This window comes from Mobula birostris, chromosome 7 (assembly GCF_030028105.1).
Source record: "Mobula birostris isolate sMobBir1 chromosome 7, sMobBir1.hap1, whole genome shotgun sequence".
NCBI lineage: Eukaryota > Metazoa > Chordata > Chondrichthyes > Myliobatiformes > Myliobatidae > Mobula > Mobula birostris.
Window position 1 is genome coordinate 129,853,129 of NC_092376.1, and position 144,179 is coordinate 129,997,307.

Here is a 144,179-nt window from a genome sequence, read left to right on the forward strand (position 1 = left end):
TAGCTAAAAGATTATTTTCAATAAGTATAGTTATTAACTACTACATTATTTTAGGTAACTAACCTTTTCTGTGCACATTAATTTCCTTTGTGCGCTGGTTGAAAAACGTGTGTGCGCGCACACACATACACAGCTTAGAGGGAACTATGCCTACATTCTCCTTGGCTGTCACAAAACGTGTGGTCGAGCACCACGTTCCCACAACTGGCCAGTCAGTCCATGCCCACACACATAGACTGGACCCAAGAAAGCTAGCAACCAGGAAGGCTGAGTTTGCCAACATGGAAAGACTTGGCATTGTACGCTGGTCGAATAGCCCCTGGGCTTCATCCCTCTGCGTGGTCCCTAAATCCGATGATAGTTGTTGCTCATGTGGTGACTACTGTCACTTTAATGAGGCTACTGCCCCGATTGTTACCAGGTATCACACATCCGAGACTTTTTGGTTTGTTTAGATGGAAAGTCCAATTTATCCAAAGTCGATCTAGTTAGTGGCTACCATCAGGTGCCTGTGTTGACTATTAACCCTGCTAAATACCAGTTTGGGTATTTAGTAGTGCAAGAAGGTGTGACTTTCTTGGCCATCACACCTCCACAGAAGGTGCAATACCCCTCCCATTAAAGGTAGTCACTATTATGGATTTCCTATCGACCTGCACTACTAAAAAACCGCAGGCGTTTTTAGACATGGTGAGTTTCTATCACCGCTTCATTCCACAAGATGCTGACCTTATGCTCCGCCTGTATAGTGCACTTAAAGGAAGTACTCCAAATCAAGTGCTTGACTGGTCAGTTCACATGACCAGGACATTTGATGATACCAAATGAGGTCTTTCTAACATGACGCTACTGGCACACCCACTCCCCAACTCACCCATAGCCATTACTACTGACATCTCAGAATATGCTGTGAGTGCTGTGCACAACCAGTTGGGCGGAGGTATGTGACAGCCTCTCGCCTTTTTCAGCAGGCACTCCGTCCCCCGAAAGGAAGTACAGTTCATTTGACCATGAGATTCTCGGTGACTATCTGGCTGGCCACCAGTTTTGTTTTTTTCTAGAGGGTCACAGTGTTCATTGACCATAGATTCCTTGTGCACACAATCACCGAAGTATCAGACCCTTGGTCTGCATGGCAGCAACGCCATCTGGCCTACATATCTGAGTTCACAACTGTTATACAACATAGCAAGGGGAAAAGTAATGCTGTGCCTGATTGCCTCTCCAGCCAGCCATTGGGGTCGTACACATAGGGGTTGACTATGCTGGCGTGACAGCCGAGCAAGTTACTGAGCCAGAGGTCCAGGCTTACCGAACAGTAGTCATGGGCCTGTGGTTGGCTGACATTAAGTTTGGCAAAGCTGGGGTTTCTCTCCATGCGATGTCTGAACCCGTAGCCCTCACCTCATCTTGCCCAGAAACTGGAGGTGATGATTTTCAACTCCATACATGGCCTCTTGCATCCGGGCCGGAAGGCCTTACAGAAACTGGTCGCACTAAAGTTTGTGAGGCACGGCCTCAGAATGGACGTGCACGATTGGACAGCCCCCTGGGTGGAGTGCCAGTGGGCAAGAATTAACCATCATGTTTAGTTGCCACTGACACACTTGTGGTCCACTTCCTCCCTCCCATGGTTTCATGCACTTTCATACCATGGTGGACCATACCACCAGGTGGCCAGAAGTCGTCCCCCTAGCATCGGTGATGGCTGCAAACAAGGCTTGCGCATTCACCAGCACCTCAGTCGCTTGGTTTGGCAGCCCATCTGATATTTCTTTTGACCGCGGTCCCCAGTTCGTTTCAGACCATTGGGCTGTGATGGCCAAGAACCTTGACGTTAGGATACATCAACCCTGGCAGGTTCTCCGGGCCTGTGCAAGTGAGCTAGCTGGTGTGTTTGCTGACATCTTCAACTGCTCCTTGCTTCAGTCTAAGATCCCCTCGTGTTTTAAGAAGGCAACAATAATACCGGTGCCGAAGAAGAGCAAGGTAGCATGCCTGAATGACTATCAACCTGTGGCTCTGGCATCAATTGCTATGAAGTGCTTCGAGCGATTGGTTATGGCACACATCAACCACAGCCTACCAGTCAACCTCAATGCTTTGCAGTTGGCCTACCGGAGCAACAGGTCAACAGCAGATGCCATCTCTCTGGCCCTACATTCCTCCTTAGAACACCTGGAGAATAAAGACGCATATGTGAGGCTCCTTTTCATTGACTACAGCTCTGCCTTTAATACCATCATTCCAAATAAACTGATCCCTAAGCTCTGGAACCTGAGTCTTAGCACTCAGATCTGCAGCTGGATCTTCAACTTCCTCACAGACAGGACCCAGGCTGTAAAAATAGGGAACAAGCTCTCCTCTACAATCACTCTGAGCACCGGTGCCCCACAAGGCTGTGTACTCAGCCCCCTGCTGTACTCACTGTACACCCATGATTGTGTAGCCAAGTTTCCATCGAACTCAATTTATAAGTTTGCTGATGACACAACAATTGTAGGCCGTATCTCGGATAATGATGCGTTTGAGTACAGAGAGGAAATTAAGAACCTGGTGGCATGGTGCGAAGACGATAACCTATCCCTCAATATCAGCAAGACAAAGGAATTGGTTGTTGACTTCAGAAGGAGTAGCGGACCGCACGACCCCATTTACATTGGTGGTGCGCAAGTGGAACAGGTCAAAAGCTTTAAGTTCCTCGAGGTCAATATCACAAATGATCTGACTTGGTCCAACCAAGCAGAGTCCACTGCCAAGAAGGCCCACCAGCACCTTTACTTCCTGAGAAAACTAAAGAAATTTGGCCTGTCCCCTAAAACCCTCACTAATTTTTATAGATTTTTTGTAGAAAGCATTCTTCTAGGGTGCATCACAACCTGGTATGAAAGTTGCCCTGTCCAAGATTGGAAGAAGCTGCAGAAGATAGTGAACACAGCCCAGCACATCACACAAACCAATCTTCTGTCCTTGGACTCACTTTACACCACACGCTGTCGGAGCAGTGCTGCCAGGATAATCAAGGACATGGCCCACCCAGCTAACACACTTTTCATCCCTCTTCCCTCTGGGAGAATGCTCAGGAGCTTGAAGACTCGTACGGCCAGATTTGGGAACAGCTTCTTTCCAACTGTGATAAGACTGCTGAACGGATCCTGACTTGGATCTTGGCCGTACCCTCCAAATATCCGGACCTGCCTCTTGTTTTTTTTGCACTACCTTACTTTCCCTTTTCTATTTTCTATTTATGATTTATAATTAAAATTTTTAATATTTACTATTGATTTGTACTCCAGGGAGCACGAAGTGCAGAATCAAATATCGCTATGATGATTGTACGCCCTAGTATCAATTGTTTGGCGACTATAAAGTATAAAAGTATCACACCACAGCATATCACCCGCAGAAAAATGGCCTATGTGAGCGGTTTCACTGCTCTTAAGAGGCTGCTCTGAGGGCTTCCCTGACTGATGAGTGTTGGCATGATACTGGGGCTGTGAGCTGCTCCATAAGAGGACCTACGGTTGTCTGTAGTTGAGTAGGTATGTGAGCAGCCATTGCAAGTGCCATGTGATTTCATTCCTGACACCACAACTGGTTGTACTCTCAAGAGAGTTTCACCCTCCTCAGTAAATTCAATTCCTTTTCACCTATTCCTACCTGCCATCATGACGTACGGCACTTTTGGGCCCCTGTTGATCTACATTCCGCCTCGTCTGTTTTTGTCTGCTGTGATGCACATCAACATCCCCTTGGGCTCCCTTACAATGGCCCGTTCCACATTTTGGAATGGGGAGTAGATAAGCGGGGTAAACCAGAATGTATTTCGGTAGTTCACCTTAAACCAGCCCACCAAGATTTGGAGTATCCTGTTGTCACGCCCCTGGCACAACAACGTGACCATAAGTGTGTCAACACATCTCTGGATGAGCCAGAGGCAGCTGCAGTTCCTCCGCCTATGGAACACAAGACCCAAGACAGCCATTTGTCTGAGCTCCAGACAGGCCCCCAGTGCCAGATTTAGTGAATTCTTGGGGTGGAGGGGGCTGTGTAACATAATTGGAAGAAATGTGCAAAATTCACAACCACCAACATTGAGTTGGTGCTTTCACTTTAAGAGGCTGGTCTTATATGATGACATTGTTGTTACCTAAGGATTTTTAGTGTGTTTTTGTGTTTAGGTTTTGGGTAAAATGTGTCACGGGTTTCATTAAGTATAAAACACCTCACTTTGTTTTAATTGCGGAAACATACACTTGTACCACCACAGTGTAAAACTGAAACCTCTGCCTCCAGAAATGTTGCCTGACTCTTTGAGCTCCTTCAGCAGTTTATGTTCTGCTTTGTATTCCAGCATCAGTAGTTTCTTGTGTCCCTGAACATCGTGATAATACAGGCATGCAGTCATCAAAGGCACGAGTCTGTAAGACACAAAACAGTCATGCAAGGAAGCTGAAGTCAGGAGGAGGAGCTCACACACATTCTTGTCAAATCAGGACATTCGGCCCACTGAGTCTGTTCTGTCTATACTGACCCTATCCACAATAATCCTCCAGTAATCCCATTTTGTTATCTCCATATTCTCCTCAGTTCCCTTCAGATTCTCCTGTTGCGAATGTGCAGTAACTGTTTTTCCTAACATTGGTTTGAGTGAGGAAACCACATGGTCACGTGGAGAGTTTACAAACTCAGCACAAATAGCAGAGAACGTCAGGGTGGAAACTGGTTTACTGGAACTGTAAACAGCAGGTCTAGTACTGCTTTGTGATATTCACAGAGACTCGGCTTGATCAGGAAACATTAACTGAATATCCTCGAAGGCTTCAAAGGTACATTTAGTGTCACAGAAATGCATACAATATACATCCTGAAATGCTTTTTCTTCGCAACCATCCACGAAAATAGAGGAGTGCCCCCAAAGGATGAATGACCGTTAAATGTTAGAACCCCAAAGTCTCCCCCCAGCTCCCCTCCTTCCCGCGCGTAAGCAGCAGCAAGCAATGATCCCCCCCTTCCCCCACCAAAAAAAAGCATCAGCATCACCACCGAGCCCTCAAGCGTGCAGCAGAGCAACAGCAAAGACACAGATTTGCAGTACTTCAAAGACTACTTGTTCACCCGGTATTCCACATACCACAAGCTCTCTCTCTCTCCCAAATAGGGGAGAAAGAGATGTCTCCGTTTCACAGCGAGAGGGGAGACATTACAAACAACTCGCTGGTTTATGATGCTAAAAGTCCGTTGCATCGCTTTTTCCAACCTCTGTGCCCAAAGATCTCTGGTCTCTTAGGCTGAGCTGTTGGGGTGCCGAATAATGGCCAATCGTGAAACCCTGAGAGTGGGTCCCATTCCAGCAACTAACCATAGTCAGCGTGCAACTCCAGGACAGGATCTTCAAAAGAACCCTGAAAGGGAAAAATAGAGATACTAAAGATGGAAATAGAGCTATTTCCGAAGATGCAAGCAAAGACCATAAGACAAAGGAACAGAAGTCGGCCATTTGGCCCATCGAGTCAGCTCCGCCATTTTATCATGAGCTTATCCATTCTCCCATTTAGTCCCCACTCCCCCGCCTTCTCACCATAATCTTTGATGCCCTGGCTACTCAGATACCTCTCAATCTCTGCCTTAAATACACCCAATGGACTTGGCCTCCACTGCCGCCCGTGGCAACAAATTCCACAAATTCACCACCCTCTGGCTAAAAAAATTTCTTTGCATCTCTGTTCTGAATGGGCGCCCTTCAGTCCTTAATTTATGCCCTCTCGTACTAGACTTCCCCACCATGGGGAACAACTTTGCCACATCCACTCTGTCCATGCCTTTCAACATTCGAAATGTTTCTGTGAGGTCTCCCCTCATTCTTCTAAACTCCAAGGAATACAGTCCAAGAGCGGACAAACGTTCCTCATATGTTAACCCTCTCATTCCCGGAATCATTCTAGTGATTCTTCTCTGTACCCTCTCCAAAGTCAGCATATCCTTTCTTAAATAAAGAGACCAAAACTGCCCACAGTACTCCAAGTGAGGTCTCATCAGTGTTTTATAGAGCCTCAACATCACATCCCTGCTCCTATACTCTATTCCTCTAGAAATGAATGCCAACATTGCATGCGCCTTCTTCACCACTGAGTCAACCTGGAGGTTAACCTTAAGGGTATCCTGTACGAGGACTCCCAAGTCCCGTTGCATCTCAGAACTTTGAATTCTTTCCCCATTTAAATAATAGTCTGCCCGTTTATTTTTTCTGCTAAAGGAATCGCCGTTTGGCGCCATTAATCCTCCTAAGCCCCTCCTCCAATATCTGCACATTAGTGTCCAACTGTGTATAAAAAATGACCTATTTCATACAAGCAATGAGAGAATATCTCTCCCTTCTCCAAGTGAAAGATTGAATACATACATTTCCATTTCATCTCAGAATAGACTAGTGTTAATGTTTCTTTTGCTTGAGTATGCTATGGCAGTTGATCTTTCTTCAGTGATGAGCCAAGAACCTTAGTACACATAAACACCGTGGGACTATCTTCAACAGAATTTCAGCCAAAAATTTATAAAGGTGATGGCTCAGTTGCAGTCAGGCATGGGAAATACATACTGGTCTTGAAATGAATAGAAATTGATGTATCTCTGTGCCAGCAAACTATAAATTGTTTCATTTGTGTAGTGTTTTATGGTGGCCATTGGCACTCAATTTTAAAACCATTTTGCAAAAGGAGGCATTTGTTTCCCAACTTATCACGAGTAAGAGGGAACATGTGTCTTTCTGGCCTGTTAGTTGGGTAAACAGGAGAAGTACTGTTATCCAAGAATCTTATTTAAAGTGAATGTATTGCCTTTACACACGTAGAATAGCAGATTACTTATTTAAGTCACAATGCACTTCTTTCTATTAAAAACTGGTGAGATTGGTAAATACCTTGAACATAGTAGGTTCTCTGTGGAAGTTAATATTTAATTTGCAAAGTTATTCGGTTGATAGATGTCTGCTTTATTCATTCTTCACATGCTAGGTCTGCAAATGACGAGTACTCATGCAATTCCAAAAAGTGGAACTAGGCAGTCATAGAATATTCTTTATTCAGCCAAAGCAATTTATATTTTAAAATGAATTTGAACTGACTGTGAATTATTGTACTCAGTACCGTGAGACCACAAGTTCCCCAGAATGATTCAGAAAATCAATTTTGGAGTTTGAGAAAATGGAAAGTTAACTTCTAAGTATTGAATAAACTTGGGGCTGCTTCAACTCTCAGATCAAACATGAGGAAATTGTGTGGTTCCGTTCCTAACTTGGAGTCTGATGAGTCACAGATCGGAAGGAATATATCACAAACAAAATTTCATTTACACAAAGTTTGAACATGAACTTCACATAGAGATCAGGCTTATAAACAATCACTAGTGGAAGGAGCGATACCTCTTTCTCCCTTGTTAGTGAGTGAGAGAGAGAGAGCCTGTGGTATGTCAAAGTGCTGGGTTATGGACTGTAGATTTTGATGAAATTGATATGATGGTCTCTTTGGAGGCTTTGCTATTGATTGTATGGTGAATGGTGGTGGTGGGGGGGGGAGTGCTGATGCTTCCTGCTGGAACAAGTGTGGGAAGACGGGGGAGATTGATGCTTTGCTGCTGCTTGGGTGTTTTGGGGGGTGAGGGGGGAAGGGGAGCCTTTGGGGTTCTAATATCGTTTTGCCATTCATTCTTTGGGGGTCTGCTTCTGTTTCATGGATGTCGGTGAAGAGTAAGAATTTCAGGTTGTATGCTCTATACATTCTCTGATATTAAATGGAACCAATGAAACATCAAACTATGGTTTAATGCTACATTTTGTTTTAGTTTTGGTATTAAATGATATTCACCAAGACTTACTTTCCACCTTTAGATTTACATTAGAGCATGGAATCAGCAATTTTTCAAGTGCTTCCAAGGCATGTCTGAGTGCCAGCAGCTTGAAATGGCCTATGCGGTTCCTCCTATTCACAAGATCAGTTCACAGAGAGCTTTTTCTCTGAGCCCAACTTGCCAATTAAACCAGCAGTGTTTATCTAAGGTCTGATGATGAGTAGACAGGAGTCTACCCTCTGAATATTTGTACTCACAGAAGAAGTAACTAGTTAGACATGATGTAGAAACCACGAACGGTGCCATGTCACATTGTGAAAAAATATATTGACATCATATGTACTGTAAAACTGAAAACAGGACAATAATCTGGGCCCAAAATTTGTTAATATGGCTATAACTTGCAGAAATAGTAAGAAAGGGGTTAAAGATGCTTGGTGTTCTTTGTGAGCAGTGAATGATCTTATTGCCATCACAAGACAGAAAGGGACCTTTAATGTTTACTACCTTTGCAGTCACATGAAGTGAGTGACTTAACAGAAGAACTGTTCACATTTTTCTACAGAATAAATTCACATTAGTAAAAGAAACTACCTTCATAGGACACAGCTAAAATTTTCCATTTCTCCTCTAAAATGGCTTGTATTTTCTACAATACTTTTCATCAGTTCTGCATGGAGCTGCTAGCATTTAGCTTCGTAAATATCTTCAAGTTTTGGATTTCTACTCGAATGCAGAAATTTCTGTTTTGTTGTCAAAACTCTGCGTGGCAAAACACTGGGAAGATATGGCATTCAATAATCTGGATGAAAGTTGTCACTCTCTCTAACTAAGGCCTGCCGTTGATTGGGATCGACCATAGATGTTGTGGCTTAGCTGTTTGCGAAGTGGATACGTGAGCCAGGGCAGTACGATGTGGAGAGCAAGCTCTTGCCCATGTAGCAGGCTCCCCTCTACATGCAGCTGATGAATCCAAAGGAACGGCAGAGACTGATACTGTTTGGCACCGGCGGTGTAGCAGGAGTTTTCACCGTTGAACTCAACATAAGACTGCCCTTGGGGACTTCAGCTCTGGATTTTTTCTTGGAGTTTATTCCTGAAGCCTTCCCCATGAGGTCTGAGATCAGAGTTTCCCTTCTCCTAGATGAGCTGCTAACCACAGCTGATGAGCCCCATCTGCCCAATCTCTCTGCAATGTATCAAAACTGTATAACAAAATTAGTGTAGTTGAACCTGGCTCATGAATCTACTCTTACACCTGGGAGTCGATTCATTTGATCTATGACGAAGAAAGGTGAAGAGATGGTAAGTTACCTTTTTACAATTTGTGTTAATACTTTAAATTGTTCTTTTATGTTCTGCCGTATTTTAATTTTCTCGTACATCAGGAGCATCCAGAAGCATTGAAAAAGCTTGCAGCTGTGACTGCAAGTCTGTCAAAGGAGATTCTGGGCAGAGTGTGATGTAAGTCATTCACATGATTTGATTATGCCATCAAAAGCCAAAGTACCACATGGGGTCTCTTCACTTGGCTCCAAGATATGGTTGGTGAGAATGGGCAATGATCTTGGCCATCCTTTTGGATTTATAGTCCGAGACTTTTAGTCATAGGGCTGAACAGCAGGGAAACAGGTCCTTCAACATAACTAGTCCACATTGGCCAAGATGCTCCTTCAGGTTAGTCCTGTTTGCCAACATTTGGCCCATAACCCTCTACACCTATGCAATCCATGTACCCATCCAACTGTTTTTTAAAAGTTGTTATTGTACCTATTTCAGCTATTCCTTCTGACAGCTCATTCCATATATTAGTACCCTTTGTGGAAAAAATGCTGCCTCTAAGTTCCTCTTAAATCTTTCTTCTCTCACCTTAAATCGATCCCTCTAGTTCTTGACACCAGAGTTCTGGGAAAAGACTGAGTGCGTTCACCCTCATGATTTTATGCACCTCTCAGTTTCTGAAGTGCAAAGAATTAAATTCTTGGCCTGTCCAACTTTACCTATAACTCAGTCCCCCAGGTCTTGGCAGCATTGTTGTAAATCCTTTTTGCATTCTTCCCAGTTTAATAACATCTTTCCTATATAGGCAACCAAAACTGAAGACAGTACTCCAAGAGCAGCCTCCCATACTTATACCATGGGCAATACAAATATACAGTATTGTGCAAAAGTCTTAGGCACATACATATAACTAGTGTGCCTAAGGTTTTTGCATAGTACTATAGTAATTTCATGTATTGCATCATACCTGTGGTGTTGCCAAAAAACAAATTTAATGACTTAAGTGAGTGATGATAAATCTAATTCTGATATGGGTCTCTATTGTGGACAGAGAGTGGAAAGGTGGCAGGGAAAGGGGAATTATGGTTGGGAAAAAGGGAAGAGAGAGGGTGAGGGAGTGGGAAGCAGAAGAGAGATGCTCTGTAATGATTGATAAACCAATTGCTTAGATTCAAATAACCTTGCGTGGTGTTCAGGGCTGGGTGTGTCTGCACGCACACCACTCCCTGCCCCTGACAATTTTTCACTGCTACCTGTTCTGCATTCCCCCCGTGGGGCTCCACCCTTGCCTTTCCCAACATTCTTTGCTCCTGCCAGATTTGCAATCTTGCCCTCTGCTCTACATTGATAAATACAGTACTGTGCAAAAGTTGTAGGCAGCCTAGATATATACGTATACGTGCCTAAGACCTTTGCACAGTTTATATTTATACCTCCCATAGTATAAATATATATAACATGACCTTCTAAATTTTATATTGTTTCCATCGAGAAGGAGGTACAGAAGCCTGAAGGCACACACTCAGTGATTCAGGAACAGCTTCTTCCCCTCTGCCATCTGATTACTAAATGAACATTTAATCCATGAATGCTACCTCACTACTTTTTTATTTCTGTTATTTTACACTACCTAACTATTTTAACAACCATTTAATAGATATATATATATATACTTAATGTAACTTTTTTTTCTATATTTATTTATCAAATATTTCATTGAACTGCTGATGTAAAGTTTAAAAAATTTCACGACATATGTTGGTGATACTAAATCTGATTCTGAATCTGATTTATATGCAATGTCCTGATTTATGAATACAAGCATGTCAAAAGCCTTCTTCATCAACCTGTCTACCAGTGTCTCCATTTTCAGAGAACCATGTATTTGTACTCCAGGACCCCTCTGTTCCACAACACTCCCAGAACCCTGCCATTCACTGTGAAATCCTACCTGGATTTCACTTTCCAAACTGCAATACCTCACATCCAAATTTGCCAGACTTGGCCATTTTACTGAAATGATTAACTTCCCCCTGTAATTTTGCATAAGCTTCTTCATTGCCCAATTATCATCTGTTTTAGTGTCATCTGCAAACTTACCAACCATACATTGTACGTACGTTCTCATTAAAGCAGTCAGTCCCTGATTGTGAAATGTGGCATGTTTCAGCATCTTTCACCTGGAATGAAGAGTCCAAGTTCAAGCCAGCCTTTACTTCAGTTGGCAGAGCAGTCAATTTGCAAGTATGAACCCAGCGGCAAGAGCAGTTATGCTTTCTAAGCTAAAGCTCTTTTCCAGAAAGAGGCCTCCTCTTTCAGAACCAGAATCAAAATCAGGTAGTGTTCATGGGTTCAATCTCTATTTAGAAATCAGGTGGCAGAGGGAAAGAAGCTGTTCCTGAATCGCTGAGTGTGTGTCTTCAGGCTTCTGTACCTCCTTTCTGATGGTAACAATGAGAAGAGGGCATGTCCTAGGCAATGGGGTCCTTAATAATAGACGTCGCCCTTTTGAGGAACCACTCCATGAAGATGCCTTGGACGCTACGGAAGCTAGTGCCCATGATGGAGCTGACTAATTTTACAGTTCTCTGCTGGTTACCTCTATCCTGTGTAGTAGTCCCCTCATTCCAGATGGTGACTGCTCTCCACAGTACATCTGCAGAAATTTGCATGTGTTTTTGGTGGCTTTAAAAAACCTCCTCAAACTCCTAATGAAATGTAGTTACTGTCTTGTCTTCTTTATGGCTGCATCAATATGTTGGGTCCAGGTTAGGTCTTCAGAGAGATTGGCATCCAGGAACTTGAAATTGCTCAACTCTCTCCACTTCTGATCACTCTATGAGGACAGTTGTGTGTTCCCTCACCTTACCCATTCTGAAGTCCACAATCAGTCCTTTGGTCATACTGACACTGAGTGCAACGCCACTCAACTAGTTGGTACATCTCGCTCCTGTACGCCCTCTCGTCTCCAGCTGAGATTCTGCCAACAATGGTTGTATCATCAGCAAATCTATAGACGCCATTTGAGCTGTGCCTAGCTACTCAGTCATGGGTGTAGAGAGAGCAGAGCAGTGGGGTCAGCACACATCCCTGAGGGACACCAGTGTTGATTGTCAGTGAGGTGGAGATGTTATCTCCATTCTGCTCTGATTATGGTCTTCCAGTTAGGAAGTCGAGGATCCAGTTGCAGGGGGAGGTACAGAGGCTCAGGTTCTCGAGCTTTTCAATCAGAAATGTAGGAATGATGGTGTTGAACACTGAGCTGTAGTCAGTAAGCAGCATCCTGACATAGGTGCTTGTCCAGGTGATCCAAGGCCATGTGCAGAGCCAATGAGATCCCATTTGCCCAAAACCTGTTGAAGTGATAGGCAATTTGCAATGAGTCCAGTTCCTTGCTGAGGTAGGAGTTGATTCTAGTCATAACCAACCTTTCAAAGCACTTTATCACTATAGATGTGAGTGCTGTTGGACAATAGTCATTAAGGCAGCTCACCTGCTCTTCTTGGGAACTGATATCATTGTTGCCCTTTTAAAGCAGGTGGTAACTTCCAATTGTAGCAATGAGAGACTGGAAATGTCTTTCAACATCCCTGCCAGTTGGTTGTCAGGTTTTTAGATCCTTCATTGAGGGCCTGTTGCCTTGTGAGGGTTCACCCTCGGCCTCTGAGGCAGAGATCACAGGGTAACTGAGTGCTGCAGGGATCCTCATAGCTGTAGTTTTATTCTCCCTTTCAAACTGAGCATAAAAGACGTTGAGCTCATCTGGATGTGAAGCTTCACAACAATTCATGGTGTTGGGTTTCACTTTGTAGGAATTACTGGCCTGCAAACTCTGCCAGAGTTGACATGCATCTGATGTCGCCTCCAACCTCACTCAGAATTGTTTCTTAGGTCTTGACATAGCCATTCGCAAGTCATACCCGATTTTCTTGGACGGACTTGGGTCGCCAGATTTAAATGCCACAGATCTAACACTCAGCTGGCTACGAAAACCTCTTTGTTCATGAACGGCTTTTGATTTGGGTATGTATGGTAAGATCTCGTTGGCAGACACTCATCGACACAGATTTTAATGAAGTCAGTGACAGCTTTTTGGCAGATCCCTTAACAGCATTGATGTACAGGGGGATCTTGGTGTGCAAGTCCATTGCTTCCTGAAAGTGGCAATAAAAGAGGATAGGGTGGCAAAGAAAGCATATACTGTAGCATGCTTTCACTCATCAGTCAGGCCAATGAGTTAAAAAATCATGTTGCCGCCTATAAAATTGGGTTAGGCCACTTTTTGGAGTATGGCCTGCTGTTCTGGTAGCTATGTTACAGGAAGGATGCAGAGTAAGTTCATTGGGTTTTTTTTTTGGATTGGAGTGTGGTAGCTATAAGGAGAGATTGAACAAACTTGGGTTGTTTATTCTAGAGTGATGAAGGACAAGGGGTGACCTGATAGAAGAATATAAATTTATGAGAATTCAGGGTCAGAGACAGAGTCAGAGTCTTTTTTTAGCCATGGTGGAGAGGTCAAATGCTCGGTGGCAGAGGAATACATTGCCAGGAGAGATGGTGGAACTTTGCTCTTTGTGAGGAGTTTGTATGTTCTCCCTGTGACTGTATGGGTTTCCTCTGAGTGCTCCAGTTTCCTCCCACATTCTGGAGATGTACAGATAGGGTTAGTGAGTTGTAGGCATGCTATAATAGTACCAGAAGCATTGCAACACTTGGGGGCTGCACAGTACAATCCTCTGATTTGAGTTGCCACAAATGACCCATTTTACTGTACATTTTAATGTACTTGTGATAGATAAAGCTTTCTTTAATCTGGAAGCAGTACAATAGTGATGTTTAAGAGCTACTTCAACAGACACAAGAACAGGCAGGGAGTAGAGGTATATAGACCACATGGAGACAGATAAGACTAGTTTAATTTGGTATCGTGATCAGTGCGGGCATAGTGAGTTGAAAGGCCTGTTCCTTGGATGTACATTTCTATGTTCTGTGTTTCTTTGGGCTCTGTCCAGTTGCTACCACTTGTGCTAGAGGTTTCATGGGAAACAACTAAAGCATCCAAGTTTTCCAGTAAAGGAAATGATTTCATTTTCCAAATACTGGAAACTGTCCAGAAACACTGCCACACCAAAAATCATTGTGGCTGAGCCCAAGCAGCTCTTTTCCAATTGACTCCAAACAAAGCTGCAAGTATTTGATGACCTTTTTATATGGCAGGTGCAGAGCTTGTCAGTACTGTTTGAATGTGATTTCTTGTGCATTGTCCAGATTGTATGCTAATTGTCTATATGCACAGACAACTTTTGTGACATAATCAGAGAAACAGGCAGTTTATATTTACTTATTATCTGTACACAATACAACATCATCTCTGATCACACTGCAAGCTTTGGCTGTGTGTGTGATACACCCACAGAAAGTTGTTCACCTGCACTTGATTTCAGTTTACAATTCTAAACTGTGGAACTAAAAAGAGATATTGCTCAAGTGGCTATCTCATGAAAGTTTCTTAATATGGGCCAAACTCATTTCATTGCTTTTCAATACTCACAGTAACTAATTTTAAGATCAAGGCTTCCTATTCTCACCTTTTTCAGACTTAACGCAGACAAGTCCATGTGCCCAGAAAGAGAGATGCATAAACAAATGTTTGACCTTTTATATCCCTGAAGATTAAAATAAAGGTTAGAAATTAGATTGTATGATGCTGTTTACCTCAGCACTATAACACCGAAGCATTTTTGCAAAGGAGTAAAACGGCTGGTTGTAGCCTGACTCCAGTTGTACATCTGACAATTTCTTCATTAATGCCCACTAAATTATATCAATCCCCGTACAATTTGGGGTAAAGTGCACCAAGTTATCTTGAAAGCAGCCATCATTCAGAAACAACTGATACCTAGCATTCTGGCCTCTGCTTATCCAGGCTGCTGTCCCCACGTGCTTCAAATCAGCCACCATCATCCCTGTACACCTTCAGAACTAAATAACTGACATCCAGTGGTTCTGTTGCAAATCACAATGAAGTGCTTTCGATGGCTGGTAATGCCGCATATAAAAAAACTCCACTCCTGCCATATTGGACACTCACCAATATATTTAGAGACAGAACTGCTGGACAACAGATGGTATTTACCTGGCCCTGACACATCTAGAAAACAAGGACACTTATGTCAGAATGCTGTTCCTGGATTTCAGTTCAGCATTCAACACTATTGTCCCACGGACCTTTGTGAACAAACTCCCACTCTTTGGTCTAAATACGCCACTGTGCAACAGGGTGTTGGACTTCCTAACCAACAGACCTCAGATAGACAGGATGCACAACCACACTTCGGTCCCTATCATCTTCAACACGGGTGCCTTCCCCAGGGCTGTGTGCTGAGTCCATTGTTGTACGTTCTGCTCACACATGACTGCATGGCTAAGCACCTGAGCAATCACATTGTCAAGTGCACCGATGACACAATAGTGGTGGGGCTCATCATCGACAACGATGAGGTGGCTTACAGAAAGGAGGCAGAAGAGCTCGAGTCCTGGTGCCAGGTCCTCAATGTTAACAACATGGTTATCGACTTCAGAAGAACTCGCACCACTTACACCCCCCTTCACATTGGCGGCACAGCAGCGGAAACTGCGAGCAGATTCAAGCACCTGGGAGTGCACATCGCACACAACCTCCCATGATCCCAGAATACATTCTACACAATCAGGAAAGCTCACCAATGCCTCAACTTTGTGTGGAGAGCTGGACTATGCACATTGATATACACATCATTCTACAGATACGCAGCAGAGAGTATCCTAACATGCTGTGTTATTGCATAGTATGGAAACTGCACTGCAGCGGACCAAAGGCTCTACAATGGGTAGCCAATGCATCATGGGCATGAGGCTACCCTCCATGAAGGGTGTAAGTGTGTGTGTGAGTGTATAATCCACGCCAGGACCACCACGCTCAAAACCAGCTACTTTCCCCAAGCAGTTAGGCTAATCAGCACTTCCACCCACCTACCCACCTCTCCACACCCCCTACCATTACTACTTTATCATTTCCTGTCAATCACCTTATGTACAGACACTCCTGTGCCTAGTGTCACTTTATAGAAATGTAACCAATCTATGTACGTAGGGTATCTTATACATAATTATTTATTGTGTTCTTTAAATTATTGTGCTCCTTATCTAATTGTGAATGATTTTGTGCTGCATTGCATCCACAGTAATAATTATTTCACTTGCCTTTACACTTTTGTACTGGAAATGACATCAAATAATCTTGAATTTTGAAGTCACTAAGATAAGTCTCATACAATTTGTTGACTGTTTGGAGGCCCTACCATGATAAAGGGCACTCTTGCCAGCTGATCCCCCACCCCACCCCTCCAGCCTTTCAATAATTCCATTTGCCAGCACCCAACCCTGTGTAGCAGCTCCTCCCTGTTTCTCTGAATACATCAGGTTCTGATACTGTGCACCACTGAACTCTTTATCAATGTTTCAATTCAGATCTTGACTTACCCCACCACACCACCCCCCTCCCCCCCAGCCCACTGATCCCTCTAATTTCTATCCCCAGCTTAGCCTTGTTGAATATAAATATTCAAGCCCTGGAATTTCAGCCACAGGATAAGTAAGGCAGGAGGATGAGTACGCCACCAGGCTTCTCAAGCCTTCCCCTCCATCGAGTATGATCATGGCTAATTTACCCCAGGTCTCAACTTCTCCTCTGAGCCACATCCCCATCTTTCAAAAAATTATATCTCTCTCCTCTCCATTTACAGCACTGAGTGAATGCCTTTACCAGAAGGACAGAGCAATTCCTAAAGGTGGCTTACAACCATTAGGAGGAACAGTGATGCAAGTAGTAGGAGATGATACCTTGTGACTGCAGTGACCGGGACTCAATCCTCATCTCCAGTGCTGGCTGTCACATTTGCATGTTCTCCCTGAATGTAGGTTTCATCCCATAAATGTTCAGTTTGATGCATGTTAACACAAGAACATAGGAGCAGACGTAGTACCCTCAAGCCTACCCTCTCATTCAAAATGATCGTGACTGAACTATGCTGGACTCAAGTCCTGTGCCAGTTCCTAGAACTCTCAACTTAATATCTGTAAAATGTTACAGTAGAGCAATTATCCACAATAAATTGCTCCTTGTTTGCACACAAGTGATCAAACCTGTGGCAATTGTTGGGAATGTGGGGAGACAAATTGGGATTGGTGCGTGATAAGTGTGAATTGTGTAAAGTGGGAGTCTGATGTGAACTGGGGACTGAGCAGGCCAAATAATCTCTCTGAAAATTTTCTTTTGGGTAACTAGAATGACATAGTCATAGTCATACTTTATTAATCCTGGGGGATATTGGTTTTCGTTACAGTTGCTCCATAGATAATAAATAGTAATAGAACCATAAATAGTTAAATAGTAATATGTAAATTATGCCAGTAAATTATGAAATAATTCCAGGACCAGCCGATTGGCTCAGGATGTCTGACCCCCCAAGGGAGGAGTTGTAAAGTTTGTTGGCCACAGGCAGGAATGACTTCCTATGACGCTCAGTGCTGCATCTCGGTGGAATGAGTCTCTGGCTGAATGTACTCCTGTGCCCACCCAGTACATTATGTAGTGGGTGGGAGACATTGACCAAGATGGCATGCAACTTAGACAGCATCCTCTTTTCAGACACCACCGTCAGAGAGTCCGGTTCCATCCCCACGACATCACTGGCCTTCCGAATGAGTTTGTTGATTCTGCTGGTGCCTGCTACCCTCAGCCTGCTGCCCCAGCATACAACAGCAAACATTATCGCACTGGCCACCACAGACTCGTAGAACATCCTCAGCATCGTCCGGCAGATGTTAAAGGACCTCAGTCTCCTCAGGAAATAGAGACGGCTCTGACCCTTCTTGTAGACAGCCTCAGTGTTCTTTGACCAGTCCAGTTTATTGTCAATTCGTATCCCCAGGTATTTGTAATCCTCCACCATGTCCACACTGACCCCCTGGATGGAAACAGGGGTCACCGGTCACTGACCTCGTCAGTGATACTGTACCAGGTTCTGCGAATGAATTGAGAAAAGGAAATCTAGAGTGGCCTGACTGGCCCAAGATCCACACCTCCAACAAATCCCAGTATTCTAACCCAGTAGTCTCTGACACTCATTAATTAGCCAAGGCTTTGATTAAAAACTCATCATTTTGCATCCTGCCCCAACACCCAACTACCCCAGCCATATATCTTTTGTTGGATACTACTCAAGTTCCTTGCTGAAGACCATCATCTCCAACCCTAACCACTCACCAGATGACCAACCCAAATCCTAGCCTTAATGGGGCCCACAACTGCTCAGTCCTTTCTCCTCTTGGGCCCTATCCCATATGTAGCCTTAACCTCGGACAGCACATTTTTTGTCTTGAGAAAGGCTCACTTTGATCTACCAGTCCAGATGAAGGATCTCAAACTGAAATGTCAAATGTCCATTTTCCTCCTTCGATGCCTCCAGTGGGTTCCTCCAGTGGTTGGTTTGTTGCTTCAGACTCCAGCATCTGCAGTCTCTTCTGTCTCCATGTTGATAATGCCTGGGCCTTAGGCCTGTTTAACATTTCTTATTACATTCCATCCATAATTTGTTCCCTTAATTGACATATGCCCCTTTTGTAATCTACGTAGAATGTGCAGTGCTGAAGCTGGCTAGTTACATGACTCATCACAATTTTCCATATCAGGGCTATCTTTCTATCTCTGTACTGTTTGCTTCAAATTGCACAAGAACAATCTGTTGTCACTACTGCTAGCTCAGAAGTGGGGTTTAAAATTGAAGTGGCTGGGATCCAGGAAGCATACTGATGATTAGGCATCTGTCTATATGCAACTGTCTTCAAAATTTTGTGGTATATGGATTCTTGACTCAGTCACGTCACCAAATCTAGGCCTCATCATATACTCTCATATAGATTCCACATTTAAGTCACCAACGTGTCTCAGGATTTGTAATTCTGTTGATCAGAGCTCAAAGAGATCTATTGCCACTGATGTGGACTGTCTATTCCTGTTTCTGTCTCCAAATATTCACTTCTTTCTGTCCAGATAATGGTCTTGACCTGAAACATCTACTGTCTGTTTCCCTCCATAAATGCTGCCTGACCTGTTGTGTTTCTCCAGCTTTGTGTGTGTTTGTGTAAAAGTCCATGTTTCTCATCTCAATGTTCTCTAGAACCTCCAACCATGTTCCATTGTCACATTTGCAGGCTCCAGCAATACATCAAGGTATATGGCAGTGAAGCAGCCCATAATCTTTGGTTATCTGTCTCACTCTCTACTTCAAATTCCCCCAAGTTATAACATTGAATTGTTCCTTTAACTGCTCCAGTTGAGTTTGTATTATCCAGTCCCATTCAACACCAACTACAAAAGATTACAGGGGAAAGCCAGAAGTAAAATACTGTTGAGACAGTTGAACTAAAATGCTTCTAATATAATATAATAAAACTAATATGATGGCCATCACAGCCTGGTATCAAAAAGCCGACAAAAAGTAGTGGATACTGCCCAGTCCGTCAGAGGAAAAGCCTCCCTACCATTGAGCACATCTACAAAGAGTGCTGCCACAAGAAAGCAGCACCTGTCATCAAGGACTCTCACAGTCCAGGCTATTCTCTCTTCTCACTGCTGCCGTCAGGAAGGAGGTACAGGAGTCTTAGATTCTACACTACCAGGTTCAGGAACCATTATTACCCTCCAGCCATCGGGCTCCTGAACCAGGGTGGGCATCACGGTAGGGTAGTGGCTAACACAGGTCGGGACATTCCAGAGTTCAGAGTTCAATGCCAGCACTGCTCTGTAAGGAATCTCTCATAACATCCCCTTCCAGATTGCATTTATCCTTTCCTTCCTCTCGGTGACTGAATATCAAGCAATTAATCTATTCTTGAAAGTTCATTTTTGTAAGAGATGCTAGGCAGCAATTGCAGCACAGTGATCAGAAACACTCCCTCTTAATTCCAACAACCTGGGTTCAAACCTAATCACTAGCGACAAGCTTATATGTTTTCCATGAGACTGTACAGGTTTCCTCTAAATCTGCAGTTTCCTACCACATCCCAAAACTGTGCAGGTTAGTAGGTTAACAAGCATTTATAAATTGCCCTAAGTGTGGAAGATTAACGTTGGGGTGTGATTTCTGAAAACAGATGTGGACTAAATGGTTTCAAGCGCACTTGTTCCATGACATTATAAATTATGAAAACACTAACTCTCACCATCTCTTTCTGTAGGACAGCATAGTGGTGTAACACTAGAGAAAAGACCAAGGTCAGATCAGCCAAATTTGTAAGGCTGCAAATTGTATGAGCAACAACAGAAAAACAGTAGCCTTGCAGAGTTGATAGAACAGAGCATTCCAGATCTGGGGTTTTTCTCAGCTAGGATTTTAGACTATGCTTCCATTGAACCTCAGAAAATACATTTTGGCCCAGATTGTGCATTAGTAATGGTGGTGAAACTGTCAGCGATCACTGCTGTGGTAGAATAAGATGAAAACTTTTGTGCTTTCCTGGTTTAGTGTGGAATTGCCAATGTTGTTATCAGTGATTCAGCCTTTCACTGCAAATTGTGATGCCTGTATCTTTTTCAACAGCCATCAAAGAGTTAAACTGTTATCCATACTAGATATTTACAAAGTAGTCCCACTGTAAATCTTTGTCTTCGTTGTAGGTCTAAAAGAGTGCTGATTGATGTACTACATAGATACAGTATATTTCCCTCATTAAAGGATTGGAAAATAAAAATAACATGAGTTATTTCTGTGAAATTTCTGCTTCAAAGTACATTTATTATCAAAGTATGTATACATTATACCTCCTTGAGATTTATCTCCTTGCAGGCAGCCACAAAATCATATTGTATGTGTATGTTCCATTCTTTATTTAGCATTCTGAATAGGTAAAATTTAATATTGATCCCTAGTTTATTAAATGTGTAACTTCTTTACTGAATCTAAAAACATGCCTAGCTTAATGACATCATATATGCTGAACATCTGGGGTCTATTGGTGAAAGTGAAGTTCCCACAACAGAGAGTAATTATTTACACTGTTTTATTGGTAACCAACTTTGGTATCAGTCAGTATTCTGATTCTTGCCATTGCTTCTACCCAGCATCTCAAAGTCAAAATCAAAGTAAATTTCTTATTGAAGAGCATATATGTTACCATATACTACCTTGAGATTCATTTTCTTCAGGTATTTACAGCAAAATAAATAAATACAATAGAATTTATGAAAAACTACACATAAGCAAAGACTGGCAAACAACCAGTGGACAAAAGAATATAAAAAAAATAAATAAAACTGAGAACAAGAGTTGTCATTGTTGTCATCCTTCATTCCTCCATCTATTGATTCTCAGACATCGTGCCCTGTGCCTTGAAAACAGCTCAGGTGAGGATATTTCCTCAGAGAAATGCTGCAAAATTAAAATTCTCATTTTGTCTTAAAGTTCCTCTAAAACCTCACCTCCTCTTAAAACCTGCAGTATCCCACCATGTTTATGAAGCTCAGATCTTTGTGCGTCCAGCCTTTTACAGATTCAACTTTGCATCCTTTGCATTTAGCTGCTTGTCCCTTAAGTTCCAGAACTAATCTAATACTCTTCTCTGTTTCTCCATGTTCTTATCCTTCTTTAACATCTTCCTAAAAGCTGCCTCTTTGCTTTAGTTTGATAAACTTTTCAAATACCTCCTGATATGGCTGAATGTGAAATTTTGTTTGACATGCTGTTATACAATCTCTTTATGGAGCTTGATGTTAAATGTTGATAACTCTCAGGATAGGAGGTGAAATTTACTGAATAAACGAAGTATTTTTTTAAATTCTGAAATCCCCTCGTCTGCATTAAAGGCATTGTATGAGAAAATTGGTGATATTGATCAGATACTGTCACGCTCAGCACCACTTCTGTATGCAATGACTGGCATTCAGCTGGGTTATATTGCAGGTCTGAGGTTTCTGATTGTGAATGCAAGTCCCTTGCACCTCAATCTTCTGATAAATCTTGACTGGATGGATAAAAAATGAATAGGTCAATAACTAAACCAGAAACACATTATTCTTCTGTTTTGCTCCTAGTTATACATTATTAGAGTGGAAGCCCTTCCTGTTACTGATTCACCTTCTAGCTGCAAAGACCTCTGAAGCTGAAAGACCAAACATAGATTTTCCGTGATTCCATGACCATCAAGTTTATATAGTTGAATGCCATACACTACTTAATCTGAATGAATAAGAGGAACCAATAGCTGCATCTCAGAAAAAAACCTATCAGAGGGTAGAATGTTGTGTTTTATTGCCCTTTGGATAATTTATCACAGTCTTTGAAACTGTTGCTTTTAAGACAAATTATTGCTCGCTTAGTACTTATCTTGTACATTGAATACGCAATCCATGGAGGTGTTTCGTGCCGAACTTTTCTGCAACAATGTTCAAAAGTGGCATTAATTAGATCCTTGAAGAAGGCCAAGCTTGCAGACGTTCCATAAATCAGACTAAGTGGCCACAAACCAGCTGAAGATGGTTGCCTTTATGTATGATATTCAAAGTTAAATAGTTGACGATCGTACACAAGTTACTCTGAATGAAGAAAAAGGCAGACATAGCTGCAACATAAAAATACCCCTCAGAGGGTGCAACTTGTTGCCTGCTTTTTCTCAATTAGATAATCTATCCTTTCCGTTCTCTATCTTAAGGCTAAGGTAGACCTGTAGAGTTTCTCAAAATCTGAGGTGGAGGAGTATGCCTCATGATCAACTCCTCTTGCTGCACAAATATATCAGTACTATCCCTATTCTGCTCACCAGACCTGGAATATCTCGCAGTTAAATGCCGTCCATTTTACCTACCACGGGAGATTTCCGTGATCATTTTGGTTGCAGTATACATTCCACCTTAGGCCAATGTTAATTAGGCTTTAGATGATCTGAGCAATATGATCAACATGCACGAAACAGCACACTATCACTTTGGGGGATTTTAACCAGGTCAGTCTGAAAAAAAATCACTAAACAATTACCATCAAGAGATCACTCGCAATACCAGAGGAAAAAACACACTGGACCATTATTACACCACCATCAAGAATGCCTACCGTGCTATTCCACGCCCTCACTTTGGGAAATCTAATCACCTGGCTGTACCTCTACTCCCTGAGTATAGGCAGAGACTGAAGACCTCCGCACCAGTAGCGAGGACCAAGAAGGTATGGACAAGGGAAGCACAGGAGCGCTTACTGGACTGCTTTGAATTGGTAGTCTGGACTGTATTCAGGGATTCATCTTCGAATCTGGATGAATATGTTGCAGTTGTTACTGACTTCATTCGATTAGATTATGAGGACACTCAGTCCTTGTTTATTGTCATTTAGAAATGCATGCATGCATTAAGAAATGATACAATGGTCTTCCAGAGTGATATCACAAAAAAACAAGACAAACCAAAGACTAACACTGACAAGACCACATAATTATAACATATAGTTACAGCAGTGCAAAACAATATTGTAATTTGATAAAGAGCAGACCATGAGAAGAGTGGAAAAAGTCTCAAAGTTCCGATCGATTCCCGATAGTCCCTGATAGCAGGCGGCAGATGGGAGAAACTCACTCTGCCATAAACCTCCAGGCACTGACAACTGTCGATGCATTGGAAGCACCCGACCACAGCTGACTCTGAGTCCGTCCAAAAACTTTGAGCCTCCGACCAGCCCTTCGACACTCTGGAACACACAGTAACAGTGGCAGCAAAAAAGGCATTTCAGAAGTTTCTCCAGATGTTCTTCTGTTCTCTCATGTCTGTCTCCATCAAATCAGGATTGTGCACGGCACCCTACTTGACAGATTACAGATATCATTCACCGGAGTGGCCACGCAAGCTGTGTCACGCTGCCATCTTCTCCTCCTCCTCTGCATGGATGAGTGTGTGCATACGAAAACTTGCTGTATATTCCCAAACCAAAAGCTGTGGATGAACCAGGAGGTACATCATCTGCTGAAGGCTAGATCTTTGACATTCAAGGCTGGTGACCCAGGTCTGTAGCAGAAAAATAGGTATGACTTGCAGAGGGCTACTTCAAGGGCAACGGGACAATTTTGAATGAGGTTGGAGGCAACCTCGGACAACTCTGGCAGGGTTTGCAAGACATTTACTTCCTACAAAACAAAACCCAATAACATGAATAGCAGTGATGCTTCACTACCAGATGAACTCAATGCCTTCTATACCCACTTTGAAAGAGAGAATATATCTACAGTTGTGAAGATCCTTGCTATACCCGATGACGCTGTGATCTCTGTCTCGGAGGCCAATGTTAGGCTGACCTTAAAGAGAGTGAACCCTCGCAAGGTGGAAGGCCCCGATGGAGTACCTGGTAAGGCTCTGAAAACGTGTGCCAACCAACTGGCGGGAGTATTCAAAGACATTTTCAACCTCTCACTTCTATGGACGGAGGTTCCCAATTGCTTCAAAAAGGTAACAATTATACCAGTGCCTGAGAAGAATAATGGGAGCTGCCTTAATGACTATTGCCCAGTATCACTCACATCTACAGTGATGAAATGCTTTGAGAATTTGGTCATGACTAGACTGAACTCTTGCCTCAACAAGGAGCTGGACCTGTTGCAATTTGCCTATCGTCACAATAGGTCAATGGCAGATGCAATCTCAATGGCTCTTCACACAGCCTTCGACCACCTGAACAACGCAAACACCTATGTCAGGATGCTGTTCATTGACTATAGCTCAGCATTTAATGCCATCATTCCCACAATCCTGATTGAAAAGTTGCAGAATCTGGGCCTCTGTATCTCCCTCTGCAATTGGATCCTCGTTTCCTAACCAGAAGACCACAATCTGTTTGGATTGGTGATAACGTCTCTTCCTCGCTGACGATCAACACTAGTGTACCTCAGGGGTGTGTGCTTAGCCCACTGCTCTATTCTCTATATACCCATGACTGTCTGGCTGGGCATAGCTCAAATACTATCTATAAATTTGCTGACGATACAAGCATTGTTGGTAGAATCTCAGGTGGCGACAAGAGGGCGTACAGGAGTGAGATATGCCAACTAGTGGAATGGTGCCGTAGCAACAACCTGGCACTCAATGTCAGTAAGACTAAAAAGCTGATTGTGGACTTCAGGAAGGGTAAGATGCAAAGGAACACATACCAATCCTCGTAGAGGGATCAGAAGTGGAGAGAGTGAGCAGTTTTAAGTTCCTGGGTGTCAAGATCTCTGAGGATCTAACCTGCACCCAACATATCTATAAGGAAGGCAAGACAGTAGCTATACTTCAACAGGAGTTTGAAGAGATTTGGTATGTCTACAAGAACACTCAAAAACCTCTATAGATGTACCGTGGAGAACATTCTGACAGGCTGCATCACTGTCTGGTATGAGGGGGGTGATGGAGGGGGGCTGCTACTGCACAGGATCGAAAGAAGCTGCAGAGTGTTGTAAATTTAGTCGGCTCCATCTTGGGTACTAGCCTACAAAGTACCCAGGACATCTTCAAGGAGCGGTGTCTCAGAAAGGCAGAGTCCATTACTAAGGACTCCCAGCACCCAGGGCATGCTATTTTCTCATTGTTACCATCAGGTAGGAGGTACAGAAGCCTGAAGGCAGACACTCAGTGATTCAGAAACAGCTTCTTCCCCTCTGCCATCTGATTACTAAATTGACATTGAACCCATGAACACTACCTCACTTTCCTAATATATATTTGTTTTTCCATGATTTTTAATCTATTTAATATACTTATACAGTAATTGATCTATTTATTTTTTCCTTTCTTTATTATGTATTGCATTGAACTGCTGCTACTAAGTTGATAATAAACCTGAATCTGAATCTGATTCTTGTTTCTCTTTGAGTGCCCATCCCTGTCTATTGGCGGTGGATACACAAATTGGGTCAAATTATGTACAGAGTATCAATTGACATCACTGCACATATTCATCAGTTTCTATGCATACATGCATTATACGTGCAGAAGTCTAGAAATAATATAGTGAGCTGTGTTATCTTTGCCGAACAGACAACAGTGTCCAGTGATCAGATCTTAGATTAAATTCCTCTGTTCTGTTGTGATATGCAGAAAAGCATCTAGGCCATGAGCCTTCAAAATCTTGTGATTGTGTTATAAATTAATACTGGTGGTGTGAATTTTTTTCAAGGTATATTTAGGAATTAAAATTAAGTAAGCAATCAATGCACTTCTACACCATTGCTATTACAAGAATAACATTGTCTCTTTAAGGGCCACCCTCACAAGTAATCCTCAGATATAAGCCTTTTATCCTATTTTAAGTATTCAAATCAACAAGGATGACAGGAGGATTAGTAATCCAACCCTGTTCCAAACACCTGCTATTCTTTGTTTAGTAGATGATGAAATATGTTTTAATTCAAATTAAGTACAAACAAGGTATAAAAATATATCCTAGCTGTCCTCATGTAAATTGCTAACCTTGTTCTAACTTCAATAGAGTTCCAAGCAAGGTTACCATTTGCTAGATTAGTGTATTGATGCATGATAGAATAAGTATTATGGTTTAGATATTAGATATATTTAGATAGAATTTGTTTCAATATTGTGGTATAACTTGGGGACAGCACCTTCAATTTGATTTATGCAGATGTGCACCTTTTAAATTAAAATTTAGCTTTAATACTTTCAATTAATTCTTGGCTTAATCAACATCATCCTAATCCTACTTTCACCTTCAGCATCACTGAGCAAATGCAATTGAAAGTGGCACACCTAGCATTAGTCCCGACAAGGGAGTTATTAAGCTTAGTGTTTTCGTGAATCCTTGTTCTTCCACGAAGCCTGGAATGAAGGGAGTGATCATACAATATTAGATCACTTCCAACAGTTTATTCTGTTTCTGTGTGTAGAACAGTTGAAGAAATACATATTTCAAAATGAGTATGTCCAAGGAAGATGTGGAAAAGTTCCTGGATAATAATCCAACTTTTGCCAAGGAATACTATGACTTGAAACTACGTCCTTTACATATTGCTAACTTGCTGGGAGCTCAAGAAACAACTATAGACTGTAGCACCTTCCGAGAATTAAACAACGTGGAGGAAAGTGAAGTCATTTTTGAACTCATCCGAGATATGCAGGATATTAATATGGAGAAGGTAGTGTTTAATACACTCAGGAGGATTGCCTTTCTCATTCAAGCAGATCGAATGAGTTTGTTCATGTACAGATCCAGGAATGGTATTCCTGAACTTGCCACAAGGCTGTTCAATGTTCAGAAAGATTCTGTTTTTGAAGACTGTTTTGTTCCACCAGAATGTGAAATAGTTTTTCCTCTTGACACTGGGATCATTGGTTATGTGGCTCAAACAAAGAAAACAGTCAACATCCATGATAAATCTCAGGTACTGTACATAGTATTTTAGTTTTGAGAAAACTCTAGCATAAAAATGAACATTTAAAATAGTGAGAAATCATGTATTCTGGTGTATCATCATTTAAAGATTGAGAGAAAGCCTGCAACCAAGTGAGGATTAGAGAACTCTCTCTGTTTCTTGGAGAGAAAAATAACGTGCAAATAAAGTCCCAAGGAATAATTGACAGAAAACATGTAATAAATATTAACTGAAAAATGCTGAGACTGATAAGAAGAAAGAAAAAGGAATAAATTAAATATTTAAATCAACAAGGATGACTCTTGTTGTCACTGCCTTAAATGACATGAAACTTGTGTTTTTTATAGGAGTAATACAGTGAAAAGACAGAATTACTATAAATTACTAAGATCAATAAATAGTGCAATAAAGGAGGAATAATGAGGTTCTGTTCACGGAGCATTCAGAAATCTGATGGAATATAACAGAGAGTCTGGCAGAAATTCTGACTCAGGATGCATGTGGAATTAGGAAAGTTAAAAATTGGAGTGGAAAGTGATAAGAAAGGGAGAAAACTGAGAAAGAATTATCGATTGGAAAACATAGAAAGACAATCCCAGGAAGAATAAAATACTTCTGAACAGTGGCATCAGATACTAATTAAAATGTGACTATATTTGTAATACAATGATTTCATCTTTGTTTTTGTACAATTTTGCTGTACAAATCTGAAACTAATAGGTCCAGAATATAAGTGGATACAGGAGTTTGTATTGTGGCACGACTCAAGTATAATTATTTCTTGCAGCCAAGCTTTCGCTGGGACCCGATGGCAGGTTTGTTATACAGGAGCATCTTAGTAGTTTTTTGACACAGTATGTTTATGAACATCAAATTAAAATACCAGCAAGTTTTAAAACACAGGAGTTATGGAGAGCTATGTTTGTTGTATTTTGAGTAACAATGAATAATTGTGATTTAACAACAATAATTTTATTGCTGTGATAAAAATTTGAATAAGTTCATAAGGGATTAGAATCAGAAGATGTAGTAACAGATGTTTGTGTCATTGTCACATACAAGAAGATTTAGAAGTATAAAGCATTATTACTTCCCTCATTCATACATGAAGTTCTCCATGAAACCGGTTTGTGCATTATATTTCCTTGTGGTTTAGTCATGACTTAAAAACAAACCTATTAATTAGTCATTCATTCTATTGAATTCCAATAGCTGCAACTGAGTACCAACTGCTTTTCTTGCAGATATTATATGTAACAATAATAATCATCTGCCAGTAAAATGAGGAGAAACAGTTTTTGTTTGGAATATTGCAGCATTTCCTATGGCTGTACATTTTAGTGCAGGTCCAGGTGCAAAAGGAATGTATATAATAATGCAAAATAATGTATAGTGCTTAAAAAGCAAGATAAATAAACAACTTCTAACATTTGATAAAATGAAGGGTGACACATCACTTGAAAATAATTGACTGCCCTTAATTCCTATCATTGGACATGATGCAGCTGCAGTGTTTACCTAGCCACAGTTCATATATACCTGATGCATGCATGAAACTATGTTTGGCTTAGTAATATAATTAGAAAATGTACAATGGAACACCATGTCATAATTGAGATACTTTAGAATTACTTTTGCTTGTTGTCTCCTATGGGCCTTATTGGGGAGGCATGTTTAGATTGCTGTGATTACCTCAAAGTCTTATTTTCTCTTTACCACATTTTACTTCAGAAGTTAAATACAGTTTGTAGATAAGTATTAGCTACAATTATTGCAGAAATTAATCCAATATTTGTGCCTCCAAAAACTTATATTTAAGACATATTGTAATATAATGAGATTTATCTAGAAAGTAGCTTACACCAGGAGTTCAGGTCACGCTGATAATGATTTCTATTTTCAGTATTGGGCTGTAATGTATTTTTCATGAGAAAATACCTGTACACTCTGCGGCCACTTTATTAGATACCTCCTGTATCTAACAAAGTGGCCATTGAGTGTATGTCTGTGGTCTTCTGCTGCTGCAGATCCACTTCACAGGCCAATGTATTGTGCACTCAGAGATGCCCTTCTGCACACCACTGTCATAATGCATGGTTATTTGAGTTACTGTCATCTTCCTGTCAGCTTGACCCAGTCTGGCTATTCTCCTCCGACCGCTGTCATAAACAAGATGGGCTTCACCCATTGAACTGCCACTCACTGGATGTTTCTTTTTATTTTTCACACTATTCTATGTAACTCCAGACACTGTTGTGCATGAAAATCCCAGGTGATCAGCAGTTTCGGAGATACTCGAACCTACCTGGCTGGCACCAACAACCATTCCATGGGCAACGTCTCTTAGATCACATTTCTTTCCCATTCCGATATTTGGTCTGAACAACAACCGAACCTCTTGACCATATCTGCATGCTTTTATGCATTGAATTGCCGCCGCCTGATTGGCTGATGACATATTCGCATTAACAAGCAGGTGTACGGTTGTATCTAATAAACAGAGTATAAAAGAAAGGTGCCTGTAGAATCTCGATAAATAACAGAGGTGTTGAATATTAAACTGGACAAACATTAACATTTATCTATGTAACAAGATAAGGGAACTAAATGGAATTGCTTCTGCGGAAGATTTCTTTGTTGGGAGGGCCCATTTTAGATAGTCCATAAGGTTATATTGTTTTAATGGTTGCTACGCAATGAATTTAGGTACTAATAGGCAAACACCATACAAACTAATCCTGTCATATCTTCAGTACCAAGATCAACTTCTAGATCATCCTCTTAGGCTGATGTAATTAAATTTCCTTGTTTGCACCATTAGTCATAGTCATAGCCATACTTTATTGATCCCGGGGGAAATTTTTTTCGTTACAGTTGCACCATAAATAATAAATAGTAATAGAAATAGTAATAGTAATACTACTATTAGTAAATAGTAATAGTCATAGAAATAATAAATAGTAATAGAATAGTAATAAATAGTTAAATAGTAATATGTAAATTATGCCAGTAAATTATGAAATAAGTCCAGGACCAGCCTATCGGCACAGGGTGTCCAACCCTGCAAGGGAGGAATTGTAAATTTTGATGGCCACAGGCAGGAATGACTTCCTATGACGCTCTGTGCTGCATCTCTGGCTGAATGTACTCCTGTGCCCACCCAGTACATTATGTAGTGGATGGGAGACATTGACCAAGATGGCATGCAACTTAGACAGCATCCTCTTTTCAGACACCACCGTCAGAGAGTCCAGTTCCATCCCCACGACATCACTGGCCTTCTGAATGAGTTTGTTGATTTTGCTGGTGTCTGCTACCCTCAGCCTGCTGCCCCAGCACACAACAGCAAACATGATAGCACTGGCCACCACAGACTCGTAGAACATCCTCAGCATCGTCCGGCAGATGTTAAAGGTCTTCAGTCTCCTCAGGAAATAGAGACGGCTCTGACCCTTCTTGCAGACAATCTCAGTATTCTTAGACCAGTCCAGTTTATTGTCAATTCGTATCCCCAGGTATTTGTAATCCTCCACCATGTCCACACTGATCATTGGTGTGATTTTGATATAAATATGACCTATATTTTGGCCAATATCCTTAGACTGATTTGGTATGAATTGGTCTGCTTATGCAGACTAGGTGAATTTGAAGTGTCATTTGTAAGTTGGCATTGAACGGAAGAGGTTCGGTTTGGTACAATAATATAAGTTGATGAGGTTATACATGTGCTTTGTTTCGAAGATCACTGGGTGCTTAATTTCACATCCCACCTGGGTAATTTCAGACAGTCGTGACACGTCCATGTTTTTATGCTTTATGATGCTGCTGAATGTAACTAAACCATTCCTAAATATATAACTTTCCTCCTTTTGGCTTCCTATCATTATTATTATCACATAACTTTGTTAATTGGGAGAGTAGCATCTGATTATTCCCATTATTCATTACTGGAAAGCACAGAATGCAATTCATTTGTCCAATGACTGTAATCATTATGTTCTCTGTAATGGCTCTGTTTCTTGCATCTTGTACTATTTCATACACATATTTTATTATATATCCTGTTATATGGATGATTTAAATGTTTTGGGATATTCATCATTCATATTTTCTGTTAATGTTATTATAGGAGGGGGGGGGTGTACCATTATGGACATAGGGATGTTGGTGTATACTGCTTATATTACATTTGGACTGCTTGCTGCTTCTCTTTTCAGGATAGCCATTTCAGTGACTTTGTGGACACTCTGACAGAGTTTGAAACCAGGAATGTTCTAGCAACTCCAATAATGAACGGAAAAGATGTAGTCGCTGTTGTAATGGCTATAAACAAAGTAGATAGCCCGCATTTCACCACAAAAGATGAAGAAGTAAGAATATACTAGCTTTTATTTATACACAATGTATATTTTGAATTTTAAGGCTATGAAATATATTATCTTTTCCAGTGATCATTTTAGCACTTCAGTGGTTTCCTGCTTGCTCAATAAACAAGGTAATTGAAAATTCTTCTCACATTTACCCCTATAATTACTGAAAATCAAGTTTCCATTGATCCCTCGGGCCTACCTCTCGTGCATGCACCATTTCTGTGGAACATTGTTTATATTGGACCTGTTTTCACTGATTCTGGTATTGCTTATTCATACACTCTCAGGGTTAGTTCTCTGACTGACTACTCAATGGTGTGTAAGGACTTTCTATTATGACAACTTGTGGCTGGGAGAATGGTACAACTAACTGCACCTTTGAGTTGGTCTGGCAGAATTTGGATGTTGCCATTTATGCATTAATTGTGTAGTGCCGTTGAGGGTCAGGGTCAATTGCTGAGCACAGCAGCATTCTATTGGTGTATATAATGCATTATATAGTAGCTTTATTGAGTGTTATTTGGACACTGAAAGCCCTGTAATATTATCTGCATCTGGGCCCTCAATGTAGGAATGGCAACATGTAGGTCGCTGTCAAATCTGTGCCATCCCACTAGGGTAGCAGTAGATGCTTTCTTAGAGATGGATTATCAGACTCCTCCCTGATGCTTTGGGGGTGGAGATATCATAGAGGTCAGTGCAGCTGCTACATGTTCCATTGGTCCTACAATAAGGAGAAAAATTTCAGGATGTACCCATTCATGATATACGTAGCCATCATTAGCCACCTGTGCTCAGTGTCTGGCCAATTATTTGCACAGAGGAGTGTTTTCTAAGGAACCTATAACTCCAAGGTTGTGAGCAGCCTACTAGTTTGAGTTTTCTAGGAAATCGGTACTTAATCATTTTGTGCAGATTCTCCTTGCTCCTTTATGTTCCTTGAATTATCTAAAGTAACATTATTGCTCATTCTTTTTAATTACACCCTTTCCCACCTGTAGGAGAAAGGCACAGAGTTAAAGCCTGAAAATATGCAAGCAAATAATAGAGGCCCTCAAAGCATGTAGAATGTTTCTCTTGGTCCTAACATTTATTTCTATGTAGTTTCTTCTATTTGTCACCTTTGTCTATCAAAAACTGTTGTCTTCCGCATATAAAACTTCATAGGACTGGATTTCCTTGTGGAGCTTTAGGGATTAGGTGAAAGTTAAGGGATGAATTCCAGGTAGAATCAGTTAACCAATGTAAAAACTGCATTAATTTCATCTTCTTGAAGTGTTGCAGAGTTAATGACCCCCTTTAACTACAACAGGCCAAATGGCCTATTTTCTGTGCTGTTGTGTTCTATGGTTCTAACAATGTATGAAAGTTAATCGTACAGCCATTAACTTTCAAGAATACATAATATCTTGGTGCTCATCGTGTGTAAGGCAAGAAAAAAATGTAGCCAATCAGTGCTGTGATTTTCTTTCATGATTACTGCACATCTTTCAGCAATGGCCTGTGATCTAGGAGAGAATAAACTAGCGTTCAATACAGCTCAAACACGAGGAATCTGCAGATGCTGGAATTTCAAGCAACACACATAAAAGTCACTGGTGAACGCAGCAGGCCAGGCAGCATCTATTGGAAGAGGTACAGTCGACGTTTCGGGCTGAGACCCTTTGTCAGGACTAACTGAAAGAAGAGCTAGTAAGAGCTAGTGAGCTAATAAGCTAGTAAGAGTAAGATCCATTTCCCCCTCGTACCCCATCTGTTATTTATTTATTTATATACACACATCCCTTTTCTCACTCTCCTTTATCTCCCTCCGTCCCTCTCACTATACCCCTTGCCCACTCTCTGGGCTTTTTTCCCCCCTCCCCCTTTTCTTTCTCCCTAGGCCTCCTGTCCCATGATCCTCTCATATCCCTTTTGCCAATCAACTGTCCAGCTCTTGGCTCCATCCCTCCCCCTCATGTCTTCTCCTATCATTTTGGATCTCCCCCTCCCTCTCCCACTTTCAAATCTCTTACTAGTTCTTCTTTCGGTTAGTCCTGACGAAGGGTCTCGGCCCAAAACGTAGACCGTACCTCTTCCTAGAGATGCTGCCTGGCCTGCTGCGTTCACCAGCAACTTTTATGTGTGTTGATTCAATACAGCTACTAACTCTCTTTGTATTTCTCCAATTCCTTACTCCAGAGAGCACTGAACAATTTCCCTTCTGTCTGTGGCATTTAGTGAGATAATACATGGTTATTCTGTCCCATGAGCCTAAAATGCACATTCAGTCAGATCATACATACACACACACACACACACACACACACACACACACACACCCTTCCACCTGAGAGTTCCAGTGTCAATATACTTACCTTGATGTTCTAACCTGAAAAGGAAACATGGGCCTAAGTCTCACATATACCATTTGATCAAATGCCTCATTCTTATGAGGAAGATGATTCATAATTTCCATTTTGTATCACTTTCCTCATTATGCCTTGATACTGGATCTGATTAAACTCCATTTTGAGTCTCTTCAGCAACCTTGAGTAAAAAAATTCCAAATATTCACAAGTCTCGACATGAGGCAATTTCTCTTCATCTCAGTTAAAAATGACTGATGGGAACTGTGGATGCAAAGTTATACATCCAGGCCTCTAAATTTAACCCTTTAAGCTTTTGTATCATTTTGGTGTATTTGCAAGGAACGTCATCAAAAATAAGACATTTTAAATGTTTTTCAAATTTCTACTCTCTTCTTTAGACCTTTTAGATGCCTCCAGTGAAAATTGACCCACGAAACAACTAATAGTACAAAGTACTTTACATCTTAATTCTCCTGCAAAGTGTGAACAGCATTCTGAGGTTTTTAGTTTTACAACAATATTTACAACCTAATTCCTCAACATTTAATCCAGGTCTTCAGAACAATTCCACATATTCCCACATACATCTCTTAGTGCTAAGCAGCATCAATCATGTGACTAACCTGAGCAAACATATTCAGTAAGCTCATAAGAAATAGGAGCAAAATTAGGCCATTCGGCCCATTCGGCTCTGCCATTTCATCATGGCTGATCCATTTCTTTCTTAACCCCATTTACCGGCCTTTTCCCCGTAATTTTTCACACCCTGACTAATCAAAAACATGTCAACCTCAGTCTTGAGTAAATTCAATGACCTGGCCTCCTGTGACCCAACAACCACCTGTGGCAATGAATTCCAAAGAATCACAAACCTCTGCCTAAAGAAATTCCTCTTCATCCCTGTTCTAAATGGGCATCCTTCTGTTCCAAGGCTGTGCCTTCTTGTTCTAGGAAACATACTCTCCACATCCACTCAATCTAGGCTTTTCAACATTCAATAGGTTTCAATGAGGCCACTCCTCATTCTTCTAAATTCCAGCAAGTAAAGGTCCAGAGCCATCAATTGGTCCTCATATGATAAGCCTTTCATTCCCAGAATCAGTCTTGGGAACCTATTCAAAACCTTCTCCAATATCAGCACATTCTTTCTTAAATAAGAGGCCCAAAACTACTGGCCAAGTGAGGCATTACCATGCCTTATAAAACCTCAACATTACATCCTTGCTTTTATATTCTAGTCCCCTCAGAATAAGTGCTAACACTGAATTTGCACGCAACTTTTCCTCATGACACAACTTGTGAATTAACCTTTAGGAAATTCTGCACGAGGAATCCCAAGTCCCTTTGCACCTCAGAGTTTTGAATTTTCTCCCAGTTTAGAAAATATACTATGCTTTTATTCTTTTTACCGAAGTACATGACTATGCACTTCCTGACACTGTATTCCATTTACAACTTCTTTGTCCATTCTTCTAGTCTGTCTAAGTCCTTCTGCAGCCTCACTGTTTCCTGAACACTACCTGCCCTTCCACCTATCTTTGTATTGTCCACAAACTTGGCAACAAGGCCATCAATTTTATCATCCAAATCATTCACATATAACATAAAAAGAAATGGTCACTGACCCTTGTGAAACACCACTAGTTACAAGCAGCCAAACAGAAAAGGCCCTCTTATTCCCACCCATTGCCTTCTGCCAATTAGCCAATGCTTGTATCTTTCCTGTAATGTCATAGGCTCTTATCTTGTTCAGCAGCTTCACGAGAGGCACCATGTCAAATGCCTTCTGAAAACCCAAGTACACAACATCCACCAATTCCCCTTTGTCTATCTTGCCTGTTATTTCCTCAAAGAATTCCAACAGATTTGTCAGGCATGATTTTCTCTTAAGAAAATCATGTTGACTTTGGCCTATCATGTGCCTCCAAGTAATCCTGAAACCACATCCTTAACAATTAACTCCAACATCTTCCCAACCACTGAGGTCAGGCTAACTGGTTTCTTCTGCCTCCCTCCCTTCTTGAAGAATGGAGTGACATTTACAATTTCCCAGCCCTCTGGAACCACTCCAGAATCTAGTGATTCTTGAAAGATTATTACTAATACCTCCACAGAGCCCTGGTGTGTAGTCCATCTGGTCCAGGAGAATTATCTACCTTCAGACCTTTCAGTTTCCCAAGCACCTTCTCCCTAGTAGTAGCAACTACACTCACTTCTGCCCCACCGACACTCTTCAATTTCTGACATACTGCTAGTGTCTTCCACAGTGGAGACTTATGCAAAATACTGTTCAGTTCGTCCACCATTTCCTTGTCCCCTATTTCTCCCTCTCCAGCATCATTTTCCAGAGGTCTAATATCTACTCTCACCTTTCTTTTACTCATTATATATCTGAAAAAAACTTTTGGTATCCTCTTTGATGTTGTTGTCCAGCTTACCTTCATACTTCATCTCCCCTCCCCCCATGGGTTTTCTGTTGCTTATTTAAAAGTTTCCAAATTCTTGAACTTCCCACTAATTTTTGCTCTAATATATGCCCACTCTTTTGCTTTTATGTTGGCTTTGACTTCACTAGTCAGCCATGGTTGTGTTATCTTGCTTTTAGAATGCTGCTTCTTCTTTAGGATGAGTTACATTTTCCATCTACTTAGAAAATGTGAGTCAGTAACCAATCTCTATTCAAACATGCATTGTTTTGACATAACATTTTCTGTTTTTTATATTAAAAAATAATTCTGTTTTTATTTGCAGATTTTGTTAAAGTACCTCAATTTTCTCAATTTAACACTCAAGATTTATCATCTGAATTATCTCCATAATTGTGAAACCAGGAAAGGGCAGGTAAAGTTAAACAAAGCTCTTTCGATAAAGGATTAAAGCTCTCTGTGAAAATTCAAGATCTAATGTTATATAATTATAGCTTAGCAACTTATCTATGAGAGCATACACTCAACAGCCAGAGTTCTGGGCCACTGATCCGGAAACATGAATTGAAATCCACATTCCCAACAGAGGAATTTAAATTCAAGTACAAATCCAAAATTATAAAAGAAAGTTTCTCTTAGTGATCATAACCATGAAACTATCAGACTGGTATTAAAAACTTCTTGGCTCACTAACACTCATCAAATGAGGAACATGTGTAACGTTAATCATATTAATGTTTTTTGACTCCATCTGACAATAATAAATACTGGTAATGCTAGCAATAACAACATCCTGTACAGGAATTAATTTAAAAATATTTGGTCTCTGAGCACATTATTTCCTGTCGATGCCTTTGGCAGTAATTAAGCTAACTCCAAAACAATGAGTTAACAATCAGGTTTGGTGAAGATCTCCTTTTGCTTGTAGTGAAATTTTAAGTTGCTCTCAATTCAAAAGGGGTGCAGCAAACAGCCAATCAGTACAAGAATCATGGGAAATAGAGCCAAGGAGAATAAAAGTGTCCATTAATAGTTTTCTGAATTTCCTTATCACTTGCCTACATTGGGAGCAATTTAGAGTGAAGAGTTAACCCAATTAACAGAATACTTTGAGATTTGGAAGGAAACCAGAACAACTGAGGGAAATTCATATGCTCACATGGAGAATGTGCAATTTCCATAACAAAGATCACAATCAAACACAGGTTAATGGAGCTGTGAGACAAGTGTACTACCTGTTTACCAATATGCCTCTCTTTGCTCTTCTGGAGTGAGACTTCAGGCTAATTTAACATGCACACAGACATTTGAAGGGCAGAGAAAGATGCAAAGGGGATTTGAAAAGATAAGTCACACATGTCCAAGAAATAAATGTGATGTTGCATATATGGATATACAAAAAAATATTTTATAGAGTGCCATCATAATAGGCTTTATCATCAAGACTCAAGGCCATGAAATAAAAGGTACTGTAGCAATACGGATAAAGAATTGGCCAATCAACAGGAAGCAGAGAATAGAAAAGAAAGGCTATTCTTCAGATTGAAAGGAGGTGTATAATGGGTTTCCCAGGAACTTCTAGCAATGCCATATATAATAAGAAAACAATCTCACAACAAAGTTACTGTAAAGACGAGCAAGAAGTATAATTTCATTAGAGTACTTGGCAAAGAGCGGATGTTTTATGCTACTGTCACTATATGACTTAAGAGTTGGGACAGATAACCCTGCAGTTATCAATACTTATGGATTTACATCACAGCTGCAGTGCAATGACATCTATTTGCTTTTTTTCTCCAGGTACTTTTATGGTCTGCGAGCAAAGTATTTGAAGAACTAACTGATATTGAACGACAGTTTCACAAAGCCCTTTACACTGTGCGTGGCTTTTTGAACTGTGATAGATACTCTGTTGCACTGCTAGACATGACGAAAGAAAAGGTTTTATATTTTCTCATTCAAGTTCTGTATCAACTACCTTTATTCGCATGAAGGTTAAAATGTACAATAAACTTTTTTTTTATTTGTGTGGTTTTATTTATCTATAGGAGTTTTTTGATCTCTGGCCAGTACAAATGGGTGAAGTACCAGCGTATAATGGTCCAAGAACTCCCGATGGAAGGGTATGTTTTACAATTATTTCCAAAAAAGTTCTGTCACAACTTAATATTCTCATTCTGACATGTTCTGTTTTATTTTTGCCCATAGGAAATAAACTTCTACAAAATAATTGATTACATCCTTCATGGAAAAGAAGAAATTAAAGTCATCCCGTAAGTCTCTAATCAATAGGTTTAGATAAAGATGTCCTTACCTAAATCAATGCAATTGACTTCCCAGTGACAGAAATATTATCATAAATAAGGTGCTTGAGATATCACAAGAGGCCGGATAGGTTGGAACTGTGTCCAATTGAATGAAGGAAGCTGAGGGACAATCTTTAAGAGGTTTATAAAACCATGAGGGAATTAAGTTATATAGAATGTCACAGTCTTGTCTCCATTGTAGTGGAGTCTAGAACAATAGGGCATAGATTTGAGGTGAGAGCTAGTGGGTTCCTGAGGGTCAAGTTACCCTGGAGATATCACTGAGCGAATGACTACCTTTCCCAAGTAATGCTTCAACTGTCAACAGCTTTGGAGCTGACAAAAATGATGATTATTATTCTATTATGGATTTATTGAGTATGCCCACAAGAAAGTGTTCATGGTGACATATTTGTACTTTGATAATACCATCACACAGAACAACAACCTGCCAGAGTAGATGGTAGAGGTGGGCACAAATACAGCACTTAAAATGCATTTGGACAGATACATGGGTGGGAAGGGTTTAGAGAAATATAGACCACATGAAGATAAATGGGACTAGCACAGGTGAGCACTTAGGGCAGCATCAGTGAGTTGGGCCAAAGCGCCTGTTTCCATGCTGTATAACTCTGTGTCTATGATTCTAAGGCATAGGATGGTCACCAAAATCCCAGTGTAACCAAATGATTTTATAATATCTGGGTTTCTGTCTTCATTCTCCTGCATCTCCAACAGGGGCGGGTCCTCTAACTACCACCGTGAAATGCCTACAATAGGGGTGAAGAATTATGGGATTGGTGCTACATATTTTCTTGTGGGCAGACTCAATAAATTCATAATAGAATAATAATCATCATTTTTGTCAGCTCCAAAGCTGTTGACAGCTGAAGCATTACTTGGGAAAGACAGTCATTTGCTCAGGGGTATCTCAAGGGTAGCTTTGCTCTTCAGTACATATTGTTCAATTGTGCATGGAATTTGGACTAGATCAAGAGCCATGTATGGGAAAACTGTAGTTTGATCTGGTTTGATAAATCAAAGATAGAGGGCATAACAGATAATTAGAAATGACTGCTACTCAGTAAACAGATAATGGTTCCTTGTCACAAGCTGCCTATACATTAAAGAAGTGGATTCCCTTGTGTATATAGTCTTGTGATTCAATCATGACCTCTTCAAGTGACTTAAGAGCAGAAGAGTTAGATTGTTAACTGTGTATATGAGTAGCGATTGTCTAATTTTATGATCTACATTGTTTGCTGTTACCTCAGTTTTACATATGCAAATAGCTGATAGTGTGCATTTTTATAAAGAGTATTCTAGTTTATATGGGGATTAGGTATCTTTAAGAAATTAATGCACCATGTGATATAGTTTTCAATGCACTGAAGTACTCATCACTGGTATTAGTTGGGAGCTGGCTTCCTTCAGTAAAAAAATACATTGTTGGTAGTTTCTACTGTTTAGCACTAGCAGCAGAGTCTATGGATGCAAAATGCCCTTCCAGATTATTGTATTTTGTCAAGGGAAGAGGAGATAAATTGTGCCTTATTTTTGGTTTTGGATATTTATTAGTTTTAAATCATTACACAACCAAAACAGCTTCTAATTAGTGAAAGGACATTTGCAATTACACTGCTAACTTTGGAATCTACATTTAGAATCCATCATTCCTTATCCTTTCCTTCTGAATTTCTTTGATGCATCATGGTCAATATCCAGTCTCTTATTAATATACAAATTTGGCTGGTAATGAATAAACATTTTGGTGCAAGTCTCAAGGTTTGCTGGATATTTGTGGCCAGTGGTAACATTCACTTCTTGTTTAATACTTTACTGCAGCTTTGGTGGCTTTTGTGGCAATATCTTTCTTAGTAACTGACTTGATCACACCAACAGCCACCGTCTGTCTCATATCACGGACAGCAAAGCGACCAAGAGGTGGATATTCAGAAAAGCTCTCAACACACATGGTCTTAGTTGGCATCATGTGAACAATGGCTCCATCTTCAGATGTTACAAATTTGGTGCCATCTTCCAACTTCTTGCCAGATCGACGATCAATTTTCTCCTTCAGCTCATTGAACTTGCAGGCAACGTGAGCGGTATGACAATTGAGTACTGGGGCATAGCCAGCAGATAGCTGACCAGGATGGTTCAGGATAATAACCCGTGCAGTAAAATCAGCATTTTTGTTGTCACCAGCAACATAACCCTGACGGATATCCTTAACAGAAACCAACATTGTCGCCAGTAAGAGCTTCTGGCAGGGCTTCATGGTGCATTTCCACAGATTTCACTTCAGTAATGACTGGATTGGGAGCAAACTGCACCAACGTGGATGGTTTCAGAACACCTGTCTCAACCCGACCGACTGGTACTGTGCCAATGCCACCAATCTTGTAGACATCCTGGAGAGGGAGACAAAGAGGTTTCTTTATTGGGTGTTCTGGAGGCTGAATGCTGTCAAGGGCTTCAAGTAGTGTGATACTAGAGAGGTTTTCATTTTTCCTGGTAATTGACCAACCTTTGAACCAGCCCATATTCTGACTTTGTTCTAGCATATTGTCGCCATTCCAACCAGAGATAGGAACAAATGCTATAGTTGCTGGGTTATAGCCGATCTTCTTGATGTATGTGCTGACTTCCTTCATGATTTCATTGTATCTTGCCTCGCTGTATGGGGGTTCAATGGAGTCCATCTTGTTGAGACCAATAATGAGCTACTTGACACCCAAGGTAAGGTGTAGGCAATCAGAGCGTGTTCCCTTGTCTGTCCATTCTTTGAGATACCAGCTTCAAACTCACCCACGCCTGCCGCAACTATCAGCACAGCGCAGTCAGCCTGTGAGGTTCCAGTAATCATATTCTTGATGAAGTCTCTGTGTCCTTGGGCATTAATGATGGTGATGTAGTCCTTTGCCCAACTCAGCAGCTTCCTGCTCAAATATTTCGATGGTTCTCTTATCAATTCCACCACATTTGTAGATCAGATGACCTGTGGTTGTAGATTTGCCAGAATCGACGTGTCCGATAACAACAATGTTGATGTGCGTCTTTTCCTTGCCCATTTTTTAACGTTGGAATGAGTGAGTTCAGATGCAGTCGCAAACCTCCCTTCAGTAGAATTGGAGACTAAAAGGGAATTGTGCCTTCTTGAGAGATCTTCCACTAACTCTACTTCCACTTTTGAACAACAGTTCTGACCCTGTTACTGGCTGCAGCATGTAATACTTCTCCATCAGCTAATTATTAGTGTTAAGTATTACTGTTCGCTGACATGCAATAGGAGAATTGCTGTTGGAAAACCCTTTGTGAATGTGGTTGTACCACGTCCTTTTCCCTTGTCAGTTTTTCTGACAGTTTCTCTCCTCCCCGGCCCCCTATTGTTCTCTTTAACAAATGCCTCAGTATTGGGAGCATCAATATCTAGCTGAAAGCTAGATATCCAGATATAATTCCTAAGCACCTTGCTGCGGGTTTCATAGTTCTGCAAATACAAGTTACAGTAAAAGCTTGGTTCCCTGGTACTTCACTATCCAACATGCCCTAGGATCCACATCATGGCCACCATGGGGCGAATACTGACCAATTTTGGGATAGGGCCAAGGGAGCCCCTGAGATGTCATTTATGATTAGCATTCATTTCACATGTTCAGAATCAGAATCACCAGAATGCTTTCCATCGTACATCTGTAGAAATTTGCAAGAATTTTTGGTGACATACTAAATCTCCTCCAACTCCAAACAAAGTAGAATCACTGGCTTTCATTATTCATGATTGAATTGGTTTGTTGAGCTCAGAATTAATCCTCTGAGATGTAGATACCCAGGAGCCCAAAGCCACTTATCCTTATCATCACCGACCCCTCAATGAGGATTGGTATATGTTTTCCCTTAACTTCCCCTTCCTGAGGTCCACAATCACATCCTTGCTCTTACTGATGACAGATAAAATGTGACAGATAAGAAAGCATTTATGGTAGAGTTCCACAGCAACTAGTATGTCCATCTGTGATCCTTTTAAGTAGCATAGATTGATGCTAAAGCATAGGTGCTCTAATTGTGTTTGATATCTGGCAATAATTACATCACTAAATGCATGTTTGGCAATTTAGATGTTTAAGTTTTGATATCAGTGCTGCACCATCTGGATTGTTACACAACTATAAGATCATAAAACTGCTGTGATACAGAGAGAGGCCTTTTGGCCCATCTAGTCTTTACCAGCTCCTGGTAGAACAATCATATCTGTCCGATTCACCGTTCTTTTTCTTCTGTCCTATAAGTTATGTTTTCCAATCTCCTTTTAAAGGGTTAGGGATTTTTCTCTGTACATGCAGTAACTTTCAGATCATCAATAGTTTATGGATTTTAAAAATGATCACATTCTATTCGTACCCTTTGTCTATAATTTTAAGTATATTTTCCCTGGTACTTGAACCATCCACTGTTGGGAACAGCTTCTTTATTTACCCGGTCTAAACAACCCATAATCTTGTACCTTCATGAAACTTTCTTTCAACTTCTGCTCCAAGAAAAAAAGTGTCACAGCTTCTCTTGATCTAATATCTGTGCTTACAGATCTGGTCAATGAAGATATGTGATGTACTACATCCGTGCAGCACAATTTGATCCCATCCACCCAGTCAATGGATACTGCAGGTCTGAAGTTTATCCCCATAATCTTGAAAAACCAGCAGTGTTAAAGACATACTGGAAATAAATTCTAAGAAGTTTCTTTAAAATAAACTAGTCCTGTCTTATAACACTTCAAAAGTACTTCATTTGCAATGAAGAGTTCACTAATTTCACTTAATATAAGTATGTCGTTGTTAACTATCTTTTATTTTATTGGTAGCCTTTTCCTCTGTGGTAATTTCTCCATGATTTTTAAGACTTTCTAAATCTTGAGGCCCCCTTTATCACAATCAATATACTCTTCCCACAATGGAAGAGTTAGCTATTGGCTCATTTGGAGTCTTGAAGATGCATGGGATTACAGAACTAGAATTTGTTTACATAGAACATCTGGAAAGTTTTCATAAAAGGGACTGCTTTTGGGCATTCAGCATAATGTTCTCCCCTTGCTATGAACAATGGGATAACACTATTAACTCAATTGACTTAGTCCCAATGGTAAAAATGAAAGTTTGAAACAAATCTTCAAAAACATTTGAATCCATTAAATTTATTAAGAACAATTCAAACTAAAATATATTTATAAAAAAAAGAAACCCAATTGCTTCCATTTAGTACTAATATTGTAACATCTTAATAAGAGCACCTGGAGGAAACCCACACGGTTCGTGGGGAGAGCATACAAACTTGAATTTCGAACTCCGGAATGCGCCAAGCGGTAATGGTGTTGCGCTAACCGCAGCGCCACCATGGCACCCATTTCCTATTCCAATGTGGTAATATCTTGCTTCCTGTCCATCTTCTAATTGCCAATGTGCACCTATTTGCCTACCTCTGTTCATGTAATGCTTATTCACAAGCCTCTTTATGGAATGCTTGTACCATGTCAAAGATTTATTTGAAGCAAATTAAACGATAAGGTTTACAGCACTTGACTTTGTAATCACGTTAGAAACATGATGGCAAGTTGTAACAAAAGTAAATGGATTGACACTAGGAAAGGAGATTACCGTACAATGTCAACATGTAAAAGTCATTCAATGTGATAAATTCCTATAATGTAATAGTGCCTAAACTCATTCAATTTGCAGCGAGACACAACAGGGAAGGGCTGATGTGGAGCGGATGTGTCATATAGTGAGAGGTTCTAGAACCAGAGGGCATAACCTCAGAATTGAAGAATGTCGCTTTAGAACAGAGATGAGGAGAAATTTCTTTAGCCAGAAGGAGGTGAGTCTGTGGAATTCATTGCCACGGACAGCTGTGGGGCCAAGTCATTAGGTATGTTTGAGGTGGAGGTTGATAGGTTCTTGATTAGTAGGATTGTTGAGGTCTAGGGAAAGAAGGCAGGAGAACAGGGATGAAGAGGAAAAATAAATTATCCGTGATCAAATGGCAAAGCAGACTTAATGGGCCAAATAGCCTAATTAGACCCTAAGATATAGAAGCAGGCTTGGGGTATTTGTCTCATCAGGTCTGCTCCAGCAGTTCATCATGGCTGATCCATGTCCCTTTCAGCCCTGGTCCCCTGCTCTCTCCCCATATCCCTTCATGCCCTGACTGCTCATGAATCTATCGGCCTCTGCCTTAAAAATACATAAGTACTTGGCCTCTATGGACTCACTCATCTCTGACACCATACAGTTGGTTTCTATGAGATCGCCACCCCTCATTCTTCTGAATTCCAGAGAGTACAGGCCCAGAGCCATCAAACATATGATAAGCCTTTCAATTCCAGAATCATTTTCATGAACCTCCTTTGAACCTTCTCCAATGTCACCACATTGTTTCTGAGCTAAGGGGCCCAGAACGGCTCACAATATCTAAGTGAGGCCTCACCAGTGCTTTATAAAGACTCAACATTACATCCTTGCTTTTATATACTAGTCCTCTTGAAATGAATGCTAACGTTGCATTTGCTTTCCTCACCCCTGAGTCAACCTGCAAATTAACCTTTAGGGAATCCTGCATGAGGACTCCCAAGTCCCTTTGCAGCTCAGATTTTTGAATTTTGTCTCCATTTAGAAAATAGTCTACACTTATTTTTCTTTTGCCAAAGTGCATAACCCTACACTTCCGGACACTGTATTCCATCTGCCACTTATTTGTCTATTCTTTCAATCTGCCTAAAACTTTCTGTAGGTCCGCTATTTCCTCAAAACTACCTGCCCCTCCACCTATTTTCATATCATCTGCAAACTTGGCTGCAGAGCCATCAATTCCATCATCCAAATCATTGACATATAATGTAAAAAGAAGCAGTTTCAACATCGACGCCTGTGGAACACCATTAGTTATTGGCAGCCAACCAGAAAAGGTTTCCGTTATTCCCACTCTTTGCCTCCTGCCAATCAACCAATCCTTTGGTACCTTTCCTGTAATTCCATTGACTCTTATTAAACAGCCTCGTGTAGCACTTTGTCAAAGGTCTTCTGAAAACCCTAGTGTACAACATCCACCAATTCTCCTTTCTCTATCTTGCTTGTTATTTCTTCAAAGAATTCCAGCAGATTTGACAGGCGAGATTTTCCCTTAAGGAAACCATGCTGACTACAGCCTGTTTTATCATGTGCCTCTAAGTACCCCAAAACCCTTTCCTTAACAATCAACTGCAGAATCTTCTCAACCACTGAGCTCTGACCAACTGGCCTATAATTTCCTTTCTTCTGCTTCTCCCCCTTCTTGAAGAGTGGAGTGACATTTGCAATTTTCCAGTACTCCGGAACCATGCCAGACTCTACTGATTCTTGAAAGATCGTTACTAATGCCTCCACAATCTCTTCAGCCACCTTCTTCAGAACCCTGGGGCGTAGACCATCTGAATACAGAAGCTTTGTGTCTGGTTGTTGAATCTATCCATACTATCCTTTGGCCTTGGCAGTCATGTACTTACAGATGCTGATTGTAACATTTCAGTGGTAGGATGACAGTTAGGTTTACTGTTGAAATGTTGCAATCAGTATCTGTAAGATGTGACTGTTGTGGCCAGGGGATAGTATGGATAGAGTAGACTCTCCTGTTCAGGTTGACTTATCTACCTTCGGACCTTTCAGTTTCCCAAGTATCTTCTCTCTAGTAATGGCAACTTCATTCCCAGACACTCTCAGACTTTCGGTATACTACTAGTGTCTTCCACAGTGAAGACTGATACAAAATACCTATTTAACTCATCCACCATTTCCTTGTCCTTCAATACTGCCTCTCCAGCAACGTTTTCTAGTGGCCCGCTATCTACTCTTGCTTTTCTTTTACACTTTATATATCTGAAGAAATATAAAGTGTATTTCTGCTTCTTTGTCTTGTGGTCTTATGACATAGACCCCTTGACTCACCAAATCCACACCACCCATTTTTTCCCCGAGTTCCTCCACATTTCTACCATTCACCTACACACTAGGGGCAGTTTATAATAGGCAAACATCCTACCAAACCGCCTCTCTAAGGGATGTGGCAGAAGATCAAAGCACCTGGAGCTCAAAGGGAGAATGTGCAGTCTCTGCAGAGACAAGGTCCAAAGCCTGGGTTGAATCCAGGTCTCTAGAACCATGAGGCAACAGCTGTACCTGACACACCACTGCGACCACTGCGCTGCTGGTGATTAAACATAATCGGTTGTGAAGTGCTTTATGATACCCCAAAGTTGATAGGATCTCTTCATCAATATTTATTCATGTTTGAGTCAACGAGGTTGGACTTTGCCCAATGTAGGAGGGTGGGGTACAAATTCAGCTGATGGCACGAAAAGTTCTATTATTGTGCAGCAAATATTTAGATAATATTTACTCCTAGAAGGAGATTAATGGCAGAAATTGGCATAATTTGTGCACTTTACATACAGGTTGCAATGTCAGGGATAGGGCGGATTGATATTCTTTCAAACCCCAGCAGTGTAGCTAAGCCTTGGGTTGTTCATGTAAACACTGACTCATGTAGAAAAGGTTTCCATGGGAATAAACTCATTGGGGAGGAGTTTCCATGGATGCTATCACTCGGTTTCAGGGAAATTGAATTGTTCCAGCATCAGGTATCTCCATCACCATATTGATTAATATCACTTCCTTTAAATGCTGCAAGTAGTTATTTATTATTATATTGTTTAGCGATACGGCGTAGTAGCAGGTCTTTCTGGTCCAATTAACCTGCACCGTCCAATTACACACATGTGACCAATTAAGCTACTAACCCTTATGTCTCTGGAATGAGGGAGGAAACTGGAGCAGCCAGAGGAATTGTGTGTGATCATGGGGAGAACGTACCAACTCCTTACAAGCATTGTCACTGGCACTGTAATAGCATTATGCTGACCTCTGTACTACTGTGTTGACATAATGCCAACTAATGCCACGTTACCCGCTGAGTTTAAGTTATGGTGATTGTTGTTGGACTGTAATGGAGTGTCCGACAAATTGCTGGGAGGTGCTTTTACTTGGTCAGTGAATGAGTCTTCTTGGTTTTGTTTCTCTCTGGTCGTGAATAGGCCAGGAGAGGACTCAGAGAGCTTCCTGTCCTATCAAAAAGTTTAATGTTACCAAAGTGTTTTGGGTTAACCAGATGTTGTTGAGAAGTTCCCATAGTGAGTTTGCTGTGGATGTAGTTATCAGACCTTTCTTAAATCAGCCGTGTTTGATGTTGCGATTGCTTTAAGCAGACTTTGGTGCTGCCTTTTGCAGTGTTTCAGAACTGCTGATAGTGCTCATAGCTGGTGTACTCGTTCGTAACAAAGTAAGTGAAAAGATCTCCGTCTCAGACCTGGCGGTTGTTATATATTTTCTGGGGAATGTTTAAGGAGCCAGGCTTATCACATTCTCCGGCATTACTTTACAAACAAGGCACCATCTGAACCATGAACGTCAGATTGCAAAGGTTTTATTCCCTTCTATGGAAAATTAAGGGTGATCTAATTAAGGGACATTTAAAATGATTAAAATATTTGACAGGGGATCTAAAGAATAGACTTTCTTTACGGTGGGGAGTTATAGACCAAGGGGTATAACTTTAAAATTGAGGGAGGGTGGTTCAGGGCTGCTGTCAGATGGTACTTAACACAAAATGTAGTGGAAATCTGGGGAGAAAAATCTATCTTTCCAAAAGATTCTTGAGGCTAGGTATCAAATTGAACAAAAATCATTTCTGGTGTTGATAGATCTTTCAGCTGTCAGAGACCTTAATGCTATCATGTAATTAAGTCACAGAGTAGATTCAAAGAATGAATAGCTGCCTCAGTTGTTAGGTTTGCTAACATTGACTTATTTTTTCCTGCTCTGTGTTTCTCCATTTTGTTTTTCGTTCTTTCTTAAACTGTGGAGTTACATTTGTTACTTTCCAATCTCTGGTATGTTTTAAATTGTGTGGAATTTTGGGAGATGACAACCAATGCATCTACTATCTCCACAGCCACCTCTGTCAAAACTTGGTATATTGGTTTTTAGTTTCTCAAGTCAAATCAAGAATGACTTTTTATTGTCATTCCGACCATAACTGCTGGTACAGTACACAGTTAAAAACAAGACAACGTTTTTCAGGACCATGGTGCTACATGAAACAATACAAAAACTACACTGAACTACGTAAAACAACACAAAACTACACTAGACTACAGACCTGCCCAGGACTGCATAAAGTGCACAAAACAGTGCAGGCATTACAATAAATAATAAAGAAGACAATAGGCACAGTAGAGGGTGGTAGGTTGGTGTCAGTCTAGGCTCTGGGTATTGAGAGTCACAACCTGGTATGGAAGTTGTCCTGTCCAAGACCAGAAGAAGCTGCAGAAGATCGTGAACACAGCCCAGCACATCACACAAACTAATCTTCCATTCTTGGACTCACTTTCCACCACACACTATTGGAGCAGTGCTGCTAGGATAATCAAGGACATAACCCACCCAGCCAACACACTTTTTGTCCCTCTTCCCTCCAGGAGAAGGCTCAGGAGCTTGAAGGCTCGTACGGCCAGATTTGGGAACAGCTTCTTTCCAACTGTGATAAGACTGCTGAACGGATCCTGACCCGGATCTGGGCCGTACCCTCCAAATATCTGGACCTGCCTCTCAGTTTTTTTGCACCACCTTACTTTCCATTTTCTATTTTCTATTTATGATTTATAATTTAAATTTTTAATATTTACTATCAATTTGTACTCCAGGGAGTGGGAAGCACAGAATCAAATATCGCTGTGATGATTGTATGTTCTAGTATCAATTGTTTGGTGACAATAAAGTATAAAGTAAAAGTATAAAGTAAAGTCCATGCTGATTTTGTTTTTCTTTCAGTGTTCCAGAAATTATTATTTTTTTCTCATTAAACATTAGACTTGCTTGACATTAGTGTTTTTAGACATTCCCTTGTAAGTGCATAGAAACAATTGAACTATTAGCTGAAGCTAATTTGTAGGTATCCTTTTCTTCAGGAACCCTCCTGCAGATCATTGGGCCCTGGTTAGTGGATTGCCGTCATATGTTGCTGAAACTAGTCTTGTAAGTGTAATGGTCTTTGACCATGTATAACTTTGTTTTGATGCCATACAAGCACAATTTGTTGTTGCAAAGCAAGTTATTTGCTATGAATATAAATTAGTTTGAAATTAGGAGGAAAATATCTCCATTACATGTTTTTTTTTTGCAGATATGCAATATTATGAATGCAGCTGCAGGTGAATTCTTTGAGTTTCAGGTAAGAAAGTGCAATGTATAATGTTATCTTATGTAGAAATAAATGTTTTTGCATAAATCTACATATTTTTTTTAAAATACAGTGCATTAATCATAAACACACTAAGAGCCTACTAATCAAATTACAGAAAGAGCCACTTGATAACTTGGGATGGACTATTAAGAATGTGCTGTCAATGCCAATAGTAAACAAGAAAGAGGAAATTGTGGGAGTTGCCACATTTTATAACAGAAAGGATGGAAAGCCATTTGATGACATGGATGAAACTCTGATGGAAGTAAGTTTCAAGAATGTACCATTAGAATTTCAAATAGGCAGCATTATACAGCTATTGACAATTGTGTATCTATTTCAGGCCTTGACACAGTTCCTTGGGTGGTCTGTTTTGAACACTGACACATATGACAAAATGAACAAGCTAGAAAATCGGAAAGACATTGCTCAAGACATGGTTAATTATCACGTTAAATGCTCTAAAGATGAAATACAGGACATATTGGTAAGTCAGGTCAATTGATGAAGAGTTTATTTTTGAAAATATGTAACATTTTATTTAAATGTGTAACTATATTTCCTTTGATTTATGATTTTGAAAGCATATCAGTAACAACATATCACTACTTTATTAGAAAACTAGAGAAAACTATGAGCGGGAACCAAATGAATGCGATGAAGAAGAACTTCAAGCCTTATTGGTGAGTAAATAGCAAAAAAGGATTGCTCAGTCTTTTGTGTTTTTATTTTTGATTAATATTTATATAGAAAATAAAAATAGCTGAACAAAAATGTATATTTAAGAACAGTTGCAATATGTATTCAAAAAAACACTACTTTGATCATCCAATTGCAGTCTATTTCATTTGAGGATATGTTTTTGTTATCCCTGCATGAATTCACCCTTAGCTTCCACCACAAAACTTGATATCATATTATAATTTTGGTAGGAAATCAATAGATCCACCTCAAGAACAGAGCAAATTGTTTATGCAATTTCTCCAGGTCTTCAGTGAAAGTAGATTGAGATGAACCCTTTAGATACTCGTCCTGCAGTCTATTATTATTTACCTCTTTGTTTTAAAGTTTGAAGAACTTCCAGATGCTGAAGAGGCAGAACTCTATGAATTTCACTTTTGTGACTTTGAATGGTCTCCATTGGATCTTGTGAAGTGTGGACTACAGATGTATTATGAGCTTGGTGTGGTTGATAAGTTCCATGTACCTCGGGAGGTAAGCCTACTTAATGCCCTGCACCAAATATGCACAACACTTGGCCTAGCTTGTTTGGCAGTTAAACTGCAAATTCATTTTTAAAGAGCATTTACTGAGCTGATTAAAATCCTTAGCAAAGTTTTGATACTGGTAAAAGAAGAATATGATTATTGGGATTTATAAATAGAAGTCTATAATATGAAAGAAAAGTGAAAAAAAGAAAAGAATGCATTAAGTCACTGAATACTGCAGACCACTGTATATTTTAGGCAATACAGTATATTACACATCGAACACATTATAAAAGATATGGAGGAACTGACAGAGTTAGAAGTAGTTAGTTTATTATTGTCACATATACTGTGAGATAGTGAAAAGATTTTCCTTACAGACCATTCATACAGATTACACCATTACACAAAGCATGAGGTGGTACAAGGTAAAATCAATAACACTTTCTCTGTAATTGTTGCACAGAACAAAGTGTGACAAGAGAAAGGACAGGGCAGGTAAACAATAAGATATGAGATCATAACAGGGTATGTTTTGAGTATCCAAATTGGGGTTTTTCAGATGATGAGGAAAGTGGATAGAGTTAATGAAGAAAATGTATTCACCTTGGCAGTGTACGAATACATACACTAGGGCAGCACAGTAGTGTAGTGGTTAGCACAATGCTTTACAGTATAGCTAACCTGCAGCTGGGTTCAATTCCCAACACTGCCTGTAAGGAGTTCACATGTTCTCCCCGTCGTCAAGTGGGATTCCTCTGGGTGCTCCGGTTTCCTCACACAGTCCAAAGGCATACTGGTTGGAAGGTTAATTGTTCTTTGTAAATTGTCCCGTGATTAAGCTAGGATTAAATCAAGGATTGCTGGGCGGTGTGGCTCGAAGTGTCAGAAGGACCTATTCCGCACTGTATCTCAATTTGAAAAATTGAAATAACTTAGATCGACAATATATCACAATAAATAAATACATAAAGATCTGTTAGGGGAATGAAGGGATTTTATTTTTCAACAGAAGAGTTGTAAAGACTGGAATGTTCTACTGAACAAGGTGGTGAAAAGCAATACAATTAGAAGGGATTAGACAGGTACTGAGGACGAAGAACTTTTGAGGATATGAATACTTAACGTGGCTATTAGAAATAACCATGTCTGCTCTCTCAAAATAACAGCCTAATTATCATAGCTTGAATGATTCCATTATCATAAGATCTTAAAATTCGCCAGTGCAGCTCATGTTTTTTTAGGGTGCTACCAGTGCTGATATAGTCATAACACAGTATCCAATGTCTGTAGGAGATTGTGCCAGCTGTGTTGTTACTCATGCTATTGGCAACTAACTGCTGAGTGGGGTGATTTTGTATACAAAGTAGAAAGCACATGCAAATCTCACCTAACCCAAAAATCCTTTCCAGGGTTGATATACACATAGGCAATAAATGAAGCTATTCCAAGATTATATAATTAAGGCTTAAAAGATATTTTTCAAAACATCAATACATCTGAAATTGCTTAGCAATCAATGAAATCCTTTCAACCTCCAATCAAGAAAGTCCATTGCTGAGTCTTCCGCATCTGCATTCTCAGGTTTCCATTGACTAGGAACTCAGTCAGACCTGTCATTAAAATATTGTGGCTTAAAGAGCAAGTGAGAGACCGAGCATGCAGCAATATCTCATTTCCTGACACCCCAAAGTACTTCTATCATCTGTAAGGTGGAAGTCAGATGTTGACTTACCTGGATCATTGCAGCTCCAAAAACATTCAAGAAACCTGAACCTATGCAGGACAAAACACTTGTTCCCCATTCAGCACTCAAAGCATCCAGTGCCTCCAAAACTGGTGCATGGCAGTACATGGTGGTATGTATATACCACCTAATAAATACACTGTGATAACTTGTCTTAGCTTCAGCAACGTCTTCCAAACTCAGTCTCTATCACCGTGAAGGTCAAAGGCAATACCCATGTGGGAACACCACCAGCAGCAGGCTCCTTTCCAAACTGAATTCTGTATTAAAATGAGAATATATCACTATATTTTAATCATCTGTGGAACCCCTACCTTCTTCCGTTAAGGCTGTGGTGAAGGACCTTCACCAGTAGGGCTACAGTGGTCCAAGAAAATTACTCCCAACCATCGACTCAAGGAATTATAGATGGATAATAAATATTGGTCTTACTAGCAAAGCCCAAACCCACAGATAAATGAATTAATGAAAAAAGCTGCAGTCCAGAGATTTGGAATATATCATAAGTGATAACAAGAATAATGTATATATATTTGAATTTAAATAGTGAATACTCCCAAAATTGCTACATGAGTTAAGTGTATAGGACTGACAAAGTTTCTGCCATGCTGCAGGTATTAGTTCGTTTCATGTATTCACTGAGTAAAGGATACAGAAAGATCACCTATCACAACTGGCGGCACGGCTTCAATGTTGGACACACTATGTTTGCACTTCTCACAGTAAGTATTTATTTCTAATAAAAAAACAGTTTATTTAAATTCCATCCAGCATGAATTAAGCTGTTGTGTAGAAATGTGCGGTACTCTGTATTATAGCTGTTTCAACTGAATCTGATGGAAACTCAATTCAGTAGAGGAGTATAATGTTTCAGATACTGAAGATAAATTTCTGTAAATCAGAGAAATGAGAGGTGAAGCCATTTCTTTGGTAATTTTCAACAAGTTAAGTGAATTTCCCTGCTACTTGAGAGCATGCCTTGTTGTAGTTGACAGATTTCAAACCTGGGAGCTGAGCTTTGTCTGTCAATCCTCTTTCGGCAGTTTAATGGGCAGGTCTAGTTCATATGAGTGGATTGCAGCATCCTTCCATCATGCAAAGCCTCACAGAATGGATGCTTAATTCTTTTATCCAGTAGGTATACCCTTTTGAACAAGTATCAGATAAATGTATGACCTTGGCATTGTGCACAGTCTCCGAGGGGCTTTTGACAAGCTTTGAGGCATTACGTTATGCAGAAATTTGCTTCGTCTAAATTCCACCTTTTGATAGCATTCATACATTCCCTGGATAATTCCAGTGTTGGCAGCATAATTATCTCCTGAAACAGATGGAATCTTTATTGGATTAGTTAGAAGATAAGAATGAAGAAAGATAATATGCATGTGTGGAGACATAGATAATGATCACATCACATTCAGATGCATCAGATACATTATAGATAGACTTTGCAGTAGGAACTCAGGTAAAAATGTTTTATATATACATACATATATATATATATATATATATATATATATATATATATATATATATATATATACACATATATATATATATAAAAGAGAGAGAGAGTATATGCTCATCTCTCATCTGACATCCTCCATAATCCTTCATGCATCTAAAATTTAGCTGTATTCTGATATTCATTGTCCTGTTCACATATTGCCCTCTTCCAATAACATCCACACATTAACATTCTCAAATTTATTTTCAACTCGCCCTTCTTGTTTATATTAGTTACACTGTTTGAAACCTCTAGTTCAGCGCTTTTTCTGAGGCTTTGCATTATATGTAGGGCCTTGCACAAGACTGGTTTATATCAGATTTATCTTTTCTCAAGAAGTCTGAAACCCTCAAATCCCTAAAACATATAGACTGTGAACACAGGCGGTCCCTGCATTATGGTGTGTTAGGTATTGGAAATTCTCCTTTACAGAATTCACAAATCCTACCTATAAAATCTGAGATATGGAATAAAATACATTTGTATGAATTTAATAGCGTGAAATACTTGTGAAAAAAATTTTAAAAATAAAACACCACATTTATTCCTTTTCAACTCATATTTCTTGATGCATGCACAGGTGATGCGGCTTCACACTACAGAAAGTTGCAATATGGACTGTTTCCAGGATCACAGCCTCACCCAGTAACATCTGAAGTGTCAAAACAGTATTTCTTAATATCTAAGTGGAACCCATTGTCATTAGATGCAGTAACAAATTCCTTCACCAAGTTCATACTGGATTGGTAATGAAACATGGATTCATTAAGACTTGCAGTATTGTGGTTGAGAAGCTTCCGAATGAAGCAAATATTAGACTTTGGAAAATTGAACTAACCTATGCCTTAGAACATAGAATGTAGAACAGTAAAGCACAGGGCAGGCCCTTTGGCCAACAATGCTGTGCTGAACCAATTAAATTAGTAAACAAATGGTTAACTGAACTAACTCTTCTGCCACACAATGTCCATATCCTTCCATTTTCCTCACATTCCTCCCGTATCTTAAAAGTCTCTAATGTTTCTGCCTCTACCAATCGCAAGCAGTGCATTCTAGGCACCCATCAAACTCTGTGTTAAACAAAAAACTTGCTTCTCAAATCTTCTTTGAATTTTCTCCCTCTCACCTTCAATGCATGCCCTCTGGAACTAGGCATTTCAATCCTTGGAAAAAGATATTTATCTGTCTATAATCTCTGCCTCTCATAATCTTATAAACCTCTATCAAGTCTCCCCCTACTCTTTGCCGCTCCAAAGAAAATAATCCAAGTTTGTCCAACCTCTCAGTATAGCACAAGCCCCCTAATCCAGGTAATATCCTGGTAAAACTTGTCTGCACCATTCCTATAATGGGGCAATCAGAACAGTATGCAATACTCCAGATGCAGCCTAATTAAAGTTTTAAAAAACTGCAACCTAAGTTCCTGACTTTTGAACTCACTGACTCTACTTATAAAGGCAAACATGTCGTATGCATTCTTAACTATCCTATTACCCGTGTAGCCACTTTTAGGGAATTCGGAATTTGGACCTCTGCTCCTCAACACACTTTACAGTGTACTGTCTCTTTACATTTGACCTACCAAGGTGCAAATGTTCACATTTGGCTGAGTTAAACTCCATCTGCCATTTCTCTGCCCATATCTGCAGCTGATCTATATCCTGCTGTATTGTTTTCCTGTTGACTACCCTAACCACAACACTGCCAATTTTTGTGTCATCTGCAAACTTACTAACCCATTCACCTACATTTTCATCCAGGTCATCTATATACTGTACATCTCAAACAGCAGAGGTCTCAGGGCTGATCCCTGTGGAACACCAGGAATCACATACCTTCAGCTAGTATCTTCTTCTTCATGTGCCTTGCACGTTACACGCTTGGGTGATCATAGCTTTCCACGTCGAACGATCCCATGCAGCGTCAATGATATCTCGCACACTTAGATCTGTTAGTTCTTTCACAGTGTCCATATATTTTCTTCTTTGCCTTTCTCTTCCGTGTTTCCCAGGCATATGACCTTGTAATGTGAGGCATTCTATTTCTCCCTTTCAGATGATATGGCCAAGGAATTTAAGTTTCCACTCATTTAATGTTCTCATTAAAGATCTTTTTGCAAGGGCACGTTGGAGTACTGTCTCATTAGTTACCCTATCTCTATATGATATTTTCAGCATTCTTCTAAGAAACCACATTTCCGTTGCTTCTAAGTTTCTTTGGAGTTCCGGTGTTATAGTCCATGTTTCGGAAGAATACAGCAAGATTGACCAGATGTAACATTTTAGTAGCCTGAGCCTTGTTGTCATAGAAATGTGTCTGTTGGTAAAAATGGGTTTCATATTTTAGATGTTGGTTTTGGCAAAGGCAATTCTTCTTTTTATTTCTACCTTACTTCTAGCATCTTGTGACATAAAGCTACCAAGGTAATTAAAGCTGGTCTTTTGTTCAATCTCTTGGTTACCAATGTACAATTGGCAGTTGGGAGTATCCTGCTATTTTGATATTACCATACATTTGTTTTTTTTTACAGTTTACTTTGTCTAAAAGGATTTGTTGTCATAAGGAGGTGGCTAGGAACGGACCCAAGTGCAAGACACAGACACTGAAGTACTAGGGACAGGACTAGGATACAGGGTGAGGGCAAGAAAATGGACACGAAAACCAGGAACATGGAACAGGACTGGATAAGAGAGCTAGGAGCCCGGGCTTGGACTCCGAGCCAGAGACTGGACAAGGACCCAGTACCTGGGTCTTGCCTCTGGCTCGGACCCCAGAACTAGGCAAGGACGAGGCTGGAGTCTTCAGGCTTGAGGCTAGTGGCTAGAGACTTGGCTTGGTAGGAGGCAGGAGGCTGGAGTCTTCAGGCTAGAGGCTAGAGACTTGGCTTGGCAGGAGGCAGGAGGCTGGAGTCTTCAGGCTTGAGGCTAGAGGCTAGAGACTTGAGGCAAGGCTTGGCAGGATGCTGGAGGCTGGAGACTTGAGGCCAGGCTTGGCAGGAGGCTGGAGGCTGGAGACTTGAGGCAAGGCTTGGCAGGAGGCTGGAGGCTGGGGTCTTCTCCTGGGCAGGGCACGGTACTCCTGGGCAAGGCGCGGTACCCCTGGGCAGGGCGTGGATCACCACCCGACGGAGGCAAGGGACTGGAAGGGACAGAACCAACCGCACATAACGGCAAGACGGCCTGGCTTACCCGATGGAGGCAAGGGACAGGAAGGCACAGAACCAACCGCACGTAATGGCAAGACGGCCTGGCTTACCCGACAGAGGCAAGGGTTAGGAAGGAACCGAAACTACCGTATGTAATGGCAATACGGACTGGCTTACCCGACGGAGGCAAGGGACAGGAAGGGATAGAACCAACTGTAGGTAACGGCAATACGGCCTGACTTACCCGATGGAGGCTAGGGACAGAACCAGCCGCAGGGTAATGGTGAGACAGCCTGACTTACCTGGCGGAGGCAAGGGACAGGAATGGAGCTAGGTACGGGGTGGCTCCAGGACAAGACTGAAGGTGAGACGAGGCGAGAGTTACCAGCAAGACCAGGCAAGGCTTCAGGCAGTGCAAGGCGAAACGAGACCTTCAGGCGAGGCAAGAGTTACCGGCAAGATAAGGCAAGGCTTCAGGCGAGGAAACAGAAGGCAAAGGAAGGGATACAATGAGTAAGGACAAGAACAATCCAGCAGCCACACCCTGGTCTCTGAAGGTATTTATGCAGCCAGCCCCAACGAGCATCAGCTGCCTCAATTAGTGCTCAACAAGAACAGAGCAGGGTGGACAGGAAAACCTGGAGCAAGGGTCGATGGACCGGACCGTGAACTGGAATACGGACTTCACAGACCGGACCACGACATTTGTAGGTCTTCTGCAGCACTTGCTATTAGGGTGGTATCTTCTGCATGTCTTATATTATTGATGTTAACACCTCCAATTTTTATCCCATCTAGGTCTTCTGAGAATCATTTCACTATAGATATTAAACAATTCTGGTGAGGCAACACATCCCTGTCTAACTTCTCTTTGAATTTTAGTCCAACTGCTTATATTATCATCAATTTTTACCACCATCATTTGGTTCCAATAGTATAAGTCCCTTTAAGCACTACCCTCTATATTCTATGGGCAAGCCATTTCTGGATCCAAATGACCAATTCACCATGGATCCCATGCATCTTAATCTTCTGGATCTGTCTCCCATGAGGGACCTTGCTAAATGCCTCACTAAAATCCATATATACAACATCAACAGCTCTACCTTCATCAATCATCTTTGTCACTTCCTCAAATAAAGTCAGTCAAGTTAGTCAGACAGAATTTTCCCCCACACAAAACCATGATTGCTCTCCCTAATTCAGCATGGTTTTCCAAATGTTGATAAATTCTATCTCCAAGAATTTTCTCCAGTAACTTCCCTACCACTGACATGACATCCACTGGTCTTAGTTTCCAGGATGATCCCTGGTTCCTGTCTTGAATAATGGAAAACATTATCTACTCACCAGCCCTCCAGAAGCTTGCCTATGGCTAGAGAGAAAACAAAGATACAGTATTGGTCAAGGCCCCAGCAACTTCTTTTCTCAATAATCTTCTTTTCTCACCAGGCCTTGGGGACTTATCCAACTTAATGCTCTTTAAGAGACCCAACACTACCTCCTCCTTTACCTCAAAATGCCCCAGCATATGAATACTCTCAGCACTGATCTCCTGATTCTCCACATCCTTCTCCTTGGTAAATACTGATGTAAAGTACTCAGTAAGTATACCCACATCCTTCGCATCCAAGCAAATATTCCCTCCTTTATCCTTGAATGGCCAAATTCTCCCCCTAGTTAATCACTTGCTGTTTATGTAGAGAATGCCTTGGGATTCTCTTTAATTCTACTTGCCAAGTACTTTTCATGGCCCCTAATTAGGCTTTCCTAATTCCCTTTTTAAGTTTTTTTTTATGGTTTATTTTATAATTCTCAAGGACTCAGTTACATTCTAGCTTTCTATGTTTTACATAATTTTTTCTTGAATTCTTCTTGACTGAACTCATCACCTCTGTCAACATCCAAGGTCCTCTTACCTTGCCACCGTCCTTGTCCATCGTTCTGACTGAAACATACCTGTCCTGGACTCTGCGCAGGTTGTCTTTAACCGCCCTCCATGCGTCAGATGTGGACATGTCCAAAAACAGCTGTTCCCAATTAATGCTCCCATAATTTGCCCTGCTTCAATTTAATACTCTCCCGCAATACTTATCCTTATCTATGGTCCATAGTTATCTAATACTATACTGTATAAGAAAATTACCTATGCTTATCTATAGCTGTCTTAAAACTTAAGAAGTTGTGGCCATTGTTTCCTATTATTCACCCGCTGAAAGGTCAGTGGCCTGGCCAGGCTCATTACCCATCACGAGGTCCAGCACAGCCCCTCATCTTGGACTATTTACATACTGAATTAAGAAACCCACCTGGATGCTCCTAGCAAATTCTTCCCATCTAAACTTCTTGCAATCAGAAGGTCCCAGTTCATATTAAGAAAGTTGAAGTCCCCCATGACAACAATCCTATTGTTTTTATACCTTTCCTTTATCTGCTTGCATATATTTTCCTCAATTTCCCTTAGCTATTGAGAGGGGTGTGGGTCTGTACTACGATCCCACCAGAGTGGTTACACCCTTCCTATCTTGAGGTCTGCCCATAAAGAATCATTACATATCATCTGAGTGCAGCTGTGATATTGTCTCTGATTAGTAGTGCAACAGCCCATCTCTTTTACCTCCTGCTCTATCTTTTCTAAAACATCAAAACCCTTGGACGTTAAGCACCCATTCCTGTCCCTCCCTCAACCAAGTCTCTGTAACGGCCACAATATCATTGTTCTGTGTACTGATCCATGCTCTAAGTTCATCACCTTTACTCATAATACTGCCAGCATTAAAATACACACAGTTCAAGATATCTGTTCCATTCTATCTATTATGCTGCCCTTGCTTGTTTTTACTGGCCTTGGTATCTTCCTTGCTCTCCATCCCTCCACTTTCTGACTGGTAGTTCTGTTCCCATCCCCCTAGTCTAACCCCCACCTCCCCCCAAAAGTAGCGCTAGCAAACATCCCAGTCAGGTTCCCCTGAAGTTCAGGTGGGTGCAACCTGTCCCTCTTGTATAGGTTACCCCTGCCCCAGAAGATGCTCCAATGATCCAAGAATATGAAACCTTTCCCTCTGTACCAGCTCCTCAGCTACTCATTTGTATGTACTGTCATCCTAATCTTGCCCTATGGGAGTAATCCAAAGATTACTACTTTAGAGGTCCTGCTCTTCAGCCTCTTCCCTGACTCCCTCTGCTCATGCGCAGGACCTCTTCTCCCTTTCTCCCTATGTCGTTGGTGCCAATGTGCCCCACGAACACCAGCTGCTCACCTTCCCTCTTGAGAGTATCCTGCAGCCACTCTGAGACATCCGGGACCCTAGCATTTGAGAAGCAACACATCAACTTGGCATCTCTTTTCTGCCTCCTGTCTGTCCCCTAACCATCGAGTCTCCTATCACTGTTGCTCTGCCTGACTTTACCTTTCCCTGCTGAACCTCAGAGCAGGCCTCAGTGCCACTGGCCTGGCTGCTAATGCTGTGCCCTGATAGGTCACCCCCCTCCCCCCAGCAGTAAACAAAATACTTGTTGATGAGGGGAATGCCCACAGGGGACTCCTGCACTGGCTACTTATTCCCCTTAGTTCTTCTGTGCTTAACTATCGACTACTGGAAGCCTGCACTCTGGGAATGACCACCTCCATAAAAGATTTTTAACTTCCCAGATGGTCCTCAGTATATCCAGCTCCAGCTCCAGTTCTTTGACTTCGTTAGTCAGGACCTGAAATTGAATGCACTTCCTCCAGATGTAGTCATGAGGGAGACCATTAGGTACCCTGCAATCCAACATCTCATAAGAGGAGCATTCCACGGCCTTAATTGACATGCTGCCTATACTTGATATACCTTTGGCTCCAACTTCTCAAGCCTGTGTTCTATCCTCTGCCTGTTCCTTGAGCCAAAGCCTGACCACTATAACACTGGCTCACTCAGACAATGGCCGCTCCAACAAGAGCTGCTCTGCTTAAACCTTGCTTCTTTTTACTGGCCCTTGCTAAGTTACTAACAATCCAAGCAATCTCACACTCCACAGACAATAATGTAGTCTTTTCATTACATTGCAATTACCAGAGAATTCAAATGAACATTAGAGATTCAAGGATTCATCTTCGAATCTGGATGAGTATGCTGCAGTTGTTACCGACTTCATTAAAGCCTATGTGGATGAGTGTGTGCCTTCAAAAACTTACTCAAACCAAAAAGCCATGAATGAACCAAGAGGTCTGCTGAAGGCTATATCTGTAATATTTAAGTCTGGCAACCCAGGTCTGACCCAGAAAACCAGGTATGATTTGCGGAGGGCTATTTCAAGGTCTAAGAGACAATTTCAAATGGTTGGCAGTGACATCGGATGTACGACAACTCTGGCAGGTCTGCAAGACATTATTTCCTACAAAGCAAAACCTAATAGCATGAATGGCAGTGATGCTTCACTACCGAAAGAGTTCAATGCATTCTATACCTGCTTTGGAAGGGAAAATATAACTACAGCTGTGAAGATCCCTGCTGCACCCGATGACTTTGTGATCTCTGTCTCTGAGGCCGACGTTAGGCTGACCTTAAAGAGGGTGAACCCTCGCAAGGCAGAAGGCCCCGCTGGAGTACCCAGTAAGGCTCTGAAAACTTGTGCCAACCAACTGGTGGGAGTATTCAAGGGCATTTTCAACTTCTCACTGCTACAGGCAGAAGTTCCAATTAATTCAAAAAAAGGAACAATTATACCAGAGCCTAGGAAGAATAATGTAAGCTACCTTAATGACTACCGCCCAGTAGCACTCACATCTACTGTGATGAAATGCTTTGAGAAGTTGGTCATGACTAGAATGAACTCCTGTCTCATCAAGGACCTGGACCCATTGCAATTTGCCTATTGCTGCAATAAGTCTGCAGCAGACACAATCTCAATGGCTCTTTCCACGGCCTTCGATCACCTGGACAATACAAACACCTATGTCAGCATGTATCCGTTGACTATAGCTCAACATTTACCACCATCATTCTCACAGTCCTGATCAATAAGCTACAGAACTTGGGCCTCTGTACCTCTCTCTGCAGTTGGATCCTCAACTTCCTAACCGGAAGACCACAATCTTTGCAGATAGGTGATAATATCTCTTCCTCACTGATTGGTGGTGGAATCTCAGATGGAGACGATAGGGCGTACAGGAGCAAGATATACCAACTAGCTGGAGTGGTGTTGCAGCGACAACCTGGCACTTAACATCAGTAAGATGGAGGAGCTGATTGTGGACTTCAGGAAGGGTAAGACAAAAGAACACATACCAATCCTCATAGAGGGATCAGAAGTGGAGAGGGTGAGCAGTTTCAAGTTCCTGGGAGTCAAGATCTCTGGGGACCTAACCTGGTCCCAACATATCAATGTGGTTATAAAGAAGGCAAGACAGCGACCATACTTCATTAGGAGTTTGAAGAGATTTGGTATGTCAACAAATACACTCAAAAACTTCTATAGATGTACCATGGAGAGCATTCTGACAGGCTGCATCACTGTCTAGTATGGGGGTTGGGGGGCTACTGCACAGGACCGAAAGAAGCTGCAGAGGATTATAAATTAAGTCAGCTCCATCTTGGGTACTAGTCTACAAAGTACGCAGGACATCTTCAAGGAGCGGTGTCTGAGAAAGGCACCGTCCATTATTAAGGATCTCCAGCACCCGGTGCATGCACTTTTCTCACTGTTATCATCAGGTAGGAGGTACAGAAGCCTGAAAGCACACACTCAGCAATTCAGGAACGGCTTCTCCTCTGCCATCCAATTCCTAAATGGACATTGAACCCGCGAACACTACCTAACTTTTTAATATATATTATTTCTGCTTTTTACATGGTTTTTAATCTATTCAATATGCGTATACTATAATTGATTTATTTATTTGTTTATTATTATTATTATTCTATATTATGTATTGCATTGAACTGCTGCTGCTAAGTTAACAAATTTCATGACACATGCTGGTGATAATAAATCTGATTTTGATACTGATTCAAAACAAAATTTATTAGATAAATAATTTCAAATATATGCTACTTTTTGTGAGGATTTGCATTACAATAGAGTATATTTTTCACTTTCACTTGTTTCTTAAACAAAACATTGTTCATCCTGCTGTTGTTATTTGATGTCAACTTTTATTTCACTGTTATTCGGCTGGTAAGGAGTCGAAATATATATACTGTATATATTCATTTGTTGGAACAGACTGGTCAAAATTGCTGGGAAAATAGAGTCTAATGAGTACAGTATGAGAACTGTGTAGATCAAATAATCTTTAATATGGAACAGATGCCCTAGGTGTTTCGAATCATCACAAATTGCAGAACAATTTGTTCTACCTTGCAACTAAAAAACATCTAAACATCCCCTTAACTTTCAAAGTATTACTAGATTTGCCCAGAAATTGGAATAAACTGGCAATAAAATGTTGAAGCTTTACTCAAGTGTAATCATTTTCACATCAGCCTCTTTGTCACAGTTTAGGAACAGAACTATTAAACCAGAACTTTCATTTATTTATGCATAGTTTGTTCACATTTGCTTCTTTTAAAATACATCTTGTTAAATCTTTTCTTTCTTTTCCTCTGTTATGTTTTGCTCCTGTCTTTAGCTCATCTTTAATTTTATTTCTGTCTGCACTTAGGTATACTCCTGTCTTCCCAGTATTAGGTTTTTGTCTGTTCTTCATCAAAATTTCATTGTTTATTGCTTTTTCTGAACTATAATCAGTTTGCATTTCCACATGTAACATGAGTAATTTCAGCGCGATGATAAGTGGGATTATCATCCCAGTTATCAGATCTGTACCAGATTTGGGAACAGCTTCTTTCCAACTGTAATAAGACTGCTGAATGGATCCTGACCCGGATCTGGGCGATGCCCTCCAAATATCCAGACCTGCCTCTCGGTTTCTTTTTTGCACTACCTTACTTTCCCTTTTCTATTTTCTATTTATGATTTATAATTTAAATTTTTAATATTTACTATCGATTTATACTGCAGGGAGCGTGAAGCGCAGAATCAAATATCGCTGTGATGATCGTACGTTCTAGTATTAATTGTTTGGCGACAATAAAGTATAAAATATTGGCACATCAAGAGATGTTCTGTTGCAGCAGAATTTGCGTCATTAACCTTGTTTTCTGATCATTTTAGACAGGAAATCTAAAATCCTACTACACAGATCTGGAGGCATTTGCCATGGTGACAGCCGCATTTTGCCACGATATTGATCACCGAGGAACAAACAACCTCTATCAAATGAAGTGAGTAGCCAATACAAAAGGAATGTCATATGGTACTGGATTTCTTGTGAGGAACACTCATTAATGCAATGCATTGATTCAATAGGTCACAGGATCCATTGGCAAAACTTCATGGTTCATCAATTATGGAGCGACATCACTTGGAGTTCAGTAAAACTCTGCTCCAAGATGAGGTATGTCATAAGTGTTGTAATTCACGCCCTTACTATGAAGACAGAAGGAATAATAGTAAGTAGCTGGGAGAGGACTTGTCTCCTGGTGGGAAAAACAAGCTGGTTTTCCAATTTAAAGTATTTCATTTAACATTATTAAATATAAAATATTAAGTCACTCTGAGCATGAAATGCACATAATATTAATTAAAATTTAAAACAATAGCATAATAATCCACTGAAAATTCATCTAGTGATTAGTATGCTTGTAATTATTTTCATTAAAATTGGACTAATGGCTATTGGCTTACAGAGGAATATATGGAAATCTGACTTAATTTTTTTTTGTGATTTATTTTTTATTGAATTTTTTAATAAAATGTCATCAATTCGACATCTGATGCCATCATAAGACTATCCATTAGCATCTTTGCCACTTTTTCGCTCCTGATAGTTCTCTTTATCATGTAGCCAGTTCAATGATCATAACTAGAGTGAACGTATCTGCACTATGTACAGTGAAGACTCAGGCAAAAGAATGCCATATGCCTCAAGGCTGGGCTTAATGCTCAATTCGCATAACAAATTCTGGATTCACTCAAAACAAAGATGATTCAGCACAATCTTCAGTCCGTTAGTATTGGTAGTTCCATCTTGTAGATGGGATGCCAAACAAAAACACTTTCAATTTCTGAAATAAGTGTTAAAAAAAATCCCGGGCTAAAGGAGATGAGTCACTGGACTGGCTAATATTTATCACATGTGAATGCCCAAGAACAGTCTATTATTTAAATGAGACCTACCCGAGGCAGATATCCAATGGTTGATTCTGTATGGTGCAGCGTCTATAAGCAGATACCTCTTTAAGCTCTGCTGAAGCAGGTCTCACAAGCATTGTGAAGGAATGATTTGGTATGCCACTAAAGACACTCGCAAATTTCTACAGCAGTATGCTGGAGAGCATTCTAACTGGCTGCATTACTATCTGGTATGGAGGGGAGCCACTGGCCAGGATTGAAATAAGCTGCAGAAAGTTGTGAACCCAGTCAGCTCCATCATGGGAACTCTCCTCGCCAGCATCCAGGATATCTTCAAGGAGCAGTGCCTCAAAAAGGCTGCATCTGTCATTAAGGTTCCCCATCACCCAGGATATGCTCTCTTCTCATTACTACCATCAGGGAGGAGGTACAGGAGCCTGAAGGCACACACCCGTTTCAGGAATCACTTCTTCCCCTCTGTCATCAGATTTCTGAATGGACAGTGAACTCATGAACACTACCTCACTATTCTTTTCTCTTTTTGAACTGCTTATTTAGTCCAACTTTTTAAAAAAGTATATATATATTATTGTAATTTACAGTTTTTATTATTATGTATTTCAATGTACTGCTGCCACAAAACAACAAATTTCACGGCTTATGCCAGTGATATTAAACTTGACTCAGATTCTGCTTTTCAAATAGCTTGCTTCACCCATGCTTGGAGGAAATTTCTGAAAGTAAAAGGCAATAATGTGTTGCAGCCATTGACAAGCAATGTGCATGGCAGGGCTGCTTAAAGCATTAGTACATCCAACATGTATAAAGTCACAGAGTCAGAGATATGTTGGCATTGAAGGAATCAAGGAAAAGCACAGTACAAAAATGTGCACAATAGGCCCTAGTCCACACTGACTGTGATGCCAATCTATGCGCTACAGCAGCGTCACAGTTAGCGTGACGCTATTACAGGCTGGGATGTAGGAGTTCAGAGTCCAATTCCAGTGTCCTCTGTAAACAAGTTGTACATTTCTTGCGTGTGTATGCTTCCTCCAGGTGCTCCGGTTTCTGCCCATAGTCCAAAGATGTACCAGTTAGTAGGTTAATTGGTCATTGTAAATTGTTCTGCGATTAGGCCCAGGTTAAATCAATGGGTTGCTTGAAGATCTGGAAAGTCCTGTTCCTCACTGTAGCTCAAAATATATAAACAAATAAAATTATAATTTCATTTGCCAACATTCTTTCTAGGCTTTTTTTCATCCAAGCAACTGTCTAAACATCTTTTAAATGTTGTATTATAGTTTCTTTAAGCGCAGCTAGATGATATCCGTATTCTGTCCATGCTGGCTCCCTATAGAGCAGTTCGGTAAGTCTCATTCTCATGATCTAGGGATTGTGTGTGTGCCACTGGTTTCCCAGCACCTGCAGGACTCTTGTGTTCAAGATAGATCATGGAGCAGATGCTTTATATAGATTGACACAACATCGTGGACTGAAGAACCCCGTCTGTGCTGTGCTGCTCTATGTCCTATGTTCTAAAGGGGGAGAAAAGTCACTATGCAGGTTTAGGATGTGGAATGTACTACCAGGGGTAGAAATGAAAGCAAATTCAATTATAGCATTTAAAAGGGAGAAAGGTAAGCATCTGAAGGAAAAGAATTTTCAGCTTTATGGCAGGAGTTCAGGGGGGATATGACTAGTTGGAATGGTCATACGTAGAATCAACACATATTGCCTCAGGTTGAATGGTCTTTTGCCATGTTGTAACTATCCTGTGGTTGCATCATTCTGTGAATTCTCTTCTGTGCTTTTCCTAAGTTGTGGTAACCAGAAGTGGACTAAATAACCTAGCCATGGTAAAGTCAATGGTTTCTAAAACTGCACAGTCAGGCGTATGAATTAGGAGTAGGATCCACTCCATGATTTGATTGTATAATTGTTGAACTTGCTATAATTTCAATTACATATTCTAGTCTACCCATGGTGAACAGCCACCCCGCTTATCATGAATCTATCTCTCCCTTAAAAAATATTCAAAAGCTCTGCGTCCACCATTCTATATGGAAGAGAATTCCAAAGATTTCCAGTCCACTGGGAGAAACAACTTAGCCTCATTTCTGTCCTCCAAGGGCTATTTATAAAACCCAAATCCTATGTAGAGTAAAACAGAAAATGCCAGAAATGGCACATCAGGCAGCATTTGTGGGAAAGGCCAAGAGTTAACATAATTGGTTAATTTTCAAAGGTCATGGGCCTGGAGCATTAAACTTTTCTCACTGTTCCTGCATATGCTTTTGTCTGCCATGTATTTCCCATATGTACTTTTTTTTAAATCTCAGGTTTCTAGCATCTGTGATATATTTTTAAGATCCCATAATGTTTCCCCCAATATTCATTGCCACTTTTGAAGATCAATGCAATTGAACCCTGGGTCCTGTCACTGCATGTCCTTTAAATATGTGCCATTGTCATTATTCTTCCACCATTACCTCTGCAAAATGCGTTACTTCACACTTCTTGCATTAGATTCCATCTGGCACTGACCTGCCCGTTCTACTAGACTTTGTTCAGTTGTGAATAACTTGTACTATAAGAAACAGAAGCAGAAGTAGACCACTTGGCGCTTTAGAAGTTTTGAGGTTGTCATATTTAACTGCAACAAATGAAATTATGTATTATGTTTTATATAATAAGATGGCACCAGCGTACATCAGCAATTCTCTGTGGGCTGCAGGAAATTGTACCAGTTTTCCTCTTAAATATACTCCTTTTGAACTACTTTCACTGCAATCTGCAGCATATAAATTTCTTCTTAACAATGGATTATGAAATTACATCAATGATCTTACGATCTCACGTTTGATGGTTAAAAATGGCACCTTTAAAGGTCAACACCAAGGCCAAAAATGTGGCAGGAGAGGCGAAATTCAAACCAGACTGAAGCATAGAGTGATGAGGCCTCCACTGCCTTTCATCTTGCAACAAACATGCAGACACTGTAAAATAGGGTTGATGATCTCAGGGCAAGGCTGCTGCATCAGGGGCAGATGAGGCAGATCTCAGTTGTTTGTTGCATTGAGACTTGGTTAACAGTGGACACACCGGATGCAGCTCTCCGACCAGAAGGGTTTACAATTTTCAGAATGGATCGAAGCTTGAATTCTGGCAATGGAGAAAGATGGCAGCATATGCTTTTTAGACAATTCTCGTTGGTACTTGGACTGGGTTGTCTCAACTTTTTGTTCCGCTGACATTTAACTAACAATTAAATGTAGAGCATGCTACTTGCCTCGGGAGTTCTCATTTGTGATCCTGGCTGCAGATTACATATCACCAGCGGCCGATTATAAACAAGCACTTGCGAAACTGTATGATACTATCTATAAAAAAGAAGTGGGTCATCCCGATGACTTTAACCAGACCTGTCTGAAAAAAATCCTGTCCAATTATCACCAGCACCAGAAATACCAACACACTAGACCACTGCTACACTATGATAAGGAATGCCTATCGTTCCTTCCCGAGACCGCAATTTGTAAGTTGGATCATGTACTTCTTGTGTACAGAGTCTCAAGAGCAAGGCTCCAGAGATCAATAACGACTAAGAGGTGGTCACAGGAGGCAGGGGAACGGTTACAGGATACCTTGAGTCAGCGGACTGGGCCATGTTCAAGAACTCATCTGAAGATCTGAATGACGACACCAGGGTTGTAACAGACTTTATTAAAACTGCTGTGGATGAGTGTGTCTCCACAAAATCATTCAGGGTTTTCCCCAGTCAGAAGCCTTGGATGAACAATCAAATCCAGAACCTGCTGAGAGCCGGATCAGAGGCATTCAAGTCTGGTGACCAAGAGAGTTACAAGAGATATAGGTATAATCTCTGGATAGCCATCTCAAAGGTGAAGTGACAACTCCGGACTAGACTTGAATCATCGAAGGAAGCTCGACAGATATTGCAGGTCTTGAATATTATCATCTCTTATAAAGTTAAAACAAGTGCCATAGGAGACAGCTGGACTTGGCTTCTATGCTTGCTTTGATCACCAGAACAGGGAGGAACCATTACGCACCCCCATGTCACCCAGTGATCATTTAGTCTCAGTATCCGAAGATGACGTCTGGGCTGCCTTCAAGAGAGTGAATCCAAGGAAAGCCTCCAGTCCAGATGGTGTACCTGGCCGAGTACTGAAGACCTGTGCTGACCATCTGGCTGGGGTATTCACGGATATCTTCAACCTCCCGCTCTGGTAGTGTTGGTACCCGTCCTGGACCCATTGTATAAATATTATTGCAAAGAAAGCACGACAGCACCTCTACCTCCTCAGGAGTCTGTGGAGGTTTGACATGTCATTGAAACCCTTGAAAAGCTTCTATAGATGTGTGGTGGAAAGTGTGCTGACTGGCTGCATTACGGCCTGGTATGCGAACACCAATGCCTTTGAGTGGAAAATCCTGCAAAAAGTAGTAGATTCAGTCCAATATATCACGGGTAAAACCCTCCCAACCATTGAGCACATCTACATGAAACTTTGCTGTAGAAAAGCTGTATCCATTATCAAAGATCCTCACCACCCAGGCCATGCTCTTTTCTCACTGCTGCCGTCAGGTAGAAGGTACAGGAGTCTCAGGACTCACCCCACCAGGTTCAAGATCAGTTACTATCCCTCAGCCATCAGGCTTTTGAACAAAAGGGGATAACTACACTCATTTAAGGTTCTGTTAGCTTGTCATTTCATGCTCGTTATTTATTGCTATTTATTTACATCTGTATTTGCTCAGTTTGTTTACAGTTTACAGTTCCTGATGTTTAAAGTTACTATAAATTTGCTAAGTATGCCCACAGAAAAAGAATCTCAGGGCTGTATGTGGTAACTTTTACTTTGGACTTTGAACTTTGATTTTTCATATAGATTGAACAGCAGACCAAAAAAAAATACACCAAGCAGTCTAACTTTTAGGCTTATAACTTTGGCAAGACTATTGTTATTAGTCTTGTGGTTGTTGTTCTGGATAATGACTGAAGGAGAATAATGGAATGATTCTTGCTGGAATTTAAAATACCATGGATAAAGCTAACTTAGATGTGTACTGAGGGAAAATAACTGATTGAACTTGCTGCCTTTTTTACATGTCTCCAATTTCACTTTCCACAACGGAAAATGATCCAAACCAGTTGTAAGAAGACCAGCTATTTAAATTCTGTGCAGTAGAAATGTTAGCATGGACAGAATTTTACCTGAATTCCAAATGTTATCTGTAATCAGTAATGCCGCGTGACCAGGGAATGCATTTGGAAGTGACATGGTTCTTCTGTGCCTGCAGAGTAACTGTGCTTGTCTGCTATTGGGCATGCAGCAGGGATGCCAAACATCATGCATCAAGCAGTTCACATCATTGTTGCAAAACTAGAACAGGGATGCACGTTCTGCTATTGGAACAAAGGCTCTTCAACTGTCTGCTTATTAAGAAGCCAACTGTGAATCAGCAGCTTGGTTCATCTTGATCTGAAGTAAGAATGCCATTCTGTGAAGCAAGTCTTCTTTCTTGCTGGAAAGCCCATACCACAATTATCCCTATGCTGTATACCTCTCAACATGCAATACACTATCAGCCATTGGAGACAGTTGATCCCATCCTTATTATGCATCTATCACAAGGGCAAACTTATCAAAAACTGGTCCCATTCCTTGAAATAGTGAATCCCAATTCTGTAAGCATGCATGATGATAAACATATTTTATTCATAATTATGTATAGAAATCCCATGAATTATATTCTTCTGTGCATAGTTGTTGTATACCTTGTACATGATATATAGCAAAGGACACATGCTCTGCATACCTCCTTTGAAATAGCCCTGGGAGTAGAAGCCTTGTTTCACCTAGCCACTGCTCTGCTTTATTACATTTCACATGTTAATATGGGATTTTTTTTTGTATGCATGCTGCCGACATGTTCTATACCAGAACCATGAGTAATGTTATTCACGTATAGTCCAGTAGCCATCCTTCTGTTTGTCACAATGGCTCCCATGCAGATGTCACAATGGACTGCCAAGGAGTAAAGGCAATGTGACAGCTGTCAGGAAATCATGCACTGAACTTCATGATAGCTAAACACCAGTTATACCCTATTGGAAGTGAATCCTCCAAGTTTTAGTACGTTTCAGAATTGACAACAGGTGCCTAAAAGCAATGTGCATATATTCAATGGCACCCTACGCTACGCCAGCTATCAACAAGAAGTTACACACTCTCTCTAACTGCTGTTCTCTAGCTCTTTTTAAATAATTTGTGTTTCTCAACTTCCTTAGGAAACATTTCAAATTGTGATTTTTTTTTAATTTCAGAAAGGACTTCAACTGGTATTCCTTCACATCTACTTGCAATTAGTGATAAACTTATTCTGAAGATGAAAAACTTTTGAAGCTCTTGGCATATTTCAGCAAAAACTTCCTTCCTGAAGCACAAACATCTTGCAGTCTGATCTTTACAGAGTTTCCTTAAACCTTCCGGATTGATAGGATTTTCTGTTATGAACCTAACTGTCTCTCCACATTATTCTAGCAGTTCATCCATCTGTCATGCTACTCACCCATTATCTTGTGCATGCTTTATTCTGTGGGAAATTTTCTGAAGGTGCCCATGTCTGGGAGCAACTAGTTTGTTCAGAATCTTTAACAGCAATACGTAGTCATTCAGCACCACTTTCCCAACCAGACTTTGTAGATTTTTTTTATCTGTTCATGTGGGCATTGCCAGCTAAGCCTGCTTTTATTGACAATCTCTAGTTGCCCTTGAGAAGGTGGTGATGACTGCCTTCTTGAGCTGCTGCAGACCCTGAGGTGCCGGTACACCCAGGTAGCAGTTTGAATAATTTTGGAAAGTACCAAATATTTGTCCAGCCATTGCAAGGGAAATTAAGTTTCAATTAAAGTTCAAAAAAGTTCAAAATAAAATTTATTATCAGTGTACTTTCATGTCACCATATACAACCCTGAGATTCTTTTTCTGCGGGCGTACTTTGCAAATCTATAGAACAGTAACTGTAAACAGGATCAATTGACAATAAACTGTGCAAATGCAGATATAAATAAATAGCAATAAATAACAAGATAAAAGAGTCCTTAAATGAGCGTAGTTATCCCTGTTTATTCAGGAGCCTGATGGTTGAGGGGTAGTAACTGTTCTTGAACCTGGTGGTACGAGTTCTGAGGCACTTGTACCTTCTTTCTCATGGCAGCAGTGAGGAAAGTGCATGGCCTGGGTGGTGAGGATCTTTGATAATGGACGCTGCTTTCCTACAGCAACTTTTCACGTACATGTGCTCAATGGCTGGAAGGGTTTTATCCGTCATGTACTGGGCTGAATCCACTACCTTTTGTAGGATTTTCCACTCAAAGGAATTGGTGTTCCCATACCAGGCCGAAATGGAGCCAGTCAGCACAATTTCCACCTTACATCTATACAGTATCTAAACTGAAAGCATTTGCTCATCCCTTCAATAAATAATAATAATAATAATAACTTTACTTACAGAGCACTTTTCATATAGATGATGTAACTCAAAGTGTTTTACAATGGGATAAAAGTATAAACATGAAAATATAATGAAAAATAACAATAAAAATAAACAGGAAAATAGAAGATAAAAAGATATTAGTTAAAAGCAAGGTTGAATTAATAAGTTTTGAGCTTGTGATTAAAAGTGTCATCTGAGCCTGCATCCCTTATAGTTTTAGATATTGAATTCCACAGTTTAGGAGCGTAGTTCAAAAAAAAAACTGACCTGCTAATCATCTTTTGAGGAAGATCATTTAAATTTAAGAGACTGGCAGAAGAAGACTTCAGAGATCAAGCAGGAGCACTATCACACAGTGGCACTCACATATACTGTGATGATGGGCTTTGAGAGTTTGGTGATGGCAAGTATTAACTCCTGCCTGACTAAGTACCTGGACCCACTGCCATTTGCCTATCACCACAATAGGTCTACAGTAGATGCAATCTCATTTGTCCTCCACTTGGCATTGGATAACCTGGACAATAATATGTACTTTCATCAGGCTGCTTTTTATTGACTACAGCTCAGCATTCAACACATCAGTACCCTCAGCTCTAATCAAAAAGCTACAGACCTAGGCCTCTGTACCTCCCTCTAAAAATCTGGATTCTTAACTTCCCTACTGGGAGACCACTGTCTGTGCATATGGGAAATAACATCTCCTCCTTGCTGACAATCACACTGATGCCCCTCAAAAATATATGCTTAGCCCACTGTTCTACTCCCAAGGCTGTGTAGCTAGGTACTGCTCAAATGCCATCTATAAATTTTTTGACAACACAACTATTGTTGGCAGAATTTCAGATGGAGATGAGGAAGTGTGCAGGAGTGAGACAGATCAGCTTATTGAGTGTGTCACAGCAAAACCTCGCATTCAACGTCAGTAAGACAAAGGAATTGATTGTGGTCTTCAGAAAGGAGAAGTTGTGGGAGCACACACCAATCCCCATTGAGGGGTCAGCAGTGGAAAGGGTGAGCAGTTTCAAGTTCCTTTGTGTCAACATCTCTGAAGATCTATCCTGGACCAAACATATCAATGCAGCTACAAAGAAGGCATGAGAGCAACTATATTTAATTGAGAGCTTGAGGAGAATTGGTATGTCACCAAAGACACTCACAAGTTTCTACAAATGTGTCATGGAGATCATTTTAACTCTGCCACACTGTCTGGTGGTGATGGTGGGGGGCACTGCACAGGATTGGAAAAAGCTGCAGAAAGCTGTAAACTCAGTCAGGTCCATTATGGGTGCTAGCCTCCCCAGCATCCTGGACACCCGTCAAAAAGCAATGCCTCAAAAAGGCAGCATCCATCATTGAGGACCACCATCACCCAGGGCATTCTCTCTTCTCATTACTACCATCAAGGAGGAGGTGCAGCAGCCTGAAGATATACTCTCAACATTTAGGCTTCTTCCCTTCTGCCATTACATTTTTGGATGGACAATGAGCCCATGAACACTTCCATAGTATGTTTCCTTCTCTTTTTACACGACACATTTATTTATATATACTTGTTATTGTAATTTATAGGATATTTTACTGTATATTTCATTACACTGCTGCAGCATAGCAACAAATGTGACATATGCCAGTGATATTAAACCTAATTCTGATTCTGATTTAGATTATAAAACAAAAACAATTCTGTGATGTACTCTGGTCCCAGACTATTAAGAGCTTTAAAAACAAGTGCAGAACTTTAAAATCAATTCTAAAAGACACATGAAGCCAATGCAGAGTAGTTAGTACAAGAATGATATGTTCCTTCACCCTAATTTTGGTTAGAAATCTAACAATGGCATTCTGAATGAGTTGAAGTTTGTTAACAGGTTGCTTTGGAAGACCAGTAAAAGGTGCATTGCATTAGTCCGGTCTATTCAATATAAAGGAGTCAAGTAGTTTGCAACATCATTACATGACAGAAACAAATATACCGTTGCAATATTTCTGAAATACGGAAATGCTGCTCTGTACACTTTCTTTACGTGGGATTTAAAATTCAAGTCGGAATCAAGGATAGCACCCAAGCTAGTTAATTCTGATTTCATGCTGCAGAACACATTCAATTATGCGTGGTTAAGAGAGGGATTAGTTGGACCATTGAACACTCAAACCATGACACGAGTATCTGTGCAATATTGTTTGCATGTACGTATGATTTCCTTTCAGTAGATAATATCCACATATACCTTAATAGTTTAACACCTTCGTCATTAATGTGTCCCCTGTGATTCATACCACAGAGGTGTGCATGTACATGTAATGTATATATGTAGAATATATATATACACACACACACATATATATACACGTATATACATACACATACATATACACACACACTTAGCACCAGTAGCCACCTTAAGATCTACAGTATATTAATGCACCATATATTTTGTACTTTCCTTTTAAGTGAACATCATTGTCAAACTAACACATTTTTAGTATCAGCCTGATTTACTGGTAAAACTCAAGTATCATCATACAAAGGTTTAATCAGCCAAATGGATAAAGTAAAGGTATCTTAATCTCCTTATTGTGTAGTAAACATCAAGCTGGAGATTCCAAAGGAGTGAATAATAAGAGAAACAGAAGCTGAAACAATGTGATTATCAAAGTGTTGATTAAGTTTCTTTACTATTTTACTTTTAACAGGATTTGAATATCTTTCAAAATCTCAACAGAAGGCAATATGAACACGTACTCCATCTGATGGAGATTGCGATCATTGCTACAGACTTGGCACTATATTTCAAGTACCGACATTTTAAGAATACTTTATTATACAGTTAGATTTTGGTTTTGCTATTTTTATTAACATAATCAATTAAATGCAGCTCAATTGCTTTAAAATTCAATAGTCAATGAGTATGCCCTATAAATATTTTTATTACATGACAGAAAACGGACAATGTTTCAAAAGATAGTCGACCTGTCTGAAACATATGAAAACGATGAAGAATGGGTACAATTTATGATCCTGCAGACAACAAGGAAAGAGATTATTATGTAAGCTCGTGTTTAGTGATTTTATTTGTGGGATCATTTTGAAATTCCAAAATATATTTTTGATGGAAGAACACTGGTTCAATTAAATTTGCACCATTATGAAAATTTATGCCTTTAGAATTTTTGCTATACTTTTTCTTCTGTGCTTACTACGTTTAGCTTGTCATGCTTTGTAAGAATTGTTACTGATTGCTATTGTGTTCAATCTCATTAATTAAGGGCCATGATGATGACTGCATGTGACCTGTCTGCCATCACAAAACCATGGGAAATACAGAGCAAGGTATATATATTATATTATTCATGCATGATTTAGTTTATGTTCTGTTGGATAATTTGCTAAGGAGTTCATTAATACTATAAATTACAATTATCACAGTAAGGTTACGCTTAAAACATGGTACCTATTTATATCAGCCTTACTTTGTAACCAACACACTGGCAGTGACTGGAACTTACATTTTTAATTATAAACCTTTGTCCTTACATGTCACGATAATTTACATTTCAACATGGTGTTGATTCAAACTAGATGGAGGTTAGGGTTAAGATTCTGATCACAAACCTTCAAGCATTCTTAAATATAGAAATTTTAGCAGACAACTGGAGCAAGGCCAAGAAAACATTTCTTCAAAAATAAGTAAGCGAGTAATTCATGCAGAATTCACAAAGCAGGTTAAAAATAACATGTGGAGTCACTAGTAATTTGAGAAAATTCTACATAGGTATATATTTTAGCAGCTTCTAGATACAATCTCCATAAAGGTTTTACTTCCTCTTATCAAACTCACCTTCATTGTCAATTATGAACAATGTTAGGAACCCACATTGACTCCTCTTTCTCAGGTTCTTAACCAGCACCAGATGAAATGAGATAAAACAGGAGAAAAATGGAAGTTCACTGTACATGAAAATGCAGTGTGCAAAAAACGTGACACATTCAGAAAAAGCATTCAAACAGCAGCCGAAGAGAGGAAGTACATGAAAAGAAAACTGCATATTTGTTTCTATTCTCCCTACAAAAGTGTAACAAACAAATTGTTCTTCTGAGAGAAGATTCATAATAAATAGGCAGTAGCAGTTAGACTCTAGATTTCCACCATCTTGTCACGACGGAGATTATTAGCTCAAAGCAAAAGGCATCCGTTGAATGTTTTCCTTTACCCAAAATATCCCACATTTACTGATACGCATTAAATTACTAGAGTTCCTATTCCAAATCTTTGCCATAATTCTACTTTACGTAATTCATCATGGCTAGATTATTTCCTGGCATCACTGAATGAGGAAAACTCAGTGAATTATCATTTTCAGTATTTTCAATACTGTACTCAATAATCCCATTAATAACCAATAATTAGACAAAGGACTAAGCATCTCCTGCGTGTTATTAAAATGTGCAAGCATTTTAAAGAACTCTTTATGCTACATTAAAATTAATAGGAGCTGTTGAACTCTAATAAAAAATATCTGACATTTCTTTCTTCCATTTAAGGTAGCTCTTTCTGTGGCAGCTGAATTCTGGGAACAGGGAGATTTAGAACGGACTGTTTTAGAGCAACAACCAATTGTAAGTTTTGAATGAGCCAATAACTCAAAGTACAATTAACTTTAAATGTACAGTATCCTTCCTTCTAAGATATTTCAATAAGATTTTTGTTGAGATCGGCACTCTGCAGGTTGCAGTTTAATAAATCTCTAAAGAATGTATTCTAAAGATCCTAAAATAACTGACAAATGTCCAAATTAACACATTTTCAGTCATTAATTACTTCTTACTATTTAAAATGTTTCCTTGTATTTTTTATTCTTTCAGCCTATGATGGACAGAAACAAAGCTGATGAACTTCCAAAGCTTCAAGTTGGTTTCATTGACTTTGTGTGCACTTTTGTGTACAAGGTAAGGAATGGAGGTGGTGACCGTACCCAAGCATAGATGTACCACAGAACAAAGAATAGTACAGCACCACACAAGCCCTTCGGTTGTGCTGACCTTTTAACCTACTCCAGGATCAATCTAATATTTTCCTTCTATGTAGCCCTCCATTTTTCATTCATTATGTTCTTATCCAGGAGTATCTTAAATATTGCTAATGTATTTGCCTCTATTTCCACTCCTAGCATTGCATTTAAAAAAAAAACTATCTCTGGTATCTCTCCTGTAATATCCTCTAATCACCTTAAAATTATGCCCTCTTGTAATAGCCATTATCATGCTAGGAAAATGTCTCTCCTGGAACACTCTTATCATTTTATAAACCTTTATCAAGTCACCTCTCATTCTCCTTCGCTCCAAAGAGTAAAGTCCTAGCTTTCTCAAGTTACCCTAATCAGACATGCTCTCCAATCCAGGCATGCTCTTTCTTAAGCTTCAATATCCTTTCTAAAATGAATTGAACACAATAGTCCAAGTGTGGTCTAACCAAGGTTTTATAGGGCTGCACCTTGAGAGCTTTGGCTCTTCAACTCAATTCCCCCAACTAATGAAGGCCTGCACACCATACGCCATACACCATCAACTGTGCGACAACTTTGAGGGGTCCACAGACAAGACCATAAGATATAGGAGCAGAATTAGGCCATTCAGCCCATCGAGTATACTCTGCCATTCCATCATTTTTATTATCCCTCTCAACCCCATTCTCCTACCTTCTCCCTGTAACCTTTGAGACCCCGTTTAACCAAGAACTTATCACACTCTGTTTTAGATACACCTAATCAGAATCAGAATCGGAATCAGGTTTAGCATCTCTGGCATATGTCGAGAAATTTATTGTCTTTGCAGCAGCAGTTCAATGCAATACATAATCATAGAGAAAAAAGACATGAATTACAATACGAATCTATATATTTAAATAGTTAACTTAAATAAGTAGTGCAAAAATATATATATTTTAATGTATTGGGGTAGTGTTCATAGGTTCAAAGTCCATTAAGAAATCAGATGGCCGAGGGGAAGAACCTGTTCCTAAATCGTTGAGTGCGTGCCTTCAGGCTCTCGTACCTCCTTCTTCCTGATGGTGGCAATAAGAACAGGGCAGATCCTGGGTGATGGGGGTCAAGCATGAGGCATTGCCCCTTGAAGTTTTCCTGGATTCTATGAAGACTAGTACTCATGATCGAGATGACTAAGCCTCCAAGTCTCTGTACCTTATTTTGATCCCGTGCAGTAGTGCCCCCCCACCCACCGTCTAGTATACTAGATGGTGATGCAGCTAGTTAGAATGCTCTCCATAGTATATCTGTAGGAATTTGCAACTTGGCCTGCACACATGTCTGTGGCAATGAATTCCACAGGTTCACCATCTTCTGGCTAAAGAAAATTTTCTTCACCTCCGTTCTAAATGGATGTCCCTGAGGCTGTGCCCTCTGGTCCTAGACTGCCCCACTCTCAGAAGTATCCTCTCCACATCCACTCTATCTAGGCCTTTCAGTATTCGATAGGTTTCAATAAAATCCACTCCCCTCCACAGCCCGCATTCTTCTCAACTCCAGCAAGTACAGACCCAGAGCCATCAAACACTCCTCATATATTAATCCTTTAATTCCCAGAATCATTCTCATGAACCTCCTCTGGATCTTCTCCAATGCCAGCACATCTTTTCTTAGGTATTGGATTCAAAATTGCTCACAATACTCTAAGTGCAGTCCAACCAATGCCTTGTAAAGCCTCAGCATTACATCCTTGCATTTATATTCTTGTCCTTTCCTTCCCTTCCTTCCCACTGACTCAACCTGCAAGATAGCCATTAAGGAATCCTGCACTAGGACTCCCAAGTCCCTTTGCAACTCTGATTCTTGAATTTTCTCCCCATTTAGAAAATAGTCCACACTTTATTCTTTATGCCAAAGTGCATGGCTATGCACTTCCGTGAGCTATATTCCGTCTGTCACTTCTTTGCTCATTCTACCAATCTGTCTAAGTCCTTCTGCAGACACCCTGTTTCCTCAACACTACTGCACCTCCACCTATCTTTGAATTGTCCACAAATTCGGTGACAAAGGCACCAATTCCTTATCTGAATCATTTAGATATAATGTGAAACAAGGACCCCAAGATCTCTCTAGATTTCTCCTGGTGTAGTTGAACTGTGGGATAATCAGAGGAAGGTTAATAGGCACAAGAGAGAAGGTGGGCTACAGGAAAATAGTTGGGAGAATGAGATTGATGGGATAGCCTGGATGAGCTTAACAACCTCTTTCTATGTTGCAAAGAAATATGAGTTCATTTTTAGTAATAAACTGGAAAGGGATTAATAATTTACTTGATACTTGATATTTTAATTGAAATATTCCCCATTCCCAACCCCAAGATTTGCTTAGGTGTGACACAACGCATAATAGAGTTTACTTGCTTTGTTAAACTAGTTACCCTGTTTTGGCTCATATGAACTAGCAAATGACTATCTCCATTAAATTTTATGTATATCTTGCAATGGTGTACACTGCAGATGGATTCTTGCACAGAAGCAATGTGTCTCACATATTTTGAAAATGTGTCCATCATGGTTATTAAATTTACTCTGTCTGCATTTACATCTCAATTGATGCTGTGAGATTTCACAAAATTGCACTTCAAGTAATTGTGGTCAGTATGAATTTATTGCATAGCAAAATTATGCAAACAGCTTTAACTTACAGAGTTTTATAATATTGGAAAATAATGTTAAAGTGCTAATGGAAGAAAACAAGTAATTTAAAAATCGGCTAATTCTGGTGTTCCTTCTCCTAAAATTTGGCATTCAGACAGGTCTTTTAAAATAGGCTAAAGCTGTAAGTCTGAGGAAGATATTTTACCAAGATCAGCCCAGTGGCCTGTAACTGAGCTACTCCTGAATGTAGGCTAAAGCAAAGTCTTCCATCATCAAGATCCTGAGAGGTCTGAGCTTCCTTGCTGGCTTCTCTTGATGGGATAGCACCAGCTTGCATAGGCTTGTCAGCCCTCAAGCTGAGTAATCTGCCTGCTAAACCCTTACTGGGTCAGCACGATAAAAGCTCTGTTAAAACCTTTTGACGGTATCAGCTGGCGGGGAAAAGTAAACAAACTTTCATTCAGTTTATTTATTTTAAATACGTCAAACATTTTAAATATAATTATCTTATAATCATCTCTTATTTTGAACAGTTATTTTAAAACTATTTTAGTCCTGAGAGCTTCTCGGTGTATTTTAAGCATCAAATTCTTCCACAAATATTTAAAGTGAACTGCAGACAGTGCCTCACTGGCTATAAAAGCTATCCCGTGAGTACAAATGGTCAGCTGCACTGTGAGGGTCTCTGGGCCCTGCCTATAGCTTAGAACCTGCCTCTCAGAGAAAATCTGTGTCTAGACCTCAGTGAGAAGTGGCACTAGGGGCAGGTAGCCTAGCTCATTGTGCCAGAAGGTCAGCACAATTTTGTCAGAGATCAAAAATAAACAAAGAAAAAAAGCTTAGTTAATTATTATTAGCTATTATTCTGTAATCTATCGCAATAATAATTTCCAACAGCATTAACAAACAGGAGATAATTTAACAATAACAGAAAGCAGCAGCTTATTCAATAGAAGTTACGGTCTTTGTCTAGCAAATCATTTGTTTCTTGGCATAAATTCAGTGATGTGACTCACCTTTAATGGAATTCTTCAATAACTCTATAATAAGATCACACTGAACAACTGTTGTCACACTAGAACGGATAATTTTGAAGACGCCAGTTTTCGCGTAAAAAAAGACAGGCATCCACACTAGGCGTTTTTGAAAGTACCTCCGTCCTCATTAAAACGGGTATTTGGGTGAATCTCCTCCTGCTGGGCATGTGCAGGACACACAGAAAACAAGCAAAGAGGAAACGGTGTACTTGGTGCGCGTTTGTCCAGTTACAGACTAGAAAAACTTAAAAGGAAATTGCCAAACGAAAGACTTAGTGTGCATTTGTCCAGAAGCATTTCCTACAGCCATAGTCTCTTCATCGATGAAAGGGATGACAGCTACAACTAAATGTAATAAGGCTTGTTACTGGGCAAAAGTGAAATTTCCTGTTACCTCATTTATTTGCCTTTACTTTTGCCATATCTTTGTGTATTATTTTGCTGTATTTAACATGTGCAATAAAACAAGTTACTGGGCAAAAGTGACAATTGCATCTATTGAACGTTTGCACAAACAATACATTAATAAAGCACCTTGTTAAATGTATAAAACATGTCTGCATCAGTGTTGTATTTCCATACAATGTTACATTAGGATGTTACACATCTATTGTCAGATATTGTTCTGGTGTTGGAGGTTGTGTTCAAGAAAACAATGAAATGCCAAGCTGCTGCCACCATTTGTTCCGGCACGTCATGACAGTGGTTTTAAAATTAGCCGGTTACCCCGTACACACCACGCCGGATATTAGGCGATTTCAGATTTATTCACCCTGGAGAGTGTTTTAGAAAAGCTCCGTTTTTTGGGGAGGAAAATGCCATTTCAATGTGGACGGAGGGTCAAAACGAAGAGAAGAAACTTCGGTTACGGATTTATCCGGTCTAGTGTGGACGTAGACTGAGACCTGAACACCTCAACATCTTGGCTCCATTAACAACTTGTCAAGTCTGCATTAATGGTTGACAAAATTATCAAAGGACTGAAAGTTTGTCAATGTCTCTGGTATCTGCAGGCATTTAAAAAGATTCACAGACTATTAACGACTATGCACTTCTAATTTCTCTCAAAAACATTTAGACAAACATGGAACACTAGAAGATAATTAAAACCATTAAGTTACAATTGATTCAGTTGAACATTTAAAAAAGAACTTTATGTGACAGATGCTCCATACACCATGCTGCATTGCCAGATTCCATATGAAGCATGCCTTCGGAGAATAATTGATGAAAGATCATCTGCCTGAAATGATAATTCAGTTTATACCTCTCCAGACACTGCCTGACCTGGCAAATGTAATCTCATAGTTCAGGTGACATTCTAAGAAGTTTCATTTGACCCTTCTCCAGACCCTCTGTATAACTTTTCTTAAAATATGATGTACAGGGAGGACAGGAAGGAGCTACATGATGAAAGAGATGATGGAGCAGAGGTAAAAAGTAGGAAAGTGGATAGTGGAAGATGGGTCTGGAGAAGGAGATAAGTTATAGAAGTCAAATAAGTGTGACTTTTCCAACAGGTAAGGAAATAATAAAAGGCAAAATGAAATTTATGATTGTTTGAAATGTGAGGCACAGAAATGTCTGAATATTCAAATTTATTGAACAAAATATTCAGTTCAGAAGGATATAACGTACCTAGCCGGAACATGAGAAGTTGCTGCTTGAGCTTGTGTTATGTTTTGCTGGAGCAATGCGGAAGTCCAACTATAGAGAGGAAATGTGATTTGAACATTAAAGCAGGCATCCCACCTGCAACAACACATTTCAGGGAGGTAGCACCATCAATTTGCGGGAGACTCCCGGAACTTCCGGGAGAGGTGGGATGTCTGCAATGGAGTAGCTCCTTAGCAGCTAGCCAGCTAGTTTAAATAACGTTAGCTATGCTAATGAACGAATGACACTGATAAACTCACCTCAACATGTCTTTTACAGTCTTAACCCACCATGGGCAATAGAAAAGTCACTGTTGCAAACGGTGCAGTGAGCAACACTGTCATTATTTTTGACCTCTATTAGGCAGGGGTGCACTTTAGTGTAGTCTGGGGTGACGTACGTTTTATATTTTCTTTTTTTTGGAACACTGCCATAGCGCCCGTGCTTGCTCTCTCTCGTGGTCACTCTCTCGTTCTCTCCCTCTGTCTCGTGGTCGCTCTCTCTCTCTCTCTCTCTCTCTCTCTCGGTCGCTCTCACGCTCGCTCTTTGGCTCGCTCTCTCTCACGCTGTCTTTCTCTCTCTCTTGTTCTCGTGCTTGCTCTCTCTCTCATGCTCGCTCTCAAAAAAATTGATTTCCGGGACATTGTATATAATTTGTGGGCATCAGGGAGCCACTATTAATGTGCGGGAGACTCCCGGAACTTCCGGGAGAGGTGGGATGTCTGTTAAAGTGACGAGCAACATGTAAAGCCCAATTTATACTTCTGCGTCAAATGTACGCCGTAGGGTGATGTACACCTCCCCAAAAAAGTAACTCACGTGTCGTGGCGACGCAGACCACAACAACTGTGATTGGTCCGCTTGGTAGTATCGCATTTCCTCCTATGCATTTCCGGTTGCTCTTCTCCGACATGTCTGTACACTGATGCAAAATAAATGGTTGGAGACGATGAACCAAATTGTCAACTCTATCTGCCGACATCCTAAAATATTTGAAATGCATTTCCTCGTCCATGTCTCCAACGAAGAAACTCAACACAGTGGCATAGAAACCCCACCGCCAACTAGCGTTTTGGCAGTGAATTGCAGAGCGACGCAGACACAACTACGCGTGCTCGCTACGGCGTAGGGCTACGCAAAAGTATAAATCAGGCCTATAGCAGAGCCCGCTTGCACAAGTATAAATCAGGCTTTAGGGCTATTCAGCAAAGCAGTCACCCAATCTAAGTTTGATTTTCACATTATTTTCATATTTCTCTGTGATGTAGAAGAAGGGTATTTGGCCTTTTGTGTCAATGCTGCCTTTGACAGCATTTTTATCAATCACGACACCCCACCCCTGTAATTATTTCCCTTTTACCTCTCATCTGCCCATTAAAAACCTAATGTTTCCTTCACCACCATCAACATCCATAATTGTCAATTAACCCTCCACCCAGCTCAACTTTGGAATGTGGCATTACGAGAATAACCAAGAAAAAACCAGAAGTCACAGCGAGAACATGGAAACTCCACACAGGCGTTGCTAGAGATCAAGTCTGATTGCAGGAGCCTGAGAAAGCAGCTCTAATGTTGCTGTACTGTACTGCCTCTGTGCGGAGGTGCTGTCCTCAGTGTAGAGGGGTCCAGACTGTTAACAGTAAAAATTGTATAATGAATTGGAAGAAATACAAGTAAAATATTGTTTTAACTTTAAATAGTTATGTGGGAAAAGAACTGCAAAGGGAGCTCCTCATTCTGAAAAGGAAAAAAGAATGAGAACCAAAAAAATACAAACACAGCTGTAGGTCCTGTTAAATGCAGTCTGGGTAAAGATGGAGAAGATGGAACCATGCCCTTTTTCCAGTCTTTTAGTTTAGACTGCTATTTTTTATGTCTTGCATATCTGTACTGGAAGAATAGTGTGTGCTGTTTAGACACTTGTTTTGATGTTTAACTTCCCAACAATGTTTACCGCACCACACTTACTGATCCTGACAGATTATAGATGTGTAATTAATGAATATGCTGAACTAACAATAATATTTCCATTTAATTAGGAATTCACTAGGTTTCATTCCGAAATTGAGCCCATGTACAGAGGCATCCTGAACAACAGAAAGGAGTGGAAAGCACTGGCTGACGAACACGAGGCAAAAGTGAAAGCCATTGAGGAAGAGAAAAAGCAGAAGGAAGAAGAACAAGCAGCAAAACAAGGTTAGACATCTGAGCATGAATTAATAAAGAGAAAGATGCATTGAACAGGTTAGATAATGAAGGACAAGAGTAGATCCATCTAAAGCATTGACAACAACACGGACCAGTCAGGCTGAGGGACCTACTTATAGGTTTAAAATCTGTCCGTAGCATAGTAATTTAATGCAATTCATTTTTCATCTTCCCTACCTCTCCTCTCTTCTTCTATTCTCCATTCTGGCCTTTCACCTCTTCTTACCTGCCCATCACTTCCCCCTGGGTCCCCTTCTCCTTCCCTTCCTTCTTTGGTCCACTCTCCTCTTCTCCAGATTCCTTCTTCTCCTGCCCTTTATCTTTCCAACTCACTTGGCTTCACTTATCACTTTCCAGCTATTCTCCTTCCCCTCTCCCACACCTTTTTATTCTGGAGTCTTCCCATTTCCTTTTCAGCTCAGAAGAAAGGTCTCAACCCGAAACGTCGACTGTTCATTCATTTCCATAGATGCTGCCTGACCTGCCAAGTTCTTCCAGCATTTTGTTTGTGTTGCTTCATTTTTATAATGTCTTACATAAGACATATAGGACAAGATTTCCACTGTTTGTGTATCCAAAAGCTGCCCCACAGTTTGCAACCAGAAGAAAGCTAATTTCTAGAAAGGTCAGAGGGAGGAGGTGGTTCCATGGAAGGTGAGGGGATGGAGATTTTTCACCCCAGTATGAATTGGTGGGGCAGATTCTTAAAAATATTAAAAGGGATTTCATCTCGCAGGTCCTTTGCCCTGTCATTTGCAGGTGGAGGGAAGTCCAAAAGTGACAGATAGCCTCTTTTGATTTGATAAAACCCCAGTTTTCACCTTGAACAGACCTGTTAATGTCTCAGCAATACTTTAGCCATCCAGTGGAAAGCTGTCAGTGAATATCATTATGGCTGCTACAATAAAACTAACAGGATGCTTAGAACTTTCAAGCTGCCAGTGATTCTTTAAAAGGCTAAAAATTTGTTCTATTTTATGTTTAAAAGATGTTAAACTTTCACAGTGGAAACAGAGGACCAAATATTTTGGTATTCTGACAAGATTTGGTTTATCTGCATTATAAACAATATTTGTAAGACAAGTTCATAAATTACAATTTTAAAACCATAACAAAAAATTTAATGCAACGTGCTATTCTCATTCTTTCTCAAACTGCAGCAGTCATTGCATCACAAAAGGAACAAAGTTCTCAGTCTACAACGTGTCATCTCTTGTAACGTGTGGCAGAAAGAAACCATAAGCAAGCATTTTGAAGTCTGCACGGGCACTTTGACATTTGGAGAAACAATCAACTGTTTCAAAACAAATTGTATCTCTGAATATGGGAGTTAAGATGCAGTAAGCATACCAGATATAGTTAAAAAGTAATTAATTAAATGAGCCTCATAGCACACATATAAAAAATCATTTTTACATTTGCTGCAAACAAATTGTTAATGAGTAATTGTATAAAGTGTAAGACACCAAATTAAAATTTCTGTGTAAAAGAAAAACTATAAGTGGCTTTGGACATTTTGGTGAATTAGAACATGATTATGTATCAATTTGTGAGAATTAGAACTTACTGAAGTAATAGATTTTGACGGTACTTTTAAGTTTATGACTCTTGCTCGGGATTTTCACATTGAAACATTACGCCTGTCTATCTGAAAAACTCCTATATTGGTAACTGGTTTAATGATGTCACATGTACCAAAAAACGGTGAAAGGCTTTGTGTTGCAAGCCCTCTGGATAGCTCATTACAAACATAAGTACATTGCGGTAGTACAAAAGGAAAATCAGTAACAGAGTGCAGGATATAATGTTATAGTTACAGAGAAAATGTAGTTCAGCTAAATAGGTCAGATGCAAGACCCATAATGAGGTAGACTAAGAGATCAAGAGTTCATCTTTATTCTACAGGGTGTCCGTTCTTAACCATCTCAGTCTTCAGTGTCTTGTAATCAAAAGAAAATAAGTCTAATCTGTGTAGTGAGTGAGTGGAATACGAATGCAAAGTGTTCTACAACAACACAGGGGACTATTGCAAGGCCTGACCTTTCACATTTTACTGGTTTCTTGGGCCTAAGCCTTAATAGGCTGAGTCTGAATTTTGTCAGAGTGGAAAATAAGTTGAGAGAAAACCTTATATCCCTACCTACCACATCAGCATGGTTTTACTGTTGTAAACATAATCTTTCACAACATCACGAAGAACAATATAAATAGGGTGTTAACCCAGAAAGTAACAGCTTCTCTTTGACCTGCAAACTGTACTTGGGAATTGTTCCCAGAGCACAAAACAGGAAAAATTGACTGCACAGATTATTCCTGTCTGTTTACAACACATTCATTTTTAAACTTATAAGTCCACAGTTCTGGTAGTATATTACTTTTGTAAAGTTTATAGCTAGCAAATGAAGTTGAAGATGGTTGCTCAGAGGCTGTAATTGATCAGGTATTGGGAAATGAACCTGGTCAGATGTCAGGTCTGTCAGTGGGAGAGCATTTTGGAGATTGTGGTCACAATCCTATCTCTTTTACCATAGCATTGGAGAAGGATAGGAACAGACAAGTTAGGAAAGCGTTTAATTGGTGTATGGGGAAATATGAAGCTATCAGGCAAGAACTTGGAAGCAGAAATTGGGAACAGATGTTCTCAGGGAAATGTAAGGCAGAAATGTGGCAAATGTTCAGGGAGTATTTGTGTGGCATTCTGCATAGGTATGTTCCAATGAGACAAGGAAAGGATAGTAGGGTACAGGAACCGTGGTGTGCAAAGGCTGTTGAAAATCTAGTCAAGAAGAAAAGAAAAGCTTACAAAAGTTCAAAAAACGAGGTAATGATAGAGATCTAGAAGATTATAAGGCTAACAGGCAGGAGCTTAAGAATGAAATTAGGAGAGCCAGAAGGGGCCATGAGAAGGCCTTGGCGAGTAGGACTAAGGAAAACCCCAAGGCATTCTACAAGTATGTGAAGAGCAAGAGGTTAAGACACGAGAGAATAGGACTAATCAAGTGTGACAGTTGAAGAGTATGCATGGAACCGGAGGAGATAGCAGAGATACTTAATGAATACTTTGCTTCAGTATTCACTACGGAAAAGGATCTTGGCGATTGTAGGGTTGAGTTACAGTGGACTGAAAAGCTTGAACATCTAGTCATTAAGAAAGAGGATGTGCTGGAGCTTTTGGAAAGCATCGTTGGATAAGTCACCGGGACCAGACAAGATGTACCCTAGGCTACTGTGGGAGGCGAGGGAGGAGATTGCTGAGCCTCTGGCAATGATCTTTGCATCATCAATAGAGATGGGTGAGGTTCCGGAGGATTGGAGTGTTGCAGATGTGGTTCCTTTATTCAAGAAAGCGAGTAGAGATAGCCCAGGAAATTATAGACCAGTGAGTCTTACTTCAGTGGTTGATAGGTTGATGGAGAATATCCTGACAGGCAGGATTTATGAACATTTGGAGAGTCATGAAATGATTATGAATAGTCAGCATGGTTTTGTCAAAGGCAGGTCATATGAGCCTGATTGAATTTTTTGAGGATGTGACTAAACACATTAATGAAGATAGAGCAGTAAATGTAGTGTATATGGATTTCAGCAAGGCATTTGATAAGGTACCCCATGCAAGGCTTATTGAGAAAGTAAAGAGGCATGGGATCCAAGGGGACATTGCTTTGTGGATCCAGAACTGGCTTGCCCACAGAAGGCAAAGAGTGGTTGTAGATGGGTCATATTCTGCATGGAGTCCGGTGACCAGTGGTGTGCCTCAGGGATCTGTTCTGGGACCCCTACTCTTCATGATTTTTATTAATGAGCTGGATGAGGAAGTGGAGGTATGAGTTAGTAAATTTGCTGATGACACAAAGGTTGGGGGTGTTGTGGATAGTGTGGAAGGCTGTCAGAGGTTACAGCGGGTCGGTGATAGGATGCAAAACTGGGCTGAGAAGTGGCAGATGGAATTCAACCCAGATAAGTGTGAGGTGGTTCATTTTGATCGGTCAAATATGATGGCAGAAAATAGCATTAATGGTAAGACTCTTGGCAGTGTGGAGGATCAGAGGGATCTTGGGGTCTGAGTCCATAGGACACTCAAAGCTGCTGCGCAGGTTGACTCTGTGGTTAAGAAGGCAAATAGGCATTGGACTTCATCAATCATGGGATTGACTTTAAGAGCCGAGAGGTAATGTTGCAGCTATACAGGACCCTGGTCAGACCCCAGTTGGAGTATTGTGCTCAGTTCTGGTAGCCTCACTACAGGAAGGATGTGGAAACCATAGAAAGGGTGCAGAGGAGATTTACAAGGATGTTGCCTGGACTGGGGAGCGTGTCTTATGAAAATAGTTGAGTGAGCTCGGCCTTTTCTCCTTGGAGCGACGGGGGATGAGAGGTGACCTGGTAGCGGTGTATAAGATGATGAGAGGCATTGATCGTGTGGATATTCAGAGGCTTTCTCCCAGGGCTGGAATGACTAACATTAGAGAGCACAGTTTAAGACGCTTTGAAGTAGGTACAGAGGTTATTTTTTTTTTTTTGCAGAGGGTGGTGAGTGTGTGAAATTGACTGCCAGCGACTGTGGTGGAGGCGGATACGATAGGGTCATTTAAGAGACACTTGGATAGGTATATGGAGCTCAGAAAAATAGAGGGCTATGGGTTATCCCTAGGTAATTTCTAAAGTACGTACATGTTTGGCACAGCATTGTGTGCCGAAGGGCCTGTATTGTGCTGTAGGTTTTCTATGCTTCTATGTAAATACCTATCTTGCATTGTGTTGTTCTCACACACTTTCTAATTATCAAAAAGGAGTCTGTATTTTTCAAAATCTGTCGAACTTAAATGATCCAGCAATTTTTAAAACTTCCTCTTAAAAAAAGCATTTACAAATGTATAAATAGATGATTAGAAATCAGAAAACATTGAATAATGTTCTAATGATTGTAGTTCATAGCTTTGTATATGAATTAATAGAACAGATATGATTAACATTGTGATGGGTATTCACTTTGCACAGCCCAAGAGGCTTATTGCGATCCTCAGCTTTCCAGCAAGGCAGCACATGACATTTCCAAAGGGTCAGAGTTGTCTGTGACAAAGTTAAACTTCGAACCAAAATTCCTTGCTCAACCTCTTGTTGTAAGCAAGTAAACAGTGAGGTCTTGTAGGCTCATGTTTAATGGGGTGATGTTCATTGGCCTGCATCACACCAAGCTAAGTTATTTGCACCGTTGTAAATGAGTTTAAGCTGGCAGACCGGACTGATATTATCACATTGCATAACAAAGATGGTCTCAGTTATAGATATAGTTGGGATATTTGTGTACTCAGAGAGTCTGCCCTCACAGCATTAATTTTAGAAGTCTGGGATCTCTGTCCCTTGAAGCTTTTAGATTATCTGTGTGAATTACTTTGGCCCAGCAAAGGTATCTGAAAAACATCACCTGTAGATAATGTCAACTAGTAGCAAAACAATATAAATGTTAGAAAACACGGGGGATTGTTAGGAATGACAAAGGGAATGACAGAAAGACAGGGTTACAGCAAAAAGAGCTAGTATTCATTCCTCAACTTTGGTTTTTGTGATGGGCAACTTGTTTTTCTATAACTCATTACTATGTTCTTTTAGTTTGCCAGAACTAGAAGCATAGAATTAAAAATAAAATAAACTTTCTTTAAAGCACTTAGTTTGCTGTAAGTATCTCCTCCTTGTAGAGAGAGGGAACCTATCACACAAATAGCAGATAGTCATTGAAGAGTGGGTGGTTACAGTATAACCTCCCTCTAGTGAGGGTACCTATAGATCACATGGAAATATAGCCTAGAATCTCCTTATGAGTTTAGGGCTTTGCGGACTCTGAATCCAATACCGTCACAAAATATATTCGGATTTGGTGCTTAACTTTGTTTCATTGTATAGTAGTAAATAAATTTTAGTTTAAAAGACACACATTTTCTTGTCATTTGTTGGTGTTTATTGCTTGCAAAGATTTTAGAGACAATTAATCTTCTGCCAATATGAGAAGTTGAGTATTTCCTAGCCTTTTGCCATGCTATCAAGCAGTGTGCAGACTTTCTTCATAATGAAATTTGTAAAGGGCATCTGCACTTGGGTACTACGCAAACTAAAATTTACACAGACCTCCATTTATTATGTGTGGTCAGCCTATTTAAATTATCTGGTAGTAATTCAATTGTTTTAACCTTACAGAACTGAGAATGATGTAATGTCACTTGGGAAATGAAAGTGTTGCCTTTAAAGAGCCTAAATACAGTGATTCAAGTTAATTGGATAGGGCAGCCGTTTATTTGGGACAACAGGACCCTGGTCAGACCCCACTTGAAGAACTGTGCTCAATTCCGGTCACCTCACTAAAGGAAGGATGTGGAAACTGTAGAAAGGGTGCAGAGGAGATTTACAAGGATGTTGCCCGGATTGGGGAGCATGTTTTATGAGAATAAGTTGAGTGAACTCGGCCTTTTCTCCTTGGAGTGACAGAGGATGAGAGGTGACCTGATAGACGTGTATAAGATGATGAAAGGCAGTGATGTGTGGATAGTCAGAGGCTATTTCCCAGGACCGAAATGGCTAACATGAGAGGGCACGGTTTTAAGGTGCTTGGAAGTAGGTACAGGGGAGATGTCAGGGATAAGTTTTTTATGCAGAGAGTGGTGAGTGCATGGAATGGGCTGCCAGCGACAGTGGTGGAGACGGGAAAGATAGGGTCTTTTAAGAGACTCCTGGATAGGTACATGGAGCTTAGAGAAATAAAGAAAGTAAGTAATAAAGTAAGTACATTTTCAGCACAGCATTGTGGGCCGAAGGACCTGTACTGTGCTGTAGGTTTTCTTTCTTTCCGTGTTCCTAACTAAAAACCTAAATCGAGAAAATAGCCAGGTTTCCCTTCATTAATTTGGGACAATATGCTGTTTAATTGGGGCAGGAAACTGTTGCCGAACGGTTTCTAACCAGCATCAGTCAAGTACACTTGCATGGCTGTTAGACACTACACTATGCTTACAGCAATCAGTTTTAAAATAGCATCGGTTCCATAAGTTTGTGTTCAAAAAGCGGTGATTTTTGTCACTGATAGTTGGTGAGAAATAAACATTAAAAGACAGTATGGAGCTGTTTTGCTCATTGTGGTTTCAAATATTCTGGCTTAGAGATGCAAGAAACAACTGGGAGTGAAAATGAAACTATTTCACTATTGTAATAATTTAGGAATTACGAAGGTATCAACAATCATCTTGAATGTTACAATGAAGTTGAAGATTTGGAGGATGTAATCACCTCGAGCATTCGATGAAGGCTGTACAGTGTCTGCACTAGGTTTATGTGCTGATTTTGTTCATTTACACAAACTTGCATAACTGATGCTAGTTAAAAACTAAAATCAGAATCAGGTTTAATATCACTGGCATATGTTGTGAAATTTGTTGTCTATGTGGCAGCAGTACAAGGCAATGCGTAATAACAGCAAAAAAAATGTGAATTACAGTAAGTGAAGTCGTGTTCATGGTTCAATGTCCATTCAGAAATCAGTTGGCAGAGGGGACGTAGGTGTACCTGAATCATTGAGTGTGTGCCTTCAGGCTTCTGTACCTCCTTCCTGATGGTAACAATGAGAACAAGGCATGACCTGGGTAATGTGGGTCCTTAATAATGGATATCACCTTCTTGAGGCATCAGTCCTTGAAGGTGTCCTGGATGCCGCCTTTGTAGCTTTTCAATTTGTGGGGTCCAGGATAGACCCTCAGAGATATTAACACTTAGAACTTGAAGTTGCTCACTATTTCCACATCTGATCTCTCTAAGATGACTGGTGTGTGTTCCCTCGTCTTCCCCTTTCTGAAGTCCACAATCAGTTCTTTAGTCTTACTGATATTGAGTGCAAGGCTGTTACTGTGACACCACTCAACTAGTTGGCATATCTCACTCATGTACGCCCTCTCGTCACCATCTGAAATGCTGCCAACAATGGTTGTATCGTCAGCAAATTCATAGATGGCATTTGAGCTGTGCCTAGCCAGACAGTCATGGATGTAGACAGACTAGAGCATGGACTAAGCACACATTCCGGAGGTGCTTCAGTGTGATTGTCAGCAAAGTGGAGATGTTATTTCTAATCCACACAGATTCTGGTACAGAGGCCCAGGTTCTGGAGTTTTCGATCAGAACAGTAGGAATGATTGTGCTAAACACTGAGATGTATTCAACAAACATCTTGACAAAGGTATTAGTATTTTCCAGGTGATCTAAGACCACATGAAGCGCCAATGAGATCCCATCCACCGTAGACCTATTGCGGCGATAAGCAAATTGCAATGGGTCCAGGACTTGCTGAGGCAGGAGTTCAGTCTAGCCATAACCAACCTCTCAAAGCATTTCATCACTGTCGATGTGAGTCCTACGGAACAATAATCGTTAAGGCTGCTCACCCTGTTCTTCTTGGACGCCGATATAATTGTTGTCCTTTTGAAACAGGTGGGAACTCCTGACGGCAGCAATGAGAGATTGGTTGAAAAAGTCCCCTGGCAGTTGGTTGACAGGGGTTTTCAGAGCCCTTCTAGGTACTCTATTGGTGCCTGTCACCTTACAAGGATTTACCTTCTTGAAAGACGGTCTGACATTGTCCTCCAAGACAGAGATCACAAGGATCCTTATCACCGTAGTTTTATTCTCCCTTTCAAAGGGTGCATAAAGGAGTTCAGATCATCTGGGAGTGAAGCATCACTGCCATTCATGATGTAAGGTTTTGCTTTGTAGGAAGTAATGGCCTGCAAACCCTGCTAGAGTTGATGTGCATCCTATTGTGCCTCCAACCTTGTTCGGAATTGTGCCTTTGCTCTTGAAATAGCCTTCCTCAAGTCATACCTGATTTTCATGTGCAGACCTGGATCGCGCAACTTGAATGCCACAAATCTATCCTTCAGCAGACTACGAACCTCCTGGTTTATCCATGATTTTTGATTTGAGTATGTATGGTAAGTTCTCATAGGCAGACACTCATCCACACAGGTTTTAATGGAGTTAGTGACATCTGTGGCATACTCATTCAGACCTGAAGATGAATCCCTAAATGCAGTCTAGTCCACTGATTCAAAGCAGTCCTATAAGCACTCCTGCGCCTCCCTTGTCCCTACCTACTTGGTCCTCACAGTTCATGCTACAGTCTTCAGTCTCTGCCCATACTCATGGAGTAGAAGTGCAGCCAGGTGATCTGACTTTCCAGAGTGTAGATGTGGGACGGCACGATAAGCACTCTTGATAGTAGTGTAATAGTGGCCCAGTGCATTGGACCCTCTGGCACTACCAGTGATTTGTTGTGTGAGAATGACTGAGACAGCACTGCAACGCTTGTACACCACAAGGAGTTGAACATGAAGCATACTCCTCCTCTCTGCCTTTGAAACACTCAGCAGTCCTATCTCGGTGGTTTACATCGAGCTGCATTGCTTCATCCAGAATGGCAGGGGATAACCAAGACTCTGTGAAACAAAAAATGCAATAGCTTTCAATGTCCCTTCGGGACAGCAATCTACCTTTGAGATCTTGAATTTTATTTACCAAAGGGTGTACATCTGCCAGCAAGATGGCTGGTATTGGTAGCTAAAAGCCACACTGCCTTAGACGAATTTTGAAACCAGCGCGGCACCCTCTCTTCCCGCTGGCTTAAAGGGGAACTGTGCCAGCAACCAGAGTCTGTTTAAGTTCCATTGACTTTGAGTAGTAATAGATTTATTTTTATCACCTTGTTACTAACTCTACAGACCTTAGATGTAGTTGTGATTCTCAGCTGTAGCAGACTGAAACGGGAATATTTGATGATTTCCATTGGAACTTCTCACATCAGTCACTGTCTCGATGGCACCCCAGAAGTTAAGTCATTCATCAATAACTATTAGGAGCTAATACACAGTTTTATCATACTGCAGAGGTATTGGTAATATTCTAATTTGTTTTCTGTTTCATTTAAAGACATGAATAGTTGCTCAGTTAAATGGTAATTTGCTTTTTTATGCCTTTTAACAATTTCCATGAAACTTCAGCGAATTGGGCCAAAATGTACTGATCCTGAATCTACTGTAGTTTGAGAATATAATCATATTCATAGTCATACTTTATTGATCCTGGGGAAAATTGGTTTTTGTTATAGTTGCACCATAAATAATAAATAGTAATAAAACCATAAAAAGTTAAATAGTTAAAAAGTTAAAAGTTAATATGTAAATTATGCCTGGAAATAAGTCCAGGACCAACCTATTGGCTCAGGGTGTCTGACCCTCCAAGAGAGGAGTTGTAAAGTTTGATGGCCACAGGAAGGAATGACTTCCTATGACGCTCTGTGTTGCATCTCGGTGGAATGAGTCTCTGGCTGAATGTACTCCTGTGCCCAACCAGTACATTATGTAGTGGATGGGAGACATTGTCCAAGATGGCATGCAACTTGGACAGCATCTTCTTTTCAGACACCACCGTCAGAGAGTCCAGTTCCATCCTCACAACATCACTGGCCTTATGAATGAGTTTGTTGATTCTGTTGGTGTCTGCTACCCTCAGCCTGCTGCCCCAGCACACAACAGCAAACATGATAGCACTGGCCACCACAGACTCATAGAACATCCTCAGCATCGTCCGGCAGATGTTAAAGGACCTCATTCTCCTCAGGAAATAGAGACGGCTCTGACCCTTCTTGTAGACAGCCTCAGTGTTCTTTGACCAGTCCAGTTTATTGTCAATTCGTATCCCCAGGTATCTGTAATCCTCCACCATGTCCACACTGACCCCCGGATGGAAATAGAGGTCACCGGTACCTTAGCTCTCCTCAGGTTTACCACCAGCTCCTTAGTCTTTTTCACATTAAGCTGCAGAAAATTCTGCTCACACCATGTGACAAAGTTTCCTACCATAGCCCTGTACTCAGCCTCATCTCCCTTGCTGATGCATCCAACTATGGCAGATTCATCAGAAAACTTCTGAAGATGACAAGACTCTGTGCAGTAGTTGAAGTCTGAGGTGTAAATGGTGAAGAGAAAGGGAGACAAGACAGTCCCCTGTGGAGCCCCAGTGCTGCTGATCACTCTGTCGGACACACACTGTTGCAAGCACACGTACTGTGGTCTGCCAGTCAGGTAATCAAGAATCCATGACACCAGGGAAGCATCCACCTGCATCGCTGTCAGCTTCTCCCCCAGCAGAGCAGGGCGGATGGTGTTGAATGCACTGGAGAAGTCAAAAAACATGACCCTCACAGTGCTCGCTGGCTTGTCCAGGTGGGCGTAGACATGGTTCAGCAGGTAGACGATGGCATCCTCAACTCCTAGTCAGGGCTGGTAGATGAACTGGAGGGGATCTAAGTGTGGCCTGACCATAGGCCAGAGCAGCTCCAGAACAAATCTCTCCAGGGTCTTCATGATGTGGGAGGTCAATGCCACCGGTCTGTAGTCATTGAGGCCGCTGGGGCGCAGCGTCTTCGGCACAGGGACGAGGCAGGACGTCTTCCACAGCACAGGAACCCTCCAGAGTCTCAGGCTTAGGTTGAAGACATGGCAAACTACTCCACGTAGCTGAGGGGCACAGGCTTTGAGCACCCTGGTACTGACACCATCCGGTCCTGCAGCCTTGCTTGGGTTGAGACATTTCAGCTGTCTTCTCACCTGTTCAGCTGTGAAGCCCACTGTGGTGGTTTCGTGTGAGGAAGGGGTATAGTTGTGAGAGCAGGGTGGGGGACTGTGAGGAGGGGTAGGAGGGGAGAGTGGAATATGTGTTGGTTGGGGGCTGACAACAGATGACTCTTGTGGGGGATGGGCAGGAGCCACAATGTCAAATCTGTTAAAGAACAGGTTAAGTTCTTTGGCCCTGTCCACACTACCTTCAGCACCTCTGTTGCTAGTTTGCCGGAACCCAGTGATGGTCCTCATCCCACTCCAGACCTCTCTCATGTTGTTCTGCTGAAGTTTCCACTCAAGCTTCCTCCTGTAACTGTCTTTAACTTGCTTGATCCTGGCTTTCAGGTCCCTCTGTATTGCCCTCAGCTCCTCCCTATTTCCATCTCTAAATGCTCTCTTTTTAGCGTTCAGGATGTCCTTAATGTCCTTTGTTACCCATGGCTTGTTATTTGAATAACAAAGGACAGTTCTTGTCGGAACATTGCAGTCCACACAGAGGTTGATGTAATCAGTGATGCACTCTGTGAGCCCATCAATATCCTCTCCATGTGGCTCACAGAGTGCCTGCCGGTCTGTTACCTCAAAACAACCCTGGAGCACCTCATAAGCCTCCTCCGACCATTTCCTCACTGTCCTCGAGGTTGCAAGTTTACTCTTCACCAGAGGCACGTAGCAGGGTTTTAGTTGCACCAGGTTGTGATCTGACCTTCCCAATGGGGGAGGGGAGAGGAACTGTATGCATCCCTAACGTTAGTGTACATCAAATCCAGAGTCCTCTCCCCTCTGGTTGTACAGCTCACATACTGCGTGAAGTTGGGCGGTGTTCTAGCCAATGTTCTCCCCTAGCAGAGCAGGGGAGCAAACATAGGAGAATATTTGGGGAGCAGCACACAAATAAATAGGAAAATGCTAAGGACAATGATTACCAAGGTGCTATAATAGATGGTGTGTTTTTGTTTAGGCAAAATCAAGCTAATATATTGTGAAATTGGACTAGTTTTCTATTTGTATTTGTCTTAAATAGAATATCCACTTCAATGTGGTTCACAAGTATGAACGGCTATAGCTGTTCAAGAAAAGGTTACTTGTTTTCATGCTGATTTTTTCCAATTAATTATGACGTGCACAGCACAAGGAGACAATAAAGTCTTATGTAAAAAGATAAAAAGGTGGAATTTTCATATAAAGATTGTGTAAAACAGATAGCAGACAATTAGCCATTCATTATAAGACAGCTGGCTTCCCACTCCACCTTTAAAAGTCTTCATTTGCAACCTACATACTGAAGCATTTAAGATGGCTTCTGCCCTCTTGCCTTCCAATCCTGATGAAGGGTCTCAACCCAAAATTTCGACTCTTTATTCACCTCCATAGATGCCGCCTAACTTGCTGAGCTCCTGCAGTATTTTGTGCATGTTGCTCAAGATGTCCACTATCTTTTGTGTTCATAGTTTACCGAAACATTTACCTGGTAGCTTTGCTGTGACCATAAGAATGATCATGCCCACCCAATCTTCGTGCCAATGTTAAATTTAAAAAATATAAAGCAATATACCCTATCAATCTCACAACAGGATTACATGTTTGAAGACACACTAGTTACTATTACATATCTGTTTCAAATGTAACTTTGACAGTAAGTCTGGAAGGGATTGGTATTCTTAGAATCACAGCAAAGTTTTCAAATGTAGGTTCTAAAGGATGATATGCATGGAGGCTCTTAACGTAGTCTTCATGTACTGCTATGGGAGTTTTGGCATTAGTTTTGCAAAGACACGGATGAATGGAGCATCAGGGACAGTGGATCAGCTGTCAGAGGCTCTGTACTCAGTGAGCCGTTCCCTCTCTCTCACTCTCTTGTTGGTTGCTGAAAGATTGTTGACATTTCATCAGGTAGAGAACTTGGGGGGGATAAAAAGCGGCACAATAGTATTTTAACACCATAAATCAGTGAGTTGTTTTGTTATGTCTTCTCTCACGCTGTGAAAGGGGAGGCCTCTTTTTCCCTTCATTAGGGAGAGAGAGAGAGAAAGAGCTTGTGGTATGTTGAATTGTTGGGTGAATGATTAGTTTTTGTTGTACTGCAGATCATGGTCTTTATTGGGAGCTTTGCTTTTGCATACTTGGTGGATGTAGGTTGCTGATGCTCTTTTACAGCAGTGGGTAGGGGTGAGGGGGTGTTGCTGTACTGTTGCTTGTGTGTGGGAAGGGGGAGTGGGGTTGTTGGGGTTCTAAAATTTTAATTGTCGCTCGTTCTTTGGGGCAAACTTCTGTTTTTGTGGATGTCTGCAAAGAACAAGAATTTTGGGATGTATATTGCATATATTTCTCTGAAATTAAATGGAACTATTGAACTGTTGAACTACTTATGCTGAGATCCTCATTATGCACTTCAGGGTTCTGCATTAACCATGAAAGTCTTGGTCTGAGGAATGATAACAGCACATACATTACATATGCTGCTTTACTCTCTTCCATTGCTCCTTGAGGATGATTCTCCTGATCTTCCTAGATTACTTTGGAAAACAAAGGAAGGACAATTTAGCGTTCCACTCTTAGTCCTCAGATATTGTGTTCAAGGGTAAAGCTATTCTTCTGCCCTCATGAAACACCTACAAAATGCTGGCAGAAATCAGCAGGTCAGGCAGCATCTGTGGAATGAATAAGCAGTTGATATTTTGGGCTGAGACTCTTCTTCAGGACAGGAAAGGAAGGGGGAAGATGCCGGAATTAGAACGTGAGGTGAGGGGAAGGAGGATAGCTAGAAGGTAGTAGGTGAAGGCAGGAGGGTGGGAGAAGTAAAGGGCTGGAGAGAAAGAATCTGATAGGAAGGTTTCGGCTTGAAACGGCTATTGATTATTCACCCCAAAAACCTGAGATGCAAAGAGACTTGGGAGTCCTTGTGCAAAACAGAACCTGCATTTCATACAGGTAGAGTCAGTGGTGAGGAAGGTAAATGCAATGTTTGCTCTCATCTCAAGAGGTCTACAATACAAGAGGAGGAATGTGATGCTGAGGCTTTATAAGGCACTGGGGAGGACTCACCTTGAGTATTGTGAACAGCTTTGGGCTCCTCATCTAAGAAGATATGTGTTGGGATTGGAGAAGGTTCAGAGGAGGTACACAAGGATGATTCCGGGAATTAAAGGGTTATCATATGAGGAACGTTTGATAGCTCTGTGTCTGTGCTCACTGGAATTTAGAAAGATGAGGGGGGATCTCATTGAAACCTTTCCAATGTTGAAAGGCCTAGATAGAGTAGATGTGGAAAGGATGTTTTCCATAGTGGGGGAGTCTAGGACAAGAGGCCACAACGTCAGGATAGAGGGGCACGCATTTAAACCAGAGATGCAGAGAAATTCCTTTAGCCAGAGGGTGGTGAATTTGTGGAATTTATTACCACAGGTAGCTGTAGAGGCCAGGTCATTGGTGTATTTAAGGCAGAGATTGATAGATTCTTGATTGGACATGGCATCAAAGGTTATAGGGAGAAGACCGGGGAGTGGGGCTGAGGAAGGGAAAAGGATCAGCCATGATTGAATGGCGGAGCAAATTTGATGGGCCAAGTGGGCCAATTCTGCTCCTATGTCTTATGGTCTTATTTCCATAGATGCTGCCTGACCTACTGAGTTCCTCCAGCATTTTGTGTGTGTTGCTTTGGATATCCAGCATCTGCAGATTCTCCTGTGCTTGTGGTCACTTAGGCACTCCAGCAATGTGTATGTAAAAACTCTGCAAGCTTTCCTTCAGTTCTATTACCTATAACCAGAGTTTCTTCAGGTATGCTTCAGTTCCATTTAGGTATATAAGGAATCACAGTCTGCTACAAGGAGCCAGCATTTCAGCAATTCCTGCTTTAATTATAGATCTGTCCTATCAACAGCCTAAAACAGCAGCTGCTGGCAATTTCCATCATTCTTTTTTGTTTCAGATTTCCAGCCAGTAATTTCTTGTTTCTTTTCACTTTCCAAAACAATTTATGCTGCTTAGACCATTGCAGATACCTCCTTTGCATTCAATTCCATTTCCACAATTTAAAGCACAATCATTGATATTTCAGACTGATGATCTTTTTGTGAGTTTGGATGAAAAGTCATTAATCTGAAATATTGACTCTCTTTCCATTGATGTTGGCTGTCGTGCTGGTTTTTCTAGTATTTTTCTGTCTTAGTGCCTACAGTTTTGAACGGACAATTGTACATTTGGATAGGTCTGACTTCATCTATAAATAATTTTCCTTCCACTAAACAACAGCAAATAATTTGAATTACTCTTTGGAAACAGCATTTCAATTATTCACTCTGTAGAGGAACTGGTTGAGAGGTTGAGAAAGAATACCTGAGATCTGAAGTACTTAGGTAAGAGGAGGTTGTCATTGCATTTCAGAAATATTCAGATGAACAAACAAAGTTTGCTGAAGGAACTTAGCAGTTTAGACAACATTTTTGGGCTGTGGCGGAGGTGGGGGGAATAGTTGTCAACTCTGATTCAAATCCTATATCAGAATTGGAAGAAAGTTCTTTAAGGTTGGCATACCTTGAAGAGACTTCACGGTAAAGTAGTAAAACGGAGACCCAAGAAACTGTAGATTTTGGAATCTGGAATAGATTATTTGTTAACTCAAGAGATTCTGCAGATGCTGGAAATCCAGAGCAAGCCCACACAGTATGTTGGAAGAACTCAGAAGTTCAGGAAGCATCTATGGAAATGAATAAACAGTTGACGTTTCGGGCCGAGACGCTTCATCGGATTATTTGTTGCTCCAGATTCCAGCATCTGCATTCTCTTGTGTCCTGTCTTTAGGTGAGCATTTGAAATTTATTTATTTATTGAGGGCACAGTTTTAACGTGCTTGGAAGTAGGTACAAAGATGTCAGGGGTAAGGTTTTTACACTGAGTGGTGAGTGCGTGGAGTGGGCTGCCAGCAACGGTGGTGGAGGCGGGTACACTAGGGTCTTTTAAGAGACTCCTGGATAGGTACATGAAGGTTAGAAAGATAGGGGGCTATGGATAGCCTTAGGTAATTTTTAAGCAAGTACATGTTCGGCACAGCTTTGTGGGCCAAAGAGCCTGTATTGTGCTGTAGGTTTTTTATGTTTCTATTGAGATACAGTGCGGAATAGGAGCTTCCGGCCCTTCAAGGCATGCTGCCCAGCAACTCTAGCCGTATCATGGGACAACTTACAGTGAACATTTAACCTACCAGCTGTCTTTAGAATGTAGGAGGAAACTGCAGCACCCAGAAAAACCCCACACAGTAACTCCTTAAACAACCATCTGTGGGAATTGAACCTGGGCCTCTCATACTGTAAAGCAGTGTGCTAACCACTATGGTATGGAAGACTACAGACTGAGTGCTGGGAAATAGGATGAGTACAGATACATACTTGATGGCTAGCAATGGATATGGTAGACAGAAGGGATTGCTTTTCTGTGACATAACTTGCCAAAGACAGAGGCACAAAATGAATCTGTTAACAATTGTCCTTAAAGAAATGCATCAAGGTACCAAGATCTGTAATTGTGCTTGATGCCACGTTGTCTCCTGATCTCAGAGAATTTTGAATTCTTGGACTCTACTTACAAATGTATACTTGCTCTGCTACCTTAAACAATTGTTTTACTTGCCATCGAGTTTGCTGTGCTATTAGAGACAAAAGAAAGATTTTCAAATATCTGCCTGCATGTAAATGCACAGTATCATCTCTGTGCAGAGACTATAGTAAAGTTAAAGTCAGACTGCAAAATAACCCACTAAAATGTCCTATATTTATTTAAGTGGAAGCAAAATTATTTATAGGCATGATCTGACACATCCTAATATACAACATTAATTCAAAAGTGCAGGCACTGATGAACCACAGCTACAAACTCTACACTTATGGTCTTTGGCTGCTGTAGCCCATCTACTTCAATGTTTGACGTGTTGTGCATTCAGAGATACTCTTCTGCTCACCACTGTTGTAACACGTTTTTTTTGTGTTACTGTCACCTTCCTGTCAGCTTGAACCGGTCTGACCATCCTCCTCTGACTTTTCTCATCAACACAACATTTTTGCCCGAAGCACTGCCAGTCACTGGGTGTTTTTTTTTGTTTTCACACAATTCTCTATAAACTCTAGAGACTGTTATTCATGAAAATCCCAGGAGATGAGCAATCTCCAAGATACTCAAACCACCCTGTCGTCAGTAAACATTCCACAGTTAAAGTGATTTAGATCGCATTTCTTCCCCATTCTGATGCTTGGTCTGAACAACAATTAAACCTCTTGACAATGCCTGCATGCTTTTATGCATTGAGATGCTGCCACATGATTAGCTGATCAAATATTTGCATTAACAAGCAGGTGTACAGGCGAAGCTAATAAAGTGGTCATTGAGTGTATGCTTGCTAGGTGTTTGGATTTTATGTATGAACGGGAGGAGAGAGGCAGCGCACCGCGCACGTGCACAACCCTCTGGTGAAAATGATATTGTATCTGTTAAATAGGGGCCGTGGACAATTCTGATTTGATGAAGAATGGACGTGAAAGCACAGAGGAACATCTGGGGACATTTCTGAAACACTCATTCGCTGCTGTCGTTACTGCGTGGTCGGGAATCTTTCGGAGGGTAGGCCTCAAAATCCCCGGCTTTACCTGCTGGTGGCGACCGAGGTTGAGGTCGAATTGTTCAGAGATGGCGCTCAGTACTCGGTGTCGGACAGCTGATCAGAGCTCGAAGTTTTCGGATGCCTCAGAGTCAGACTGCAGTTGGCATGGCAGGGAGAGTTCTTCCTTCTCCCGTCTGCGTGAGATGTGGGACATTTGAGAGACTTTGAATTTTCACTGTGCTCATAGACTTCTTCATCAAGTTATGGTATTGTTGCACTGTTGTAACTACAGGTTATAATTATGTGGTTTTGTCAGTTTTTTCAGTCTTGGTCTATCCTGTGTTTTGTGATATCACACCGGAGGAATATTGTATCATTTCTTAATGCACGCATTACTAAATGACAATAAAAGAGGACTACGTGTCTTCATAATCTAACCTAACCTGTGAAAACTACAAGTGACAAATAATTGCATGTACCTGGCACTTGTCAAAGTCAGTGTCAAAGTGCCCTCATACACTTCGAGACCATATCAATAGGATCCTTGCAGGCTGTCTCTGCTGATAGGTGCTCCAGTGGCTGCAGGCTGGCACATTGCAATGTCAAGAATAGCTCTACCAGCAAAGGAAGGATCCTATTCATGATGGTGTGGCCTCGGTGTTCTCATCTGGAAAGTGCATTTGGTTGCATAGCAAATTCACTCATGGAAGATACATGCCCTTAAAGGCAACCCCCTGATGACTTCATTCTTTGCTTGTGTGTAGTATTGATTCTATCGTATCTATTTGTTCTACTGTGAATTATGTTAGACCTTTGCCCTTACCGGGCACAGGCTGCGAACAGCAGCTTGCCAGACTCCTCCACTGGGTAATCTTTCAAAATGGTCCCAGGTGTAGCCCACCTTCGAAGATCCTTCCTCTCCCAACGCTGAAGTATTTGGAGCTTCTGTTCGTGTTTCTGTAGCTCTGGGTTTTCATGGGATGGGGTTGCTAGCCCTATGCCCAATGCTCCTTCTTTCGCTACTGGGCTTGGGATCATCCATGTTGGAGTTTCCTACTGTGAATGCCCTCAAGAAAATGAATCTCAGGGTAGTATATGGCGATATATACAGTATTTACTTTGATAATAAATTTACTTTGCATTCTGAACTTTGAACTTCCCGCAGTTAGTACCTTTTATATAATGAAACTGCCTTTGCAAGCACTTTATATGTCTGTTAATGGAAAACAGCATGGAATCAAGCCCTGGATGCATGTAAATATTGATCATCAATTAATCATCTAAATTAATTCACTTGGTCAATAACCTTCAATGATTTATGCTTTACATGAACATCTCGATATTTTTAAATGTTGTGATAATACCTGTCTCCACCGCCCATTCAGATAGTGCTCTCCAAAGTTCATCTGTTCTACTTCAGATCCCTCTAAACCTCTCACCTTTCACGTTAAAGTTCTGTGCCTCTAGTTTTAGCAACACGGAAAATGTCCTTTGATGTACTCTGTCCATATCCTTTATAAATCTGTATACTTCCATGAGGCTCCCCCCCCCGCTTCCTCCTCTACAAAGAAAGCAAAGCCAGACTGTCCAGTCTTTACTTATAACTGAAACACTGCAATCCAGACACCATCTTGGGCAATCTCCTCACACTCTCCTCCTAATAATGTGACAATCAGAATCTTACATAACTGGATAAGTACTCCAGTTGTGGCTTCCTTATTAATTCATTAGTTTATTAATTTATTAATTTATTAAGTGGTACTATATCCTCCCTGTTCTTTGATTCAGAACCCCAGATATTGAAGACAAGTATCCTGTTTGTCTTTTTCAGCTTCCTATTTTCCAGTGCTGCCACCTTCAGGAATTGAGATACTTCTCTTCGCTGTTGCTCTCCGATCATTACCATTCATTGCGTATGTCCTAACTTATCATCACACCCCTACCCCCACCAAAGGTTATCACCTTGCATTTAGTAGGACAAAATTGTACTTGCCATCGTTGTGCCTATCTTAACAACTGATTAATACCATCCCGGAATCTACAATTAGCCTTCTTAATATCAACAACAATGCCCATTTTGAGTCATCTGCAAACTTACTATATATATGTCCTACATTCACATCTAGATTGTTAATGTATATAACAAACAGTAAGGGTCCCAGAATGTGACCACCGGTCAAATTCTGCCAATCACCATAAAAAGCTCATCATCATCACCCTCTGCTTCTATTACTGGGTCAAATTTGGATTAGATTTGTCAACTTGCCTTAGCTCCTATGGGCTGTGACATTTTGGATTAGTTGCCCACCCAGGACTTTGTCAGAAGCCAAGGTGAAGTCCAATCTAGACTATATCAATCATGTTGCCTTCAACAAGATATGTGTTACCTTTTCTGTTGTTCAGAAGTCTATGCAGGTTCCTTTAGCCATCTGGAAAGACTCTGCTTCCCTTTGCCCCACGTCATGGCAGTATGCACTCATTCCTTGTGAAAAGTAGCTTTATTCTTCAATATTCAGTGTGTATGGGGGAGGGGTTTGGGGGAAAAGTTAGATCTATGAGTTCTATTTTAATGGAAGCAACATTGTCTACATCTTCACTATCTCCTTCTCAAATGTACCCCACTGTTTCTTTTCACAGATATTTCTCTCCTGATCATTTCTAATCTGATGAATTTGGGAACCTATTCCCTTCTGCAAGATTTCTTCTGTTTTGTTTTCTGGCCATTTAACTTTGAAGGGTACCTGTTGGAAACACGTGGAGGTATGACGAATGGGATCCATGTTTGACCTTGCAGAGACATGTGCAGTATGAAGATGATCACAGAAGGGAGAAACCTTCAGCTGTAGTATAAGTTGGTTTGTCTGAAGTAAACACCATCAGCAATGGTTCAGAGTAATGTAGTTGAGAAGCTTATTGGAGACAAATGTGAGCATTGACATCGTTTATTGCAAAACCTGAAACAGTGCTAGGGTATGTGGTATTTTCTCAACACAAATCCATACCTTATTAACATGTAGCATTTTTTTAAAATCAAAATATACTCTATTCGTAATATAATTACAAGAATAAGCCATGCAATGTCTTTTCATTTTTACATTCATAGTCAATGCTTTCAGTACTGTTCTGTTACATTCCTTTCATATTGCCCCCCTTGGGTGGTACACAACTGCAATAGTTGAGGGGCTTTCTCACCCAAGCCTCTCCAGTAACAGAAGAGCTCTATACACAAGTAACATTAATGCACTCTGGAGCATGTAGAATTGATTACTAATACTAATGGGATCTTTGGCAGGGAAATGCACTTTTTTCTGGTATTTACTGGTAAATTTCTAGTACATTATCTGCTCCAACCATTTACTCATTGTACTTAGTCACTGATAAACCTGTAAATCATTAAGGATTCAGGTCAGATCAGGAGGTTCTTACACCACTTGGAGTCCTGTTTTCTATGTGTGATTATTCCAAAATGCTGGTTGGGTGATCACAACAAAATTTGACAGGATTGGAATTATAGAAGAATAGGTTTTATCGACTGCTTTAGCTGCACACCATTCACTCTCAGTTTTAGCAGTATTACAATTTGTGCTAAGCCTATGTGCTTATGATTCACATTCTTACAACTGGAAGCAAGTTAATATTTGTAGCACCGAAATGCACCGCAGAGAATACCTTGATCCATCTTGCAATGTTACAAATGGTCTTATTTATGTAGAGAGAGCTGACTTTTAACACTTCCTACAAAATATACACAGGCAAAGTATGTGAACTTTAATTTGACCCTAATTAGTGTAACATAATGAGGTTCCAACTTCCAGTTTCTGAGTCACTGATTCAGACTAGATAAGCGGATATTGAGAAAACAACAGAAGATAATTAGTTAATAATTTATTGAACAAAAATGACAGTTTGGTGAGAATTGATAACTGTCAAGAATGAAAAACCACACACATGACACAATTTGAAGAAGAAAGATGTCAGGTGACAAGATCAGATGCTTTGTGACAAAGTCATTGAGAACAGAGACACATTTAAACAGGTTAAGGTGCCCTAAGCCGCATGATCACATCCAACAAAACAAACATTGTTGCAGTTTGGGGTACAATTGAATAACAGTGAGAGAAAGAAGCTCCAAAGCAAATGTTAAATATTGTACTCTCACATGGAATATGCATACAAGTTTCCAGTTCTCACAAGACATTAGTTTTCCATGTTAAGCCTGATATCAAAGTTTAATGTTCACAGTAAAATTATTATCAAAGTAGATGTATATCACCATATACAACCCTGAGATTCATTTTCATGTGGGCAATCACAGTAAGTACAAGAAACATAACAGAATCAATAAAACACCACACCCAACAGGATAGGCAAACAGCCAATGTGCAAAAGACAAAAAATAATAGTAATAATAATGATAAATAAATAAGCAATAAATATCAAGAACATGAGATGAAGAGTCCTTGAAAGTGAGTGGGAACAATTCAGTGATGGGGCAAGTGAAGATGAGTGAAGATATCCCCACTGGCTCAAGAGCCAGATGACTGAAGGGTCATTATGGTTCCTAAATCTGGTGGTGCGGGTCCAGAGGCTCCTGTACCTTTTCTTGATGGCAGCAGAAAGAAGAGAGCATGACTTGGGTAGTGGGGGCTCCCTGATAATGGATGCTGCTTTTCTGCAACAGTGCTCTGTGTAGATGTACTCAATGGTTGGGAGGGCAAGGGTGCCCAACCTGGCGTCCACAGACAGCTTGATTAATGATATTGGTCTATGGCATAAAGAAAGGTTGGGGACCCTGATTTATGGAGAGGAACATATAGATGATGTTTCAAGCTGAGACCATTCACGTGGGTAGGATAACACAGGAACGGAAAAGTTTGTGACAGTTAGGATCTCAAAAGTGCAGAGAGACTTGAATCAGAATCCGAATCACTCTATTGGTAGTGTATGAAACATACCAGAATTGATTGTAGTTTGGTGTCAAGCATAAAACACAGGACAATGCCATGACAGACAACACTATAGAAACCAAAAGTGAAGGAATGTGACTTAGTGACAATGATAAGCATAGAGAGAAAGGATATATTAAGGAGTGTTATTTGGTTGAAAGTGAATATGTTTCTCAAATAGTCTGTGTCAAACTCTGAAAAAGCATATGGGAGGAACTAGCGCAATTTATGGCTGTCTTCTACCAATACTTTTGGCTGTGGGTATGCAGCTGTATTGAAAGTTTGAGGTGCTACTGTCTCTATAAAGAAGGAAAGGAGGCTGACCAAATTTCTACAGCATTCAGTCTAACATTAATAGGCGGATTGGTGGAAACAGTTTTGAGGTACAGCATAAATCAATATTAAGAAAAGCGTACGTTAACCAAAGACAAGTATAATGCCCTGGTTAAAATTTCCAATGCTATGCCATGAGGAGGTTTATATTAGCAGTCTTCTGTAAAAGCTGTGTGCTATGCTGGGAAGTGTGTTTTGGCTTTGGCTATGACAAGGACCCATATTGCCCAGCTGAGGGATGTGAGTCAGCCAATCAGGATTGTGGAATATGAGCACAGGTTCTAGAGAGCTGTGGGGAAGAGTTTTCTGAAGGACAGTAATCTGGTTTGGGGTCCTTTTGGCAGGAGCCGCGGAGCAGAGCACAAGGGAAGATGCCTCAGAATGCCATTGGGAGGGGAGTACCTATTGCAAGAAGTGCTTTGTGCAGATGAACGGCTTCAAGGAGGAAGGGCCAATACTCCTGAGTGAGAGTCAGTTTGTTCAAGATGGACTCCGAGTGAAATTGGAATGTGGCGGGTGTTTTCATGCAGACCTTTGGTCCAGCCCGTGAGTAAGAGATACACCCCAAGTATTCCAGTACGAGCTCCAATGGTCATGTGCACATTGGACTAGTTTAACTGTAATGGGCTCTTTTCTTTTCTTTTTACTAATAACTATTTGGTGAAGCTGAAATTTGTAAATATACTTTCTGTACAATTTTATGCGATGTATGATCTATTTCTTGCCGACCAATAATTTTGTATGGGCTGAATTTACACAGCATTCTCTCAAATAGAGGTTCCTTTAATTGGAACATCATAGCGTTCCTGTTTGGTTGAACCTGAAATCATACTGACTCTAGACATATATTGTTTCACCGCTGGGTCAAGTGGCTGTCAGCAGAGTTAGCTACTGAACCAAGTCTATATGAACCCTGGTGAGAGGATTAGACAATCAAAAAGGGTTTATTCACAGAAGTTCGTGTGACGAACTGAGATGATTTTTTCTTTAAGATGTGATAAGAAAATTTGCTGTAATTCATGAATACCATATCAGAGTAGCTTCTCTAGTTAAGAAGCTAATTTGATATAGTATGTATGAATTGCAGCAAAGGATTTAAAAGTCCAAGTGGCAAGCATACATATCAGACCATTGGAAAGGTGATGAAGGGTGATCAGTAAAACTTTGATAATCCTGCATCCTCATGGCTTTGATGGAACTGGACTGGTACATTTCTGGACAATTGAATTTTCCTCCTATTAATGCACCAACACAGTTTAATTTAGATGTTACATGGTAGCATGATTAATTTCCTAGTAAACTCGGTGATTTTAATCAGGAGGGAACAAAATGCACAGAATTTAAAGGGAATGTAGGAATGGTGTCCCAGTGGGATTGAAAGGAAGTGTGGTAATTGGGACCTCGAAGACATTAAACAAATTGTGAACAATGTCTTAACACACTCCAAGGGAATACGGGAAAAAAAAGGTTCAAAAGGGGTAGAATTTGAGAGATGTGCCCAGGAGGGATTCCTGACAGGGTATGTAGGAAGTCTGACTAGAAGAAAGGACCTTCTGGTTCTGGTACTATACAATGAACCTGGTCAGGTAACTCATCTCTCAGTGGATGTGCATTTCAGAGACAGTGACCACAATTCCCTGACCTTTAGCATAACCTTGGAGAGGAATATGAGCAGATGGTATGAAAAAGTATCTAATTTAGGGAAAGGGAATTCTAATGCTATTGGAGAGGAAATTGGGAGTATAAATTGAGAACAGATGTATTCAGGGAAATGCACAACAGAAATGTGAAGGTTGTTTAGGGAGCATGCATGGATAGGTTTGTCCCATTGAGGCACGTGATTGAAGGTAGAGTGAATAAACCATAACTGAACTTCAATTAAGGTTTAGGAAGTAAGAATCAGACAAGGATTTAGACAGTTGCAAGGTAGCCAGGAAGGAGCTTAATAATGGATTTAAGAGAACTAGAAGGGGACATGAGAAAGCCTTGGTGAGTGGGATTAAGGAAAATGCCAAGGCATTCCATACATATGAAAGAACAGGTGGGTGAATTGAGTGAGGGTGGAACCAATCAGGGATAGAGGAAACATGTGACTGGAGTTGAAGGAGGTAAGGGAAGTCCTTAAAGAATACTTTCTTCAATAGTGAAAGGGAATTTGTAGTTTGTGAGGACAGTATAAAACAGACTGGTATAATAGAAAAACTTGACAATAAAAAAAAGGAAGTGCTGGAACTTTTTAAGAAACATTAGAATAGATAAATTCCTGGGGCCAGATTGGATATACCCCAGGTTGTTACAGTAAGTGAAGGAAGAGTTTGCTGTGCCTTTGGTGAGGACTGAGTCCTCACTGGCCAGAGATGACACTGTGTTTGGTGATGGCCCCAAGTTCAGAGGGAGAAAGACTGGAGCGGATGAATAGTTCACTGAATTTCAATAAAAACTGTGCAGAACTAAAAGAAAACTAATGAACACTAAGCCATCAGGCTGTTAACTAAAACTCCCAACTGAAAGCTAAAGCTGGCTCTTTGACCTGGAGGCAGTAATTAAGTACTAAGTAAATACCGCTCCTTCACAGCATCAATCTAAGCGGTAGTCTTCTATCCTGGAATGGGGACAAAGTGAGCAGGAATCGTTGACATTGCTGTGCTTTGATCATATCAACAGCAACAAAACATGAGGAAAGGAGTTAAATATAACTGCAATGAAACACTAATTGGCTGGAATGTGCATACTCTTAAGTGTGATTGCCAACCCTGTTCAGCTAGCCGCATATCTGCAGCAGAGTCATGGTTGTGATAACAAGAGTAGTACCAAATGATTGGAGGGTGGTGAATGTTATTCCATTGTTCTAGAAAGGGAGTATGGGTGAGCCCGGGAGTTCAAGACCAGTGAGTGTTACTTTAGTGGTGGGAAAATTGCTGCAAAAGGTTCTTAGACACTGGATTTACAAGCATTTGGAGAAGCATGGTCTGAATAGGGATAGTCAGCATGGCTTTGTGAGGATAGGTCATGTCTCATGTGCCTGATTGAATTCATTGAGTATGTGACAAACACACTGATGAAGGTAGAGTGGTTAATGTGCTGTATATGGTTTTCTGTAAGGTGCTTGGTAATATTTCTCATGGTAGGCTCATTCAGCATGTCAGGAAGCATGGGATCCAGGGAAACTTGGCTGTGAGGATTCAAAATTGGCTTGCCATAGAAGGCAGACAGTGGTTGTAGATGGAGCCAAGTCTGCCTGGAGGTTGGTGACCACAAGGGTCTACACTAGTTTCCCTGCACTTTGTGATTTTTATAAATGACGTGGATGAGGAAATAAAAGGGAGGGTCAGTAAGTTTACTGATGATACAAAGGCTGGAGGTGTTGTGGATGGAGTAGAAGATCATTGAGGTTTACCACGGGACATTGATAGAATGCAGAGCTGAGCTGAGAAATGGCAGGTGGAGTTCAACCTAGAAAAATGTGAAATAGGTTCACTTTGGAAGGCCAGACTTGAAGGCAGAATATAGAGTTTATGGCAAGATTCTTAGTAGCGTGGAAGAACAGAAGGATCTTGGGGTCCACGTCCTTAGAACCCTCAAGGTTGTCACACAAGTTGATGAGGTGTTAAGAAGGCTTGTGGTGTGTTGGCTTTTATAAATTCAACAGCCATGAGGTAATATTGCAGCTCTATAAAATCCTGATTAGACCACACTAGGAATATTGTATTCAGTTCTGGTCGCCTTATTATAGGAAGGATGTAGAGGATTTAGAGAGAGTGCAGAGGAGATTTACCAGGATGCTACCTGGATTGGAGAGTATTTCCTATGAGGATAGGTTAAGAGAGTTCCTCTCCTCCTTTGGAGTGAAGGAGGATAGGAAGTGACTTGGTAGATGTGTGCAAGGTGATAAGAGGCATAGACTGAGTCGACAGCCAGAGACTCTTTCCCTGGGTGGAAATGGCTGATATGAGGGGGTATAATTTTAAGGTGATTAGAGGAAAATATTTAGGGGATATCAGGGGTAGATTTTTTTTACTGGAATTTGATGGATGCCTGGAACACATTGCAAGGGGTAGTGGTGAAGGCAGATAAATTAGAGACATTTGGGAGATTCTTATATAGGCACATGGATGATGGTAAAATGGAGAGACTATATGGGAAGGAAAGATTAGATTGATTTCAGAGTACATTAAAAAGTCAGTGCAGCATCATGGGCTGAAGGGCCTGTACTGTCCTGTAATGCTCATAGTTCTAAGAAACCTTGTTTTTTCATTGTATAAGCAAGGATAAGCAGAACATGTTGTACTTCTCAGCAGCATTCTTGAGCTGAATCTAATGTTACATAAAAATGCTGGAGGAACTCAGCAGGTTAGGCAGCATCTATAGAGCAGAAATTTTGAGCTGAGACCCTTCATCAGGACTGGAGAGGAAGGGATGAGAAGCCAGAATAAGAAAGTGGGGAAGGGGAATGTGTACAAGATAGAAGGTGATAGGTGAAGCCAGGTGGGTGGGGGAGGAGAACGAGGTGAGAAGCTAGGAGGTGATTGGTTGAAATGGTAAAGGGCTGAAGAAGGAAGAATCTGATAGGAGAAGAGAGTGGACCATAGGAGAAAAGAAAGCAGGAGAGACCCCAGGAGAAGGTGATAGGCGAGTGAGAAGAATTAAGAAAGGAACGAGAGTGGGAAATTGAAGAATAGGGAAGGGGGAGGGTGAAAAATTACCAGGAATTGATGTTCATGCCATCAGGTTGGAAGTTACCCTGACGGAATATTACCATCAGATTGGAGGCTAATACCAGTAATTTCTCCCCCTTCCCTTTCCCTCTTCTTCCATTCCCCAGTTTTTCTCCCCTCTTACCTCTTCTCTTCTCCTCACCTACTTGTCACCTACTGCTGGGGATTCTCCTTCTTCCCTTTCTCCCATGCTTCACTCTCGTTTCCTATCAGAACACTTATTCTTCAGCCCTTTACCCTCTCAACCTATCACCTCCTGACCTCATTTCATCCTGCCTCCTCCACCCACCTCCAGCTTGTACTCGTTCCTCTACCCCCTTCTTCTTATTATGGCTTCTTACCCCAGCCTTTCCAATGGGAGGTGGAATAGGTGTAAAAGAATTGAGTTTACTAAGAAGGGAAAACACTGTTGAGACGCCAACCAGCTGGTTGTGGCATCAGGAATAAAATCACCCAGCACTCATAACAGTTGCCAGCTCAGCTGCGGAGGACTGCAAGTCCTCCTTTGGAGCCATTCTGAGTCCCAACAGAACCCATGCGAGACTATCGTGCCAACACTCATCCACCAGGAAGGATCACAGAGCAACCTTTAAACAATGGTGAAAGCACTCAGACAGGCCATTGGGTTGCATCTGATATGCTGTGGTGGGATGCAATTTAACGGCGAGGTTCTGGGCCATCGCACCCCAGAGGCCTAATGTGAATTGGGAACCGTGGTTGGAAGAAATATCAAATGGAATGCTGAACCGAGCAATCCAGGTGTTGATGAATGCCCGAGCCATGTCTGCATCCATTGCTGATGTTGAAGGGACAAGCTCTGGCCACCTGGTGGTACGGTCTACCGTGGTAAGGATATGCATGAAACCACGGGGAGGGTGGTGTGGGGGGGGGTGGGGGGCGGGCAGTGATTGGGTTGGAGATGGCTGATCAGTTTTTGTGAAGCTTTCTCACCTGGATGCGAGAGGGAATGAATGGAGTTAATCAGTATGCCTCCAGTTTGCAGGTACTATGGAGTGTGTTGGGCACGTGGCCAAGTGGTTAAAGCGTTCCTCTAGTTAAGTCAAGGTCGCTAGTTCGAGCCTCAGCTGTGGCAGCGTGTTTGTGCCCTTGAGCAAGGCACTTAATCACACATTGCTCTAGTTTGTGCGAGGAGTAGCGCCCCACACAGACTTCCAATCTGTGCCTTCTAAGGCATGAAAATAGTTGACGCAGGCCTCTCATGGTCTGAATCAACGTTCCCTCTCATGGAATGAGGGCGACCAGTTGAGACATTGCACAAGAAAGAAACTCCTGTGTCCTTGAACTTGACATCAGCCAACCACAGTCCCATGACTATTGTCCTTCCTGTAATCCTGGATCTCTGGGTTGGTAGGGTGATCAGCTGCCATGCCAGCACAGTCAATCCCAATGTGTGCGGCATGAATGGTGGGCCACGAGAGGCAGTCAACCACAGTATTATTTTTCCCTTCTATGTGCTGTATGTCAGTCATAAACACTGAAATGTAGGCCAGGAGGTGTTGTTGCCATGTAGACCAAGGGTCAAACACCTTGGCCAATGCATGCACGAGGGGTTTGTGATCAACGAACGCTGTGAAATGGCAACCCTCTATAAGATAACGAAAATGGTGGACAGCCTGATAGAGAAAAAGAGGCTTGTGATTAAATATGCTGTACATCCTCTTGGGTGGAGCGAAGCGGCTGACTAAAGAAGGCAAGTGGCTGCTACACACCTCCAACCGACTGTTCATACACAACACCCACCATATTGTTTGAGATGTCAGTAGTGATGGTTATAGGTTTGTAGTGGAATGGGTGCATTCGAAAGAGCACATTAGATGTCGATAATTGCTCTGGTCATGTCCACGAACCAATCAAGAATGTGATTAGGGGCATTGCCTTTCAGGGCACTTTTCAAGGGGAGCAGCCACAGCTCGTGGAATGAAACAGTGACAGAAATTCACCATACCCAAAATCTCTTGTAGTGCTTTGGTAGTGCAGGGCACTGGGAAGATCATAATAGTGAAGACTTTTGATGAGAGGGTTGTTGCACCTTCAGTGGAAATGCAGTGGTTGAGAAAATCAATAGTAGACAACCTGAAGTGGCATATGGCGGGGTTAATAATCAGCCCATGTTGGCCTAAATGCTTGAAAAGTGTGCAGGGATGTGATAAGTGTTCGGTTTTGGATATGCTGGTGCTAAGTTTGTCATTCAGGTAAACAAAAAGAAAACCTAAGTCTTTTAAGACAAGCAACACACATCAAAGTTGCTGGTGAACGCAATTACTAACTCTTCCTTCAGTTAGTCCTGACGAAGGGTCTCGGCCTGAAATGTTGACTGTACCTCTTCCTAGAGATGCTGCCTGGCCTGCTGCGTTCACCAGCAACTTTGATGTGTGTTGCTTGAATTTCCATCATCTGCAGAATTCCCGTTGTTTGCGTCTTTTAAGACAAAGTCTATTAGTCACTGGAAAGTCTGGCTGTATTTTTCAGCCCGAACTGCATGCACAAAAACTCAAAGAGGCCAAATGGGGTTCATAACAGCAGTTTTAGGAATGTCCCCAGGCACACAGGAACCTGATGATGGTCACTGACTAAGTCCACTTTACAAAAAGTTAGTTTTCCGGCTAAACATGCCAAAAAGACCTTCTGGCTGTCTTTAAGGAGGGTAAACTCTCACAAGACAGCAGGCCCCAAAGGAGTTCCTGGTAAGGTTCTGAAAGAGTGTGCTGGCCAACTGGCTGGAGTACTCGAGGACACTTAGAACTTTTCATTGCCTCAGGTGGAAGCCTTAAGGACTATCGCCCAGTAGCACTCACATCTACGGTGATGAAATGCTTTGAGAAGTTGGTCATGACTAGAATGAACTCCTGCCTCAGCAAGGACCTGGACCCACTGCAATTTGCCTATCAGTACAATAGGTCTACGGCATACACAATCTCAATGGCTCTTTAGACGGCCTTCAATCACATGGACAATATAAACTCTTAGGTCAGCATGCTGCCTGTTGACTATAGCTCAGCATTTACCACCATCATTCCCACAGTCCTGATCAATAAACTACAGAACCTGGGCCTCTGTACCTCCCTCTGCAACTGGATCCTCAACTTCCTAACTGGAAGACCACAGTCTGTGCAGATTGATGACAAACAAGATAATGATAGAGCTCTAGAAGATTTTAAAGCTAGCAGGAAGGAACTTAAGAAAGAAATTAGGAGAGCCAGAAGGGGCCATGAGAAGGCCTTGGTGAGCAGGATTAAGGAAAACCCCAACGCATTCTACAAGAATGTGAAGAGCAAGAGGATAAGACATGAGAGAATAGGACCAATCAAGTGTGACAGTGGAAAAGTGTGTATGGAACCGGAGGAGATAGCGGAGGTACTTAATGAATACTTTGCTTCAGTATTCACTATGGAAAAGGATCTTGGCGATTGTAGGAATGACTTACAGTGGACTGAAAAGCTTGAGCATATTAGATATTAAGAAAGAGGATGTGCTGGAGCTTTTGGAAAGCATCAAGTCGGATAAGTCACTGGGACCAGACAAGATGTACCGCAGGCTACTGTGGGGGATGAGAGAGGAGATTGCTGAGCCTCTGGCAATGATCTTTGCATCATCAATGGAGATGAAAGAGGTTCCGGAGGATTGGAGGGTTGCAGATGTTGTTCCATTATTCAAGAAAGGGAGAAGAGATAGGCCAGGAAATTATAGACCGGTAAGTCTTACTTCAGTGGTTGGTAAGTTGATGGAGAAGTTCCTGAGAGGCAGGATTTATGAACATTTGAAGAGGCATTATATGATTAGGAATAATCAGCATGACTTTGTGAAAGGCAGGTCATGCCTTACGAGCCTGATTGAATTTTTTGAGGATGTGACTAAACACATTGATGAAAGTAGAGCAGTAGGTGTAGTGTATATGGATTTCAGCAAGGCACTTGACAAGGTACACCATGCAAGGCTTATTGAGAAAGTAAGTACTAGTAATACTACTACATCAACTCAGGCCTCGGGGGCCGGCATCAGGCACGATGACGGACTCTCCACTTCTCCCTCTCCCTCATCAGTGTGCTCAGTTCATCTACGTTTGTACATTAGCCGCACCGCTGTCTTCTAGGAGCGTGTTGACAATAGTCTTGGGAGGGCACCCAGGATTCATCCTCCCATGCTTGGGCTCCCATTTGATGACTAGGCTGGCAGGTAGCTCGGGGTGGTGTAGACCAGCGGTCCCCAACCACCGGACTGCGGACCGGTACCGGGCCGCAAAGCATGTGCTACCGGGCCACGAGGAAATGATATGATTTGGCGATATGAGTCAGCTGCACCATTCCTCATTCCGTCACGCACTGTTGAACGAGCACACGCGAGGTCATTACCACGCTTCATCTACGTCAGCGCGGGAACAAGATCAACTCCTCACGCTTGCAAATGACGGCGGGCTGAAAAGCATGTTTGACATAACATCTCTGCCGGCATTCTGGATCAAAGTCAAGGCTAAGTATCTGAGATAGCCACGAAAGCACTGAAAACGTTGCTTCCATTTCCAACATTTTTCTGCAAAGCAGAGTTTTCTGCAATGAATGCAACGAAAACTACAAACGTAAATTGCGGAATAGACTGGACATAAGGAACCCCCTTCGAGTATCGCTGTCTCCCATCACCCCTTGATAGGACCATCTTGTTGCAGGAAAACAAGCCCAGGGCTCCCCCTGATTCAGCAATATTGGTGTGTTGCAATGATTTTATATGTTCAAATGGGGAAAATATGTGCTGTGTGTTGAATATCTGAACGTTACTTAAAATGTTGTGATGCTATTGACTTACTTACATAACCATATAACAATTACAGCACAGAAACAGGCGATCTCGGCCCTTCTAGTCCGTGCCGAATGCTACTCTCACCTAGTCCCACCGACCTGCACTTAGCCCATAACCCTCCATTCCATTCCTTTCCTATCCATATACCATTTCCAATTTTTCTTTAAATGATAATATCTGCCTGCTTCTGCCACTTCTACTGGAAGTTCGTTCAACACTTACTTCAAGCTCCCCGGATAATTGACTTATCACTATATTCATGCGAGGAAAATATGCGCTGTGTGTTTAATATTAAATTCGTTAGATAAACCCTTTTAGAAATAAAATTGAGTGTATTAGCCACTTAACACCTATACTCCGGTCGTGATTAACACCCCCCCCCCGAACAGAATCGCAAAAAATGATTTGTAGAAAAAAATCAGCAGGTACACGTATGCGCAGGTCATGCATGCGCACTGGTGCCCGCGCAAGGCTTCATGATCATTGTAGTCTATTCTGGGTAAACACAACGTATTTGACTGCTACTCTTGTCTGTTGGCAACACTACCCACCACCATCCCCCCTCCGGTCGGCTGGTCCGCAAGAAAATTGTCAATATTAAATCGGTCCGCAGTGCAAAAAAGGTTGGGGACCCCTGGTGTAGAGGCGTAGACAGTGCCCCACTAGTTGCAGTCTTTGCGCTTCGATTTTAGTGGTGAGCCTCTGTGGGTCGTTATAGAGCTCGACGTTCGTCATGTGCTGTTGCCAACTCATGTCAAGAGCCATCCGGAGCATTCATGTATAGCAACCATCTAGAGACTTTCGCATAGTCTTGGTGAGTGTCCACGTCTCGCATCCGTATGTGAGAATGGACTCTATGACTGCTATGAAAATCCTCTTTTTAAGCCCTCTGGTCAGGTTCGATTTCCAGATTTCCTTCATGTCGTTCATAGCCCTCCAAGCCAGCGCCTTCTGTATCTTTATGTCCTTCTCCGAGCTCATCATTCTTGACCCAAAGTACTTGTAGTCAAAGACTATCTTAATGGTATCATTCCTTATGATCTTGAGAGTACCTTCGTCACAGGTAAACGCCATGTACTCTGTCTTTTTAGCCTTTAGGTGAAGTCCAACTTTATAGCACTCAATTTCCACTTTTGTCAGTAAGTAAGTCAGAAGGTAAGGAAACGTGACTTAAGGATTGATGGGCGCCCATTCAGAACAGAAATGCGAAGAAATTTTTTTCGTCAGAGGGTGGTGAATCTATGGAATTTGCTGCCAGGGGCAGCAGTGGAGGCCAAGTCATTGGGTGTATTTAAGGCAGAGATTGATAATTATCTGAGTAGCCAGGGCATCAAAGGTTATGGTGAGAAGGTGGGGGAGTGGGACTAAATGGGAGAATGGATCAGCTCATGATAAAATGGCGGAGCAGACTCTATGGGCCGAATGGCCAACTTCTGCTCCTTTGTCTTATGGTCTTATGGTCTTATGAGATCCAAGGGGAACATTGCTTTGTGGATCCAGAACTGGCTAGCCCACAGAAGGCAAAGACCTGATGTAGATGGGTCATATTCTGCATGGAGACCAGTGACCAGTGGTATGCCTCAGAGATCTGTTCTGGGTCCCCTACTCTTTGTGATTTTTATAAATGACCTGGATGAGGAAGTGGAGGGATGAGTTAGTAAATCTGCAGATGACACAAAGGTTGGGGGTGTTGTGGATAGTGAGGGCTGGCAGAAGTTACAGTGGGACATTGGTTAGATACAACACTGGGCTGAGAAGTGGCAGATGAAGTTCAACCCAGATAAGTGTGAGGTGGTTCATTTTGGTAGGTCAAATATGATGACAGAATATAGTATTAATGATAAGACTCTTGGCAGTGTGGAGGATCAGAGGGATCTTGGGGTCCGAGACCATAGGACAGTCAAAGCTGTTGTGCAGGTTGACTCTGCGGTTAAGAAGCCATATGGTGCATTGGCCTTCATCAATCATGGGATTGAGCTTAGAAGCTGAGAGGTAACACTACAGCTATATAGGACCCTAGTCAGATCCCACTTGGAGTACTATTCTCAGTTCTGGTTGCCTCACTACAGGAAGGATGTGGTAACCATAGAGAGGATGCAGAGGAAATTTACAAGGATGTTGCCTGGATTGGGGAACATGCCTTATGAGAATAGGTTGAGTGAACTTGGCCTTTTCTCCTTAGAGCAATAGAAGATGAGAGGTGACTTGATAGTGGTGTATAAGATGATGAGAGGCATTGAACGTGTGGATAGTCAAAGGCTTTTTTTCCAGGACTGAAATGGCTAGCATGAAAGGGCACAGTTTTAAGGTGCTTGGAAGTAGGTACAGAGGAGATGTTAGGGTTAAGGTTTTTACGTAGAGAGTGGTGAGTGCGAGGAATGGGCTGCCTGCGACGGCAGATACGATAGGGTCTTTTAAGAGACTCCTGGATAGGTACATGGAGCTTAGAAAAATAAAGGGCTATGGGTAACCCTAGGTAATTTCTAAGGTAAGGACATGTTCCGCATAGCTTTGTGGGCCGAAGGGCCTGTATAGGGCAGTAGGTTTTCGATTTTTCTATGTTTCTATGTTTCCAACATCCCCTCCTCACTGACAATCAACACTGGTGCAACTCAGCGGTGTCTGTTTAGCCCACTGCTCTACTCTCTCTACACCCATGACTGTGTGGCCAGACATACCTCAAATGCCGTCTGTAAATTTGCTGATGATACAACCATTGTTGGTAGAATCTCATATGGGGATGAGAGGGCATAGAGGAGCAAGATATACCAGCTAGTTAAGTGGTGTCACAGCAACAATCTTGCACCCAATGTCAGTAAGACCAAACAGCTGATCATGGACTTCAGGAAGAGTAAGACGAGGGAACACGAACTAATCCTCAAAGAGGGAACAGAAGTGGAGTGAGTGAGCAATTTCAAGTTCCTGGGTGCCAAGATCGTTGAGGATCTAACCTGGTTCCAACTTATCAATGCAGCTATGAAGAAGGCAAAACAGTGGCTACATTTCATTATGAGTTTGAAGAGATTTGGTTTGTCAACTAAAACACTAAAAAAACGTCTGTAGTTAGATAGATACATTATTGATCCCAAAGGAAATTAGTGTCACAGTAGCATTACAAGTGTACAGATATACAGATACACAAATATTGGAAGAGAAGTAAGAAAGAATAAAAAATAAATTAACTTAAATAGTCTAACAGGAGGGGGTCATCACTTCCCTGGCTATGGGTTGACTCATTGTGGAGCCCAACGGCCAGCAGTAATAATGACATAGAGAGCATTCTGACAGGCTTTATCACTGTCTGGTGTGGGGGGAGGGTGGTGGCTACTGCACAGGACTGAAATTGTAAACATAGTCAGCTCCATCACAGCTTCTTCCCCTCTGCCATCTGATTCCAAAATGGACATTGAATCCATGAACACTACTTCACTTTTTAAAAAATATATATTTCTGTTTTTGCACTATTTTTAATCTATTCAATAATTTACTGCGATTTATTTATTTATTTTCTTTCTATATTTATCATGTATTGTATTGTCACAATACATGCCAGTGATAATAAACTTGATTCTGAAAAGTCTTGAATATACGGGACGGGTCTCATTAAAAGTGGCAGTAAATGCCGCGTGGATGGCTATCACCATTGGGCTTAGGGACCATGAGGAGGAGTAAAGCCCAAGGGCTATTTGACTTACATATAATGCCTAGCATTACCACTTTAACAAACTCAGCCTTCACACTGGCCAGCTTTTCAAAGTCCAGTCTACGTGCACTGGTGTGGATTGGCAAGCCAGTTGTGGAAACGTAGTGCTCGACCTCATGCTTTGTGACTGTACTGGAAAATGTGGGCTTGGTGAGGGTTGGGAATTCATCCATCAAGCCAATGAATTCAAATTTGGTGGTGCATGCACTACAGAGTTGTGGCAAACTTACTGGGGGTACAGGGTAACGACCCAAAGTCCTTTACAACCACAAACCAACGCTTCTTAAGGTCTACTAGAAGACCTTTGGCACTCAGGAAATCTTCACCGACCTGAGGTCTAGCAACTTTAGCCAAGGCAAAGTCCCACATGTAGCATCGTCCTCTGAAGCAGAGTGCCATGCATCATGTCCCGTAAGTCTGGATCCTGCTGCCGTTGGCAGCCTCCAGTGAGGGTCCATTGCTCTCTGCCTTATCATTAATGGGTGATGCAGGCAGCACACTCTCTTGAGCATATGTATCATACAGGCAGCTTCACCCTGTAAGGGTGTCTGTAATGAACAATAGCTGACCCTGGCAACTGGAACCCATGCTGTTTCCATACCTCCGATGTCCCAATGCACTGGCACTGTCAAAGTTGCATGGTGGTTGGCACGTCTTGGCGTTCATGCCAAAGAGTGTGAAGTAAAAACAGACTTGGCATTGTCTAGTTTGAAACTGCGGGCGTGAGTCTGCTGGAGGCTTTGCTGACAGAGCTTATTGAGACAGGGAAAAGAGAGGAAACAATGCATCTCTCTCTGGCTGAGTATAAACTATTGGCCATTTTAGTCCTTCAGGATGCATTAGCGAGGACTGTGCAAACTTGATCAGATATTTGTTGCATAAAGAGTTCTTTAAAACTAAAAGAAGGACGGTGATTGCATACAAGCAATAGCATGTGGTTCATTAGCTCTGAAGGCCTCACGTTACCCAGGCCGGGCGTGCTCAGACTCAGACAGTAATAAGTAATTTTCAGGGTGACATACTTATGACTTGCAGGAAGGTCTTCTGGTAGACTCACCACTATGACTGCAGTGGAACTACTTGGTGATACTGCGACATAGTGAAATTTGTTATTGTCCATGGTGATTTTTTGCAGCATGAACTGGACTTCAGCCTGTGCAAGCCATACAGTAGTGTGCCATTCCTAAAACGCTGGCTGCTTCAAAGCAACTGCATTGGTCGACATGTCGTTAAGCAACTCTGGAATTGTGAGACAGCGTGGCGTCACCGATGTAGGATTTTGTGAATGAAACGTGCGAGAGTTGCTCTATGTGCTTCACAAAAGCCGCAGCCCTTTACTTCCATTACAAACAAATCAAAAGCTATACTTTGCAATACACACAAAATGCTGGAGGAATTCAGCAGGCCAGGCAGCGAGACGGAGTAACAGACAATGTTTCTTGGCTTAAAACAGTGACTGTTTACACATTTCTATAGATGCTGCGTGGCCTGCTGAGTTCCTCCAGCATCTTATGTGTGTCGCTGCAGATTTTCTCATCTCTGTTGCCATACACTAATGTCATTACGTCAGGCACCATCTCTTAAAGTGGACTCATCCCCATGATGGTGTTAGTGAATTATGTAGAGCAGTTTCTATTATGAAGAATATGTGTCATCTGTAAGACAGTGGAAGAGAGGATGCTGCTCTGGTTTAAAAGTTCGACTAAGGAAGTGTGGCTTTTGACTTCCAATACCAACCATCTTGCTGGCAAAGGTACAGTACCTAGTAAATAAAATCAAATATCTTACTGTACCAGAGGGACATGAGGACCTGGTGTCTTTATTGTTTGAAGGACGCTTGGACGTCCCTTGTATTCTGGACGCAGCAATACAGCTTGATGGCTTCACAGTTCACTACCAAGACAGGACTGCTGAGTCTTTCAGAGGCAGAGAAGTTGCAATATGCTTTATGATCAACTCCTTGTGGAATACAAATATTGCAGTGCTGTCCCAGTGCTGCTCAGCTAACCTGGAATATCTCACAATCAAGTGCCGGCCATTTTATCTGCCCTGGGAGATTTTGATTTTGATATCGGTGTACATCCCACTATAGGCCATTGTCAAACAGGCTCGAGACAAACTGAATGGCATGAAACAAAGAATCCCGATGCCTTCCCCATCATTTTGTGGGATTTTGACCAGGCCAGCTTCAAAAAGTCCCAAAGTTATTATTACCAACAAATCACTTGTAGAACAAGGACCACAATGGACTACTATTACACCACTATCAAACACGTTTACTGTGCTATCCCACACCCACACTTTGGAAGGTCTGATCTCCTGGCTGTACTTCTACTCCCTGAGTACAGGCAGAGACTGAAGCCCGCAGCACTAGTAGTGAGGACCAAGAAGGTGTGGTCATGGGAGGAACAGGAGCGCCTACAGGACTGCTTTGGATTGGTGGACTGGAGTGTATTCAGGGTTTCATCTTTGAACTTGGATGAGTGCATGAGTCTTTGAGTACAGCATAGTCATCACTGACTTTATTAAATCCTGAGGGGATGTGTGTGTCCCTATGAGAACATACAGTACATTCCCAAATCAAAACCAGGAGGCTCGTAGTCTGCTGAGGGCTAAATCTGTGGCATTCAACTTTGGTGATCCAGGATTATACAAGAAAACCAGGGACAATTTATAGAGGGCTATATCAAGAGCAAAGGAACAACTCTGAATGAGACTGGAGGCGTAATTGACCGCAGGTTAGCTGAGGCAGAGTTAGCAGGCCATTACTTCCTACAAAGTGGAATCTAACATGATGAATGGTGGTGATGCTTCACTCCCAGATGAGCCCAAAGCCTTTTGTAAACACAAAATAATCTGCAGATGCTGGGGTCAAAGCAACACTCACAACACGCCGGAGGAACCCAGCAGGTCAGGTGTTGTGAGTGTCCAATACCTTTTATGCTCATTTTGAGAGGGAGAATAAAACTATAGCGTTGAAGGTTCTTGCAGCATCCAGTGACCTTGTGATCTTTGTCTCGGAGGCCAATGTTAGACTGCCTTTCAAAACAGTGAACTTCTGCAAGGCAATAGGCCCTGATGGTGTACCTGCTAGGGCTCTGAAACCTGTGCCAACCAACTGACGGGGGTGTTCAAAGACATTTTGAAACTCTCATTGCGACAGTCAGAAGTGCCCACCTGCTTCAAAAGGGCCACAAATACCTGTCTCATCAAAGACTTGGACCCACTACAATTTGTCTATCACCAGAATAGGTCTACAGTGGATGCAAACTCATTGGCACTTCACACAGCCTTGGTTCACCTGAACAATACTAATACCTATGTCAGGTTGCTGTTTATTGACTACAGTGCTTAACATAATCACTCCTACCGTTCTAACCAAAAAGCTCTAAAGGTTGGGCCTCTGTATCTTCCTCTGCAACTGGATTCTTGACTTCCTAACCAGAAGATCAGAATCTGTGTGGATCAGAAATAAAATCTCCCTCTCTCTGACAATCAACACTGGAGCACCTCAGGTATATGTGCTCAGCCCACTGCTCTACTTCCTCTGCATCCATGACTGTCTGGCTAGGCACAGCTCAAATGCCATCTGTAAATATGCTGACAATACAACCATTGTTGGCAGAATTTCAGATAGTGATGAGAGGGCGTACAGGATCAAGATGTGCCAACTAGTTGAGTGGTGTCGCAGCAACAACCTTGCACTCATTAGCAGTAAGATCAACGAACTAATTGTGGACTTCAGAAAGGGTAAGACAAGGGAACACCCACCAATCCTCACAGAGGGATCAGAAGTACAAAGGGTGGGCAATTTCAAGTTCCTGGGTGTCAATAACTCTGAGGATCTATCCTGGGCCCAACATATCGATGCAGATACAAAGAAGGCATGACAGGAGTTATGTTTCATGAGGAGTTTGAGGAGATTTGGTATGTCACCTAAAACACAAATTTCTACAAATATACTATTGAGACGATTCTAACTGGCTGCATCACCATCTGGTAATGGGGGAGGGGTGTGGCCGGGGTGGGAGGTGGCTACTGCACAGGATTGAAATAAGCCGCAGAAAGTTGTGAACTTAGTCAGCTCCATCATGGGCACTAGCCTCCGTAGTATCCAGGACATCCTCAAAGAGTGATACCTCAAACAGGTAGCATCCATCATTAAGGACCCACATCACCCAGCACAAGTCCTGTTCTCATTGTTACCATCAGGGAGAAGGGACAGGAGCCTGGAGGCACACACCGAATGATTGAGGACAAGCTTCTTCCCCTCTGAATGGACATTGAACCCATAAACACTACCTCTCTACTTTTTTTTGCATGACTTATTTAATTTAACTTTTTTATATATATATATATATATATATATATATATATATATATATATTCAGTTTTTTCTATTATTATGCATTGATTGTACTGCTGCTGCAAAGACAACAAATTTCAAGACATATGCCAGTGATATTAAAGCTGATTCTGATTCGACTGTCACACACTACACTACTCTGCAGCCCTCTAGTGGGGCCTTTTAAAATTGACCTGAGAGCTTCTTTTAAAAGTGGCACAACAGATATAGAGTCATAGAGTCAGAAGCACGACAGCGTACAAGTAGGCCCTTAGGCCCATCAAGTCCATGCCAAACAATTACTTTGCTCGGTCCCATCAACCTACACTTGGTCCATAGACCTCCATACCCATCCCGTCCATGTACTTATCCAAATTTCTCTTCAATGTTGAAATCGGACTGGCTATTCATTCCACACTCTCACTATCTTCGGAGTGAAGAAGCTCCTCCTCAGATATCCCTTAAGCATTTCATTTTCACCCTTAAGCCTGATTGCATTTATCCTATTGTTACTTCTTATGATTTTGGATATCTCTACCAAATCTCCCTTCATTCTCCTATACTTCAAGGAATAAAGTCCTAACATATTCAGCTTTTCCCTATAATTCAGCATCTCATGTCCTGGCAATATCTTTATAAATTTTCTCTTTACTCTTTCAATCTTATATCTTTCCTGTAGTTAGGTGATCAGAACTGCACACAATACTCCAAATTAGGCCTCACCACACAACGTAGACAACCACAACATTACATCCCAATGTCTCTACTCAATACTTTGATTTAAGGCCATCTACCAAAATCTCTCTTTACGACCCTATCTACTTGTGATGCCACTTTCAATGAATTATGGTTCTGTATTCCCAGATCCTTCTGTTCTACCACACTCCTCAATGTACCATAGTTCACTATAATTCCACCCTGTAGACACAGAAACTTGGGACTCTCCTTTGCCTTCTCTGCCAGAGCAACCTCTTGCCTTCCTTTAGCCCTTCCTTAAATATTCTCTTGCATTTCTTATACTCCTCAATATCCTCATTTGTTCCTAGCTGCCTACACACCTCATTTTCCTTCTTAACCAGGGCCTCAATATCTCTCAATAAACAAGGTTCCCTAAATCTGTCATCCTTGCCTTTTATTTTGACAGGAACATACAAACTCTGTACTGTCAAAATTTCAATTTTGAAGGCCTCGCACTTAACAAGCATTCCTTTGCCAGAAAACAACCCATCTCAATCCACTCTTCCCAGATATGTGTGTAGGGAAAAATTAGTATCTGTAGGAACTGAGATTAGACAATTTTCTGGACTCTATTCTTAACAACAACATAAAAACAACATCACAATGTATCTTAAAGTAAGTTATTTTCAGTAAATGAAATTCTGTTGTTCGGGGCATCTGAGCAGATCACCTGGAAGATTATAAAATGTCCAAACGCAATTCAAAATATTGTCAGCACAAGGGATTCTACAGATGCTGGAAATACAAGGCAACACACGCAAAATGCTGGAAGAATTCAGCAGGTCAGGTAGCATCCATGGAAATAAACAAGCAGTTGACATTTTGGGCCAAGACCTTTCTTTAGGACTGGGAAGGAAAGAGGAAAATGGCAGAATAAAAGTATGTGTTGGGGGGGGGGGGGAGGAAGGAAAATGGTGAAGGATGAAGCCAGGTGAGTGGGGAAGGCAAAGGACTGTAGATAAGGAATCTGATAGGAGAGGAAAGTGGACCATAGATGAAAGAGGAGGAGGACAGGTACCAGGAGGAGTTGATAGGCAGGTAAAAAGAGGCAAGAGGCCAGAATGTAGAATAGAAGAAGAGTGGAGAGGCAGGAATTTTTTTTTTTAACCAGAAGGTGAAATTGATATTCATGCCATCAGATTGAGGTTTTCAAGGAGGACACCTTCCTGGGAGCATCATCCTGGGAATGTGGGAATGGATACAGTGGAGATGAAGGAACTGAGAAGAGGAAATAGTATTTTTTTTTACAGGAGATTGGATGGGAAGAGGTATAGTCAAACACCTGTTGATTAAATTACCACCAGCAGGGGTTTATTGTTGTATGTTATTAGATTTTAAACAAATAGCAATAGAGGTGGTTGGAAACATTTTGTAAAATATGTATAGTTGAAGTTTCCAGAACGTTAACGACAGATGAAAATTAATTCTGGAGTACCAATCCATGTGTAAAATAAATGTCTTTCAGCGCTGTGAGGAAGTATACAGCTGAATTTGGTTCATTTGTAGGAATTAATTTTTTTTTCTGTTTTTCATGGTTGGTTTTATCTTTACTATACAGATTTTGTAGTAACTTTATCTCTTCGCCTTCTCATATACAAAACATTCAGGTACTCGTCATCCTGTGAATTTTCCATCACGTAAGACATTTCACCACCTTCCTCTTCAAACCCTGTTTTAATGAAAAGGATTCAATATTAACGCACATGTAAACTTCTCAGATATCCAAAGAAATTCTGAGCGAGTAGCGTAAGCTGTTTAAAAGTGACTGATTTCTGTTTCTTTGACTTGTGTCTAGTAAATGCAGCAGTAGAGAACATATTTTACACTGTAAGGACATGTTCACAGGGCAATTCACCCATGAAATCCTGCAGCATGGTCTGTTATCCTTACCAAACTTTAGCCCACCTGCGAAAAAAGCATATACTGTATGCGCAACAAGGAAAATTCATTTAACTGGCTGATTAAATGCTTCCGCAAACTACATCGAACATTTATTTTAAAAATCTATTAAACAAAGTAAACACTGAAAAAAAAAATCACTGTTAAAAAATCATGAATGCAATGCAAAATTTATTCCTAAAAGGTCAGGATTGTATTAAATATGTATGTTTGATTTTTTAATTTCCAAATTTGCTAACAGGGCTCCATATAATTTCAAGTGCAAACATGGAAAGATAATCATTTTCTTTTATAAAGCAGGAAAGAGGAAGGGAGAAAGGAGGGAGGGAGAGGGAGGGAGCGAGGGAAAGAGGGGAGGGAGAGAGAGAGTGGGGAGAGAGGGAGAGAGGGTGGGGAGAGAGGGAGTGGGGATAGAGAAGGGAAGAGGGGGAGGGAGTGGGGATAGAGGGGAGGGAGTGGGGATAGAGAAGGGGAGAGAGGGAGGAGAGGGGAGAGAGTGGCGAGCGAGAGGGGGAGAGAGAGGGGAAGAGTGTAGTGAAGAGGGGGAGGTGGAGGGAGGAGGGGACAGGGAGAGAGTGGGAGGGGGCAGTGGGGGAGAGTGGAGGATAGGGATGGGGAGAGGGGAAGGGGTAGTGTAAAGAAGTTGGAGGGATAGAGAGAAGCGGGAGGGAAGAGGAGAGAGAGGGTAGGAGTGGAGATAGAGGGTTGGAGTCGGTGATGGGAAGGGGTGGAGAGAAACAAGGAAGGTGAAGAGAGGTCGGACTGAGAGAGAAGGGAGGATAGTGAAAGGGAGAGGATGGGAGTGGGGGAAGAGAAGGGCAGAAGGGTAGGGAAGAGAGGAGGGTGGTGGAGAGGAGGAGGGGAGAGAGGTTGGAAGGAGGGAGAAGGGGAGGGATAGGGAGAGTGCCAGAGAAGGGAAGGGAGAGTGTGGGATTGGAGGATAGAGGGTTGGCGTAGGGGAGAGCGCGTGAGTGTAGTGGGAGAGGGTAGGTGTGGGGGAGAGAGAGAGTGGGTGTGGAGAAAAATAGAGAGAGGGATTTTTTTCAGGTCTCACATTATGGACAATGTGATTAAAATCACAGGTATTGGATGTGAACTCAAAACTTCTTAAACTAAAAATCGATTAGGTTTTGTGGTGTCTCTAGGACGGCATTCAACAATTCTAGGGCTATTTGTTGGCATTGATATGTTCAGTGCTCACTCTTCTCATGAATATTATGAATTCCCAAATAATTGCTCTGGTTAATTTGAACCAAAACTTATAAAGTGTAATGTCAGAACTAAAATTAACGTAGAATTGAAAAACAATGGTTTCTGTATCTATTATCTCATATTTTCTACCTCTCAGCATTAAGCAGCCAAGCTCCTTAATCCATTTGGCCCTCAAAAGATATTTGTGGATCAGTGGGTTTTACAGCAATTTTATAAACTCATAGTCACTCTAATGACACCCCAGGGTATTTCAGGATGATGTTATGAGAGAGTAGTACACAGTGGATTTACAGCCATCATTTATTGCATTATTGATTTTCAACTTAGCTGTGACAGCAAAGGACAGCCTTAAATATTTTAGCAACACTTTTTCACCACAAAAGATGGCAAGCTAAGGAATTTATATCTCCCCATGCCGTGTGTCACGGACTAACCTCTCAGAACTTCAGCTTCAGCCAGTATTGATTGACTATTCTCAGCTGTTTGATAGTGTTTCATTCACAAGCAAAAACACTTCACTGGTTTTGACCAGAGCTTGAACAAACTACTATACTTGGGAATCCTAGTGAAGAATGGGGTTATTGAGTTTTTTCAGGAGTACCTGTATAATACATAAAGTTCTCTGGAATGGAGGCATTGGATTCATTGTCTTCCCTTTTCCTGTATTTAAAAGAGTTCAATCGTATTAGAAACTTAAATAATGACTTCGTAATATAACTACATATACTTTTGTCATAAAGTACCTATAGGCTCTGGAATCACTAATTCAGAGGCCAACTTCAGTTAAGGTTTCAATTTGGAGTTGTGAAGGAAGGATCCTAAGGAAAGTAAATAGAAGGAGGTGCACAGAGAAGTCAAACCAGGAACACAATAAAAATATTTTAAAAACTACAATGAATACTTTGATAACTACTTGATGGCACTTAAATGAATACTCTAATCAGTGAGGAATTATAATTCCTTCAGAAAAGATGTGTTGTCATTGGAGAGAGTCCAGAGGAGGTTTGGGAGGTTGATTCTGGGAATGAAGGGGTTAACATATGAGGAGCATTTGGCAGCTTTGGGCCTGTACTCACTAGAATTTAGAAGAACGCATGGAGATCTTATTGAAACCTACCAAACGTAGATAGGGTGGATGTGGAGAGGATGTTTCCTATAGTGGGGGTATCCAGAACTAGAGGGCACAGACTCAAAATTGGGGGGTTGACTTTTTAGAACAGAGGTAAGGAGGAATTGTTTTAGACAGAGAGTAGTGAATCTGTGGAATGCTCTGCCACACACTGCAGCGGAGGCCAAGTCCGTGGGTATATTTAAGGCAGAAGATGATCATTTCCTGGGTGGGCATCAAAGAATTTGGCGAGGAGACCAGATGATAGAATAGTGGAGAAGACTTGATGGGGTGAATGGCCTAATCCTGCTCCAATGTCTTATGGTCTTATAATGCTACAGGCCCCTCGATTTAACCTGGAAGTTACTTTAACTCACATCTTTGCTTGCAGACTATGAAATACCTCACCTGGAATTCAATAAAATTTTGAAACTTTCATAAGGAGAAGGCACTAAAGGTTGCTGGAGGTAGGAAAATGTAAATTTCAACCGCATGGTGGATTTATTATGTCAGTTTCCAATCATGAATATTTCCACACATTGTTAAAACACAATCCTTGCCCATTGGCATAAGTAATGTATGTGAGCAAGGCAGAACATGAGAATCCATAACAATCATTTTGTCCTGATGGTCTGTGGCTGATCAGTAATAAGCATTATTCCTGGCATTGCTAATGCTGGTTTTGCATGAAAAAAATGAATGAATCAACTTCAAGCAAATAATGCTTCATGCTATACTTGTGAACAATTGACTGTGTGGGTGGAATGCAAGTTTGGGCCAGATATGAACATTCTGGCCAGTGGCAGTTAGATAGCAGTATGTAGTGATGATGTTCCTGCAAACTGCAGTTTTTGCAAGCTCTGTTCCTTATAGTGTGGGGTATTCTGGGGTGGCATATAACTATGATTACTATGCTCTTACTTTTCATAACCTTCTAACAAAATGAAAAACAAGGTGGTAAGGAAACTCACCTGACCCCTTTTCAATGATCAGTTCAGGATTTGACAGTACCAAAATAAAACATACAATTGCTGATGATAAAACAACATTTGTTGTTATTTTAAGTTAGAAAGTTATTTGTAAGTAAAGGGTATGAAAAACATGCTGTATTATCCTTTCTTTGCAAACAGGTACATTGATTTCTCTGTGCTGACACCTGTCACCAAAGAACCCCCTTGCATCCCTCTGTGATATACTTGATGTATTTATCTGACACAAAGCAGGAGTGTGAGGGAAGCTTATTCCCTGCCAGTGAACACTACATAAAGACTTCTAAGGAACTTCATCCCCTGAAAATATGCCTCCACAAAACAATGTCTGGCTACAATCCCTATGGACTCTGATAAACCATTATATGCTGAGCTCTTCCCAAACTTTTGATTGTTACCATCCATAAGGAAAAAAACAACAGTGCATGGGAACAACTCTATCTAAAAGTTCCTTTTTAAATCACACAACATACTGACTTGGACGTAAATTATCTATCCTCATCACTGTTAGGTCAAAACCCTTGAACTCAGTTGTTATCAGCAATGGGAACCACCTTCACCTTTACATTGAACCTAAATAGAAGTCGCCAACAATCACTCAAATAGACTCGATGTAAAATAAATATCACTGTTCCTGCCAATGTTCTTGCTGTGAAAATTCATGTGACAAGTGCTGTGAAGCATTGTAAATAATTCTGTTTCATCGAAATATTACAGGCTTTAACATGGCCCAGAATGTGTTTAAGTATATGAGCAGTAGTAATATCATTTTATTCCATATTTTACAGCTTATAAATGTAACAGACTTCAGCCACATAGTTGCTTACCCCTCCTCATATAAAAAAATCTCATTCAACAAGTGTGAAAATTGTAATTACTCATTGTTTTTTATATACAGTAATTTAATTAACTGTGTATTTTTCAACTTACATGTGTTCTGTTAAATAATCCTCTTCATAGTAGTCATCAAATTGACATGTCTCCTCCATTACCTCCTGTGACATAACTTACATAAAAAGATTTTTAAATAGTTCACATATTCATATACTAATAGTATAGAACTTATTTTTTCTACCATTGTTATAACATATTTAATTCATTTAGGTAAGCACTGGATAAAAAATGTTCATATGCGCATTCTGACAGGAAAATAATCAGTGTAGCTCCTATAAATGTACGAAAGTCTGCTTCTGAAACTTATTTAATATCCACAACTCTTGCAGGTATAAACTATGGCTGCTCTAACTTACAGGTGCAATATATTAAATATTTGAGGAAGAATGGTTGACAGCACATAATGTGACTTTAAAAAATTCTACAAGAGTTGGTCCTTCCATTACATTTTCATATTGTTTATTATTCTGTCAATGATAAACTTCCAACTTTCCTGAGTATGAAAATTTGAATGATGTGATGATTTAGCATTTTTACTGGGATCTGCAGTTCAGGTTCTGCTTCTCAATCACTGAAGTATGAGAGCCAGCTCAACTTCAGAATCAAAGCCTCATACGGAGGTCCTGCTGTATTATTGAACATGAAGAAATTCATCCTTGGCTGTATGCGCTCAGCATGTACTATAGGAGCATATTCACATTGGACTCCGTTTCTGAAATCCTGAAGATTTCCATGCATATGCACAACATTCTGCATTCTGTGTTTCTTTTCCTTTTGTTGTACCTTGATACATTTATGTATGGAATGATCTGTGAGGGATGGCATGCAAATAAAAGCTATGATTGTCTATGACCAAATACCATTAAACCATATATCTGGACAGGTATCAAGGATGAATTTCTGACTTGATTTTGCATGTAAGTCCGGCCAGGTTTTTCATGTGGTTCTATACATTTCCATCGCACCGATTCAAAACAATTTAGAATTTATATGAAATTTATCTCTCACAACACAAATGGTTATTTATCGTTTTGGTATTGTTGAAACGTGGCAGTGAGTCACTTCTTAGTCACTACAGATGACCACATTTCAACCAATTCATTGGCTATGATGTACTTTGAGATGTCATTAGGACATGGAAAGTAGTGCTCTTATCTCTCACATCAGAAATGTGCTCAGGCATATTCTAAATAGTTACCAGTCAATACAATTTTGGTATGAAATACTTGGCTAACTTCGGCATTGCATGAATAGACTCGTTGACTAAAGTTTCAGGAGTATAAAACAAAATTATTGTATTTAAATGTTCCTTTGCTTTGGGATTTCTGAACATGGAGATCGAAGTTAATCCTTGTTAAGTTTTGAAAGAAATAATTACTGTCAATAAATTGAGAAAGGCTTGAAAATAGTTGCAGTTATCTCTGCTGGTCACCTAGAACAGTTTTACACATCTCAGTGAGAGCTGCAATTCCTCTTAGTTCCTGCTAGAAATGAGATAATTGCAAAGTACAGTAACATCAAGATTCAGTTACGCAGGGTTCTGCAACAAACACTGAGGTCTAAGCAGTCACTACAAATAAAAGGAAAGCTGTATTTGAATATTTTGTTTAAATTGTGGATGAAAAACATGTTGATGTTGAGGACTGTGAGTACTCTCCTAATATTTCCTCCTACACCTCGCTGCCAGTTGGACAAACAGCCGCTTAGTTAGTTTTCTTTATATCGACAATCTTGTGAATCTGTAATGAAGCTGATGGCTCCTCCAGATAATACTAATGAAAATCACGGCCTATTAGTAGACTGATCGTCGTCCTCTGGGCCGGGGAACGGAGGCTGGAGGCTCAAAGGCAACTTGCCTTGGAGTCGGAGGCCTATTTGTGTGTGTGTTGGGGTGGTGGGGCTGATAGGGAGGAAAGGGACTTGCTTTGCTGCTGCTATTGCTTGTCTGCTTCTGCTGAACACTGTGGCACTGGAACATGTGGTGACACTGCAACCCCACCCCCAGCACATCTTTAGGTCGTGTTGTTTGTTAACACAAGCAACATGCCCACTGGATGTTTTGATGTGTATGTGATAAATGAATAAGTCTGAATCTGAAAATGCATCACAGCTGCCTTGCTGCCTTTGGACTCAAAAGCAGGTGCACAGGTCCAGCAACCCCACGTTTGATTCTGAACTATTCACCACTGTAAATTGCCCCTAGTGTAGGCAGAAGGCAGAAAAACTGAGAGCTGATGTGTATGGCAGAATTGCATACAGGGAAATAAATAGGGGAATGGTATGAACCTCTACCCTCAAACCTCTGCTCTCTAGTTCAAGACTGACCTGCTCTGGGGAAAAAGCCTATCTCTATCCTATCTACATCCCTCATAATTTTTAAACATGTAAGTGTCTTCAGCCTCTGACATTCCAGAGAGAATAAAGCCAGCCCATCCTTTACCCTCAATTCCAGGCAAATTCCTGGTGAAGTTTGGGGTCGTGGTGAAACCATTTGCAATTAATATCAATGAGTCAATAAACTTCTGAACAATAGGTTGTCCAATCAGAAAAGAAAATCGTAGTAAGGCAATAAGTTACCATTTGGGGCTAAAAACAGCAGATCCTGGAAACCTGAAACAAGAACAAAATATGATAGTACTCAGCAGGTCAGATAGTATCCATGGTGAGGGAAAACGTTTTATGTTTCAGGTCAAAGACCCTTCATCAGAACTGAAAAAGTCTGATGAAGATATTTATCACTCCCCATTTTCTTTTTATTTATATATTTATAAAACTATTAATAGATGATACTTCATCTTTCCTTTTGTTAGTTTACATTGCCCAGTTCACATTTTAAAAATCATATTAAATGACTAAGTTTTAGTAAGTTAACCTGATCATTAAGAAAATGTAAAAGAATTAGAGTTGGCATTTTCCTATCACCATTTTCAGTGCTATCATGGAACTTCCCTGTCAATTTGAACCAATCTAAATGCCATCTGATCTCAAAAGCCGTCTACTCTGCAAATCAGAATCGGGTTTAATATCACTGGCACATATCATGAAATTTGTTGTTATGTGCAGCAATACGTATCAATAAAACTGGAACTTATATAGAAAAAGTAGTGAGGTAGTGTTAATGGTTCAATATCCATACTGAAATTGGATGGTAGAGGGGAAGAGGCTATTCCCAATCACTGAGTGTGATTTCCTTCAGGCTCCTGTACCTCTTCCCTGATGGTAGCAATTAGAATCTGTATTAAAACAGCACTGATAATTTTCACATCTCTAGGCGAACCAAAGGAAGAAGAAATACACATCAATTATAAGCCAAGAGAATATTCAAGTACAGTATCTGAGATATAGAATTATCAGATAAGTACTATTAATTTATAAGAGCTGTACTGTTAGATTCTGGATCTTCAAATTTATAATCCCTTTATGTCTGTTTACAGGAAGGTCTGATTAGTTTGCTGGTGGTCAAAAATGTATTTGAGATTTATGTCAAAAGATGTAAGCCATTGTACGTGCTCAGGGAAATTGTGAGGGTAACGTACATTTTTGGCCTCTGGTGCCAGTCTAAATTTCAAGCGGCTACCCATAGCTAAGAGAGCAATTATTTGTGGAGTAATGAATTGGACAGCTTTAATTTCAGCAGAAAGTTTTTTGAAAATTTCCAAATAGCACAGAGAACCAATCTGTGAATACACTTAATTAACTTCCTTACCAGAGGTGGGATTGCCTGGTGATGAAGGAATCTCATTAAGCATTTGCTAAATGATGTAAATTAAAGATGATTCCAGAAAATTTGCCCAAGTCAGTAGTGTGAAACCCACTAATTCAATTTATTATTTCATTTCTATAAAAGTGATTTGTTCTGTAACATCCCTTAATGTCTTTTAAAAAAACAATTGCACAAAGGATAAGCATATGGACCATAAGACCATAAGACATTGGAGCAGAATTAGGCCATTTAGCCTATCAAGTTCACTCTGCCATTCCATCATGACTGATTTATTATCTCTCTCAACTGCATTCTCCTGCCTCTTTCCCATAATCTTTGATGCCCTTACTAATCAAGAACCTATCAACCTCTGTTTTAAATATACCCAATGACTTGGCCTTCACAGCCATCTGTAGTATGACTTACCAACTTCGGGCTAAAGAAGTTCCTCCTCAGCTCTGTTCTAAATGAACTTTCCTGTATTCTGAGGCTGTGCCATCTGGTCCTAGATACTCCTACTAAAGGAAGCATCCTGTCCATCTAGACCTTACGATGTTCAAAGGGTTTCAGTGAGATCCCCTCCTACCACATTTTTCTAAGTGTGTCCAGATCCAGAGTCATGAAACGCTCCTCATACATTCACTCTTTCATTCTTGAGACTATTCTCATGAACCTCCTTTGGACTCTTCCCTATGTCAGCGCATCCTTCCTTAGGGAAGGGGCCTAAAACCGCTCACAATATTCCAAGTGGAGTCTGACCTATGCCTTCCAAAGTCTCAGCATTACATCCTTGCTTTTATATTCTAGTCTTCTTGAAATGAATGCTATCATTGCATTTGCCTTCCTTACCACCAACTCAAACTGCAAGTTAACCTTCAGAGAATCCATTTGCACCTCTGATTTCTGAAAACAAGACTTTGCCTTTATTCTTTCTACCAAAGTGCATGACAATGCACTTCCCTAAACTATACCCCATCTGCCACTTCTTTGCCCATTCTCCTAATCCATTTTAAGTCCTTCTGCAAACTCACTGCTTCCTCAAGACTACCTGCCCCGCTGTCTAGCTTTGTCTTGTCTGCAAACTTAGCCCCAAAGCCATCAATTCCATCAGCCAGATTATTGACATACAATGTGAAAAGTGGTTCCCATACTGACCTCTGCGGAACATCATTAGTCACTGGCAGCTAACCAGAAAAGCCCCCTTTTATTGCCACTCTTTGTCTCCTGACATTCAGCCAATCTTCTATCCATGCTTGTTTCTTGACTGTAATACCATGGGCTCCTGTCTTGTTTAGCAGTCTCACGTGAGGCACCTTGTCAAGGGCCTTCTCCAAATTCAAGTACACAATATCCTCTGATTCTTTGTCTATTCTGCCTGTTAGTTCCTCAAATAATTCCGAAAGATTTGTCAGCATGATTTTCCATTAAGGAAACCAATCTGACTTTGGCCTCCTTTATCAAATGCCACGAAGTACCCTGAAATCTCATGCTTAATAACAGTCTTAATCACTTTCCCAACTAGGAAGTCAGGAGTCAGACTAAGTGGCCTATAATTTCCTGTCCTCTGCCTCCCTACCTTCTTAAAGTGTGGTGTGGCATTTGCAATTTTCCAGTCCTCCAGAACTATTCCAGTATCTAGTGATTCTTGAAAGGTTATTCTTTGGGATTCTTGGGAGGTGTATGGAGGGATATGGTCCGTGTGCAGGTCAGTGGGACTAGGCAGAAAATGGTTCAGCACAGCCAAGAAGGGCCAAAAGGCCTGTTTCTGTGCTGTTGTTTCTATGGTTATTACTAATGACTCTACAATTTCTCCAGCTACCTCTTTCATAACCCTTGGGTGTAGTCCACCTGGTCCAGGGAACTCAACTATCTTCATACCTTCCACCTACCCAAACGCCTTCTCTCTTAGTAATAGCCAGTGCACTCACTTCTGCCCCGACACTTGAATTTTTGGCATGCTGCTGGTGTCTTCCTCAAAATACCTATTGACTTTGTCTGCCATTTCTTTTTCCCTCATTACTACCTCTCCAGCATCATTTTCCAACGATACAATATCCATCGTGCCTCTTTTACTCTTTATATATTTGCAAAACACTTTTGATATCCTCTTTTATATTATTGGCTAGAGTAACATCATATTTAATTTTTTCTCTCCTTATTGCCTCTTAGTTCATTTTTTAAAAGCTTTCCGATCCTCTAGCTTCCCACTAATTTTTGTTCTTTTATATTGTATGCCCCTTCTTTTGCTTTTATTCTGACATTGACTTCCCACGTCAACCGCAGTTACCTTATCCTCCCTTTAGAATATTTCTTCTTTGGGAATAATCTACTCTCTGCCCTCTGAATTGATTGCAGGAATTCCAACCAATGCTGTTCTGCTGTCATACCTGCTAGTGTCCCCTTCCAATCAACTTTGGCTAGCTCCTCTCTCATTGCCTCGGTAATTCCCTTTACTCCACTGCAATACTGACACATTTGATTTTAATGTCTCTTTTTCAAACTGCAGGATAAATTCTATTTTATTTTTATCACTGCTTCTTGGAGTTCTTTCACCTTCAGCTCCCTAATCAAAACTGGTCATTTACACAACACCCAGTCCAGAATTCCTTTTCCTGAGTGGGCTCAATCGCGAATTCCTTTTCTTGGGACACAGCACTGGTTTTCCAAATCTATCTTTATTTTGAAATCCCTCATGACTATAATTAACATTGCCATTTCTACATGGTTTTTCCATCTCCCATTGTACTGTGTTGTCCAGGATAGACACAGATATAAAAGTAGCTCACAGTTCAAACAGGAGCTTTTGTAATGTTGCTGATGATAGACTCAGTGGAATACTACATTTTAGTTTTTGCCCCAACACTGAGCTCATGCAAAACCTCACCGCAATAAAATCACAGCACGACATAATGGAAAATGTGTGAAGTGAATTTAATATGTTGGCTAGTCTTATTAAGAATACGGAACCAGGAAAGTAGTTCATCTGATCAAATTTTAGCCATGTGCTGATTCTCTGCAAGTTTGATAAATTCCAAAGTCCTGGTATTACTAGTGGATGGCCTGGCTAGGTGTAAATCTTCTGTAGAAACTAAAACATTCCACAGAATAGGAACTTCAATGTCACTACCCGAAGAATATGGATCTTGCCTTCGCTTTCTTTCCGCCTCCGATCTTGGCATATTAGTTTCTGCCATGAACTGTCTAGAGCAGTAAGCTTGTCCCAACATCTCCTCTGTTACAAGGTTAACAATGGAACAAACACCTTCACTAATTTGACTCAAACATTTTTGCATGGCTGTGTGCAACTGCTGCAGGTTTTCATTCACCTGGATCAGGCCAATATGAATAGTACCCCATATATCGGACATGTCTGCCCGAAGAGCATTCTGGATCTCTGTCAGCCCAACCTTTTGGGCACTCAAAAGGTCTGACATTCCTGTCTGCAAAGCATTGTACAAGTCTGCAAGCATGGCTGCATGCATGTCCATTGTACCAGACTGCTTTGAGGCTTGCAGTTGTACCACATCAGGTGGCTCAGCTCTATGCACATCAGTGAAATTAAGATGCATGTGGGCTTCAGGGTCAGCTCTGGCTGCTCGTAGATCCCCACTGATTGCATTCTTAGCCTCCAGCAGCCCCAAGAACAGAGCCTGAAAATTCAGATCAATCAGATCCTGTGGCACTAAGACTTGAATCTGGTGACACCTACGTAGCCTTGCAGATGGTCTGAGAACTGTTTCCTCTGCCAGGTGTGTCACAACAGCCTGTTCCGAGGCGGCCAGTTGCAGTTCAGGGGACCACAATGCTTCCTGATCTCCTCTGGATGTTACTTTGACGTTTGATTTAACTGGCTTCTCCAGTAGTAATGGGACTGGCATATCTGGAGAGACAGAAAGAAACAAGCATGAAGTTACCTCTGATCATCTGTGGATTAAGCTATTGCCTCCAATCTTGAGAATGGTATTAACTAAATTGGATTCGGTGTCATGATGACAGGTCTATCAATGGCAATACAAGGCGTAGTTCAGCCTATTCAAATTGGAGGGAAGATGTGCGAATGATAAAAGATCAGTGTGTTAATCCTTGACCCACTGCATTTGCAGGGTAGTTTTCAGGTCACAGATGTAAAGTTGGCATCCATTTTCTCTGACTCCACACCTGTGAATGAAAATGAACGGTTTGCAACTAACTTCTTGGATGTGACTGTGCAATAGTTCTGCTAACACTTAGGCTTGTTGAATATACTTCAGAAAAGACTCTAGGAGTAAATCCACTGTATAGGCCAAGCGACTCCCCACCACTGAACAAGTTCAGTATGGTATGTGCTCTCTCATTCACACATCTTCAGAAAGGTTGAAGGCTTCCCCTTGCCTAATGATTTGCCACTATTTCCCTCTTTTCCCAGGCTTTTGAGCATCATAACTTTCAATAGATTTGAATAAGGATAGACAATCTGAATGGGCATGTGGCCTAGTGGTTAAGGCATTGGACTAGCGACCTGAAGGTCGTGAGTTCGAGCCCCAGCCGAGGCAATGTGTTGTGTCCTTGAGCAAGGGACTTAATCACACATTGCTCTGCGACGACACTGTATGGGTCCTAATGCCCTTCCCTTGGACAACATTGGTGTCGTGGAGAGGGGAGACTTGCAGCATGGGCAACTGCTAGTCTTCCATACATCCTTGCCCAGGCCTGCGCCCTGGAGAGTGAAGACTTTCCAGGCGCAGATCCATGGTCTCACAAGACTAATGGATGCCCTAGACAATCTGAATAGACATGAATCATGTTGACTTTAGACTAAATTTCAACTGGAAAATCTGGAGTTCTCTTGTAGATTCTAGTCAGGAATTCAATGCTAGCACTGAATATGACAGAAAGATATTGATATAAACTGTGAATTCAACAATGCACGAATCAACTTTAACAAGGGAATTAAGGAGACATAAATTTCGAATAAAATAACTTTCCAAAAACAGTAAAGCTACATTCATGCTGAAGAAATGTTATCTTACTCATTGAGATATTTTCCAACCATTTGCTTCTGATATTTGCCTTTGGTTCCAGACTTTGTGTCTCCTATGCTGTTTTGCTGGTCATTTTAGTGCATATAGTTTTGATTTCTGACATCAAATTCACTTTTACTGTTATCCTAAGAAATTTTCATTGCATGTGTTATATTAGAGTGTAGGATTGCTATTTTTCTTGTAGCTTAATTTTTCTATGCTTCTATATAATTTTTATATCATTGCTTATGTATAATTATTTAGAGAATTTTTAGTTATTGTAGTATACCGATTTAGCATTTTTTTCAAAGTTTCTGTGCAGACTGTCATGCCACTGAACCTGATTATTTCAAGGGTTATTCCTCATCACTAGAATGTCTTGTTAACTCTTCAGTCTGAGCTAGTTTTTAGTATGAGACTGTACAGTAAGGTAACTGATGGAAATATACAGAATTTACAACAAGCGACATTTGGGTTGGGGTTCACTTTAGGAGGCTGGTCTTACATGATGAGGTAACTACGTAAAGTAGTTTTACCGCGTTTTGTGTTCAGTGTTTTGGTGTTCAATAAGAGTTGCTATGGACTTTCCTAAACCAAAAACCGCATCCTTTTCATGTGTGAAAATCTACAATAGTGACCCTGATGTTCTAGGATGATTCCAGAGTTATTGAATATGTCAGCCAAAGCAGCCGCTTTCAAACTGCCAGAGTTTTGGGAGCAAAATGCCATCGCATAGTTTGTACAAGCTGAGGTCCAACCTGTGCTGTGAGAAAACACCACTGACAACACCGAATATTTCTATATGGTAGTGTCACTCAGCAACCCCATGGCTGCGAGACTGGTGAGTCTGCTAGAACAGCCGCCTGAACAAAATAAATACCGATCGCTGAAAACTCAGCTTTTACAAACTACCATTAGAACTATCGGAGCCTGAGTGTGCCAAACAGTTGCTCTCTTTGCCCAGTCTCGATGATGCTAAGGCATCAGAGCTAATGGATCACAAGCTGTCTCACTTGGGAAATCACCATCCTTATTTTATTTTTAAAGGACTCTTCATGCAGCAAATGCCTGATCAACTTCGCATAGCCCTCTCTAATGCACCCGTGAGTTACTATAGGGAGGTTGCTAAAATGGCTGATGCTCTGAACTCAGCTAGGTAGGAGTGGATCATTCCTCCTCCTTTCTCCATCTCAGTAAGTCCAATCAGCAAGGCCCCCAACATAGGACTCCAACAACTGCGAAACAGATGACACTGGGCCTGTGCTTTTACCATGCTCACTTTGGTGCAAATGCTACTAAGTACCAACCACCTTGCAGCTTTGACCGTGCCAGTGC

At 41.0% G+C, this 144,179-nt stretch overlaps 1 protein-coding gene and 1 pseudogene across 1 annotated transcript; one reads left to right on the forward strand and one right to left on the reverse strand.

Annotated features, from left to right (window-relative positions):
• The first annotated feature begins 27,108 nt into the window (after nt 1-27,108).
• pde6a (phosphodiesterase 6A, cGMP-specific, rod, alpha) lies at nt 27,109-87,505 on the forward strand. Its single transcript, XM_072264436.1, has 22 exons — nt 27,109-27,576; nt 31,785-31,937; nt 37,040-37,129; nt 38,515-38,655; nt 38,763-38,837; nt 38,923-38,987; nt 50,074-50,140; nt 50,289-50,336; nt 50,464-50,613; nt 50,692-50,835; nt 50,966-51,031; nt 51,417-51,563; nt 53,918-54,025; nt 65,114-65,223; nt 65,309-65,396; nt 76,355-76,455; nt 76,601-76,708; nt 76,928-76,991; nt 78,204-78,278; nt 78,525-78,608; nt 86,033-86,189; nt 87,362-87,505. Exons 1-22 carry the CDS (start codon nt 27,109-27,111, stop codon nt 87,418-87,420), a joined length of 2,568 nt encoding a protein of 855 aa, XP_072120537.1. The 3' UTR covers nt 87,421-87,505.
• On the reverse strand, nt 40,667-42,133 carry LOC140200430 (elongation factor 1-alpha 1 pseudogene; annotated as a pseudogene).
• Nucleotides 87,506-144,179: the final 56,674 nt, after the last annotated feature.

Coding starts and splice junctions, on each gene's coding strand:
- pde6a (XM_072264436.1), top strand. CDS start 27,109: ATGAGTATGTCCAAGGAAGATGTGGAAAAGTTCCTGGATAATAATCCA. Junction 37,130..38,514: donor GTGAAACCAGGAAAGGGCAG/GTAAAGTTAAAC, acceptor TTTTTTCTCCAG/GTACTTTTATGGTCTGCGAG. Junction 38,838..38,922: donor CAAGAACTCCCGATGGAAGG/GTATGTTTTACA, acceptor TTTTGCCCATAG/GAAATAAACTTCTACAAAAT.